General features: G+C 38.9%; 1 protein-coding gene across 1 annotated transcript; it reads right to left on the bottom strand.

Annotated features, from left to right (window-relative positions):
- Positions 1-72,455: 72,455 nt before the first annotated feature.
- Positions 72,456-143,851, bottom strand: DTWD2 (DTW domain containing 2). The gene is made up of 6 exons (XM_039567575.1): positions 143,676-143,851; positions 117,258-117,348; positions 110,641-110,735; positions 100,042-100,231; positions 77,116-77,244; positions 72,456-74,997 (listed from the first exon to the last, which is right to left on the bottom strand). The coding sequence occupies exons 1-6, from the start codon at positions 143,849-143,851 to the stop codon at positions 74,827-74,829; spliced, it is 852 nt and encodes a 283-aa protein (XP_039423509.1). The 3' UTR covers positions 72,456-74,826.
- Between the last annotated feature and the right edge of the window lie 328 nt (positions 143,852-144,179).

Below are 144,179 nucleotides of genomic sequence, written 5' to 3'. Positions count from 1 at the left end.
CAAAATACCTTTATAACCCCATCATCTATCTCTATACCTACCTTTTCCTAGAAGCTGTATTGGTTGCAGACACATACAGCTACCATTAAAGAGCATATTAATCTGGAAATTTCCAACACTGAATGTAAGATGATGTTAAAAGGCTGAAAGCGGGGTCATGGGTTTTTCTTTCTTACAGGTCTCCAAAGACAATTTCTTCGACTCTGGAGATGGTTGCACAGATTGTAATTAGAGCCAGAACAAGATTGTTAACTTTAGCAGGCCAAGAATTTTCTGTAATCTATTTACCTTTGAAAAAAAGAGTACCTTGATTGGGCATTGCAAAATTCAGATGACCTACAAAATGCATTGCTAAATTTTTCAGGGGGTTGTTCCATTCACTGTCCAGGTTACAATGCTGCAAGCAAAATTAAATTTTAGAGAAAAACCCCTAGTTACTGAAAAACCATTGAGTGCTATAACTCTTTTTAGTGATGGCTCGGGGAAAACACACAAATCAGTCATTGTGTGGTTAAATCAAAAAACTAAAACATGGGAGTCAGACATTCAAATAATAGAAGGATCTCCTCAGATTGCTGAATTGGCCGCTGTAGTCAGGGCTTTTCAACTTTTTCCTGAACCTTTCAATTTAAATACAGACTCTGCTTTTGTTGCAAATGTAGTTAAAAGAATAGAAGGATCAGTTTTAAAGGATGTTAATAATGATACCTTATATCATTGGCTTTTAAGTCTTCATACAATTTTGCAACACAGAACTAACCAATATTTTGTTGCTTATATTAGGGCTCATTCCTCACTTCCTGGATTCCTGGCAGAAGGGAATGCACAAGCAGATAACCTGACTATGGCTGTTTCAAACACTTTGCCAAACATCTTTGAACAAGCAAAACTGAGTCATGCCTTTTTCCACAAAACGCACAAGCACTTGTGAGAATGTTTCACATTTCTAAAAGTCAAGCCAAAACCATCATTAGTGCTTGCCCTGACTGTCAGCTTGTACAACCCCCTGGTTCCACAGGAGCTGTCAATCTACAGGGTTTGCAAAGCCTGCAGTTATGGCAAACAGACATTACCAAATACACATCCTTTGGGAAATTTAAGAACATCCATGTGTCAGTGGACATGTTCTCAGGAGCGGTATTTTCCTCTGTTCACACTGCAGAAACTGCCAATCATGCCTGTCAACACTTCTTGCAAGCATTTGCTTCACTAGGCATACCCCAAGAAGTCAAAACAGACAATGATCCCACATACATATCCCAAAAATTGGCCACATTTTTAAAGGATTGGGGTGTTCGCCACACCTTTGGTATTTCCCATTCCCCCACAGGTCAGGTGATTATTGAGAGGACACATCACACCCTGAAACGTATTTTAGATCAACAGAAGGGGGGAATGGAGGCAACACCACAGATGAAATTGAGTAAAGCTTTATATGTTTTTAATTTTCTGAACAGCTCTTTTGCAGAACTTGGTCCACCAATTTTGAGGCATTTTTCAAATAATGCACAAGCAAAACTGAGAGAAAATCCTCCTGATTTAATTAGAAGTCCTGAGACAGGACAAATTGAGGGCCCTTTTTGGCTAACAACTTAGGGCAAAGGGTATGCTTGTGTTTCCACAGGCGCAGGACCTAAGTGGGTCCCTGCAAGGAACGTCAAACCATATCGCACACGAGAGCGCTCTGACAACTCTACGAGTGAAAAAGTAGGCACGCAGATGTGAGCCGAACAGAGATACTGCGAGTCTTGCTCACCCTTGCTCACCCATGGAATTTGCAAACCTTGATTTCATGTCATGTTAAATGAGTGATCTGTTGGTTTCATAGGGCTCTTGGCAAAAGTATGGTATCTATTGTGTTCAGTAAAGGTGTGTCTGCAGAGGTAAAATTCCCACTCTTGAAGAGTTTCACCATTGCCATTTGGTTTCCCAACAGCTTTGGAAAGGAACAAAAACAGAATTTGTGAATTGCGATATATGGGAAAGTCTTTTGCCAGAAAAGTAGCTCTCAAAAATGGAGCAAAATCAAGTATTTTAGTGGAGCTTGCTAGCTTTGCTTGCCTTTTGCAATGCAGATCTCCCTGTGGCACAACCAAAAACAAGTGTTTGGGTCATCTTAGCCAAGGCAGCAGGCTCAGATACCATATGCCTGTCCAAGACAAACCCAGAAAAGCCTTTTGCAGCCTGTCTAGTTGGCGCGCCAGTAAAAAAATTGGCTGATACCCATATATCATGATCTCTTGACCAAAAAGCAACTTAACAGCAAGCCAGGTGAAGTTGCTAGTGGGAGCAATCCTGTCAAGGATTGGGAACTTTGAGCCATAAAACTCCCCAGAGCAACTGTTGAACCCCAGCAATTAGAAATTTTGGGCTCCTTGACAATGGATTTCTGCATTACCTTTCCAGATAACAATGAGCAAAAGAAAGATCCTCCCAGACACAATGTCACTTCTAATCACTCTGTCTATAAAAATGCAAGTTTTTGGTGTAATTGCTCAGGCAGTCGGGGTGGACATTCTGGAGCTGATCAATATCCATGGCAATTACCAAAAGGGTATTGGTTCATTTGTGGAGATAGGGCTTGGCAAGGCATTCCATCACCCCTTGAAGGTGGTCCATGCAGCATTGGACAACTTACTGTGCTAGCACCCAAAGCTACAACAGTCGTCAGGGAAAAACAGAAAAGATCTGCTTATTCCTATAGTGAGAATTTTAACAGCGAGTTCAGACCCTGGAAAAAAGCAGCAAGAGTTTCAGCAAGTTTGTTAGTACCCCAACTTGCCTCAGCAATGGCACTGAAGCAATTGGATCGGGTAGGATGCTGGCTGAGTAAACAAACCAATGCCACATCCATTGCGATCAGTGATATGCTGGCTGACATCAACAGCCCTTCAAAATAGAGCAGCAATTGATTTCCTTTTACTGGCACATGGACATGGTTGTGAAGAATTCGAAGGATTGTGCTGTATGAATTTGTCTGACCACTCTGAATCCATCCACAAAAGTATACAGAAACTAAAAGTCCCAACATCTCAAGTTCAAAAAGACAGTGGAACATGGCTAGACTGTTTGTTTGATGGATGGAGCTCTGCACCTTGGCTGAAGGAGCTTTGCAAGGCAGGTTTATATGTGCTGATGATTGTAGTGGTGATACTGAGAGTTATGCCTTGTATTCTTCAGTGTGTGTGACAAATAATAGACAAAACTGTTAAGGAAGTTTTTGCTGTACAAGAAAATGATGTAGGAAAAGGGATCACAGAAAGTTCTTAGAATCTTACACAGGCAGTTACAGATAAAGGCTTTGAATTAAGGCCTTGGAACAGACGAGGCTTATTCAAACGATACGAAACAACTAATGCTGGATTTGACCTACGTTCTTGAAATAGTCCCAACCTTTCACAGCATTAAAATCACTGTGGTGTAAAATAGCACTGCTTAGAGTAAGCAGAAGAATTGCCTTTACGTAGAGGAGCTATGAAATGCAAGGTAGTCGATAAGTGACAAAGTCAAAAAGGTTTCTTTATAGGTGTACCAAGAGGGGTAATTGTGGGGAATCACAAAAGGTGGAAAGGATTTTAGGTGTGAGAAATAGAAACAGGCCTCAGGAAATAAAGCAAGGGATTTAGAATTCAGCTTTGCCTGGGAAAATTAGAAGAAGATACAGTTATAAGCAGCAAGGACATTGAAAGACAATGGTTAGTTCTTAGGCTTGGCCTAGATAGATGTTGAAGTTGCAAAAAGTGTATTTAGTTAGAGAGATAAGTTTAAGCTTAATAATGGGACATTGTATGCTATTATACAAGGCATAACAAGTGACTTACGTACAAAATATGTACGTGTACTACTATAGATTGGTTAAGACAGATATCTGTAACTTTTAGAAGCACATTATTGGCCAACAAGCTTTTAAGAATGCTTTGCAACCAGGAAATCTGGGGATGTCTCTGTGACAGTGTGAGCTCTGTGCCAGCTTTGTCTCAACTCTATATGTGAGACTGATAAACTAATAAAAGCTCCTGGAATGCTTGTCTGGGCCCCCCGTCCCGTTTGTCGGAGATCGCTGGCAGGGTCATTCTTCAGCTTTGCTTGATTTTCGCCAGTTTTTAATCTTCTTGATTAAAAAAAAAATTTAAAAAAAGTCTCTGATAGTAGCAATATTTATATAAGTGTAATTACGAGAACAAATAACAGAAATTATTAATATGAAACAGAATGGACAATTAACATCCACTTAGTGCTAAAAGCAGAATCCCCAACGCTCTGAAATGGTCCAAGTTCCCTAAACCAAGTGTTTGTCAACTTCCTTAGGTCTTTCTTTGCTAAAGGATGGCTGTGAAAACTTAATTGCAAACACACCTTACACCCCTTTTGACCATCATCATTAAGTCTGTAACAAAGTTGCCTTTTACAGTGTTTGATGAATTCCATAATTTTCAGACTTCAACCATTTACATTCATTCAAACTGGCCAGCTGTGAATTTGACACAAATTATTTTTAGTATCACAAGGTATTTAAAAGAAAATATAAAATAAAGGTTCTGCTCAAAATAATTCTAAGAACATAATCCCATGGAGTGGGCGTGAACAACGCTAAGAAATTTCAATCCAAAATTATCTTCATATCTCAAGTTTTTGAAGCACTTCCACAAAGTTTGGGATTTTCCAATCTTTCGCAGGGTTTGTCCAATTTTTGTTTTACATAATGCCAATGCCCAGAGCAGGGTCAGAAAAGAATTCTGAAACATCCATCTCTTCATTGTCTCTCCTGCAATTACTCTCAATTGAATAACTATCTAAGAAAAAATTGGTCAGTAGTTCATCAGATTAACTGAATGTCTAATAAAAGGTCTTATTCATAAAATTTTAATTGTTGTCTAAATGAAACAAAAATACAAGACCAAGCATTGCTGCTCTGTTTCCCAACAGCTGGATCAAACACTTGCTCCGCAGATTCCTTCACACACTGTACTATCCATACACATATACAGCAGAACTCTGGGTTAGTGACTTTATGTCTCAGCAATATTGCAAGAATATGAGATAGATAGGATGAGTTCTACTCCAAAGGTTTTTTGAAGCCTGTGTTTGAACTAGAAAACAAAAATTGCGTGACATTTGAGGGATTTAACCAACATAAATCCCAAGGCAGCAGTCCAGGGCAATGAGTTAATTTGACTGGCAATTTTAAAAGCAGTTAAATGGCAATAGGAATTAAATGCCATTGAACTGGAAGGGCATAATGGGCCTAAAAGATTCAGTATTCTTTGGGGAAGGGGTTGTCCCCGCACTGTGTAATATAATAACAATCCTTCAATTTAAAGGCAGAGAGTGATAGTTCAATTACTTTGCACTTTTCTCTTGTGTTGTACTAGCTGAAAAGTGATTATTAGAGGATTTGTGGGATCTGAATTTTGGCATCTCCCACACTGTATGAATAATAGGCTCCATTTTCCTTTTACTAAAGTACTAAAGGCCTGAGTATTGCTGCTGGTATGAGTCAAGTGTGAGCCACACTGGTTTACACTTGCTGAATCCTCATGTTGAGTTTTGTAAGAGTTTGGTAACAGGTGGGGCTACCTGGGCAGTTTGTGTGAGAACGTCCAAGAAACTCCCCCTATTCCAAATGAGCTCATGCCAGCCAGCTCCAAGATGGGCCCAGCACTATCCAAGTCTGAGCCAACCAGGGATGTTGGCAGCATGTTTGGAATAACCAAGTTAGGGTGGGGGAAAGGTTGCAGCACTTTTACTTACTGCAGTTGCAGCCAGAGAGGAGAGTATGATTATGTGAGAAAAACAGCCCTGCAGGCACCAAGTCATGAAGATGGGGTGGAGATACTCCAGGCACAGAGATTCCCCTGCAGCCCCTGGTGCAGCCCATGGTGAGGCAGCTGTGCCCCTGAAGCCCGGGGAGGTACATGGGGATGCAGAGATCCACCTGCAGCACAGGGAGGACCCCACATTGAAGCAGGTGAATGCTCAAGAGACACTGTGGTTCTGTGGGAAGACCACGCTGGAGCAAGCTCCTGTCGGGACTTGTGGATCCACGGAGAGAAGAGCCTACATTGAAGTAGGTTTGCTGACAGGACTTATGACCCCATGGGGAACCCACATCGGAGCACTCTGTTCCTGAAGGACTGCAAATTCCACAAATATCTTTCCTGGTAAGCAAAAATTTTGTACTTGTTCTAAAAACCATTACTCATCTAGAAAGCACCAGCAAGAAAAATGCATTAACAAATTTGTGGGGTTATACCATGTTAGAAGCAGCCAGATTTGGAAAATCAGAGAGTTACATCGTAGTTTCTCTCCTGGGATACAGGTAAGTAACACAGTCCACACCAAGACATGGTTCCTTAGCAGAAGCACTCTGGTGTTATATTCCGGGGCAGAGACTCCTGAGAATAAGAGCAGTGATAGTATCCATAAATCTGCATTCCCAAAGCTGACTGCAGTACCCAGGAGCACCATCTTCCAGAGATGATGCTTCAGAGAATAAGTGAGAAACACCATAGAGAGATAAATCAAAGGGTATCTCAGCAACATACCTGCTGTTCAACAAAATTAGGTGTAGCCTTGGCTGGGAAATTATCTAAGGATATTTTTTGAGCTAAACCTGCTTTGAAAAAATTCATTCTAGGGAAAAATAAATTACTTTTCTTGTATCTGAAACTAAAAGAAGTTCTTTAAGTTGCTATAAATGCAGCCTAGCCCACAACGTAAATTAAAGAATAACATATTTCTCAATTATATTGGAGGAAGACAGACAGCTTTCAGGTCTTGCTAAAACTGTTCAATTTCCACATTGAAAATTTGTTTCTTTATTGGAAACAGTTAGAATTATTTCTTCCAGATAACTTGAAAGAAATATAATTTGCATACCTATTCGGGGTTTTGTAAACTAACTTTAAAACTTGTTTTAAAACTTGTTTGATTTTTCTCAGAATGCACTACAAACACTCTTAGCACCTGTGCAGTATTACTAACACAGGCCCATAGTGTTTAAATCTCCCCTTTTACATCCTACCTGAGCCTTCCTGAAAATGGCAAACATGTTACCCGAAAGATATATTCCTCATACATTTTTCCAAAACTGAGGAAATAAAATACTGCTACTTAAAGGGAGGAGAAGTGTTACAGCAGGGATTACTGTAACACGCATATATCAAACCAGGAGTCCCGTGGAAAAGAAATATATATGGACAAATTCTTGATAGCTGTTTCAGAGATCTTTATTTCTCCAGCCGCATGGCCGGGGCTCAGCTCAGGAACTCCGCAGTCACGGGACCCGAGGGTCCTTGGCCACCCCGGGGAACACAAACCAACCAATGGGAAACGAGGCTGAGCAGGGGCAGGGAAACCCCGTGCCTCCCCTCAGGGCCCCTCTCCCAGGGCTCCATGGCAGGGGGAGGAGACCCCAACAGAGAAGGGAGAAGATGAACAAATTTTTGAGTTGGTTTCCTCCTCCCTTAACAGCAATGGACTTCTTAGAACTGCACGAGAGCATGGGTGGGATGGACACAATTTCACATGAAGCTCAGCTTCATGGATTAAGTTTCTCATAATTCAGTTTCTTTAGAGGTCATGGAATCAACTGGTTCTTTTTCTATCTGAAAACAAAGCTCAGTGGAAACATGTAGAAAGAAATAAATGAACTAAAAATGACAGGTTTTTGATTGCTTCCCCATCAAATTTGCAGCCAAACACTCTCTTTCAACTGATATCATTCCATATTAAGTATGCTGCAAAAGTTTCTGGGCACAGCATAAATTTTAAACATCCATCCACCAGCCAGGCAAAGGGCATCCAAAGGTTCAACAGCACAAGTGTACCTAGAAGGAAGGAGTTATCTCTTGCTTCCAAGGAAAAAGAAAGGTGTGCATCTGTAGGGTATCATACTCCTTTATCTTCACTGGAAATAAAAGAGAGAGTCTAGTGCAGCAATGACTTTCCAGCAGCAAGTGAATACTTATCCAATTTATTAAATCACCTTCAGAATTAGACATTTTTAGATACAATTTTTCACATTTGTGCTCTATACTTCACGCTCATAGAATCATAGAACAGTCTGGTTTGGAAGGGAAAGATCATCCAGCTTCAACCCCTCCACTATAGGCAGTGAGATGCCACCTACTAGGCTCAGGTTCCTCAGGGTCCCATCCAACCTGGCCCTGAATACTTTCAGGGATGAGAAATCCACAGTTTCTCTGGGCAAAATCTTCCTCTGCCTCACCACCTCCACAGTAAAGAATTTCTTCCTTACATCTAATCCAAATCTTTCCGTTTAAAAAACCTTTCCCCCTTGTCCTATCACAACATGCCCTTGATAAAGTCCCTCTCCCTTTTCTTTGTAAGTCCCCTTTATGTATTGAAAGGTTGCAATAAGCACTCCCTGGACCCTTCTCTTCTCCAAGCTGAACAACCCTGACTCTCTCAGCCTGTCTTCACAGCAGTGGTGTGAACAGCCCTCAGATCATCTTGGTGTCCCTCCTCTGGACTTTGTCTGACGGGTCCATGTCCTTCCTCTGCTGGGGACCCCAGAGCTGGATGCAGCACTGCAGTGGGGTCTCGCCTGAGCAGAGCAGAGGGACAGAATCCCCTCCCTTGCCCTGCTGCCCACGCTGCTTCTGATGCAGCCCAGGATGAGTCTGCTTTCTGGGCTGTCTGGCCCTCTTGATCAGCATACCCTGTTGGTAAAAGGCTTTTACAGGTACACTGCTGTCAGTGAAAAAATATGATTCAGATTACCTTGGATTGCCAATTTCAGTGTCTATTTCCACTTTGAGGGACAAGATTCTTGACACTGAAACTGTAGATCAGTTACCAGACTCAGTGAGATGTCATCTTAGACAGCATCTTCACAGCAGAATCAATGCCAAAATGAAAAATCAAAACCCAACCAGCTGATTTATCCTGGAAGAAGAGATAGACCTATAAAGGAATGACTGATGAAAAGTACACTAACAGATAAACACCCAACACCAGAATGAATGGCTACTAGCTAGAAAATCTGTAAATTATCAGTTAAAAAATGTGAGAGTCAAAAAGAAACCTGAGAACTAAAAGAGACTATCCAGTCCCAATTTTCTAATGGTCGAAATGTTTTCCTTCCTCACCAAATGAGAAGCATCAGTAGGAATATTTTACAGCTCAAATTCACATGACCTTGGATGCAGGCTGGCTCACGGAGACTGGTGCATGCCCAGGCTATGAGGGATGATGCCAGTGCTGAGCAGTATGACTGAGCATGGCACTGCAGATTTTGACAATAGGGAAATAGAGATAAATTGAGCACAATTATGTCGGGCCTTCAAATTAAGTGACGGACTTTTGACAATACTGAAATGCAACTACTTTGATGTCAGTTTGGTTTTAGTAAATTTTCCCCCTGAAGCATTTAAATGCCACCTTTACTATGCTTTACATGCTGATGGAAATAAAATTGTCTAATCAATGAAACCAATTGCAGATTTAAAAGCTAAATGTACACCAGCCTAAGGAGGTAGCTATGCACATATTTTAATAAAGATTAAGTAGAGAATGACATTCCTTTGAATCAGAAAATATTTCATACTGATCCTTGTCTGGGTCTTAAGTTCCATATTTCAATGCATGATCTTGTGTCCTCTTCATGAGCATCCAGTGCTGGTCAGTGCTGCTGACAAGACTGTAGGTTAAAATGTGCCTTTGATTAAATTGAACCATCTATGACATTTTTCAATACCATAATTTAGACAAATTCCTTCAGGCTTGAACTGCTAAAAGCACTCTTTGATTCTATCAGCTGAGAAATTACTTTCAATCAGTAGAACTTAAAAAATTTCCTTAAAATTTGACAGTTTAAAGTGCATTTTTAAAGTTATCTTTCAAAAGTATGCTATGCAATATTCATGTTCTTTTGGGTCTTACTAAAATTCACTTTTGCTGAAAACAGGAATTAGCATCATTTTGCTGTTTCATAAATCAGACATCACAAATTGCCTTCATCCTGATGATTTCAAGGTTAAAAAAAAAAAAAAAAGAAAAAGCCCCACCATAGCTAATGTAGGTAATAGAGTAATAGCAAGTTTGCCTAAACACTTGCATATATGTGCCATATTTTTATACTAATACTAATACTAATAGTTACCAGGTGGTAGAATTTTTATGATGGCCAGTAAGACAAAGACTAGAACAAAGACTAGAGAAATAATGAGGTAGAAGAATTATGATATGAAGAGAGCTCCTAAACATGTTATTTTCCTGAATTCACTGTTACAGAATGACATGTCACTAATATTTTAAGATGTGGTAACATTTAACAATTTATCTGAGTGCTGCCTTTTCTTTCTTAGAAAGAAAGTCCTCACTCATCAATTTCTCTAAATACTTGGTGTTTGGGTTTTTTTTAAAAATCCTCATTGAAACATTTAGAGTATTTAATTTTCATATGGCTGCCTATTTAAAATCTGAACTTTAGGTAACCACATTCTTCTCGGATTAAAAGCACAAATGTAACTAGTTTTGATCCCTGACTCGATCAATGAAACTCTTATAACTTCATATTTCTGCTGTGGAGCTGGTTACTGATAATGTATTTAAGCTTCACAGTCTGCAGTAAACCTAAATTCCTAAAACCAGTTGATATATTTTTTGTTCACAAGCTCACACTAATACTTACAGAAAGCAAATACAACAGAAACACAAATGCTGATGTTCAGCAATGAATGTTCATTACAGGAAACTTTGAAGAACCTAGTTTTGATCAAATGCAACCAGGAAAACTAATTTTAAAATGTAAATGAATGTTTAATTCATTGTTTTTTTAGACCCCTCTCTGAATACTGAATTGATATGAAGTGATGCAGTCCTATTTAGACAAGCAGAATGTAGGCATTTCAAACACAAGAAGAATACTATTTTATAGACTATCTTGTGTCACCTATTTATCACAGCTTTACATCACTGGAGACTACAGAGGATTCCTGGCTGTCAGTCAACGCCAGTGTGCGTGAATATCCAAGACTAGGGCACACAGCTGGTCATAACCAATTCAAGCTACGTGATAACAAAATAAAAAGCATTCTAAAATAATGTGCTATATTCCCTGGCACAATACACAACTGAAAAAAAAGGGAAGCTTCTGCTGAAATACTAGCATAGTTTACGGAACAGCCTTCCTATCTCCTTGAAAAATGTATTTACTGTATCGTTCCTCAGAGAAGTCCTGGATGGCAACAGAACAACGGTGCCATAGTGAAGTACTGTCACTTTCCAAAGTGCCATGCCAATTGCAGCACTGTAACTAGAAACAGCTGTTTCGGGATGATTTTTCATCATCCTGAAATAATATTTAGATAAACACATGCAAATATATAAATACAAGCATGAATTTGAAAACCATTTCAAAGAAACTATAACGCTGGTAGAGAAATTTATCTAATAAGTTGTTTACATTTACATAGTTTAGAATATATTCACTCAAACACCCCAAACTCTATTTTTACTTACAGAGAAACGAAATAATTTGGATACTTTGATGTTACTGAGTATTTGAAATGTTATGGTGAAAGTAATACTTCTATGTAAGCAATTAATAAACATTAATTTTTGAGAGTTGTAGCACATAAGTTTAGAGGGAAATGTTATCAAAAAAGCAATACAAAATGTAAATACTCCAAACAAGCTTAATCAAATTGTCATTGTTATTTTATTTATGGATTCCTACTATCTTCTGTTGAAATTACACATAAGAATGTTAGCTGTCTGTTGATAGGCACATTAGTGTGTGATAAAAACCATAAAACACTCATTAAATCTGTGAAAATGGAGAAGAAATAAAATTAACTTGCCATATCCATTTAGAATTCCATTGTTTTTGTAACTCATCAAGAAGACACACAATTACATTTGTGTTCTGCCTCAGAAGATGTTACAGATGTCTGAAACTCTTCTAAAGAGAGGGGCTTAGTGAAAAACAAAGATTTCTCCTATTTTCTAGAAATTTGATTTTCCCTATAAAATCAATCGTTTTCCAATTTTCAGCCAAAATAATTATTTTTTTATGTTCACTAGTTAAAATTAATTGTTTTCATTTATTTTAGAGTAAGGCACACATATCCGAGCTTTCCTTGCAGCAGTTCTGGTATAAATGCTTTGTAATGTTTAGTTTTTTATGGATGAGACAAATTGCCAAAGGGACACATTATCTCTGTTCACCAGTGACAGATTTTTGATAACCTAAAAGAAGAAAAAATTCTCTACAAATGGTCCAGGACACAATTGCACCCATTTCCAAAAAAAGACACTCCTCAGTTATGCCTTCTCCCTGTCATTTCAAGATTAATAAACGTATCCTCCATAATTTTTAAAATTGGAAAAAACAGAAGAAAAGTTAGTATTTCATACAGTGAAAGGAACCTGCAAGTCTCAATGACTTACTATTTAGCATCATTTTTCCTGCTACTATTTTTATAAAGATCTGGAGAACAGGACAGGTGTGGTGAGCTTACATTCATTCTACCTCTGAGGAGACTGGCCCAAGGCTTTTATTAGTGAGCAACACTGACACAGTTCTTATGCTGTAATAGCAATAACTTACTGTTTTTAACAAAAGCAGCCTTTGTTCTGAAGGGATTTCTGTCCCTGTTGGCTCTGTGACTTATCAAACGCCCAAGACATCCAACAACACTTTAAAATGCACTGCTGGACATGCCTCATTGCCAGAAAATGGATTCTTCTTTCTAATATGTAAATCCGCCACTCACATCTTGTGCCTACTTACTTTCCACATATAATGTTTTACATCCTTCTCCACCGTACAAGACGGACAGAAAGTGTATCCAAGGAACGGTCTAAACAATCCACAAGCAATATGTTATACTAACAAATATACACCCAACTGTAAAGTTAACCCAGAAAACAAACAAATTAAAAAGGCTCCATAATGCGTTCCATAATTTATGGTGAAACATATATTTTTTATACTTTTTAAACACCTAGCTTATACATCAACACCTCTAAAATTGTAATGCCTTTAAAGCAATAAAGTACTTTGATATTATAGACATATCATAGGACTGTAACTAAACACATCAAGAACAAGCAGCATTTTCATTTCTCCCAGAGAAACTGCCTACAGACTAATAGCAAGTGTCATTTCAGTTTAATGTCTGTCTGTTTTCAAGGATGTGTGTCTTTTAAAACAGGGTCATGATCTAATATGCCTTTCCTACTGATTTTTTTTTCAAGGCAACTTAAGCTGTCTGTCGGTTTGGAGATGTTAGAGATTCTCATTTCATAAAAGTGGTAACACTTTTGGTAGTATCAAAACACCTTGCTTGTTTAATGCTATTAGAAAGTTCAAAGTATAAAAATACTGTGTTTTATAGATGTGTAGGAATGGCATATTCTCAAAAGTTCTAAGTAAATAACATTGAAAGGTTAAGAGTAATAAAAGATGGTAAAAGTTTCTCTCATTTAGTGGAAACTGCACAACTCGCTGGATTTCTTCCAGTCCTAACTCTTGCTTGACTGCAGGCATTAAAAAAGCAGCTGGGCCTTACAGCTATGCAGTCACTATTGCAGTTAGTTGTAATCCTCAATATATTTCAATAACAGGACCTTTCACTATCTGAGCACTGGGAATCATCCCTTAGCCATGTTTACTTGATAAACTCTAGTTAAAAGACATGTTTATAGTCAATGATACAATACGATTGTATTTTTATAAAGCTTTATTAATAATACAATATCTAGTGACTTTGTATTGGTTATATCTCAATTCAAAGCTGTCAGATGGTCTAACATTAATAATTATTAAAATAGCTGATGTGTATAGTATCCACCCCGTTGTATAGATTGGAAACTTGAGATACAGGCATGTTGAATGATTTTCCCATCTGTTCCCTGTGTGCTTTGGAGCATAACCTAAATATAGACATGCGGAAAAGTGTGAGTAAAATGCTAACTCCACAAAAAGCAAAATAATTTTTGCTCTTTGATTCAACAGAGACATAATTTTATTCTCAATTCACAAGAAATTTCCTGACATTAAAAAAAATCTGGTGACCTTCCCAATTACAACTCCACTGGGTACAAGACAGATGCAACCCAACATATGGTAGTGAACAGGTTGATATAATCTCAGCTTTTTCTATGGCAACATTAAATTTCTGGGGTGAGTGGACATGGAACAGCTTCAGGATGGACTCAAAATATCTCTTTTCAGGATGTGAAAAATTATGAAATGTAGCATGACACAGAAAATAGTTCAGGGTGGGACACATCTAGACTGGAATTAATAATTTATAGAATGATATTTTAGTTTGGTCTAGAATATAAATGAACATGTCCATGTCATACTTGCACTGATTTTTCTCGTTTTCAATAAAATGATGTTTAGTGTCTTTAAATTCAGAAGCCTCTCTTTCCTGTTTAACCTATTATCTAGGGTAATATAATCCTTGGTAAATCACATTTCAACCATCAATCATCCCGAAATAGTGCTCTCTCATTTTAAATCAAAAGACTAGAACAGATTTCCCCTTTTCTCCATCTCAAAGACAGCAGCAGTCAATAAAGCCGTCCACTTCAAATACAAGATTTATAGCTGTCAGAATTTTCATACCATCTACTCTGCATTTCTAAATACAATATTAATATTGGTAGAAAACATGCAGCAACTGCTTGTAGGAGCATCTAATGGGTTTTTAACAGAAGCCTGAATCTTATCCAGGTGCCTGCTAATTGACCTGCAGAGGACGCATTTCATTGTGTGCAGCCAGGCAGCCCTGTTTAGATAAATCAATAGAGAAAAGAGAATTTGGGAGTTTTTAAGCAGAGGTCAGGGTTAATCTGCAAATGTGTTTTATCCCTTGAAGGATTTATATTAATCCAGTTTTGTCTCTGATGTCTCTGATTCAAAGCTTACATTATAACTGAAAATCTTCTCTCTGCTGCTTTTTTTTTTCTTAAATACTCAACTACTTAAATGTGTGCTGCCCAACAGGACAGCAAGGAGAATCTCTTGATAAATCTTTAAGTAAAACCCACATACCTTTTAAAAAGCAAACTTACTGGAGAACGGAGGCCCTCTGACAAAAAAAAATCTGATTTTGTTTCTGCCCTCAGATGGATTTTTTTTTTTTTTGTCTATGTTTGTAGGGGCTTGTTTTTCCTTTTTTATTTTTATTTTCCTTACTGCAACTTTGTCTAATATTCTTCTATAGCGAAGAAAAACATTTAGTTGTTCTGACATAGGGATATGGTCCAATAGCACAGTCCTTGACCAAATTCAGGCACAGGTCAAAATCCATGACAGCAAGACATAAATCTGGTTGATGTCCAGGATACAGGATTTTGTGGGGTAGAGGAGAATGAGCTTCAAGATGAACCCCAGGAGAAAGACCATACATTATAAGAATACAAGATGGCGGCTGTTAGAGTTAGAAATCTCTACTTAAAACCAGGCAGGAGAAAATGAAGTATTCCACCTTTGCTAGCAAGATCCTCAAAAGGACCTTACTTCCTCCTGGAGAGTACCTCACTGCCCTACTCTCTGGGACTCTCTCCTCAGAGCACAGCACCCTAAGCTGCCAGTCCAGGTGCCTCAGAAATGCCCTGGAGCCCTCCTGACCTGGGGTAATAGCCTCACCACGAAGGCAGATGGCTCTCCAAGCACTGCTCTGGCTGGGACCATGCACAGACTGCAGCTACACTCCTGAACCTACAGCTTCCTGTGCAAAACACGGGAAGGTATTGGAGCACTCAGAGCAGAAAGACTTGAAACCTCTCAACAGCAATAACCTGCCATGTACAACAGACCAGCTTTTGTCATCAGCCACATATCCATGTTTTATTCAGTCTGTTCTAATGTAGTAAAATATGCTACTGTGCCCCATTTCATAAATTCATCCATTTTATATAACACAAAAAAGCCCCTTTTTTTTTTATTTTGGATATACCCCTTATTCAAGGCACCATAACATAACAAGACTTCTGTTGCAAGATAAATGAAGTACCACTGCTCCTTCACTGTATAGTCACCTCAGTTTCACATGATTTCAGTCAGTCATGTCTCCTGTCCATTAGCTGACATTAATGCCTTTCCTTATCATGACATTTATAGTTTCCATTATTTTCTGCAGCGCTCTATTGATTTTGAGATCTATAGCTCCTACATGAATTGTCCTTCAGAGCTCTGTTGTTACTCCTGCTAGTACAATAGGTACATGCCCAATGATTCAGGATCAAATGCAACCAGCCTAGGAGTGTGAGGGCTAAAGAAGTGAGGGTACCCATTTTCCCATAGCTGCAGTTCAGCTTCCTTAAAATTGTAAGAATATCGACATTTTAATGAATAATAAACATACTGACCATCACTATATTGATAATTTTTTTTCTCTCACTACTAAATAGCTCAGGCCTTACAATGGCGTCACAAATTAATTTATAAAAACGTTAAGCTTCAATTTATGTTCCTTTTGTGTAGTTTCCAGGTACATCTCTTTCTGCTTAGACTCATCACACTAGATGAATTATTTTGAAAACAACAGCCTTCAATAAGTCCTGAACTCCAGTGTGTTGTTTCTTTAAAAATGAGCCTGACATAATCACAAGCAAATAATTTTAGTGTGGTGATCTCACTTAACCCTCTCAGGATATGGTGGTTCAAAAACCTTTTCATAACACTTGTCATATAGCCTTAATCCCATAAACGTTTCGCCATCCCAATTGCTCTTGTTGCACTTTATCACTGTTTAAAAGCACCACCTACCAGCAAGCGTGGTTTATTTGCTCATGCAGACAGGTAGTATGTCCATTGCCAGGGACAGCTGAGCTGTACTCAACCTTCTTCCCCAGACTTTCTCTACTTTGTGCTTTCAGACAAGAGCCATGCATTTAAAATGCTGTCATAAGACAGAGAAAAAATGTGCCTTCTAAATTAACATAACTGATGATACCTGTGGCTAATAATTAAAGCAGCTCTACATATGTGAAGTCATTGCAGGACTTTTGAGCCTGTTTGTTCCAGTACATGCCATGAAGTTATATACTTCCACCCCTTCATTTCTGAAACAGTTCATCAAATTGCAATTGTCAGGCCTAAATCTGAGCTTTGTTTCTCTAATAAAGTATGGGTTTTCCTAAGAGAGCTCAGCATGAGGAACAGCTCTCCCCAAGCACATTTCCTGTGTCTGTCTGGCAGTGCTCACCGTGGTGCTCCACTGAGAGAAAGGGAATTCTGTCATCATGTTACTGTACTAATAGAGTGTTTTCTGGCAAGCACCAGTAGGCTCTCCAGAAATATGACACAGCAAGATAAAGCTTATACAAACTGAGAGACATAAACATGACCTACTTGTGTTAATCATGTAAAACCACAAGTATATAACAAGAGGAGGCAGCACTACAGAGCACTGCGGTCTGTGATTCTCCACTGCAGGTTTTCACTCTGAAGAGACAGGATATAAATGCAGATGTGTCTTCTGTTAGCAAGACTTTACTTCTGTGCTCAAGGTAAGGCTTCTTTGTATCTCAATTAGCACCCCTACTAACTAGGCTGGTTAAGACCCACTTTCAACATACACAGAAAATAACACCACATCCACTATGTTAGTGATCAAAGCTATACAAGTTTGTAGATTGTTTCAAAGATCAAAGACAGTCTGCCAGACTTCATTATCAAAAGAAAAAAGGGACTCTGACTTCAAAAGGCGTTGCTTTGTGCTTTGTTTCCTCCTCAAAAATAATTTTGAGGATGGTGAGCCACCTCAGAGCAATCTAAATTAACAAGCTTTTGACTTTACCTTCTGGCTCTGGCTGCAGTTTGATCTTCTCATTCTTTTTCCTTTTCCTTTATGTCTGTCTTAAGTAAATGCTGACTGTTTGTCCCACTGGCTTAATACTGGGACAATTAAGGAATAAAAATTGAAGCACTTCATCAATCTGCAAGTTACCTAAAATTGCTCCCACTGCCTCCCCCAACTGTTTTGTCTTGCTTGCTGCAATATTGTCTTCAAAAGGCTATTTGAAAGTATCTTTAATTAGTTTTTCTATTTCCCTCACTGAAGTGATACTTTTGTCAGATTCACAGAACTAATTATACTAATAGTGAATAAAAATAGCATCAAGATTAGAAAACTTTGATGCTGTTTGAGCTGTAATTCATATGCATACCTTTTTGGAGGGGAGTTTTGAAAGTATTCACATTTTCCTGACTGCTTTAAATATTTTTAAACTACTACATAAGGGAATTTTTAGACCTTTCATAATTACTCACAAGGCAAAAAACACCCAGCCACACAAAGATCCAAACCTGAATATATTTTTTCATATGTCAATGCTACCACTAATAAAACAGATAAAGCTTTTCCTATATCCAGGGCTATTTTACCCTCTCAGTGAGGTCTCCATTGACAGTTCCCATAGCCTCCATCACAAATAAGCTAACAGAATTAAGTCAACAGCACTGGGAAGTTTACTCAATCTAGTGGAGGACTAAGAGAAAGTGTGCATCTTCATCCAATTCACCTTCTCTACAACTAGCAGTCATCCAGATACCACTGATGAAGTGTGCCTTTTATTTGCCTCTGGGATCTAGTTTTCTGTTTCAGAAATTGCGAAACGGATGACGTGAACAGGTTTTTCCACTACCTTTAAAAACTTAGCTAAAATACGTAAGGAGCTGATCTACCACCTCCTGGGCTCCTGCCTCATAGGTGATGATCACTCATCCATCTGAAGTTACCCTCTAGATACCTGGTAACAGCCCCTTCTTAACATGTTATTCCCATTCCTGTTACTCTGCAGATTAGTATCACTGTAAATAAATGCCCAAAATTTACTTCAAGCTGACTCACAGACATAGTCAATATTAATGATGTCAAAACCATGGTGGAAAAAGATATTCTACATATTCGCACTGAGAAATGTAAATGCTTGCGGAAACACTAAGATAAAACTAACACCCTAGACAGAGTGTGCCGGACAGGCACTGCAGCTAAAACATAGATTTAGAAGAAACATAAAGATTTTAGGTATAGGCTAGCTGTGTTGAAATTAGTTAGAATAGGAAGGAATTTGGGCCCAGCTAGAGTTAAGAGAGCTGTATCTGAAATGGGTTTTAAGATGTTAGTAACTGATTACCAAATTACTGATGATCTGTCATTTGCATGTTTGCTTAGCTGTGCTTAGAACGAGGAATAGAAACATTGATAAGTCGGTGTAGGGAACAAGGCCAATTACCAATTTCCTCCCTTGGTGGGAACCCGTTCAAAAGTCATGCAAGAGGAAACTTAGAGGTCACTAAAGTAACTAGGATTGTTAAAGTTCAGAGAGGCAAAAAGGTCAAAATGAGGAAGATGAGTTACTTCATCTTTTTTGGGACCACTGACCCAATTCAAGACCACCAACTCAATTCAGGACACACACTACGCATGCTTAATGACATTTAAGCTCATTTCTATATGAAGTGGAGAATGGGAGGTGTTAATGTTATGAATATGCATTTGTATTTTGGATATTCATAATTTTTGTAAATAAAAAGCTTTGTGTTTGCTTGGATCGGGCCCTGTGTCTTAGGGAGCTATCCCACGCAGAGCCTGGCGCCAAATAAACATACACTTTCTAACTCTAAACTGTTAGAGAGTTTTTGTCCGTCTCAGTTGGATATCGACATTAGATCAATATCCATATTTTGGTAAATCCCAGCCATGGAGCCCTCAACCAGAAAAGCCAATGTCTGAAATGATGTAAATATGCTATAAAGTGGTACTTAATAACAAAGCCAAAGGTCCACAAATGCTCAGAGGAGAGAAGGAAAATTAGAAAAGCATTCAACCAAGCTGTTTCTTGCTCTTTCCTTTTCCTTGAATGTTTCCTTTTACTTAGCATTTAAAAACTCTGGTTTTGAATAGGCATAAAAACAGCATTGGTGTGAGGGGAGGAAGTCTCTCTAAAGTCATCAGAACACCCTTCTTAATAAGAATATTTTGTTGCATAATCTTTTAGACTACATAGATCAACTAAATACGGTTCCTGGCCACTCCACATTATATTTCTTAATGGTTTTTCCCTGAAGTATCATCTAAAATTTGAGAGGCATAAACTAATTAGCAAGGTTAATAACAAAGAGCCAAAATGCAAAACTGAAAACAATGTCTGAACAGAGATGGTTGGTCTTTGACTGCTTTTTGCCTACTTTAATGTCCCCAGCTTTGTTCTTTCTCAAATGTTCACATGGAGATAGACCAATAAGTACTTATACATATATATATATATAGCATATAGCATATACGCACACATCCACGCACATATGAATATATATAGAGAGATGCCACCACATTCACTGAAAATATATATATATACATATATAAAAATTAAGACTGTTCTCTTCAGGGTTTTCTTTAAGCTCTTCTTGCTTAAAATGTGTCTTCTCTGTGCAGGATGGCTGGATGCATTCCAAAATTCACTTTTAATCCTGATTACATGTGACATTTTTTTAAAGGACACTTCTGAAATAATAATTGTGAGCTGCAAGTGTGAGTAGTGTGGAGTCCCCAGCAGGTGTGGCGCAGTGAGGAGGCAGACGGCAGCACATAGCATTCTCCAGGCTTCCTTCATAGCGTGCCCATAGCAAACCATGTCAAGTGTGCAGGACTGTGTTGGTCTCTCAGGAAACACTGATTTCTGATGGCTGCAGATTCAGACCCTGAGACTGTCCAGTAGGCAAGAAGGTAACCTCTTTGGGAGCCAGGACAAAATGAACCTGGAAGTTTGTTGAGATTTCTTGGCATTAATATACTCATAAAGATAAGACATAATTTTAAAGTCTTCACAGCTGCCTTGAGAGCAAACAGTGAAACTTTATTCACTTTTAATCAGTTTTAGATTTTTTTCTCACAAAAATTCACAGACAGAATCAATAGGAGCAGAACAGCAACAAGGGTGGGATTCAATTTCTTCTCTGCATGTACACACACACACACAATCTTAAGTGGTCTGTGATTTGGCCTCAGGGAAAGGAAAGCAAATCCAGGATTTAATAATCAACTTCTTCATGTCCACACTGTGAATTTTATTGTTAAACCTTGAAAATGATGGTGAAAACTTCTCTTGTATGGGCAGCATCCAAAAATTGGGCAGCATCCAAAAATCACACAGTCTGCAAAATTTTTCCTGCCTCAGCTTGCATAAATAAAGGGCAGGTTCTCATACAGGGATGATATGAAGCTGCTCTGCAGAGGTTCATGGCTCAGAAAGTCACTTTGAATGCTGGAAGTGACCGTGACCCCAAAACTTTTGAGGTAAGAGTGTGATCTTCTGGTCTGTGAAATATAGGAATTAATGGATTTTTTTTATATATGTTTCATAAGCAAAGTGTGAAATTCTTTTTTCTTGTCCAATTTATTTCTGCCTCCCTTTGCATACAATACTGGTTTGCTCACTGAAAAGGATGAGTGCAATCAACCATATGATCTAGGTAACTGTAACGATTTTGCTGCATAGCCTGCGCCAATGACTGGCTGTGCAACTAGTGAAAAGAGTTCAGTAAGTGCTTAAGATCTGTTCAGTTGAGAGCACGACTTAGGTTTGTATTTCTCTGTAAGAATATGTTTTAGCTCTTTTGAAAAAGTTGCACGTAAACCTAGTCTTATGAAACATTCTAAAATAGCATGTTTTCTTGATTTAATATCTAGTTTTTGTCTTTCATGACTATAAAAGCAAGAGGGAGTTGAAGCTGAACAAAGACCAAGTTTGGACAGCAATACTCATAAAAACCACCTGCACAAAGAAAGCATTGTTTTTGCTCCAGCTTGCCCTATCCTTTTCTTCATTTTATCTTTTTCCACTCACTTCCCCAGCTAGCTGGCCTGACTGCTAAAAAAACCTGACTTCATACATTGTCATCTTTAGGTTTTACAACAGTTCCTTCTATAAACAATGTTCAGTTCCCAAATACTTGCAATGTTCTTGAGGAACACAGGCAGTTTGTATTCACCTGCGCAGAGCAATGAGCAGAATCCTAAGCTAATGGCCACCTTGCTCATTACACACAAGATGGCTGTATGTAACAGCCTCATGGGAGCAAATACTATTTGCTGCCTGTTAGATAGACAATGCATTAAAACATGATTCCAGTTAGTAAACGGCATTCAGATGCCACACAAGGGACACTGTACACCTGCATCTGTGAAATGGTCTACTATAAAGAAGTACCCACAGGTTTTTTTAAAAATGAAACTGCTTCAGGAAGAATATTATTAGTGGCGAAGGCAAAGAAGTAAGAGTTTATAAAGAAATTTCTTTCAAGGTCTACGATAGGGTTTCAGAGCCAGGGCAGAAGCGATTCTGTGATTCACCCAGGGGTCACAGTACCATATTTTGGCAAACTTAACTTTATACCATACAGGAAAAAGTTCTCTTCCTTTACTTTCCATTTGTGCAGAACAACCTGGATGACAGCTTTCACTGGAGAGAAACTCCTTGTTGGCTCTGGGCACAGGAGAAGAAAGCTACTTTTCTCCAAAAACACCTGATGTTTGAACAGGAAATGCCATAAACGACGACCTTGTCTACTTGGAGAGGCAACTGGGAGCAGCTCATTGCATATGTGTTCTGGATGGCAGACAGAGGTACCACTTGCCATAAAATGTCCTTTTTTTTCCTTTTTAGAAAAATATTTCTAATGAGTCCCTTACCGTGACTCTTACTAGAAGACCACTGTTTGGCTCTTTCATGACAGTAAATATGGTCCTGTCACATGACTCACATGACCTTTTTTGGCAATTAAAAATAATGAACCTTGGACTGAAAAATATGTTGAAAATAGTTTTAGAGACAAGCCAGTTGGCAGAACACAACCATCAGAAAATATCTCAAAAAATATTCCACCTACCCACACAATCTCCCTGTGAGACTGTTCTGGGAAAGATGTTGCACACTGCTCCACATCTATTTGTGCTTGGTGATAAAAGTAAAATAGCGGAGTTCAACAGACCCTGTGGAAAGATTAGTAGAGGGGGAAAATAGCAAAAGCCAAAGTGAGTTGGTTGCTTTTTTAACCCTTACGACTTATGGCTTATACAAAGCTAGGCAGGAACTATAGGGTGATCTCAGAATAATTCTTTGTGCATTAATTTTCATGAAATTCAGCATTAGATTTCACTAGTCTAATGCAGCTCATTAATGCAAAGACATGTCTGAACAGATAAATTTAATATAAAATAGGAGGTGGTAATTTTGCTGATCATTTATTTACCCAAATAAATGCATCTGGTTTAGATGCCTATTAATTTTTGTTTTCTTCTGCTTGTCTGGGGCACTGCCTTGAACCTGTAGAAATGAATGGCTCTGGAGCATCCCGACCAGCCTATCTGGGAAATCTGAGAGGCAAACAGATGTGGCATGCAGGGTGTAATGACAAGAAACAGCACCAAAAATAAAGGCCAAACTGCAAGAGTTCCCCCATAAACCTTGTTGCAGGCTCACAGTGGTCACTGTTACATAATCAACAGTCAGATTTTGCCCCTAGAGAGGTATTGCTGCAGGAGAAGTGCCTGGACTAGAGCAGCTGTTTGGGTTTATGTTATAAGTAGTAGCCTTCCTGCAGACAAATCTACTACTGAGTTCAGCACTCCAGGCACATCTTCTTTCAAGCATCAGGGCAGTACTGTAGTACTTCAGATAACATTGAGATAACAGTTTTCACATGTGATAATAGTTTTCAGATTTTCTTTTAAGCCATGAAATACCAATCCTTTGCTTTTCGATATTAACATTTTTTCCATATTATGATCAAGAATAAAATCAATAAATGAGATTCTAAAGAAAAAATACAGATGAGATATAAATAGTTCAGTAATTTTGTCAACATTATTAGTAAAATAGTTCAAGTGTTCTCATTCATTAACATAACCCATGACTTCTCTTCATAGGGTTCACCCTGTTGCTTAACACCTTGTCTCTATACGCATAGGATGAAGTTTCCTGTGTAATTTCTAAAATTTCATTTCAGCTCCAGAATAGCCAGTCATGTTCTGAGTCGAGAATAATAGTAAATGACTAATTGCTTTGTCCATGCTGAAACAAAATAAATTTTAAAAATAACAGTAGCTATTAGTGTGCTCAAGGACTGACATGAGTGTACTGCAAAAAGAGCTGAATTCAAGTTCCCCAGGCAACCACCAGTTTGGCATTTTCTAACCTAGTTTCCCACTTACTTTTCCCTTAATGACACTTTGAGACAGCAAAGTACAAAACACATACACAACATTTAGCAGAGGGTACCTCTCCTCACAGTTTTCTTGAAGCAGTGGTGTATTTATAAGGGATTGGAGGCTTGGGGGCTTGGTTAATTCACTGCTGGAGGCCTATATCTGGATTTGAAGTCTTAATAGACTGCTAGTGCACAGTAAATCCACATGCAAAGGCCAATTTGAAATTCACGGTTACACTTCAGCCTGGGGAGGCAGTACATACAGCGTTTTGATCAGGCTATATCAACAGCTTCAGCAGGCATGAGGGCAATTTTGGTGGGCTTTTTTCTGATGGGCATTTTGTCCCACAGCAGCCTGGGTAGGAAATGGAAGAAAATCCCACTGCCATTTCTTGTTCATTACTTCTAAGGATAAACAAAATAGCAGAATATCTCACACAATGGCAAGCCATGGAAATTAACCTAATGTTTATGCAGAGTATTGAGGCGCAGCAAGTTGGCAAGATGAAGAAGGAAATAATCTGTTGTTTGCAAATGGGTTTGACTTGATCTCAGAAAAATGAGAAAAATGCCGGTCTTCACACTTGAGGGATGCGAACCACTTCTCAGTCCTGCATCACTGGCAAGGTTGGATGGAAGGCAATCCAGAGCAGCAGACAGATAAGACTAGAGAAACCTTTATCCTACATCTCTAGGTAGGCCAGACTCTGGAGGCTGATCCACACAAAAGTGTGCTCTGTCCCACTACTTGAATGAAATGGCTTTTATTTACTGAGCAGAGACCCTACTTGTGTCAAGAAAATTGCTCACATGAAAGGAGAAATTAGGATCCTAATTTTTAATTCTGCCAAGCAATCACCCCCCAAGGAAAAGGGGTCAGGTCCTGGGAAGTGGCTTCATAAGTTGGAGGCAGCGTGAAAGGAGCTGGCTATGGAGCAGCACTACCATTTGGCAGCACAGGTGCTGTTTGTAGCAGGGAGGCACTGGCAGCTCCTTGGCATGCTCCTCATACTACAAGCCTGTGCATGTGCACTGGGCTGCCTTTACAACTGGAGCAAGATGCTAAATCTGTCATTGTCTGTCCCTGACTTGACTCCAAATGTGGTCTGCTGGCAAATGCTGACACACAATGCCTGAATAGGGGCTCTGTGGAGTGTGCACTTGCATGGTCCAGTCCACCCATCTCATGTTTCACGTCTGATGAGATTTGGAACAGTCTTTCAGGAGCTATAGGTGTTAGATGAGATGATAAGTCTCATCAAGCACAGCTGGGAAATCTCCATTTTAGGATCCATATAAGAATTATCAATCAACAACTGTTCAGATTATAGCAAAGGCAGTTTGTTCATGCTCCCTCACACAAAAATATACATATTTACCACTGCCTCCAGGGGTCTCCTAAAAATTATAAAAATAGGAGAAAACCTTTCACAATGGGCTCATTGTGACTGATGTGCTACTAAAGTGTAGCAGATTGAAACTGCAAGGCATGTTGTGCCATAATGTCTGTATCTGGATTATTCCCTCTTTCAGCAGCTATCAAATATGGTTTTATCTTCCTTTTTTTTTACATAGTTTTTGCTGAGTGAAAGTAATACAGTCCCTCTGAAGCTTCTGAGACTTATAAAAAAAGGTACTTTATTTTTTCATTTGTGTGCTCACACTTGGGGTTCCTACAGCTTGTGCTCAATCAGTAAAACTGAATGGAAATAAAAATGAAAAATGAAAGATGTAAAGCTCACAGATTTATTTTTATCTTGAGAACCTTCAGGAAGGAAGATTTTTCAGCCTCTAATCTTAATGATACAGCAGTTAGAAGGAGTGATTTTCTCTGTGAGCTTTACACATTAATTAAGCTGTATTGTATATTTTTAGTTGAACTAGTCCTCGTTACTACCACCTCTGTGAATCTCCGCTTCAAAATAAAATATTCTTGTTGCAAAACAATGCTTGATTTAAACAAGGTAATTAGAAGAGTCAGCAGTCTACACGAGAATAGTTGATTTTATAGTCTATTAAGAGCAAAATCTTTTATAGCAAAGTCCTGAACTGTCTGTTTATAAAAGAAGTGTTTTGAAAGAAGGGATTACTTTTAGATGATTTTGTGTGGGCATCTAAATGCTCAGCTGCAGCCACAGACTCACTACATAGTTACAAATATACAACAAAACACAGTTCAACATATGTGCATTTATTGTCCAGATTTTTTAGGCTGTCAAATAGTTTGCAAACAGTATTCAGTGCATCTCTCAAACATCCTCGTACTGTGAGGTGACTGGTACTACATTTCTCCTTTTACTGAAATAACAAGGTCAAAATGTTCCATTTTATGTGAATGCTCAATATAAAACGACTGCAACCTTATTTCAGAAAATACTTAGTGTTCTTTTGAGCCTCATGTTGAAAGCACAGTTCAAGGATCCTCCTGCAATTTAAAGGTCTCTGTCAAGCACAGAGAACAGGTGCCAATCATCTGTGAAAAATGTAATCTAGGTCTCCGTGGCAAAGGCTGAAATAGCCACATCTCTATTGCAGTGCTTCCTGAGAGAGGCTTCTTTCCTTCCCTTAGCCAACCTCATTGCACAGCCTGCCTGGACTCTGCAGCAAGGGACATATGGCTCCTGTATGAAACAAATTTTTTAGCTGCATACTCTATGTACATCTTAATTAAACCAGCCATTTGAAAACTTTCCTGTAGCTCATAACTTTTCAGCTTTTCAACTCCTGATGTGGCCTGAAAAAGGGTGCAGCCTAAACGTTCTGTGCGTCACATGCCATTGCTTACTGCTCTGCATTGTGACAGTCTGAAGACACACCCAAATGAAGCATCACTAGCAGACACACCTCAGTGACTGCAGCAGCAGCTAATGTTGTCTACAGCTCCTCTCATTCTACGAGCAGCTTCCCCCCTTAACCTGCCATTGCACCACTTGGTTCCATTAGATCACCTCTCTACCCTGGAGCCTATTTCATCTATTTTCCTCATCTTTTCATCTCTAATACCATGTAACCATGTAGCAGTAAGAAGACAACAATCTTAAACTAATTTTTTTTCAAAATTCTTTGAGTGTTTGGCTTGAACTAGAAGCAGTGATATGAGGAATCACTCCACACCTCCTTGGTGCAAATTTTCTTCAACCAAAAAGAGGAATTTAAAAATATTCATATAGACATTAAAAGAAAGATGAGAAAAAGAAATGAGGTGTTTTATTGTTCCCATATTCAACACACAGCTTTCCATTCTGAACACCCTAAACCAGAACTTACAGCCTGAATGCAGTATTGTGCTTTATGTTACTGCAAAAAAACAGGGCCTTTAAAAAAGAAGTATCCAAAATGTCAGGAAGCAGTGGGCCACTTTGGTGAGCCACAGCTCTGCAATACCCAAAGCTGTAACCATGATTGCAACCAGCTGTTGGCTTGATAGCATTTTAAAAAAACATTAAATATTCTTGCTGGATTTTCTTCTCCAAGGGGCATCTAATGCACATGGCTGCCATTTTACTTATGTTGTCCTCATTGGCGTGGTACGGTGGGACACTTCAGTCATGCTAGAATAGGAAAGGTCAGTTTTTACGGGTACTTGTAACATGGGCTTTTTATTTGGGCCAATTGTTTTATTTTTATCCTATAGTACTGATGGGAGTTCTCTTCCCTCATGTTCTTCAGGGATAGGTGCTTCATTTCATGTATGCCTGAAGCTGTGTTTACTACTGGGAAATGTGCTTTCTACGTGAGAAATCCTGTTGGGACTGGAACAAAGACAAATCAATCATTCCAGAGATTGGAAATGGATGTTGGAAGCAGAGCTGTGTAAAATCATGAATTCCAAGACTGAGCAGATAAATCCAGCCACCAATTTATTTAGCAAGTCTTTGCATCTCTGAGTCTGCACCATAATTTGTGTTGAAGCCTCCACAGGGTTACAGGAGCAATATCTCCACACATACCTAAAGAGCCTCAAAGTGGTTTCCTCTCATGAAGTTTTTTCCTCTGAGAACATACACTTTTTTTCCTGTCTGAATTTAAACGAGTTTCCAGCTGCATTCTGTTATTAGCTGTTTATTAGTGAAAGCATTGCCTTGTGAGTTTTGTGGCAAGTAATGTATTACACAGCAACACAGACAACAGACATAAGATCAGTAGTACCCATTCAACATCTGTGGAGTAACAGTCCCCAAGATAAAAATGGGGTCAATTCATGACAGTGATGCAAAAGAAATGCGTGGAAAACACCCTGAGTTAGAAAGCCTGTGGTACAAATCAGTTGCCAAAGACTAAGGAATCTGCTGTCTGAGCACGGTGGTGTTAAAAGGTCTTTGTTGCGTCTCCTTTTCTTGTTCTTGGTGAATCTGTGATTATACAATGAGGATTCCATTTAGAAAGAGAATTATGTATGCCTTCTTTCCCACTAGCACCTCAGTCACAATGAACTTCATCTACATAATTTCATTCTTCATCTACATAATTCCAAACCTTCCTCAAGATCTACAGTAATTCAATAAAAAGATAAAAGTAGAATTATCAAGACACTAACCACTGTGAAGCCCTGCTCACATTACCTAGGTAATTTGCTTTCCAGCTGCCCAAATCCCATTGACCTCTTTTGGTTTCCACCATTTCAACCAGACAAGCACATATTTTAGACAGCTTGAAGGGTACCTACCATACTAAATACTGACATACTGAACACCATGAATATAGTACCCCTTGACACCAATGCCACTGAATACATTTTCCAAATTGCTCTTAACTTGCCAAGCAAGCAAGCAAAAAAAATCAACTCCAAAAAGTCTGCACTTAAACTGGTAACATGCCCCCCTCGTACTTCCTGTGTATTTTTAACATACACCTCCTATAGCTCAAAAAAATAATCACTTTCATTCTTGAAGCAATTTGGAAAAGGTATTTGCAAAACAGTAGGATTGCAAGAAGAAAGATTATGTTTATTGTTAACAATGAAGAAATTTGCATTAACTGATTGGCTATGTTTATGGTTTCAAAACACATGGGATTCTATTATTGACCCTCTGAACCTTGAATTTCTGATGGCTTAAAATTTACAGAAGCATTTCATTTTCTTGCCTACCATTCGTAATATTGAATAAGTTGTAGCTAGCATAGGAATAAATGAGGTAATTCAGGAAAATTACAACTGCTTTTTCTTACTTTTCAAGATAGCAAATACAATAAATGCAAATTCTTGTTTACCATTTGACCATTTTAGTCAAAGTAGGAGACTAATTTTATTTACTCCTTTTTTAATAGGAAATGGGAAGGTAATTTTGAAATCTTTGCTTTTACTGAAACCAATGTGCGGTATCTTCACTACTTAGTCACTGCTGATTAAGTTAACTCTGGCTAAAGTATGAGTCATTCACCACTATAGGAAATTCTTGTTCTCATGTATTACATGAAGCAGAATAGGAAGAAGAAATTGTCCAAAATATCTTTAGCACTTATTATGTGCAAGACATTCAACTACCGTCAAGCAGAAGGAATTGACAGCAATGCTCAGAGATGAATTTTGTAGCTTGTCCCTCAGGCTGGCTTGTAGCCTGTGTGCTCCTTACTCCAGACAAAATTTCAAATAATACAAAGTAATGACGAAAGAGGACTACATTTTGTGAGAACGTCAAGGAACTATTACACCACATTCTTCTAATTTTTGTAGTATTGATACAGTGTCCTCTGTTATTTTTGTGGGAGCAGAGGAGTTAACAGCATGAGGTGTTCTTTCTGTTTCAGGTACCAGTGCAGATAGAGATTGTTTCGACTCCCAGCTCACTCCCTTTGAATGAAAGACCATTAAATTTTACCTCGCTGACCTCGTATGAAATCTAAAATCAGGGATGTTACAGTCAACATTGTGTCTGACTAAAGCATATTTTCTAAACAGTCTTTCAGTCTAAAGCCAAGAACAGCAGGATAGGGAGTATCAGAAAAAACCACCACTTCCTTTGACAGCTTCTCCAAGTGATTCATCCCCCTCCCTCAAAGAAGACACAAATTCCCCTTACTTCCTACTTGAATTTGTCTGGCTTTTGGTTCCAGACATTTGCTCTTCCTCCTAGTCTGTCTCATCAGGGTTAAGTACTCTGCCTTTCCTTCTCAGGAAGCTGCTGTTCTCTCTCATTAAGTTGCTTTCTCTGATGATCTAGATGTATTGAGGTAAAGGCCTCTCACATTAACGCATTTTACATTACACACTCCACTACATTCTGATGGATTTTTGTTCTGTTGTTCCTTATTCCTTAATTCCTTTTTCAGAACAGAACTACAGAACTGTGTGCAATACACAGTGTTCTATAACCAGACGTAAACTTCCCATTTTCTCCCACTCAAGATTACTCATTTCAGGAAAGCACATACAGATGTTTTAGGGATGGAATTACTCACTGATCCTTTCTTCAGAGTTCATACTGTCTGCAACACCCAGATTTTTTTCAAAACAAGTTCAGTTCAGTTTTTTATTTTTTTTTTTTTCTTTTGGAATCCAGAAGTTATCTGCATTTAAATCAAATATGCTGAAATAATACAAAGTAGGGTCATTAAACCAAATTTTTACTTTTCTTACAGTCCCTAAAATCTTATTTTTAAAAACCAATTTTTTTAACCATAACTATTTTTATTTTCAGTTAATAAATCCTATGTAACACTTTAATCAGTCTAGTGCATAATAAAACAAATCTACTAGAAATACCACTATTTAAGGTGATCTTGTGAGACATCCACTATCTGACTTTGAATTTATTTAACACACACTTGATTTACTGATATTATTTTAGTATCCTTTTAAAAATGGAATCTCATTGAATGAATGACATTCAGTTATTATGAGGTTACCTTAAGCAACCAAAGTTATAAGCTGCTTGAACAAGACCTGTTTTCCATAAAAAATGTGGAACTTACTGCATTACAGTTTTGTTTAATCAAATCCAATATCAGGCCTTTCTATTACAGTGCTTAAGGCTGAGCTCAGTTTAACAAGTTTCCTATGCTGCACTTGTCCACTTCAAACACCTCTCACAAGTGTTATAATCTTCCACATTTATTGGATATTAATGTTAGCAAGAAAGACATCTTAACCAGTGGTATAGACTGTGCAAATCATCCAGGCTTTCTGTCTGAAGTGTTTATCTTTAAACATTGTTAATTAATACCCTCCTTAGTGGATAATAAGGCAGTATGTCATCCTCATGTGAGAGTGGCACATCAGCTAATTTATTTTCAGATACAGAAGAGAAATGGTTATGAATACTTGTCTCTTCCCTGCATCATCTTTTTAGCACCACCATATATAAATGAACTTTGCCATCCTTTGTCTGTTATAAACAGGAAATTTTAAATATTTTTCTACTCTTGTCCTTTTTAAAATCATTCCACACTCCCTCAAGAGCGTTTTATACAACCATATTTTTTAAAGTTTTATACTCATTCATATTTCCCCTCTTAGATATTGCTTTTGATTGTTTTAATTGAAAATTTTATTTCTTCACTGAAACAGAAGGTCTCCATTAGAGCTGTGCTCTTCCTCAAAGACACATAATTGCAGTTCTTTCTCTTCCCCATAAAACGTAAGATCAAACTTTTTATTCACAGTTTTCCATCTGAGTTTTATTTATAGTTGTACTTATCTTTGATAAATAGGGCTTTTTATAACTTAAATATTTGACTGCTTGGTGTCATCCCTTTTCCTTATAATAAAAGCAAACAGATAATAATGATTGATTTACAAACTACCAGCCAAATTCCAATCCAGTCAAAACATTATCTTAATCCATCAATTTAGGGCTCTAAATGTGACAAACATATCCATGTTTTATCATTAGAGAAAGAAAACATCATCAGTAATTGTTATAGACTTCAATGACTTTATACAATGACTGTTTGAATCTCTCCTCCAAACTGAAATTTCACAGTAACAAAAAAGTCTCATTTTTAAGCATTCAAAGCAGTGCTCAAAGAGTAATTTTTCTTTTTTGTTCTGACTCAACAAATCAATCATTAAATACATCCAGAATTCCAAAATTTAGGCTATAATGTTCAACCATAATTATTACAGCTCTACCTTATATTTTTATTGGTATATTGATAACATGTAATCAAGCAATTGTATTTTATCGCAACACCATGTTCCCCTGAGTATATCTCTAAAGTACTCTGAATGTAGTTTTTAGCATTTAGCCAACAAATTTGACTGGCTTGTAATGTCTCAGCACTGACAAATAGTTCCAAACAGGAATTATGAAAAAATTTCTCACCAGTTGGATTTACTGGTTTGCCTCCAAGTCTGTGTTGGACTTGCTGCTATAGCACTCTTTCTTCTAAACTAGATCATTAAGGCTGTTTCAAGCAGTCTCCAAGTGACTTTAGATTACTCTAAAACGCAGACCATAATCCCAAATCTTTGAGAATACTTGTCAGAATGAATATCTGAACTCCTCAGTGTTTCCTACCTTCTCTTTTTCTCAGAAAAGAAAGTTGGCCACTTTTTCTTCTGCGGTCCTTTGCAATTTCGAAGCTCTCTACAAACAGCAGTGTTCAACTATCAAGTAATTTGCTCCTATTTAAATAATCAATTTGATGAAATTTGCTGAACACTCCATAATCTGGCCTAATTGTGTAGGTATAATTTAAGACTTTCACTGAAGAGAAGTTCATATTCTTACTGCATTCAATTCCTCTTCTGAATTCTCAGTATTTTTAGTAAGAAATCATCAGGCACCTCAATATTAATTAGTTTATTGTTTCATCAGGTGTTTGTTTTAGTCAGAGGTTAAATCATGGTGCATTTACCAGAATAAATATTCCTAGCCAAGAGGAGAAAATTCTGGTTGTCATTTTCATCCCCAGAAATCTCTAGCCTATTAATTTAGTCTTAAATATTTACAGTCACTTTAGTACAATTTTGTTATGTTTTCAAGCTACCCATGGCAATATCTCTTTAACCTTTGTTTCCTTGAATACTGCATAGCACTGGAATTTGCATTTCCAAAATAAACATTGTCTCCTGCAGCTTCTGGTACAACTTGCTCTTTGCAAGCCAGAGCTTTGGTCTGTCTGTGTTTCAGAACAAAGAACACCACAAAAACTTCAGGAGACCCACTAGGAGCACATTAAGAGACACCTGCAGGATCAGAACAGGGTAAGAGCGTTCAAAGGAAGCTTTCTTCCCTGGGACAAACATCAATCAGAAAGCATGTTTCCGACAGAAAAGGGTTCCGTTAAACAGGTTTTCTGCAAGTAAAGAATTAGTACGGAAATAATTTTGAGATAAATCATAATACCATGTTATACACTATATGGATGTTAAACATAAAGAAATAGTCCCAGCCAATGCCTGCTGTTTAGTATATCATTAAAACTACTGTAAACACTTGCAAGAAGGAAAAGCTATCAGTTGGGCCTGCCTTGTTTTCCAAGGCACAGTGGTGTCCAGGGCACAGCATCCTTCATCCGGGCAAACAGCAAAGTTGCAGGAATAGTGTCTCTGATATCAATGAAGTTTTGATAGATAAAACCATAATAGAACAGACAATTTTTCTTGAATATACCCTTATTGAGAGCAGTGAATGATCCTCCTGAACTCATTCTCAGTTTTCCAAATACATGAGACTAATATTTATCAAAGTACAATCTGAAATATAACTGTCCCTGAAACTTATAAAGGAGGGAACAAAGCATAGAAAAGGATACATGGTAGTCCTAATATTTTATGATTTTTCGATTGGTTTAAAACATCTGGGTACCATACATCTGTAGCTATCTCTCTACTAGATGCCTCAATGAAACCTTTTTCAGATAGAGAAGACAGGAAACATATTTCCACCTTTGAGGGGGAATTTTGGGCTTTCATTTTCATTGCTTTCAAATTACTCATTTCTTAATCAATGTGTTTCTTTTCCACCCCATAAGAAAGAGTCAAGCCTTCACATTCATTTCAGTCGCCTTTAAGAGATGCCACTGGAAATAAAATCCTGAGTACTGATCCTCCTCTGCCACAGCCTCGGATCTTTCACTCATTGCAAAGTGGATGTGAAGTACTGTCATATTCAACCAGAGAGAGTGGCCACACAAGCAAAAGCAGAGAGCACTTGCAGCATTTGAAAGAGTCTAACTACTGCTGAAATTCTGCAATGAATTTCAGCAATATTCCTCCCCTCTGGAAAATCTCTACTGCTGGGACTACGCTGATGTTACTTCTGATCAGACATCCACTCCAACAATTTCAGTCTACCAACAGTGTTTTGGTCCCCTGCCATAAAACACTGCACTTGTAAAATAAATTTCCCTGCAGCTCTAAACATGTATTTCACCCCCTCATAATTTTATCATTATTTCTTCTTTCTTCTTGTCTTTTCTCACTCCTTTTTCACCTCCCAACAATATCTGAGCAAATTAGAGGAGTTTTTTTCTGCATAGCAGACTTCTTCTTCTCCCTTAACAGTCGTGCTTTAACCCAAGAATTCTTTTAATCAGTCTTCTGAAGCAATAAGGTAAATGTAAGCACACTCTCAAGAGAGGAGCACATCTCTAAAAAATTTTGAAAGTAGACAATAGGTGAAATAAAATACATGGACTTTAAAAAAGACCATTCTTCTTAGGCTGGGATGCCATGTGTGTAGCACTCTAATACACATTCATGATGAAAAGACATTTGCCTCATCTAAGATTTGCAACAGGTAATTTGTCTGTTTCTGTACACAAAAACAGTCTGAAACACTTGATAGACCTCACTACGATGACAGTTGCGGTTTTTTTTTCTTTTTCAGAGGAACTGATGGGCTATTAGCCAGGGAACAGTGGAGCCTGTAAGTTCTTTTAGTTTACTTTGAAAGTGTGACCTACGAGTTTTAAGTTTTATGTGTGTACATCCATCTCTCACAAATCAACTTCAATTGTGAAATAGCTTTCCTCTGTGTATACGTAGATAATGAATTCTTCCTGTTGCAAAGTGACCTCTAGAGTCTGAGAACTCAGTTTCATTTCAATTTGTGTCAATGAAATACTTGACAAATTGCTCTATTTAGAGTCACGTATATCCTGGATTCCAGTGCTGAGCATTGCTACGCCTCTGACAAAGATAAATCAGCCTGTAAGATTTGCCCTGTATCTTCATGTCACGGCTGCAATTACAGGTGTGCGTCCAAAGTGTAGTCTCTGAACAAAGTAGGATGTATTACAGTGACACAATATTTACTTTCACAAAGATAGAAGGCATTAAGCAACTTGAAAATTTTAAGAAAAGCTTTAAACAGAAAATGAGAACTAATTAAGGAAAACCAAACCCTTTTAACTATGTAAGTGTATATAGATATTCTAGATAAGTGCATACAGATTTTTTTGTGCTCTTCTTTTTCTCTTTAAATGAATACTAGTTAGATTCACTGTCAGCTCAGTTTAGCTTTGAGACTATTGATTTAAGAATCTCCACAACATAAAGAGCATTTCTGGAGGAAAGCCATGTCTTGGCTTCTTTTCTGACTCTGCATGATTTTTCTGGAGGAGCCATAATCCAATCTTCTTTATTAACCAAAAAACCCCACAAGAAAAATTGTGTACTGTTGTTCTGAAGGCAAAGCCGTCATCAGACAGATGATGAAATCATGTGCTTATGATTTGCCCTTCCATATGCTGCACTGATACAAGCCAATGATTCTTGGAGCAGCTGACACTTGTTCCTTTTCTCCTTGCTCCTAAATTATTTCAGCTTCACCTGTTCCTTTCTCAAATTAGCCCCAAAACATTTTTCATTTCCAGGTTTATGCCAACAGTAATAATTATACCAACTGGTACCTAGGCCTGAGATCAATGGGCCACTCCTTTCTGAAATAGTGTGTTCTTAATTTCTTTGAGTGGAATCAAAGGTTTGCAAAATTATCCCAAAGATTCAAGAAGAATGCGCATTTTTCCTAAGCAATATACATGCAGTATAAAAACATATACTATTACGTATCTTAGGATCAAAAAAGTATATGATGTCAGCACCAAAAAACTGAGTGATCAAACAAAAACAGGAAAGTGTGATTAGATTAATTAGCAATGGTCTGACTCCAAAATTCACAGTAAGACTGTTACAAAGCTGTTAAAGCTTTCAAGTACTCATAAAAGCAAAAATTAGAATATTTCACTGAAGACCTTTTTAACATTTTTTTTATCATGTTAAGTTCTTACTGACTCTAAAGCCATCTACAGACTTTACTTTGACAATATCAATTTAGGTCTCACACACAAATTATTATTAAAATTACAGTTAAAGTTCATGTTTTACAACAATTAAATTCTTTTGTTCAGTAAGAGAAAGAAGGCAGATACATGCATGGTGTGCATGCTTCTAACTGAAAATGAGAAAATAAATCTTTTCTTTGCTCGTCTGGTGTTTGTGAAGACCAGAGCATGCAGAGTTTGCAATGTAACAGCATGTAGTCCACTTGTACTTTTATATTATCAGTTATATTTACTGGGAGAATAAATTTTTTTTCTCTTTTTTTTTTTAAGTCTACCCTTTCTTCTCAACATCTGTTTTGCCTACAGATAGCAGTTACTCCACACTTGCAAAACAGTGTTCTCCTGTTCTGATCTTCAGTATTATGAGACAGTGGATTCTAAACTTTAGTTTATGGCTTTTTCAGCTAATGGCTTTTAATTTAACTCTCGTAAGTCCTTCATTACTGTGTTCAGTAAGAGCTGAACACATCTTAAAACCTACAGTAAGTCTCATTAACTGAAGGTTACAAAAATAGTTCCGTTTCCTTCTGTCAGTTATGATCCTACATGACTAAATGACCATCAGCCACAATTCAGAATCTCTATGACTTTAAGACCTTCTTAATGTAAAAGCCCTAATCAGCTCCTAAAAATAATTATCAGTAGAGAAGATGAATAAGAATCCCCTGTTTATCCAAGCTTTATATTTGTAAAAGAACTGATGATTAGAATTTTCCGTATGCTTCATTTTAGGGGCTGGCATACAGCAATTAGTAAAAAAGTGTCCCTACAGGCTCTGAAGAACTGAGACAAACCAGTGGTGAAGTCCATGTCTTACTCACTTAAAAGAAATCTTAGGAAAAACACATAGCAAAACTTCAGTATATTCTACAAGGACATTTTGAAAAATATGAGTATCATTACAAGTAATACTGCTGATAATACTTTTCAGGGGGAAAAAAAACCCGACACAATCTCCACAGAATCGTGTTTTCTGTTCAGCCTCCTCATATAAAGTCACAGTAAATCAGAGCAGACTTTTATGCAGATTCTGTTAGAAAAGGAGGAGAACTGAATTTGATGCCATGCTTGCTTTTGTGTTTTTAACTGGGGTTTGGATTAAAATTTTTTTAAATTATATTGAAGTAAAATTAACAAAAGGCAAGATGTCATATGCAGGATCACTAATCAAACACAGCCCAGATAATATGTACCATGTCTTGCTCAATGGGAACTAATTACTATAACATTAGCTTTGCAGTGTTTAAACAACCATTTCATTATATTTTTTTCTACACTGATTAAATTTTCTCAGCATTTATAATGCAACATTACATCTGCTTTGTGCACAGATAATGCAGAGCATAGCTGCTCATTAAAACTTCACTGCTCTCCTTCATAATTTTAAGTAAATCTAATTTGAATCATTTGCATAAAGTTTTTAAAAGCATTGCTAGTTCTTTATTAACACCACATCTCAGGTGTGAAGCGACTAGACTTGCCACTTGCCAAAACCAGGACTTTTTCAGTTTCAAGGCCTCAGGGAAGTACACATGCCAGAGGTAAATAATAGTTAACTACAGCAGCCCACAGCCAAGCATGGTATACGCACATGAACTTACTGCCATTCTCCTTGTTGCTATGGCATCTTGTCTCAGCGGTGCAGTAATCGACAAAAATTAAAATGGCAGTCTTGTTGTTCATAATAGTCTTCATGGATATGAAGAATACTTCAGAGAACTATGGAAATGACTTGATGAAACTTTCAAGAAGAATTTTATGTTCTCTCCAGTAAAAAGCTACACTGTACCAAATGTTGTACAAGATGGCTACAGTGAAATTTTTTAGTCTGAGGGGGAAAAGCCACTTTTTTGTCCCTTTAAATGAAGAAATGAAAAAGCCTAGCTTATTTCTTTAAACCATTTTGAAGGAATAACTTACATTTTTAATTGTTGACTGTGCAAGACTTTACCAAGGAAAAACAGATATTTATTTCTTTTTATCATTTATGATATCCTTTTTTTCACCTTTCCTAGATATCTGTCTCGGTTTTGAAAGACAGGTGTCTGCTAAGGAAGGCAGAGGCCCCCCTTGAAGTGGCAGATATAACCCCTTTTCCCTCCAAGTTATTATATTTTGAAATCAAGAGCCTTTAGGCAAAGATGTGGGAAATAGGAATAACAGTTCTTTACTCTCTCTCTCTATATATATGTATATAACCAGTCAAACAAAACAACAACAACTATGGCAGTAACAGCAATCACAAACCCAGTGCCAGCCTTCTCAACTGTCAGGCCCTTTCCCCTCGGGTGCAGTTCCGCTCGCAGCCGGCAGGGGCGCTGGCGGCTCCCGGTGAGCAGGGCAGGTGCGATGGTTCCCCCGCGGCTGCAGGGGGCGCTCCGGAGCGAGCTCGGGGAGCACGCGGCACCGGTGGCCTGGGATCCCAGGAAGGGATGGAACAAAGGCTTCACAAACCCCTGGGCAGCTGATCCCGGGCTCTCAGGAACAGCAGGCTGGAGCGGCAGGGACGAACGCAAATCCCGGGTGGCAGGCGAGATGTATCCAGATGGGAGAAACCCCACGGAGGCCCAGGCAGGCAGGGCGAGCAGGGCTACAGCGTAGCAAAAGCTCGAAGCAGCAGCGGGGCAGGGCAGCCACAGCCCAGCCTCCAGCAGGGCAGGGAAAGCGGCTTTTGGGGTCCCGGCGTTGTTTCCAGCAGGAAGAAAGAACGGCCAAAAAGAAAGAAGCAGCAGCTCCTTTCTCTGCAGCTTCTCTCTCCAGACGCTCAGAGCGAACTGACCCCACACCCAGGTGTAGACAAAGGAGTAGCCAGGCCCGCCCCACTCCCCTTTTTGTCTTTCTTAAGTACAGCTATTTGTCCCCTAGCAACATGCATATGGGAGAAAATTCCTTTAACAGGAAAACCTAAGACTAAACTAAAACCCCAACAATATCTTACTTTATATGTATGAATGTTACATATTCATTTGGACATCATAATTCACTACCAGAGAAGACAGATCTGGGAGTCCTTAGGACCCTGGCTCCCAAATACACAATTTTGGATTACCAGAAATTTGAAGCTCCATTTCAACTCACAAAGCATTACGAATTTTGGGGGGAAGTTTGTAATCAGAGTAAAAGCACTCTTCTGGAGGAGGTCAGAATAAAATATCTGTCTTCTTTCATCTCTGCACCAGGAAGTTACACATCTTGACAAACAAGAAGACTCAATCAAAGTCAGGCTCAGTTTTCAGTGATATTGGCATAAATCCAAAGAATCTCCTCACTTTTAGTAGAGGTAGTAGTATGGGGATTTGCCTTCACATGTTAAATATTTCTATTATTTTAATTAGAATAAATCCTAAAATGGGGTACTGAAGAAGATGTTAAATCAATTTCCTTTTTAATAACTGCTCTTTGATTATTTTACTTCTGCAGTGAACCAAAATTGTCACACAAATAATGTTAAATTGATTATAAATGGCTCTGGTCAAAATGCTGTATTACCCCTGACAGAATCCAAATAATGAATGATATTGTCACTATAGCTGGGCAAACAGGTGGTCAGTACCAAGGAATTATCTTATGACAGAAAACACGAATTGGACAAAGATGGAAATATATTTGAGACTCATTTAAAAGATCACTGTGAAAATCAATTGTGGCTAATGACGAACATTTGTAACTGGGTAATATCTTATTATTTTCCAAAAGGGATGCTGTTGTTTTGTTGGTTTTTTCATCTTTCTTTTCAAAGTCCCCACAGACTACGTTCCTTCTGTGTGCAATGTGATCTGTGCTGGACAGGCTGGTTTCTCCTTGCTCCACAGGCACTTCACAATAGGAAAAGAAAACTATCTTCCACTCTTTCTGTAGAAAAAATTATTTTTTCTTAGAAAACATTAAAGATTTTATCTGTTGAGTAAAATATAACTCATCCTCTATCTTCTCCTCAAAGAGAATATGTCTGTCTGGAATATTTTTTCAATGCGAATTAAACAACACCAATATTATATTAGATATACACAGTCTATATTAACTAGATAGTAGAAGTTTTACACTAGATATGAAAGCCCAGCACCAGTTTCATCTTGATGGGCAAGCTGATAGTAATTACTCCTCAGCAATATTTGTCTCAGGGAAGATCGCTCCTTTGTCCTCAACCATCTTTTTCTGAAGCCAGAGGTTCTTGGAGTCCTTTTCCTGTATTTATACATAACTATTTCAAAAGAAAGTGCTGGCCTGTGAGCAAAGAAAAAAATAAATACTCCTTTCACCTTTCCTCCTCAGAGAGCCCACATTGTTTGAAGTTTTCCAAATAAGCCAAAAAAAAAAAAAAAAGGAAAAGGAACCAGAAGATTGTAAAGAACACCAGAGAATAACCTCTGTCTTAAGATTCAGAACCAATCTGCAGTGGTCCCATAATGACATAAGTTCTTAAATCCTTTCATCAGATACAATTACAAGTTTCTCTCTTGAAGAGAACAGTCTTCTTCAGAAAGCTTTACTCCCCAGTACCTTCAGATAGAAAATCAGAGGTAGGAAGCAAAAGTCTTAAGGGCCAAGCAAACCACGGAACATTCATCTTTCAGATCATGAGACCAGATACTTCAGAGGTGAACAGCACGACAACACCACCCTCTCTTTCTGTGTAAACAAAAGGAGTGACAATGCCCTGGGGCTCATTTAAACTCTTCGATGGAGCTAATTCTTCCAGTTTTCCCCTTCATTTCCCTTGAAACAATTATATTTCATTTTAGACTCAGAACAGCCCTCTCTCACATCAAAGGGATTAACAGGTGCTTTTCCACACAGACCATGTGAGTTGATCCTGTGGCAGGGCAGCAGAGGCAGGACGTGTCTGTCTCCAAAGGAGGACACGTTCACTCTAGCCCAGGTTCCTGCTTGAGACTCCTAGGACTTGCAGATGAGCATCTTTTTTTCCATTGGTAACAGTAATACCTACAGCTCTCACTAAAGCGAGGAAGTCCATGCCAGTGACAGTTTTGTTCCTCATGTTTGCTTTTTTTCCTTTAAATCTTCACAGAGCAAGTGGAAAAGAATAGACAAATGACGTGAACAAAAGCTGCCTAAATAAGAAGGAATCAAAGTACAATAAAAAGAGATCAGTCAGGAAATTCAGCAGCTCTTAAATTAACTCAATGAAAGAGATCAGGAACATGTAAGTGTAGCATATTGGATGCTATATAATTTTCTAACACAATTTTGGATCAAAATCATCCCTGCTCAACTACAACCAATCTTTTACTGAAAGAATGGCTAAAGGACAGTTCCTTTATTACTCTGATCAATATCCTGAGCCAGGCAAAACTTTGCAAGAGAGGTAGAGAGACAGAGAGATAGAGACATAGAGAGATAGAGAGATAGAGGGATAGAGAGAGAGATAGAGAGATGGAGAGATAATATATGTTATATATTAACATATGGTATATATTAATATATAATTCAGACTAAATACTTATGTTCTCCCTACCCCACTATCCTAAACTAAGTCAGTTACTTTTCCTGATCACACTTCGGCCCAACTAGCTATTAAAGATCCTTAACAGCTGGAATATTGTATTATTTTTTATTTACTTGAAGGTATCCTACAGTTGCTACATTGACCTGCAAAATTTCAGTGAAAGAAAGTAAGTGTAGGCAAATGCATGGACAAAACAATAAATTCAGTCTGTGAATTTGAGGCCAAATTGTAGGATATTATGAAGGATAACTGAAATTCATAGAGACTAATTTAATATGCGGAGTCAATAAATATTATAACCACCTTGGTTAAGAAGTAGAAGTAGTAGAAGTTCAGTTAAAGATAAGTTTTAGGGTATTTGGCTCTCCTTTGACTCACATAGCTGTTATCTCCACATCTTGGTCTGGTGATGAAGTACTGCTTTAATGCAATTGCATTCTCTGCTCAAAGAAACATCCCAAAGCCTCCTGGGTCCTTTTCCATTACCAACAAAAACAAAACTCCTATTCTGTTGTACCTGGCTTTACTACCTCTAGAGCAACTATTTATCATCTGCTAGACAGGGGGGGAAAAAAAAAAGAAAAAAAAAATTTGTTTTATTTTCTTTTCTCCATTTAGCATAGCAGTACTGGATTCCAGGTATTTGACTATAAGAGATTCCATTTCACACTGAGGTCTCCCCAGTAGGCAACTGCTAGCTAGATGACACAAATAGGGACAGATTAAAGAAATAAAAGAGACCATTTTTAGCACAAAGCTTTTCCAAAATCTTGCCTGAATCTGAATAGCAACTTTCCAGAGCAAGAGTACTTTTAGAATTCACAAACCAAGAAAGAAAATACTTGATAATGAACTAATGCATTCTTGATTAAAATGCAATTCTAATGAAATCATTACTTTGGTACTGGAAGAAAAATTTTTCTTAGTGCATATAATGTGGGGTTATCTGATGCCTTATGGAAAAAAAAATTAGATGCAATTTATCCTTTTCATTCCCTTGTGGATAAAAAGCAGAACAGCTGCCAGCTGAAATTTGTCTCTACTTATCTGTTTTTGCACAAAAATTCTTCTCCTTTTTCCTGCTTTTTTTCCTCATGGTTTTCATCTTGTATAATAATAACACTATCACGATTCCTTGAACTTAGCCAGGCCAAGAAGCTTAAAACACTTGTGCAAGGACATGAACTTTGCATAACTGAATGGTAGTTTAGTAGCATTTGGCCCATTAGCGCTCAGAACCCCATGGACTTTACTTATGAGAGCTAACAAACCACTGCAACAGGCTGCCCAGAGCCGTGTGGGGTCTCTCTCTCTGGGGAAATCCAAGAACCCTCTGGACACCATCCTGTGCCATGTGCTCTGGTTTGACCCTGAACAGAGATGTTGGACCAGACCCAGTTTGGTCCTTCCCAACCTGACCCATTCAGCGATTCTCTGATTCTGTGAACAGGGTGGGGGTAGATGTGCGTGTGATTCTCCACGACCAGTGTGTGGGAAGAGACCTTTTATCATTCCAAACATTTTCACTCCTGTGAAAACAAAAAACAGTTAACAGTAATTGCTATTTGGAATTTTGAGGATAGAGCCAGTAATCCTGCACAAGCCAAGTGCCAGCTCTGGTAGACTGACTGCAAGGCACCAACACAATGAGTACTGCTGTGTTTGAGCAGTGACATCTTCCACCACACCCATTTCCCTTTCCGATCTGGAGGCAGCAGGAGTGTGCCCAGGTGCGCTGCTCCCATCTCCTCTGTGGCCGTGGCTCAGTCAGGGGCAACCCCTTCGATGCTTTAGACAGTGGAATTCAACTGTGATTCAGTTTTTTAAAAACATTAATCTCTGAGTTAAGCTTAACCAAGAAAACTGAAGACTTAACAAAACAAAAACTGGGGCCAGGCAATAAGTCAAGTGTAATTGCAAACAGGCCACTTCTCACCTGGCAGGAATAATGTAGTACTGCCAAGAGATCTAGCAGATTCAGGACTGGTAAGGCTGCCTCACAGAGGATCAGCAGGTGCTGTTTGATAAAGACCTCATCTCTACTTGCAGCCTGCTCTTTGGAGTTAGCTAGAAAATATTTCAAATAACAAAAAAAGAACCAAAAAGAAAAAAAAAAGAGTAAAATGAATGTCTTATTATTGTTCTGTTCTGCTAAGGAGAACAGAAATAAAAATAGAATTTGGGGCAGAGATAGCAGCACATTATTGTAGCAAGCACACTCATTTCTTTCTGAAAGATAATACTATCTGTCAGGATCTAGCCCATGAAGGGTTTCATATGCTGCTGTTCCACTTCCTCACATTCATGCTGGTAAGATCAGAAATTGTTTTTTAGGGGCGCAAAGCCAGAATACATTCTTTCTATCTAGGTTACCTTAAGAATGAAAAAGATTAGCAAGCCCAACAAGACGGTAAAGAAAGAGTGGTATAAAGGGGAAACCTGACAAAAGATGTGGGTAAAGGCAGCATTCACAATGCATATTAGACACAACCTACCAAAGAGTTTCAGCAGGGGAAGGAAAACTTGTTTTAGTATACTGATCTTCGTTCATAGCAATTCCCACAGGGAGATGTTAGGAAATAAAACAAACAAAACTTTGCTCTCATGCACCATTTTAAATGTTACCACACCAAAAACCAGCCCCCATGAAAATTTTCAGACCGAATTCAGGTAGTGCTTCTAAAAAAGCAAAGTTACCCCTGGGAAAGGACTTGTATCAAGATCAGCAAAGCACTCTGTCAATTAGTTATTCTGTGCCCAGACTCTCTCAGGGCTCTGCATGAGAAAACAGCAACCACTGGCTTGTGCTAAGCTTTGCTATCTGTGCCTTGCTGTGACTTAGGTGTACAAGTCTGGAGCATTCTGCAGCACACACCAACTGCAGGTGTAACACTGAGCACCAGCCCTTCAGACCTCACCAGATGACATCTCCAGCACAAACACAGTGCAAGGACGAAGTAGCAGCAGGCAGACACAAAATTTAGAATTTTGTGACCCAGATTTGGTACCATAGACTTTGGTGAGGATCCTTCATATCTGCCTGATATCTTTTCCCCCGTGGGAAAAGGATGGCTGCTTTCTATCAGTGTACAAGTAATGCAGCATCTGTGATTGGGGAAATTAAAGTCTCAGTCGTTTTGTGTTTGTGAAGTGTTTGAACTGCTCAGGATTCCTGTATTTTAAGTAAAAATATAAAGCAGCCAGAGGTACCTAGCAGTACAACCATCAGTAGTCCTATTACATACAAGAAAATCCTCAGTTTGGATTGGATGTTGTCTTAGATCAAAGGGACTGATGCTGGCAAAACCCTTTTTCAAATAGAAAGTCACTCAACCGCTCAATTAAATTGAGCTCTATTGCCTCATTCCTGAAGCTGAACTGGAGCTTCACTGGAACAGACTGGAAAGTTAGGACTATGAGCTATTCAACCTCCTAACATCCCTCAAAATACCTGCACAAAATCACTGAAGTCTTTTATGCTGTGGCTTCTCCATGTATAAACAAAATAATGGTATATAGTCTTCTCTACCCATCAGAAGCCATAGCAACAAGCATCTCAAACTCAGTTACATTCTTTGTCTTTTCCATTCTTTGTGCTGTCTTTAAAAGTATAGATCACAAATTATACTTGATAACAACAAACAGGCTAAAACCAGAATAAGTCAAAAATATTTCCAAAAAATCCAGTGGTCATATTGACACTAAACACAGCAGGACATGATAGACTAATTTCATTATTTATCACATTTTCTGTTTCATCTACATATACAGAAGTCCCAGCTGTATATCTTTCTTTGAAGCTTTAGGGAATGGAAAAAGCATGAGGTTTTTTGACTGCTACTCTGTCCACAGTTAAGCCATTTGTTTTCAACTGAACACATTGTAATTTATATTCATTTTGTTTCCCCTTTCTCAGCCTCATGGGAAGGGGAAAAAGCTAGTTGAAAATTTGCATCTGACCATTCTGACAGCTGCTCTCAGGCAGGTTTTTCAATCTACCATGATTTACAATTTTTTTCTGGTTAATGAATAAGTATAATGTTACTTTTCAAATTCCTAAAAGGAGTGGCACTCTTTATTTTAAAAGAGTTGAAACTGCATGGAAGGGGCCCTGGTGTTCTGGTCAATGACAAGGTGAACATAAATCAGCAGTGCCCTGGCAGCCAGGAGAGCCACCCATGTCTTGGGGGCATCAGGCACAGCATCACCAGCCAGGCAAGGGAGGGGATTGTCCCATTGTGCTCTGCACTGGGGCGGCCTCACCTCGAGTGCTGGGCGCAGGTCTGGGTGCCACAACACAGAAAAGCCACTGAGCTGTTAGAGGGTGTCCAGAGGAGGGCACAAGGATGGAGAAGGGCCTTGAGGGGAAGCCGTGTGAGGAGTGGCTGAGGTCACTTGGTCTGTTCAGCCTGGAGAAGAGGAGACTGAGGGGAGACCTCACTGCAGTTACAACTTCCTTGTGAGGGGAAGAGGAGGGGCAGGCACTGATCTCTTTTCTCTTGTGACCACTGACAGGACTCAAAGGAATGGCCTGAAGTTGTGCCAGGGGTTGTTTAGGTTGGATATCAGGAAAAGGTTTTTCACCGAGAGGGTGGTTGGGCACTGAACAGGCTCCCCAGGGAAGTGGTTACAGCACCAGCCTGACAGAGTTCTAGAAGCATTTGGACAATGCTCTCAAGCACATGGTGTGACTCTTGGTACTGCCCTGTGTAGAACCAGGAGGCGGATTCAATGATACTTGTGGGTGCCCTCTAACTCAGGATACTCTCTGAATTCATTCTATGGTGTGTGATATACAAGAAATAACTGAAAACCTCATTAACGAATTGCTAACGATGTTATAAAATACATAAATTCAGTATAAATTCTGAAGTTTGTCCAAGTGTTTAATTTTCTTTCCTATATAACATGATCTAGAGAGTAGAACATTTTATCCCATTGAAACCTTTTCTTCTGGAATTTTTTTACAGTCCTGTATACACTCATGGATTTCTTTAAAGATAATTCACTGAGTAGTTAATGCTTAGCTGAGAGATAGATTTTCAGGATTAGAGTATCAAAATCCAAAACTTGAGGATATATTCACATAGTTCTGAACAAAACTGAACAAAAATGGAGAAAAAACACAAAGGAAAACTAAGGGGGAAAATAAATTAATTTAAAAAATAATAGCAGAGTTGTTTGCTCTTGGTTTTTTTTTAAATAGATCTGTTTGAATCTGGTCTTACCACCATGTTGGAAGTCCAAAGATCAATTTGCTTTATCTGTTTCTGTGTCCTTCTGTAGTCTTTCTCCTTAAATTCACCTCTATACTGCAGCAGAGTACCGTACAAACGCCTCTCACTCTTCTTCTAGTCCTTCCCCAGCATCCCCACCTCTCTTCACAACTCAGCAGTGTTTCAGTCACCAGTCCAGATCAGCATCTACCTGAACAGCAGAACTCACTCCAGCATAAGAAAAGGTGGAGAAAGGACGGCAGGACACCTCACCATAAGATTAACTATAGTGTAGGTTCCCAAAAAGTTTGTAATTTGGGGATTTCAACTGGATATAACCTCCTAGACTTCTAATGCGCGTCCATCACTGTCTATCCAGCAAAAGCGTTGATGGTCGCTGTAGAATTAATTGCTCTGTATGCATCACTTAAACAGGGAAGAGACAAAGACTACCAAGCATCCCAGTATTGCCACAATACAAATAACACCACAAGCTATGGCAAGTCCCTATGGAAATCATTTTCTTCTTAAGGAGATAGCTCCATCTATGGGCTGCAAAATGTTTGAATCAGATGTCTGCTTTCAAATCTGTTACTTCTGGCAAGACGTTTGAAAGTGACCTCAGGGAACAGTTCTGGACTAGTAGATGAATTTTCTATAAAAGTTTACCAGAAGTCATTCTTTAAACATATCTTATGCTGTACTTGATCATTTTATACATTTTCAGTAATGTACGACTCCCTCTCTATGGGCTTCACCTCACAAAGCCAGAAATTCATCAGGTATTCGTGGATTTTTTTTCACTTGGACTTCTCTTGCAAACTGGGACTGGGGAGTCTCAGGTATTTTGGACAACAGAACACAAACTCATGGCAGGTCTGCTCCTTTCCATGTCGCTGGCAGAGTGTATAAAGAAAACAAAAAAAAACAAAACAAAAGCAGGTTTGCTCATTTTTACGTCCATTTACAATGTAGAAGGAGCTAACAATAACTGGGAATTCCTTCCGCAAGCAGTGAGTCAGTCACAGGTGACATCAGTCAGCAGAGATCAACATGAGCAAAAGCTAGACCCAGGGTAGAACTGAGTCACTGGATTCCCCAACCTGTGCATGTCAAAGGAACCTCACTTAATTTCTTAGAGGTCTTATTTCCCAAAGAGCAAGTCCCAAAACTAAGCAGGGACAGGCCTCAGCTGAGGGACCATCTTGTAGGTCAGGAAGAGCCTTAACAGACCTCTGAGACAAGCTGAGTGATGTGCAGTCAGTGAGTAAAGAAGAGTGTTATTTATCTACGCAAATGGCAAAGTCAAAGCTTTAGGAACACACACAATGAGAATTTCTTCACTGTTCACATTCCAGATTTCACAGCCATGTGATGAAGCACCTGCTTTGAAATAAAATCCTGCCCTGGACAGGCTCCAGGCTCTAAAACAGGTGCTAATGACACTAACTGAGTCACAGTGGAAATCTGAAGTCCTGCAGGGTAGTCATAAAACAGAAAATGAGAAAAAAAATACACTAAGAAATGATATAATCTATCAGAAATGTATCACATCAAAAAAACTACATAAAACAGGTTCAAAAAGAAGCACTTGGGTCAGTGACACCATACACAAACCTTGTTCTATTAGAAATTAGATGTTAAAGTGAGGTGATTGATTAAGTATCTTATTCTTGCTTCCAATATCACAAACACTAGATCATTACATTGTCCTATCTCATCCTAATCTGCCCATAGTTTGCAATCCTTCCCTGCTTATTCAGATCTGCCAAGGAAATAGCTGAAAGTTTGGGGAGAGAGTGTAAAATCTGGGAGTATAAAATCTGCCAATCAGTGTAAAGAATGCAACACATGAACTCACATAGACATATTGTTAGTTTCTATGTAAATGAATTAATGCAAAAAGACAGAATTTTTTTTTTTCGTGATGCGTGATCCTTCAAGGGTAAAAAGCAGAAGGCTAGATCAGTACAGCAATTCACCCAGGTACCCAGGTCTTAACCTTGTACCATTGAAATTAACAGTTTTGTCACTTACTTTAATGATATGAAGGTATACTGTAATATCTGAAGCTTCATAGATGCATGCCAGAAATGTCACTGGGGAGTATCAGAAAACCACTGCAACAAGTCAGCATATCCCTCAAGTAAAAAACACTGCTCAAATACCAGATGTGTTCCAAAGCACCCATATCAAAACCTGATTTTGGAACAGTCCCCTCGAATTGGTCATTTCTCCCGCAGCAAACCCATTTATAACTCTGCATCATCCATAATCTGAGACTGATAAATATTCTGAAAAGGTCGTGTCATGCAGCAGTTGCTGAAGGGATACTACAAAAGGCCACAAGTAATAAGTCATGCAGGAAAAATTTACTCACTAATCTTAACACTCTTAAAGTCCTTCTTTGCAGAATGGAGAAATTGCTTGCAGGAACAGTGGATGCCCCTATCTACCTAACACTTTCAGTACCTTCCTTTTCAAAGTAGTCTTCTGTGACATACCATACATTTTCATTGTTGAACTGGGCGTTTTACAACTACAGAAGACAAGAGGACAAGAATTTTGCATAGGTACATTTTAGCATGGCAATTACCTGGCTTTTCCAAATGTAAGATATATCTAAGATATATATAAGGTATCAATGACACAATTTCCAGTGACTCTCACAATAGTCTCAGCACATGGGATATCACAAATCACATGATTTCTGTATTGTCAACAGTTTTAATTGACCTGTTTGCTGTTTCATTACTACTCTAACACAGCGCATTTGATGTCACAAACATAAGCAAAACTGTTTTTCTTCTCTGTTATTTCCCCTTACCTACTACAAAAATAAAATCAAAGAGAAATATATCTATGTGGTGTAGGGGTTAGCTCCAGAAATGAGTGCAATAAATGCTCAAAAAGCATTTTTTGTCTCTTGTAACAAGGCATGGATATTGCAAACTCATCTTGGACTTTTTGCCATAAAAAGCATATTTAGAAACAAAGTGTATGGAACATCAGCTTACCTCACAAGCTAAATTTATGTGAATATTTGCTTTGGCAGAAGTCACATGGAACAGGTTACTGTTTTGCAGGAAATTTTTAAAGATAAAATAAGGTTTGGCTTATCAAAAAAAGCCAACTTAACATCAACAGTAAGCAACCTAGGAAATTAAGTTTCTTTACTATTATTTTTGCTGTTGTTTTCCCACCCAGTGGCACAGATCATTTAAAATTATAACCAGTAGTCGAGCTAAAAGAAATCTTCTGATAAAGAGCAGCTTTACCAGAAATATATTCTGCTGCTATAAACTTTCAAATGCAAATGACATGAGACAAGAGTAGCTGGCTACAACAGTGCCCCCAGGTGACGTCCTTGTTTCAATCCTGTGATTTTTGCTGCGTACCAGTGCTGCAACAGCTCTGAAAGGGACAGTCTCGAGCTGCTTAGGACAATTGCTTTGGAGCTACAGTTCACCCCCTGGAAACTCTGTGGTGCATGTACAAATCCCACTTCAGCACCAGAACAGTGCAGACTGTAGGGGATGTAAGGATCTGTCCAGATTTGTCTCTTTCCCAGTCCAGCAGCTTTAATGGGAAAAGAAATCAGCTTCTGCACAAAGCACAGCTGACGGATGCTGCATTGAAGCTTCATCCTGCTGGGACATCAGGACATTCTCAACTAGGCTAAAGGACAAGGAGGGTGGTTTGGAGGAGACTTTTTTGGGTTTTTTCCCATTAGACTGGAGAGTGGAGGAAACAAGGGATGAGCTTAGTGGAGGGGAGAACACTTCATGAATTTGCTACAGTATTACACAGGAGCTGTTCTGTACATCTTTAACAGATGTTTCACATAAAAGCATTTCTTCTGCTACCAATATTCACCAAGTAGAAATAAACTTTAAAAAAGCACGCTGACTACGGAACATAGTGTGGAGTGAGTTACATTTGCTATGCATCCACCTTGTCATTTAACAGCTGAAACAAGCCTGTGGTCACCTCCAAGACTTTGCTATTGAAAGATGCCTGATTGAGTACTAGAGCTCTCCAAGTGTGCATTGCTGTTGTTGCATCCATTTCAGCGGACTTAAAATCCTATGCAACGAGGTAGCACAGGTGTGTCACCAGTATGCAAGAGATCTTACTTCAGAAAGAGATCTTACTCCAACATATAAAAGATTTATGCACATCTTCAGTCTGTGTACAGGGACGAGCCCTGAAGCTGCAAGTGTTTAGGACCTTACAGGACAGAAGTCCTTTACCCTATAAGCAGTGTGATATCCTTCAGACCAGTGGAGAAGCACAGATTCCATATCAGAGAGTAGGATTTGTGTTTGTTTGGGTTTTGGATGGTTATTCTTTGGTTAGGGTTTGGGAGGGTTTTTTTGGTGCTTTTAGTTTGGTTTTTTGGAGGGGGGTGTTGCTTCTTTATTTACGAGTTTTTCTTTCTTGGGTTGGTTGGTTGGTTTTGGTCAGTTTCAGTTTCAGAGGAAATAAAAGCGTATTTTTCACTTGTTGTAAAACCTGCCACTTTAAAAATTGTACAGTTGAAGGACTGGCTGCTCTAAACATTCAGTCAAAACTAGGAATCCTCAGCTAGCTGTTGCATCTTAGCAAGAAAGAAAAATATTTTAAACACCCATGATTCCAGCTGTCTGTGTAATTTCTTTCCATAAACAGAAGTCGGGCCAGCTGTAACTTGTTGTTTGCTAACCACTTAACCCAAGCATCCGAAAGAGCCATCTCCTCTATAAGATTACCTGGCTGGTTGGCAACACCCCCTAACATGAAGCTTCTGCTCAGTAAGGGATAAAATAGCCAGGGGCTACCTGGGGACCTGTGTTTTGACTGCTCCTTACTTACCTTGCAAACTTAACAGACATTTTGGGCCTATTTATTTATATATAGACTAGATTTTTAGTCATGTGGAAGCTGTGTTGACACCACTTAAACCCAACTGTCTACATTAAAATCACTGCCATTTGGAACATTATATTCTGACTACTCGTAGCACTCCAAGTGCAACAAATTTGGACATTAGCCTCTGGGAAAAAAACAAAGAAATCAAAACAGTCTCTCCATCCTTCAAAGCCCAGAGTTTATCTAGCAATTTTCAAGTCAGTCAGAAAAGACACAGCCATGAAATGGCAAAGAAGCACTTTTTTCCAAGCTTTGAATTAATTGTGAATGCCACTGCACAACATTACTCAGAATTAATGCAAAGGCTGGGAGGGTTGCTTGAGGTGACTGGATAAAAACACACATCCATTAGGACTTTTCTGTTTAGCACAGCGTTAATGAAGTACAGCATTTTCCCGTGCAGAGAGGCAGGATCTGTGTTATGTACAGGCTGGTTTTCGCTCTTACTGCTGGTTTTTGCTCCAAGTGCAAAGGAGTACTTCAGCTGCCACCTCCTGGCTAACCAACCCTACTGCAATGCACCAGGCTGGTTTCCCATCTGCCTTCCTCAATCCTGTAAACAGAGATCAAACAGGTTCTCCTTTAAGTGCACTCTTATCCTAATCCAAGCAGGTACTTTATTAACTGTATTTTTCACCAGTAGTACAGACTGAAAAACAACGCCGTATTTTCAGCCTCGATCTCTGCAGTTTGAATGCAGAGAAAAGACTAGGAACTTGGATGCAACACAGAAGGGAAGTGCCAAGTCCAGTGGAGGCTGGGACAGGTACTGCAGACCCAAAATAAGATGTCACTACTGAACTACAGGGATCTGTGTTCTGCCAAGATCTGCCATGTCCTGTCAAGTCTGGACTTCATGGGGAAGGTCAAACAGATAAAATGAGAAATCATTGCTGATTTTACCAACACGATGGGGTAAAACTGGTCATTAAATAACACAGGTTGAATACAGGTTTGTGGTGAGGAAGAGAAGGATATTTACAGACATATTTTTTAATTTAATTACCATCATGATCTCAGCTTCCAGGTAAGCCAACATACCATAGTCATTCTGAGTCTGGAGATAGATAGGTGGTAAGAATGAAGTGAATGTCTTTGGGCGACCAGCGCATTACAGCAGAGAAGCTTGAGCCTTTGAAATTCTGCATCTGTTTGCATGGGACTATGACCCTGAAGTAGATGGAAACAAAAAATATGTGGGGTCTCTTTGAACAGGAATTTGTAAGGTTGCTGCATCTACCTATCTATCTGCTAAAACATCCGAACTGAACTACAGAGAAAATGCCTATAATACAGGTATTTTACATTGCTAACTCAGACTTAAACTAAAAATTGTAGGATTCTACTCATAAAACTGGAATAAATAGGAAAAATCTGTCCTGGACCTCCAAGATATTATGTTTCAAGGTGCCTTCGTATTACAAAAAAGTCAATAGAATATGGTAACACATCTCCCTACTTAGCAGATCCACTTGATGCTGTTGGACAAGGCACAGGTCACAGTTGAACATTTGACCTAAAGAAAGAATCATACTTAGTTAAAAACAGGCCCATGGAGAGTGAAAGTCAGAGGTACAACTCCATGCATAACTACAGCCATCAGTAGTATCTAATATCTTCTCAACACAAGTCTTCAGCAGCTTGGGGCATTCTGGCTTTGTGAAAAATAATATATCACACTCTCAGAAAATGCAAATACCTCAGGCAAGGCCGTGGCTGCATGTTCTAATCAAAACCTCTATTGATGGATGAGAAGGCCAGAGAAGGAAAGCAGTAGACTTAATCCCTGGGTTTATAAACAAGCAGCACTATTTCATTGTACTGTACCAACACTGACTTGCAGCCAAGCCAGACAACACTTACATAAAAACAGCACATTACAAAAAAAATTGCTTGTACACTTGAAGTTTCCCTTTTACACTCATAAACTCCCTTCAAATTTTCGGTTGTTGTGGCTTTTTCTTTCCTGAGTTATGATGTTGACTTATCCAGTGCTCTGCCTCAGTGTTTGTCTCTGTGTAAAAGAGGCTGGGGATCCCTGGCTTAAAAACGTGAAGATTGTTAAAATACTAATATTCTCTCCTGAAATTTCTAGTATCTTAGACAATAAGAAAAGATGGGAAAATCAGCCCCAACAATCAACATCAGATGGGGAAATCAACATGTGAGAATCGGGAAAGTGGGTTTAGGAGGTTTACTTGAGAAGAGCATGTCACTTACAATAACATCACATGCTCTCAGGTTTCTAACATTAAACTTCATTCCCACCCAGTATTTATCCCCCACTAATCCGAACTCACAGATTCCTTCCTCCCAGTCCTGATATCAGTCTCTCAAGAAACTCCTGACTCTCCAGTTCCAGCTGAGCTCTTCCCCTAGCTACTGACACCTTTGCCCCATGATCTAATAAAGGCAATTTTGTTTATCAGCAATTTCAAAGTAATTTTTAAAGATGGTGTTACACTCTTTTGGCCTATGTCATGCACTGCATAGGTTTGAATACAAGCCACAGTTATCTGAAAACACTTTGAAATTATTCCTAATTATATGAACTGTATAAATAACGTATTCTTTCTGTACAAACTGTACTAATACCATACCCGGATCTGTCACAATAAGTCCTAAGTTTAGGGCATTGTGACAAGGTTCTTATGAACTGTAATTACTATTTTTTAGAGATTAAACAAAACAAAACAACAAACCAATTCCCCTCAAATCATTTAGCCAGTTTTTGATCAAAACTTGGAAATACAGGCCAAATTGAACTAACCCCATTATCCATCTCTTTCTCTGCTTGACTCTGTGTTTCAGTCACTTGTCACTACGATGAAGCATAGTTTAAAGGAAAAAAGCTTTCCCTTCTGTCTGGGAAAAAAGGGCTTGTTGTAACAGAATGCTTTTTCATTTGGGGGCTGACCTTGCTTTCATTTCCTTTCACTCTTAATCTGCACATCACTAAAGCAATGTTACTAAGGCAGGAAGATAAATATCTGGCTGTTGTTGGATAATAACATCCAAGAAATTACAAGCAATTTATACACAACTGTCAGGACACAAACCTTTTGAGGATTTTCCTTCTCTCCACTTGCTGTACGAGGAATTTACAACATCCTTCACTGGTGATCTTGCCACTGCCTCCTGAGCTCACAGACAACAGTAGAATGTTTGCTCTTTTTAAGCACTCTTACAATGTACAAATTTGGCACAGGAGAACAGTATTTTACTGCAGTTTCCCAAGGTCACCAATTAGTTTCCTTTCCTTCATCTACACTTGTTTGGTAGGCAGGAAGGACACTTGGTCACACTAAAGAAGGCCCACCACAGTTAGGGCTCACAAACACACAAACAGCACAGTTCTGAAGAAAGCAATGCAAGGAATAAACATGAGCATGTGCTCAAGGAAATGCAATGTAACACAGCTGTAGGATTAAATATGTACACAGATAATTTTTCTGCTTCCATCATCCAGATCTGCAAGTAATACAGCCCAGAACTGATGTTTCATCACCTTGAGGAATTCACAGCTACGCAACATCAGTCAGACCCAGATCAAAGATCTACTGCTAGAGGCAACTTTTTGGTCTCAGCTTGACATGATTCAGAAATGCAGTTTCTCTGCAAAAGCCGGACAACTGAACTAGAAAATTCATCAAGCTGTTCCTTTCAATTAGTCATCATGACATGCAGGATGGGTTTTAATGCTTCTCAGCATTCTGTACATATTAGAAATGTTTTCTGAATATCATTTTGAAGAGGCGATGCTGGAGGGAGGCTCAAGTAGGTCACTGTCATTAAAAATACTTTCATTGGCTTTTGCTAAAGTGAAACTGCTGATTGTTCATTAATGCACTCATCTTCTTTCCATACATTCAAGACTGCTTCACAACCAGACCTTGAAGCATCTATTCCCTTTGTTTTTGTACTTCTTGGCCAAATCACAGTTTAAAAAACCACACTTAGTAAGTATTCTCATTAATAATCTTTAGCAGGAAGAAAATGTGTCAATTTATTCCTGACTGATACAATGCCAGTGGGGGTTATGAATGCATACACGTACTGTTTCAAAAACAAGGAAGCTTTGGGATAAAAACAAATTACATTGCAAATCAACCTGAAAAAAAAGTCAAACTAGAACCTCTGCATACAAAATAATTCAGAATACTGATACTTAAATGCAGATTGTGATGGGACAACTCACAAGAATATAGAGAAGGGAAGTAAAAGATTATGTATGGGTCCTCCATTTCATTACAGAGCAGAGAAGGAATAGTCATCTGCTAGCAAAGTGATAGCACCAAGACTTCTGGTATTTAGCTAGACAACTGAAAAAAATACCTATAGGCTAAGCACTATCAGCATAAGAGGTTAGAGGATAAATTTGAGAACAAATTTGGGAAAAATTCTTCAAGACTATAATGTATGCCAGCTTAGCCAAGGTGAAGTAAGGGGAAAAGAAAGTAAGTGGATGCAAACATCTGAAGGGAAGAAACATCAAAGGAAGAAGAATCATTTGCTGAAAGAGAAATCTTGCTATGTTGAACAAAGAGATGAAATCAGAATAAGGACATTTAATATGGTTACTACCAAAAATAGCCTGTGCTAAAATACATGAGGATATGGAATATATCACAACAGAACTGAAACTTCATAACTATTTAGAGGTAATAAAAAGGCAAGAGGCAGAAAAATACAATAATTCTGCAGTAGAAATGTGATGTTATAGAAAGTATGAAATAACAGTGGTCCTACAGCACTTCTGTCCCCATGTATCTAACAGAACTGACAGCGTATTTAAAAATTGCAAACATGTAAATGCTGCACTGGTAATAAGACTAAATAAACATTTTTCTAAAAAAGTTGGAAACTTGCCAGGCCATTGAAACTGTTTTCCACTTTGTATAGACACTTTGGAAAACATTGGTAAATACAACATGAGAGAATTTATGCAACCTTTTGGAATAAAAGTTTTGGGCAGTTTTTTCACAGTTTCAGCCCCTCCACTGATACCCAAAGGGAGAGAGTTCCACAGCCAGCACAACAACAGGAACTTTGTGATACAGCACCACAACACCCAGGACACACTAGGGTGTGCTATGCGTTTGAAATGAGCCAGTTCCCAGGGGATGCCACCCTCCTGCACTGCTGTGGTAGCACAGGCACTGTACCAAAAGACACTCTCGAGGGTTTTAAATTATCTGTACTGCTTACATTATTCATTTCATTACTATTAAAACAGTGACAGTCTGACAAAAGCTGCAGATTTTCAGACAGATATGCAGAACCACGTGGCATAAAGCCTGCAGCCTGGCTGTACCTACAATTAAAATGAACTGGCTACAGAGACAGATGCAGTCCCCCCTGACCTTAACAATGTTGATGTTTACATATGAACCTCCCCACTCGACTGCAGATAAGGAATGACAGACAATACTACAAATTAGTGAAGGTCAACAGAGCAGGAGGCAACAGTTAGTCAATTACAAAAGCAAACCCTCTGCTAAAGCACCAAGTCCTGTGTTTTCTCAGGATAATCAACTGCCTGAGTCATGGGGTCTAATAAAATTGACCTGTTTTTCCTTTGTCTAATTGACTGATGCCTAGAATTGCATGAACTTTAGGTGTGATGGAGTTTAAGTCTTAATATCGTGTAGCAAAAGGTAAGCATCTAATTAGTCTGTCTTCAGGACTAATGGTTGATCCTGCAATATGCAGTTCTATCCAACCATGACAAAATGTTCAGTTTGAAGGTGTTTACAAAGACAAAAAAAGTTGTTTACAAGCAATGTATGAACTCTACTGGGTGCTAGTAAAGTTGCTATAGCAAAACAGCTCTTGTGTGAAGAACAAGGATTGAATTATAAACAGAGGCAAGAAAAATTAATGCTTTCCTCAGACAAGATGTATTCTTTCTGTTAGAGATGAAAAAAATCATTGTTAGCTTTCTTGAAATAGTAGGTGTGAAAATTTTCTAGATTCATTCCCCAGAATACGTAATTCAAAATCCTAAATAGCCTTACAGATATGTTTTTCCCCCTTAGCTCGATGGATTATCTACATAACTATTCAGACTCTTTAAAAACCTGTATATAGCTTCAGGATTTTAAAGGTTTGGGGTTTTTTCCCACACATTTCCTCTATATTTTGAGCTTAACCTAAATTGGCCTTCAGAGGAAAGGTCTCAGACCTTGCTCCCCACTGATAAGTAGCTGCAACAGCTGTTGCTGCTTTGTGGCCGCTCCTTTAGCCAAGACATTTGTGTGTGCATTTTAGCTTAGACCCCGCTGCTGAGCTTTAACTGAAATAAAGCTGGACACTAGTTGCAGGTACCATTTGAAACTTGGATTTTCAGAGGAGTCTCATACACCCAAATCTCCCTGCAGGAGTTGGTATCTAACAAAATTTGAACCCAAACCAGAAGATAGCTCACAGGTTTCTGGCCATGGCTCAGTGAAAAAAGTAGTTGAACATGAAAGGACCAGTAGGTTTGCTTTTACTCAAGGTTCTATGACCCTCTTCCCCTGCAACTACCCTCACTGAAGTCAGAAAATGGAAAGTAGCTATCAAACTCTGCTATCATTTTCAGCATGAGAAGACAGACACAATTAGAAATTATTATTTTAAAAAAAAGAGGAGAATAAAATTTGATACAAACTTGAAAATTGTACTTTCTGTGTACAATTCCCTATGCATTCACAGAAATATCAAGGAATTTCTGCTTTGGGCAAAGCAATTCCCTAGGATTTCCACTAATGCATACTGTTTGAAGATATATTAAAAATAAAGTTCGTCCAACAGAGCATACAGAGCACAGACCCTGTAAAGGGACTTTTCTGGCACTAAAACCTACAGAAGAGACTAAAAAAAACCTTCTCAAAAACTCAAAGCCAAATTTTAGCCTTCATTTACGCACAGTTTGGTGACAAAGTATACACATTCTCCCTCTCTTTCTCTATACACACAGTATTTTACACAAACACAAAAATGTTTACGCAGTTTTACATATGCAAATACAGTACGCAGTTTAGAAAATCAACTTCCAAATTCATTCAGGTTCCCATTGTTATATTAGTAATTTCTCTCTCTAAACGACTAATAACATTTTTTCAATGTTCTCTCTTTTTCCTGGGAAATACACTAGCTATTTTCCTTCCCTCCCAGCTGCACATTTACCAATGCCTCACTAACACATTTCACTTGAACTGATTTCGCTTCTCAACCATCTCTATGTCCCCCAGTGTCATACTGCTATTTCTGGACTAAAGAATGCATTCTATCACCACACAAGAGTCATTCCCTAGGAGGCAAATAAATTTATTTTCTATTTCTCTCTCCTTTTACCAGGCTACTCATTGGAAAAATCAAAATTTTTTTTCAACATTCATAAGAGCAGTACACTTAAAATACATACCATGAACTGGAGTTTTTTAAACAATACTTCAAGTGTTCACACACATCCAGAATCCAGAAGCAAGTAGCCACAGCTTCCAGAGTATTAAAACAATACTTTATGTTGCCACTTAAGGCCATCTAGAGCTACAGAAAAAAGCCAAGGAAAATGGAATTCCTTTAGTCACTGACAAGAGCCTGTTACATTCATGAACTGCCATAAAGAGAAACATTTTTGAAGCAAATAGAGAAAAAGGGAAAATAAGTAGATTTTACATCTCCTGTTGATCAGATTTAGTACTGTTTACAGGTCCATTTAGTTTTAGACAGGTCCATTGACAGGTCTTAGAGACTTTTCACAAATTTTAAAGCTTCTCTTGAGCTAATTCCTACATAGTTTAAGGGAATTCACAACAGGCACTGGTCTGATACCATTAGCACTGTCAAGCATAGTCAACTTTTACACAAATATTTCCATTCATCTGAAAAATTGCTTACACGGTAACATCAACAAAAACTAAGCAAACATCAGAAGGCTGCACATATATTACCCACAGCTACAAATTAAATCAAATTACTAGTTTATGTTACTTTTAGAAGGATTAGTGCTCAAAAACATGAGCTTCCCTTGGGATCTTTGAGAAATCAGAGCCCAAGTTTCCTTTTAATGAAAGATGGTATGTTTGTACTAGACAGAATGTTAACCAACACTAAGACAAATTAGAAAAAAAATACTTCATTCATTACTAAGCATTAACCGTGTTTAAACTCCTTACCAAGGAAGGAATAACATTGGTTTGGTGACACTACAGTCACTTCTGATGCAGTAAAATTTCATTTAAAATAAAATTATGTTCCAGAGGGTGCCTTAACAGATCTTTCCTCTGGCCATCACAGTCTTTCTTTCACTGTCAAAGAGGCTTTACAAAAACACAGGAGGAAAATTAGGGGGACAGTAGAAGTTAGTGTCCTCACACGTCATTTGTGCCCAGCAGTACCTCGGTCCTGTTGCGCACGTCAGCAGGATCAAGTATTTCCTACCCCAGTGGGTGTGACCTGCACAGAGCTCACTGAGCTCAGGGAGGCCACACCAGGAGGACTTAGGCTCCCTTTGACCACACTGAACAGACACAACAACCTCCACAAGACTTTGGTGAATATTTACACCTCTATGCCTAAATGCACCGAGCACTGTGCAGACCGGCTGCATCTCCACCGCAGCAGGCTTGGGCCCCTGCAGAATGCACCAGGTGTGTCCCACCAGAAAAGAGAAGGTTTGTTTCCAGCTTGTGTAGAGCTTGTGTCCAAGGCTAGAGCTTTCCTCACCAAGGGAAGCAGACACAACTCAAAGCCAGGGCCTGCTGTGTACCAGTACAGAGGTGACCAAGGGACAGAGTTTACATGAGAAGACCAAAAAGCACTAACGTGACCTTACATGTTAGTCACGCCCACAGACATCACCTATAATACACTTCACAAATTTTGAGCTGGCTCTTGTACTTTATAGTCTGGTAAGTGCTTTACAGAAAATTATCATCTGATAAATTGTCAGTTAACATACACGAAGGCCAAAGAGGTCCCAAATGGCAAAATTAGTGAGAACTTCCTGAAGAGCAAATTTAAAACACATCAGTTTAAACAAAACTGATGCCATGGCAGCACCAATTGTGTGTTGTAACTTTAGTTTAAGATACAGTCTTATGAACCAGAAAATATTGTAATCTTACATTGAGATATGAGGTCTTTGGAGCAAAGAAAATGGATCTTTGAAAGCAATGTTAATAGAAAGTGGTTAGCACATTCAGGCAAATTAAAGAACTAATTTACATGCAATTAAACTCCAGAAACTCAGAGAAGTAATTCTCAAGTCTGACCATCAAAAACTAGGAATATAAAAATAAGAATCTGTTAATTTATTAGTTGGGGAAAACTGGCACTCTCTTTTTTGGCAACTTGTCAGACAAAAGCCAGAGGAAATATATTTAAATGCAGCCTTTCAGAGAGGTGGTTTGGCATATGCTCTAATTTGGGAAGGGGGCAAGTCAAGAGAGACACAAAGGAGGTTAGAATGTAATTCCTAGCATAAAGGAGATGTTGAAGATCACGGAAAAGACAACAAAGGAATATGAAAGAGTTGCAAAATCCAAGTGCTCCTGAAGGGCTATCTGCAGTATTTCACATTTTTGTAAAGCACAAACTATGTTTGCAATTTATGAGAATTACAATTTTGCCAAGGATAAATTGTGGCTTGATTGAGAAACCTCTAGGAAGACCGCAGACTTGATTTCTGTTTCACAGAGAGACAAAAATCTATTAAGAGAACAGGAAAAGACACCTGCAAAAACGCCATTTTTTAATGCTGAAATTAGCTTGTTGTACTTTTGCAGGAACAAGCTTAAAGGCTGCTCCACTGAGCACTTGAGGCTAACTGGACAGCTCACTGAGTTTAAAAGCACAACCACAGGATACTGACACTCTTACCATGTTTAACATTAACTAGTCTACATTGCAGCTTGTGCACACATGACCAGTTACGGTGTCTCACTCATCAAGAAATACTACTACTGTACAATATTTCCTGAAATATTTTTACCCATATAATTAACTAAAAATCATATAGTCATAGAATTATAGAATATGCTGAGTTGGAAGGGACCCATCAGGATCCTTAAGTCCAACTTCTGGCCCTGCATGAGATACCCTAACTCAACCACTGAGCACAATTTGAGATTTAAGGACTAAAATATATTGACTTATTTTGGTTCAACCCGTATTTCTGAGGTTTTATTTGCTGCAGTTGAATCTGACCTGCTATCTGGAATTAATATTTTTAAAGTTAATTAACTGAAAGGAAATTGAAAGCCATAGGGAGCCTGAAGTACACATAATCTTTCTAAAGCTGTCATTACATTTCAGAGTGATCACATCTACTTCCTGAAATTATGTCATCCTTAATAATCAATGACCCATGTATCACGGCATCATAAACACTGTGTCATTTTTTATTAAAAGAGAGTTTTGATTAGAGGAACACTGAAATATAAACATGTCACGACTGTTTTGTATGTCAATATGCTTTAAGTGCCATTAATGCAAAATCTCTGGCATTACAGAGCATCATTAAAATGTGTTTTGTCAAACTGAGTAGGTTTAATTAAACCTATTATATCCTAGAAGGCACACTGCAAAAGACAAGGAGAGTATGCAAGAGCTATACACAATTAATTCTATTCCTAACAAAAGCTGCCAAGTAGAAATTGTCAAGTCATTTAAAACCAGAAAGTTGTTACATTGCCAAGTAATGGGGAAATACTGTATAGTGGTATTTCAACCAGTTATCTTAGATGTGTAGTAGAATAATGTAACTATATCTCAAGTTGGAACAGACCCTTTGTCAGAGACTGAAATATTATAGTCTATGACTTAAACATTTTCTTGAAGGACTTTTAAAACTGTATTCCAAAAGCTGCAGAGAAGACTACTGTACCCTGAATGGGCCCCTGACTGAGGCCTTACACCGCTCGCTGATGAAGATAAGATAAAGTAACAACTCAGGGCTGGGGACATTCACAAAGCACAGGCTTAACACCTCCAAGGTGGAGACCACAGCCCCAGGGCTATCAGCTGCCAGGCTCGCACAGACCTTCGAACCAAAGGCTGGAGGGAGGAGAGGCTCTGGGTATCAGGGAAAAGCCCCTGGTCAGAGGTGCAGTGACTGCCCATCCTCCACTGTGCAGAGGAGCCCAGCTGAGGGGTCCTCACTGGGGCGGGGGGGAGCTTATCCACAGCAGAAGGGGTGACATGACCCATCACAGGGCCCCCCCAAAGGGGTCCCCAGACCCTGCACCAGAGATGATGCAGCAGACCCTCAGTGTTGCAAGGGACAGTGTCAAGCCAGCCCCTGCAAAGGGAGGCACGTGGGCGTTCCCACCTGGCCCTCAGCGTACGTTAATCCACGGGATTCTGTACTCCTTGGCGTGTGGTGTGGCATTGTGTGGCAGCGTGTGGCAGCGTGTGGCAGCGTGTGGCAGCATGTGGTGGCGTGTGGCAGTGTGTGGCATTGTGTGGCATTGTGTGGCAGTGTGTGGCAGTGTGTGGCAGTGTGTGGCAGTGTGTGGTGGCGTGTGGCAGCGTGTGGCAGTGTGTGGCAGTGTGTGGTGGCGTGTGGTAGCGTGTGGCATTGTGTGGCAGTGTGTGGCATTGTGTGGCATTGTGTGGCAGTGTGTGGCAGTGTGTGGCAGTGTGTGGCATTGTGTGGCAGTGTGTGGCAGTGTGTGGTAGCGTGTGGTAGCGTGTGGCATTGTGTGGCAGTGTGTGGTAGCGTGTGGTGGCGTGGCCACGGCAGCGACGGGGGACCCTCACCACCAGCAGACCAGATGGAGGGGAGCAACGAGACGTTGGGACCCTTGGATGGGTGATGTGCTTCCACCTATCTCCCTGTCCCCCTACCCCTCCCACACACTTCCTTTTTCTATTTTTCTTCCTTTCTTTTCTCTTCCTTCTCTTTGCCTCTCTAATATTATATAAAATACTTCCATTTTCTGGCATCAACATCTAACCTCATTTGGTTTTAATCTTGTTTCTTGGGAATATTTTGAACCTTCTAAGGTCCTTCCGGTTTAGCTTTCTTTGCTTTTCTGGGTTTAAACTGGATCATAACACCCTTAAGGATCATTGGGTCCAAATATCTGGGCCTTCCAGGACTATGTAAAAAATAAATCATGTAACTAAGTATCATCCAGACACACCCTTTGAACTCTGTCAGGCTTGGTGATATGATGACCACTTCCCTGAGCAAGGTGTTCAAGTGACCGACCACTCTCTCAAGTGAAGGACTTTTTCCTAGAGTCCAGCCTGCAGCTTCATTCCATTTCCTTGGGTCTTATCACTGGCCACCAGACAGGGGAGATCAGCACCTCCCCTCCTTGTGGAAGTTGTAAACCACAATGAGATCTCCCTGTAGCCTTCTCCAGGCTGAGCATGTCAAGTGACCTCAGCTCCTCCTTGTAAGTCTTGCCCTTGAGACCTTCCACAATCTTGGTTGCCCTCCACTGGACACTCTCTAATAGCTTCATGTCTTTCTTATATTGTGGCAGCAAAAACTGCCCCCAGTTCTCAAGGCGAGGCTGCCCCAGTGCAGAACAGAGTGGGACAATCCCCTCCCTTGCCCAGCTGGTGAGGCTGTGCCTGGTGCTGTGCCTGATGCTCTCAGGCTTTTTCAAGTTACTGCCTGCTGTTGTAGGCCCACTTTAGGTAATTGAAGGTTTTTCTTCCTCAGGCTGAACAAACCCAACTCTCAGCCTGTTCTAATATCAGAGGTGTTCCAGCTCTCCAATAATTTTCATGGCACTCCTCCGGACTCACTCCAACAGTTCCACATACTTCTTATGTTGGTCTTGAATGCAGTGACTTGTGCCATGGTCTGTTGCTTGACGTGTTGCACAAAGTGTAGCAGCCCTCTGTGTGCCCAAGGCACTGCCTGTCCTCTCCTGCAGAAACCACGGCCATTGTTTGGGAAGGTGACTCTGCAGAGGTGAGAGGCTGAACAGGCTGTTTCCCACGCTCCTGAGCTTTATGAGCAGCATGAGCAGAGCAGAGGTCTGCAAGGACTGAGAGTCACAGCAAGTCCTAGGGTGATGTCCTCTGCTCACATGAGCCCAGGGGAGGGAGTGTGGCTTACAGGATTGTCCAAGTCCTGTGCTGAAGGCTCTCCCAAGGTCCTAATGGGGAAAGGCTCTGCTGGACTCCTCCAGGCTGAGAGCACATTGTGCTCAGCTCATGAGCTACCTGGCTGCTTGTGGCACAGCAGGAGAAGCCCCTCGTGAGGGCTTGCTCACAGGCTCAGGGAATGGACACCTCTGGTGTTAGGAAGGAGTTTTGCCCCAATGAGGATTGGCACCAGTCCCCGGGAGTTCTTCACCTTCCTCTGGAGCAATGAGCATGGCTCCTGGGCCATTGTGCATAACTTCCTGCCTGCTGCTCTTGCAGCATCACACCACCACTGGTGCCCTGTGTCTGCAGTCCAGAAGGTTCTTCCCTTGGGTCAGACTGACACAGCCCCAGGATTCTGGGGTATTTTTTGTCTTCCCCTGCAGTCCTAAACATGAAATCCTTGCCAGAGCAGCTGTGGGCTATTTTTAGTAAGGGTCTGCCCACCATTCTTGCAGCACAAAGACACCACAGGTGCCCTGAATCCCAATAGAGCTGCCACCTTCCAGCTGTCCCTGCACTCCATAAAGGTGAAGTTTTGTCCTTGATCTGCTCTTTGTTTCATGTGTGTCTTGCTCTGGGCCTGGGAACCTTGTCCTGCAGCTGTGCTGTCAGGAGTGCAAGCACACAATACTACAGTTCTGGGGCAAGTTTTGGGGGGGAGAAAGGGAGGGGCTGCAGGGGTGGCTTCTGTAGGAACCTTCCCCCATGTCAGTTCCAGCTGGCTCCAAGATGGAGCTGCTGGCCAAGACTGAGCCTGTCAGTGATGCCAGCAGGACCTCTGGTAACATAGCTAAAAAGGGGAAAAGAACATCTGCAATAGCTATCCACATACTGCAATGAGCTTTTGAATGCCACTACACATTATAACACATTTTCATCTCTGGGATGTTTAAAAAAACTTTACATGCTGCAGTGAAGTCCTTATGCCAGTGTGCAAAGGCACAGTGAAGATAACGCAGAAGCAAAAGGCGCAGTCTGCAGCCGTACATTCCTCAAGGTGGCCTCCAAAACACACAGTTGCTGCAGCATGAACTCCAGCCTGACCAAACAGCACTAAAGAAACAAATAAATAGGAATGGCACAACCAATCCATTAACTTTTTAAAAACTCCTTTAAGCATAAAGAAGCAAGTTAGCAGGTTTTGGCACAAAAGTGAAAATGCAGAAATTAAGAAATCTCTTTAAACTCTTCAAAGATCCTCAGACAAAAGTAATTATCCTCTGTATAACTCAAGCATCCACTGGTTGCATTCACAATAAGACATATTTGCACAACAAACATATTTATTTAATGAATATGAAAATTAACACACAACAGTTGGTATTTAATACGCATTTCTTACATGAGCTACCATAGATCATTTTTAAAAGATGTTTCTATTAAAGCTTGTTTGTGTTGCTGCTCAGATCGTTTACTCAAAGAAATTTAACTCTTTCGGAAGCAGAGCAATATAAAGTGGATTACCTGCTTCTTCACTATAGCTTCCATAGCCATCTGTAAAATTTTGTCACCAGGCTCTCTTTTGAAAACCAGTTCTGCTTGCCTGAGAACTGGGGCCTGCTGCTATGTTAAACAACAGTGACCCTCCACTTGGTCCCATTTTAAAACAGAGCAGTTGTGACAGCTTCAGAAGTGATATACACAAATCCTGTTTGGGGTTCAACCCTACTGCACCCTGGTTATCCTACAGGACAAAATTTATTAATACTTAAACATAAGCATTAAGAGTATCATGCATTTTACATAGGATGCTTTGGTTCCAACACGATTTCTTCATTGAGTCATTGGCCAGCAAAGCACTTGCTTCCATCTTACCTGAATTATTCATGAGGCATGCCCCTGTAGAAATCATCAACTTAACTGGAAGAATCACTCAACAGAACACCCCTGTCATATTTTATTTTTTCCCCTTTATTAAGCTCCATTGTTAATCAAAAGCATTGCATTTTTCCCCCAAGAAAGAAGTAGTGTATAAAGCACTTACTCAGGATCCTGTATTACCTGCCACACATCAGATATAGCACCTTGGACTGAAAGATTGGAAATCTGTTGTACAGATGACAAAATTTCTAAGAATCACTGAGGAAATACAAATAGGTAGATATTAGTAACATTTTGATATAAATAAAATTTGGTATAAGTAGCTACTTGCCAAACATCTACTTTTAGGAACTAGTAATTGTCTCAAAATAAAGGCACAAATATGATTGTAACTTTAGATGACTGTACAAAGGAAATGAAAATCACCTCTTGATACTGAATACACACAATTTATACAATTATTTCAGGAGGATAATATTTCATCATGAAAGCTGAAAACATATATAGTGTGCAACTAGGTTTCCATCTTCTGTGGTTGCTTCAGTAATTTTGGAGACAGAATATACTCAGTATTTTACAGGAAAAATATCCTGTAAACTGTAAAAATCTGCTAACTGTAAAATTTGCAGTGAATTTAATCCAAATCAGTAAAAAATAATCAAAAACTTTGCAAAGGAAAAGTTCATATCTCTGGAAAGGGAAACACAGGACCTTTTTAAAAAAAAATCATTTATTTCAATGAAATATAAAGATGAAGACTGAGTTAGTTCTCTCAAAGGTTATCAAATTCACATTACAATTTTTTCTGACATCAAGGTGCTAGGAAAAGCAGATGCAAATTAAGGGTCAAAAATTCTCTCATTCTGTAACTCATACAGCTCTCCACATCTAATTCAATTCCTCAATTTGTTCTGTGCTTCTGAATTTTAGAACTACCTTTAAAAACAGCACCAGAAATACTGAATTCCCTGTCCCCAAACTTCATTATCACTTTGAATTAGTACTGTCTTCTCATATACACATTGTGAAAACAACAACAATAATTTAGAGCAATTTATGTCTGAGGTCAACAACGTGACAGGTAAGTGAATATTTCTTGTTTGATTTTTAAGTACACTTACATTGCTCTTGATGTCCTTAAAAACTTTAAAGAGGATATATCCTAAAAAAGCGGCTGCATCCATCGACAGATTCACTTTTAAAGCAGTAATATTCAGCATTACAGTTTTGAGCTAAAAAGTAGACATGCCCCTTTCCCCCATCTTTGAAGTGATACATGCCTCTAGAGACAGAAAGACAGAACTGTTCTTCTATTCCCTGGAACAGAAGGGCTGTGATTTTCCTTGCATCTTGTGAAGGGCACATAAGCAAGGACCTCCTGTTAGGAACTCCTAGGTAAAGTGTAAAATCTGGCCCTTAAAAGTTTCCTTTCATATTTTGTCCTTTATTGTCAGACAATACTGACATTTTGTTTTTCCCATTTCAGATAAATCCCTAGTAAACACTAACTGCAGCAGAAACTGGTGTTCACAGTGTTCTCCTTTCTCATATCAAAAGAATGTAATGCCCCAACAGTGCCAGAATAGCTCTGCAAATTTATCATCTGTGATTCCACAGTGACAACAGGGTCAAAAGGAAACATGACTGCTGTCTGAACAGAGAGGCAGGGAGTTTTGCAGGCACAGGTGTAGGTTCACCCTGCTTGGCTAAAGAAACTCTTGCTGATCACAGGGAGACAAGTGCCTCAAATCCCAGAGAGGAAAACTGTTGTCTGTCTGGCAGGACACAGGTGAACAAAGCCAAGAGAACGAGAATCTCACAACTTCTTCAGGATAACTGAAGTACATATTTTATCTACTACAAATGCCTGCTCAAAGAACCAAAAGAAAAAATGTTTTCGTATACGGCAAGGGCCACAGACCATAACTGTTCAATTTTTTTGGTAAATACCTGAATATGAGCACCTTTCATTAACAAATCCATTATTGATACATTTCAAAATGAAACAGAATGACCAGTAAGATTCCAGTTATGTACAGCTCCATTAAACTCCCATGAAAAAAAAAAATCACAAAACCAAACCAGACACTACTCTACAGATTTCCATTTGCCACGAAAAAGAAAATCCACATAATCTTTCTAGGGAAAATTATATGAACGAATTTGTCATCTAAACCTAGGATTCTCAATACTGACTCCACACTTGGCATAGACCAGCACATCTAGCACTGACTGAAGACATCCTATCTAATCCCTGAAAAACATAGGGAACTTGATTTTGGATGAACTTAAAATCCCTTAGAGGACTATTTCAAGTATAATAAACCACCATAAGCTGAAACATTAATGTAGAACAGTATCATCTTTTCCTCATTACCTTCTGCTGGTAATTCTGGAAAAAAAATCAAATGTAATGTATGTGACCTCAATTCTGCAAATGATTAATCATGACAAGTATATGACCCATTTCTCAATATATTCACCTTAAAATATCTTTAAAAAGAACATACAAAAATCCCATTAGAAATTTATTATTACTTTTATCTACACATTATATGTATATATATGTATATAGGCATACACACATATATATATATAAAATCAGCAATAAAGGAAAACAGGTAACTAGAAGCAAGACTTTTGTCTCATAGGAATTTAATTTTCCTTTTAAAACATATTTTTTAATGGTGATAAACTTCTAATAATAACATACATTTTGTAAACATGTGATCTATATTTCCATGCATGCATATAAGCAGCAAATGGTTCATATATTATTAATTTGCCAAATATTTTCTGTTGTTCTCTTCCACTAACACATCAAGTAGCTATGTCTTCATGTGCTTTAAATATTTTGTATATACGCTGTGATATCTCTCTTTATTGAGAGAAAATCCTAGTATTCAAGTCCAAAAAAATCTGAGGCTTTTAGTTACTGCTCCCATGGGCAAAGGGAACAGCTCAAAGCCACTTTTGAATCCCAGAGGGGAGCATCTGCTGCCTCACTTCCAGGACAGAAAAGTGCAGTATGCATGGTCCAACTAGACCAAGTGGTATATAAACATCAACTCACAGTAATAAGTACCAAGCTTTATAGCAGATATACACGGCAACAGAAACAACTTTTACCTAAATCTCTGTACTTGTTTTGCCCGTGGTAGAGTTAATTTTCTTCACAGTGACTAATATGGGCCTGTGTCTTGGATTTGTCCTAGACACAGGGCTGATAACACAGAGATGTTTTTGTTATTGCTGAGCAGGGCTTACACAGAGCCAAGGCCTTTTCTGCTGTTCATGTTGCCACACTGGAGAGGGATTCATGGGAGGCTGGGAGGAGACACAGCCAGGACAGGTGACCCCAACTGGCCAGAGGGATATTCCAGACTGCATTGCATCATGGTCAGTACATAAAGGTAGTGGAAGAAGGAAGAGAGGGATGTTCAGAGTGATGGTGTTTGTCTTCCCAAGTCACTGTTATGTGTGATGGGGCCCATCTATCCTGTAGATGGCTGAACACCTGGCTGCCCATGGGAAGCAGTGAATTAATTCCTTGGTTTGCTTTGCTTGTGTGCACAAGCTTTGCTTTCCCTATTTAACTGTCTTTATCTCAATTCATGAATTTTCTGACTTTTACCCTTCCAGTTCTCTTCCTGATCCTGGTGGGGGAGCAAACAAGTGGCTGCCTGGTACTTGGCTGCTGGCTCAGGTTAAACCACAGTAGTCTCTTACCCTAATTCTTAAAACACAGATTCTACTCTTGTCTTTATTCCCCTCTGTTATCTGTCCCTATGAGAAAAAAGCAGCAGCTCTCAGGGCTGGGACTCTGGAAGGATTGTGAATTGGACTACAAGGAACAAACCTCATAACCAAGGCAATATAGAAGTCCCTAAAGTGCAAGTTTTGTAGAAGGGAGATAAGAAATGGCTGCATAAGAACAGAAACAGTTCTGTTGTATTGGGTTTGGTTTTGTTTTTTGAGTATAGCAATTTGGGGAAGAAAAAACTGTGGGTGAGAAACAGAATGTATCTCATTGCACCTACTAGGGCATGGAGCTGGAGATGCAGTATTTGGGTAATGTTTCAGTGTGGGAAGATGTGCATGTTTGTGTGATACCAGTCAGGAGTTGGCCACCACTGCAGAAAGAGAGAAGAGAGCTCTGAAATGCTTAAGAAACTGCCACAGCAACTTAGTCTTCATGCAGGTTTCAACGGGTAACAAAGGAAATCTTTTCCTTCAAATAGCATAAGCAAAGCTGCATCTCTCCATTAACTGATTGAATGGTGTTAAAAAGACATTAAAAAAAGGACTAAGCTTTGTAATACCAGCACATGTGAACAAATTCAGCTCTGTAAAGATGCAGTGGAACATATTACAGTAAATTAGATATTTTATTGCTTTGAGGCAGAAACAAATATATAATTTATGTGCATTCATGTATATAGACATAAAACACACAAACATGAAGAGAAAAGCATGAACCACTAATTCTTTTAAAAAGTTCAGTTTTTAATTAAATTTCAAAACAAGCGGGTATGTTGTAGAAAATAATGCAGCATAAGCAATTTTTTTTCTAATGTAGTAGTTGAGAAGAAAACCCTTGGTCTTTGAAGTCAGTTGAAAAGTTTTCTTTTTATCTCAAGGAAAACTAATAAAAGGATAATTTATTGGTAGTATGGGGTTATGAGGCAATAAAAGTAGAATCTTGAAGAAAAATACATTTATGTTTGTCCTGAGTATCTCTTTAATATGAAAGCTTTCTAAACAAAAAGGCAGGTGTGGTTTGTGTTCTTATTTTAGAACATTTCCAGCTTTGTCTTTTTTCATAGACTTTTTCTTACAGATTATGAAAAAACGGTGAATTAACAGCGCTCACCTTTGAGTATACAAATACAAAAATTATTTGTATCTGTTCAAAAGCCTGCTACCCATGCTACCAGTTTCCCAACACGTGACATTGGGGCACATAGAGGGAAGATTTCATTTTGGTAGCAATATTTGGAAGTAAAAAGTGGACAAGGACAAAGGACCAAACATTAGAAGCAAACACATTCCTTCCTTTTTAATCAATATCTTGTTAGACTGGTGGGTTTTGCTCATTAATCTTTTGGTAAGTGAAAAATGAAACAGATTTACCATTACAGCAATGGAAAATTGCAAATTAAATTCATTCTAATGAAATTGCTTACACAGAGTGCTACTTCATCAAACACAGCTTCTGTCAAAAGAGTTTGGACTTCAGAGTACTCATTTCTTTGAGGTAATGTATTTATAGGCAAATTCTGAATCCAAAAGACCTGAAAACAAACTTTATAAATTCTTCCTCTTACACTGTCCATATTTTTAAAATCATGCAAGTTCCACAAAAAAAAGTTTTAAAAAGTATTGTGTTTTATGTTTAATAGCTTCATAGCTTCAAACAAATCCGAAACTGAACTTTGTGTGACTGCTGTGCTGCATCTAAATGTTCACTATATTATAGCTGAGTTAGGACATACAAAAAACTCAAAAAATAAAATGCCTGGAGGTTTGCAATGCATTGTTTTTAATTTCTTTGGTAACTGCTGCATATTGATTGATCTAGTAATGTACAACACAGGAAATTAGCAATTAAAGGCTTCCATGCATCCAGCATGAGATCCTACAAATCCTGTTATCCACAGGAGCAAAATTAGAAGAACAAGAGGAATCAACAAAGATAAAAAGTGCTTATTGTAAGCTGTGCAGAATTAGTCCTTTGCTGAAAAACATGAAAACTCTGTACAGATTGCACGCACAAGAGTATTTAATGTAGGATTATAACTCAATTAAGGCAACTATTTCTCTGATCCTGTAATTCTAAGGCATTTTGCAGATGGCTATGAATCCCAGGCTGTAATACAAATTTCCTTCTGTTCTCCATAATATAAACCCACATATTATGTAAAGACACACTTAATCTTCTGCCTAGGAAAATAAACTTCACAATGCAGGTCAAAAGATACACTACTGCTCTAGATGAATTTAAAATAAGGTAAATTAAATTAACATATACAACATTAAATGTGAGCATCATCCATATATGTAAATATGACATTAACAATAAAGCTTAATTGATACTCATGTTTCCTCAAGGAATTATTGACCATGGGCCAGGGCACAGGGAAGGAAGATTACCAGCCCAGCAGGAGCCATTCCGACCCTGGAACTGAACACAACATCACACACAAGGCTGTGCACACAAATTGCATGAGATTGCAACTTCAGATTCCAAGTTAGCCTGGAGATTGGTGTGCTACAGGAATAAACATGCCCTTTCTCTGTTCTAAAGTGAACAAAAGTGCATCTACACTATGATTAATCATAAGAGACTGGCTTGCTTCAGATTCATCAAAACTAATTCAGCTTTGCTGAATTTAGCGACAGATACCGGATTTATCTAGACTGGGAGAAGAGAAAAAGGTTATACAAGCTTTGCCAGCATAGCCAGACAAATTATATTGTTTATCCATGCCTAAACAAAAGGTCACTATTAGCTCAGGGTTAACTAAAACTTCTTAGCTAATCTCTGACCTAATTTTGACCTCTCTTGTTAATTGCAGAAAAGCTTTCAGTTAAAATATCGGTTAGTTGTGTTTACACATCCCCCCTCTCCACCCCTTCTGTAGTTTCTTGTCTTACCGGTCATAAATTAAAGACAAAATATCTTTTTCTAAGACTAATTAGTACCCAATTAGCTTCATGTTGTTACCTAGAGTGGAACTGACAGTAAAGACAAACATTAAGCATTTTAATCACTTAAATGCAGGAGGCATTTATGTAGCAGAAAGGATTATCAGAACCTTTATTTCACTTTATTTTTCCCTTGAGATCATAAAATATTATTTCAGAAAGTCTGTAAAAACACCCAATTCTTCTGCTTCTAGCAATTCCCAATAGAAAGAAGTACAGTTATATCACTGTTACAAGTGAAAAACTAAACACATGAAGTCTAGAGGATCTGTAATTATGTTAGTTGGCTGTAACCAGACATAATCATTTGTCTTTGCATCATACTTCTTACAGAGCAGTTTACACTGGGCTTGTTTAATTCCTTTAGTTATCATAATCATTGTATGTCAAAGTATGGGTATGATGTATTTATATCCATGAGATCTCCCCATCTGCGGAAGACTAGTTTTTGCTCAAGTAAAAGCGAAGCACCTGAGTTATAATTCCAAAAATCACTTTTCTACTTTTCTTTTTGTAAGTCAGAATTGTTCCGTTTCTCGTAAAAACATATGCACGTAATTTAAAAATTAAGTCTGAGAGAAACTAAACCCGACTGCATTGTAAAATATATGTAAATTTACAAAAAGGAGTTCTAATAATATAAGAAATAAAAATCTCAAAGTTAGAAAGAACTATCCAAGTAACATGCCTTATGTTCATCTGAACTAAGGAATACAAGGGATTACAGTCTGAAAGCCTACTGTAATTAGATACTGAAGCTAAAAAGCTCAGTAGAAATTCAACATAATTCCAACTGCTGAAGCCTTACCATTCCGTCACATTCATATTCATAATTCTTGTCTTTTTGTACTGATAAAAGCCTCCCCAAAACAAATCCTTCCAGACATACTGAGGATCATACTGACACCCAAGCGATAAGTCTAAATGATGTTCAGTTTTCTTCCTCTTCTGTACAGGAAATGAGAATGCTCTTCCATCTTCTGAAGAAAGGCACCTGGCCTACTGCATAAATGAAAAAGCTTGTCCATTACGGTTTGTCACATTCGTAGATAAACTCTTGCCTAAGAAGGGCCTAAAAGTTGTTTTATTGCAGTATAGTCAAATGTTTGGATCAAATCCAGATTCATATTCATTTGCTACCTGCAAATAAATCCCACTGTACAGCCAGTAGAGTTTTCTTATATTTTAATATTATTCACTAAAAGCTCCATTCTTCTGAGTTTGCGTTTATTCTTTGGCATGGGCTTGTCGTATAAGCCATTTTTGAGAAGATGCTCCTTGCTGTGATGGATCTGGGCACCATGCTGAAGTTGGAAAGAGCATAAAGCTTGAAGTGGATGGAGTATAGTCTGCAGAAAGATGAAGGGGTGGAGGACAAAAAAACCCCCAAGCTTTTAGTAAGTTATTTTAGAGACATCAATTATTACAGGTTTTTTTATTCAATGACTGGTTAGAAATGCTAATAAAAATACAATTTGGATGATAAATGTTGTTAAAATACAACCTTTGGAGACACAGAGGGTGCAGCTGAATAGAAGATGAAATGAACCACCGAGGAGTCATACACCCACCTACCTGCAGCCATCCCTCACTCCTTCCTTGGAACCACTCACTCCTGACTTCAGACCCAGTCACATTACTGTAAGTTATGGCTTTGACTTGACCTTAGCAATGGACTACAATCAATTACTGTGGCTCGGTCAACAAGCTGCAATAAAATAAGTCACAGTAACTAAGTAAGCTGTGCTTGCACAAAAATCCCTTGAGGCAGGGTTTTAGAAAGAGAGGAGGGACTCATGATCAAGGCAGCTGGACTGCTATCCTGGAGACTCAGCTGTGTCCATGCTTCTGCCCAGAGGTATTGTGTAGGATTAATGAAGCCACACAAACCAAATTTATCTCAAGTGGTTCCTAATTGTAGACTCTTCATTTTCTGGTTGCCTGAGTCACGGGGGCCTTGTGCAGATGTGTAAAGCAATCACATATGTAACTGCAGTCAGCAGGAGCTGAGTTCTACTAAGAAAAATATGACTCTTTAAGAGCACACAGGAAAATCAAGTGAGATACTGGGCATCAAACCAAGTGCCCATTTTTAACCTCCATGGCTCTCAACTCCAGTTCACCATCTTATATGCTGGGAATAGCACTCAGTTCAGAGAGGGTATAAAAAAATGCATGAACGTAGCTCTTGGCTATTGCAATGCTTAGAGAAAACAGTAAATTTGTCTTTGAAAAGTAGGTTGGGCCAATTCTCTGTAGTAGGGGTGAATCAGAATACAGGACTGGTAACCACAGACATTAAATAAACATTCACTGTAAGACAGATGCCCTAATGAAGGAAAAATGTGTTGTCCTAGCACAACAAAGAAAAAGGTAAATATAAAACCCCACATATACATACAAGTTTCTTGAAAACCTCTTTACATAGAATTCCAATTCCTGAGCCATATTTTCTTGTGTGCCCACATACTTTGTTCAGGTCTGGGTTTAAATCCAATTGATTTAATATTAAGGTGAGTCTAGTATCACAGAGGCAGACATATAGGTGGCATACTATGTATTATGCCAGCTGCAGGAGCAATTTTTGACTTGAGAACCTTCTTTCGTAGGCAGAGGTTGAGTACCAAAACATTAACTAGCTGATGGGAGCACCCCAGGGTGAACACTAGTATGTTGTGGGCACACGGATGAGCTTTAAATCTCTGTTCACAGACCATTCACTACTGCATTCTGGGCACACAATGGAATTGCAGACCTGGCTCTGCGGTGCAAAACTACTTGTAGGTGTTTTTCAGAGGGCTTATTAAACTCACATTACTAATGTCAGCAACAAAAGATTAAGAAGGACATTTTCTTAATGACCTCTTCCATCACGGACTAGGGGGATAGCAACTTAACAGAAAGGCTAATGTCCAATTAGTATTCTTTGACCTCGGATAAACTTAACCTCAAGAACTATTAAGTCCCAAATTCCTCCAGTGACATGTAAGAGTTGTGAGCTGGCTGGTAGGCAGACATAACCCAGTGGGTTACATTCCATGGCTGAGGAGTGCAGGATATCAGGGAACCTGGCTTTAAAAAGCATTTAATCTTCAAGATAGCTGTGAGGGAGTATTCAGATCATCTCTGCTGTCTAGTTTTTGCAGAAAACAATTTATTCCTTTCCACTCACTAACATACTCAATCGTCTGTCACAAAATGAATCAGGTTTTTGACAGTCAAAGATCACTTTGTTGTGTTCATTTTCGGAGCACAACATGAAAGAGTCACAGTAATCTGAACATGCTAGAGTTAATAAATGAAAAATGGTTTCCATTGGTGCATTCTTGTTTCAGTTTGCTATGCAACAAAAATGTTACAAATGTCATTAAGATTTTAACTGTCAAATTTTACATTAATAGCTAATTACTTTCACTGCTCCTCTACCATTCATAGAAGAAAAAACTCAGGTATTTAAATTTACATACCTCTTGTATACTCTTATTTTTTTCCATGATAGAAAGAGCAACAGCCGCACATTCAAGAGTAGACAGACAGGTGTTTGTTGGTTGTGTACGAATTACATATTGACTTGAAATACTGGGTTTTAACTGCACCTGAAAAACAGCAAACTCAAGTAAAATAAACAGGTCAGGATAGTAAACAAGATACTGATTCTCTACACCAACCAAAACACATCCCCTTTCCCTCTGTGTTCACTTGTCTTCTTTCCTTTTTCCTCTTTTGTCTACCAGTAACCCATGATATGCTACTATTAAGTGTAATACACGAGTCATCACCACAAACAAAAACTCCACATTTGTTACTGTACAAAAACGCAGAGGAAATACAATTTTTTGTTGGAGAAAGACTGAGTGAAATTTTAGCAACTGATTTCAGTTGTAATAAATATGCCATAACAAAAATAAAATTATTCACTTATGCTTGTTTTATTGCACACTCTAACCACGCACACAATCCCATACAAGGTACAATGGCCATATAGTCATTAGCACTATACACCTTGGCAAAATATTATTTGTCGAAGTTCTGAATGTAAGACTTCTAGAAACTGTATTTATTCATACAATGTACTAGGGCATTGATTAGAACTATTTGCTTAACAAAATAACGTCTGAAAATGATTTAGTGCCTCTGCCTCAAGTGATAAACAATTCATACTATCTTCCAAATTAAAGGTTTTTAAGAAAAAGAAATTTAATTCAACCACCAGCTCCAAAAGCCTTTACCAAGTTTATAAACAGTGGTTGAAACAACACAGAATTTACACGACTAGACTGTGTGTGAAAATTCAGATATTGTTTCTTTATTCCTAAGATTTCCATCTCCACATGTATCTAAAACATAATTTGCAAAACAAGTAATGTTTTAGCAACACTGCCAGTATTCTTAACCAAAAATTCTCAGTTCCTTTTCCAAAAACATTGTAGTGCAGTACAAAAAACCCAGATGAATTCTTATAAAGGAGCAAGTTACTTTTCTCTTTTTTTTAAACTCATCCCATCAATTGTCTTTTATTTTTCTTCTTGAAAAAATTAGTGATTCCCATGGCCAAAATATTGCTACCCTTTTGCTTGCCAGAAGTCTTTCACCATTAGTCACTTTATTCAATACTTTCCTCCTTCACTTTTCTCATTTTTCCTTTTATTTGTAATATTTCATTTTCTTTCATTTCTCTTACATGCAATCACCCATTCTTTAAAGTTCAAGGTATCTCATTCATAAAAGGAAAACTCCAGACTGCTGAAGAGACATAACTGAATAAGATGAAATTCCACTGCCTTACCTATCCCAATTTAATGGAAATTAAAAATAATAAAATAAAAATAAGGCAGCAAGAAAAGAGGAAAGGCATTCTGAGAAGGATAAGCAAGTAAGCTATAAAAGCTTAATTTACTCAAATATAGGAAAAGACAGAAAAATTAAGCCTTTCTCAACTACCTTCTTCAATTCGGTATTGAAAAACCAGAAGAGAATAAAATTATTTAGGAGACAAAATGTAGGATTTGGACATCAGTGTATGTAATGAAAAGAAAAAGAAAATTAGTATTTTCATTTGTTACTCCTCAACGTTTTCTTTGGTTTTATGCTTTTTCCCCTGTGACCATGTACAGATCTTCATCACAACAGAGTAGGAAGCCTAGTTAGTTGAAGTATGCAGAAATCTATGCTGGAAGAAGCTTATAGTCCCTACTTAGAAACTCCTAGATAGGTATCAAAAACCAGGGTAAACTCTGTTCATCACTTCTCCAGCACGTGTCCTGAACAGCAAAGCAGACATATATCCACACTTTTTCTCAACAGCTGACAGCTACATTCTTCATGAAGTATCTCTCCAGAGGCTGAAGCCACCTGATGGAGTACTTGCAGGCCCACTGGCTTCCCCCTCCTTGGACAGTGCCTTAAGGCTGTTTTTTGAAGGAGCTGGGAATAGTTCTGTCTGCTGGTTTCTATACTTCATTCCTTGGGCCCCATGCTGAAAAACATTTAAGATAATCAACATTCCAGAGGAAAAAAACTTATTAATGGTTGCAAGACAACTTATATAAGGAAAAGGGGCCTGCACTCTGCCACACAACCGTGGAGCAAAACATCTGTAACTGCAGCTCTCGAAACAACTGACAATGCACAAAAGGGCAACTTTCTAGCACTAATAGCAACAGCAGCTGCAACAGAGTTTCTTCTTTCCTGAGAAGAAAAAGGATGGAAACAAGTGGCCCCCATCCATTTTTCTGAGAAATTACATATTCCCTGGGATAAGATTAAAATACCATAGAGAGTGGTGGAGATCAGAGGAAGAATACCTGATCAGGACAACTGCCTGCTACAGTTTGTCTCTTAGGCTTCTTTCAGTCTGCATTTTACCCTACTCTTTAAAGTAGTAGAGAATCTAAATAAATGATCCCTAGTCACCTGAAATACAGTCAGGGTAGTCTTTGTCTACTGCAGATTGGACAGACTCACCAAAGTTCCCATCTGAAACTAGGTACATTTACTGAACCAATGAAACACACAATACCAACTCAGAGCATAAACTGAATGCTGAAACAAAGCTGAAACAATACAGAAACCAAAACAAATTAGTATAGTTAATAAATATTTCAGACATGGGAAGAATATCTTCTGGGAAAAAATGCCTAGATATGTGAAATATTTACTTGTCCTCAGACTTGATTGGGTAGGAAGATGACTTCTGTCATTTTTCACCATGAGGTCTAGACTTGCATTGCCTTTTTTGCTGTTAATAATTTCAGACAGTGCATTGCAACAGTCTCATCCAAGTTTCTCCATCACCTATGTGGATTGATTCTTTATCTGTTATCTGCGTGTCTCAAATCCAGCTGAACAAGTTTAATTCAGACTTACAGAAATGTTCCTTCACAGCTAACTTAAACAAAACCATATTGTCTACCTCTTACACTAGACTTCAAAATCTTGGAATGAGTATACACAAATACCCTGTTTAAGTACATTTCAAAACAATTATGATATTTTAGAAGCACTTCTCCAAAAAATGATAGATACCACAATACAACAATTTACTTGTTTGTTTTTGCTTCAAAGTAATTTTCAAATCATATGCACACTTCGGAATAATATCAGTTTCTGACAAAATACAGAAACGACAAGTCGAAAAAACAGCAGCCAGTTTAATACCACTCACCAAAACAAGAAAGAAGATGGAAACTATCTCAACCAACTCAAACTAGAGAGGAATTTAGATAAACTGAATGCAATTACTTACCGGAATTTACTTAGGACACTGAAATTAGAGTATCTATTCTCTGTAAGTGAGAAGGAGTTTGGGGACTTAGTTTCCAAGCCATCAGAAGGATGAAGCAAAACATAAAGTTTCATTTCTATCTGTAACTCAAGACTGCTGTTTCAAAAGCCTGAATTTCAGCAATTCTCACAAACTGTTACACTAACTGGATAAACACTGGCTTATCTGCCAAGGCACCATTCCCTTAGCAAATGGTACAGCCTTTGAGCATTTACAAAGGATTTGAACCACAGTAAAAACTGTGACCCTTCATTGTTTCTTGGGGCACAGTTTTTCTTCCTGAGCCTTCCTTGGACATGCTCCAGGCAAGTGAAGACCCAGCAGATCTTGTTCAGCTGTTCAAAATTGATGAGAGGAAAAGTGTTGCCTTGATGGGGTCAAAGACCTACTGTTTGAAACTTTAAAAATTTAAGTCAGCAAAGACAGGAAACTGATTTCTGCTATTATTTTAAATAATAGAACTGGACCTCTAGCAGAAAGCTCTAAGTGCTTTCCTCAGTCCTCTCCTTAGTATCAATAGCCTTCTACTTTTTTTTGCCAATTTCTTCATTATTACTCTTACTAGCTTTACTCTCCAAACAGAACCTAGGATTATGCAAAATTATACTTGGAAAACAACGCATCAACAAGAACTCAAAGAAGTTAGTACACCTGTCTCACAGGGCACACTAAACAATTCTTCCCTGTTCTCTTTTCTGCAATAAGACTACAGGAACCTCAATACAGGCACAGGCACAATATATTTTTCTGCAGCTTCTATGAAAAATCTAGTACTTAAGATCTATTCCTCTTTATGTTGATAGTATCTTTTGAAAATTTGAATGTCAGTTTGGGAACTTTTCAAGAATGAAGAAAGAAAGTACCATCTGTCCTCCTGCTTAATATAAGTACTAGTTACTGTTCATATGTTCCATTTCATTAATAAATACATTTCAGAAAAAAAATTAGCCATTTTCTTAAACTAACTCAAAAGGCACAGAAAAATCTCAGAAAGAGTACAACCACATCCTGCTATCTTGCCCATCCTTATAGAAACTAAGAAAAAATTGCTGTTAAGGTGCTGGGGAGTAAGAACATTCTCTGGAAGCTACTGCAGAGACAACCTCAGACAGACGATGGGTACAGGCATGGGAAGATCTTTCACTCAATATCCAGTTTGCACAAGCACCTTTTACCTGTAAGCCAAAACAGCTTTCTGTATCTTATAGAAATTTCATGCAGTTAAGTAAAATTATCTTTGTGCCAAAGAAGACAGGCTGAGTAAATTTAGACTCAGCATGCTACTGAAATTTAAATCAAGAATATAAATAAGTTATTTTGTTCAAAACCTGGCTTTAATTTAAAGTGACATCTTAAGAGTACTCTCTTTCTAAAATACTGGAGGGAATAACTGCCATGCAACTGTCACAAATGGACAGCCTGGAAAAGTAGATAGCTGTCACAAAACCCTCTGTCCACAAGGGCATGAGTTCAAAGACTTTGATGACTGGAAGAAGGGAAACATAAACTCAATTTTTAAAAAAGTGGAAAGCAGAAGATCTCGCCATCTACACAGCAGTCTCATCTCTGTGCCAGGAAAGATTATGAAGCAGATTCTCCTGGAAACCATACTGAGTTACATGGAACACAAAGAGGTGATTGGAAAGAGCCAGCATGGCTTTACAGAGGGGAAGTCATGCCTGGTGACCTTCTGTGACGAGCTACAGCACTGGTGTATAAGAGCAGAGCAATTAACATTGTCTACCTGTACTTATGCAAAGCTTTGGACACTGTTTCACATGATATCCTTGCCTCTAAATTGCAGAGACACAGATTTGATGGATGGACCACTTGGAGAATAAACAACTGGCTGGATGGCTGTGTGGAAAGAGTTGTGGTCAACAGCTCCTGGTCCACATGGTGACCAGTGGTGTCCCTCGGGGTCGGTACTGGGGCCGATACAGTTCAACACCTTTGTCGGTGACAGGGACAGTGGCATCGAGAGCACCCTCAGCAAGCTCCCTGATGATGCCAGCCTGTGTGGGGCAGGTGACATGCTGGAGGGAAGGGATGTCAGCCAGATGGACCGTGGACAGGCTTGAAAAGTGGGACTGTGTGAACATCAAGAAGTTCAACAAAGTACAAGTGCAAGGTCCTACACCTGGGTGATGGCAATCCCAGACAGCTTGGGTGGAGAAGTGATTGAGAGCAGCCCTGTGGGGAAAGGCTTGGGGGTGATGGTTGGTGGAAGACTCAACATGGGCCAGCAGTGTGTGCTCACAGCCCAGAAAGCCAAACATGTCCTGAGCTGCACCCAAAGCAGCGTGGGCAGCAGGGCGAGGGAGGGGATTCTGCCCCTCTGCTCTGCTCTGCTCTGGTGAGACCCCATCTGCTGTGTCCAGTTCTGGTGTTCCCAGCATAAGGAGGACATGGAACTGTTGGAGAAAGTCCAGAGGAGGGACATGAAGTCAAGAAAGGGACTGAAGCACATCCCCTACGAAGCCAGGCTGAGAGAGTTGGGGCTGTTCAGCCTGGAGAAGGGAAGGCTGCATGGAGACCTCATGGCAACCTTGCAGTATCTGCAGGGGCCTGCAGGGAAGCTGGAGGGACTCTTGATCAGGAACTGGAGCGACAGGGTAAGGCGTAATGGGTACAAACTGAAAGAGGGGAAACCTAGTTTAGGTATTAGGAAGAAATTTTTACTGTGATAGTGGGGAGATACTGGAACAGAGAGATATTGAACAGGGTGAGATACTGGTCAGGGAGGTTATGGATGCCCCAAGCCTGGAGCCTCAAGGCCAGTCTGGATAAGGCCTTCAGATACCTCGCCTAGTGGGAGGTAACCCCGCCCTTGACAGGGCAGGTTTAAGGTCCCTTCAAACCCTTAGCATTCTATGATTCTACGTCTTTTGATTGAATCTTTAGGCATATGCATGTAAAATGGTGAAATAAGTCCAAGGTTATATTGTGACTTTCAGGTAAACTTGAAGTAATCTGTTCAATTTCTAGGAAATTACAACGTATTTAGCACACTGTCTTCAACAATTTCCCATTACCTTTTCTCATTAAGTATCTCATAAAGCCTTTTTCTCATGCCATTCACAGTGTCAGGTTAGACTCCAGAGTCTTATCACTACAATCAGCCTCAGGACATCTCACTGCTGCTGTGGTGGAAACTGTGGTAAATATATAATATTCTGTCTGTGAAAGAAAAATGTAATCGCTTCTGCTGCACAGTTGCTGTGTGCAGATTCTCCCGACACAGACTCCTTCCAACCTTTGCAGCAGAATGTGAATTCAGAGTTACCATTCAGATTAGCTCTTTTGCAGGTCAAAACCAGAAGCCCTCTTACACTCTTACAAAAACACATCTTCGTAAGAATGGTGCCCAGATTTTCTTTCATCAGGTATGTTGTTCATGTATGAAAATACATTAAACCACTATGTGCTTTCAAGAATGCCCCTTGGTTCTGGAACCAAAACAATTTAAGAACCGTATTTCGTTGCTGTGGGCTACTATGTGATAAACGGTTCAGAAGGAATCCAGGAGAGCTACTCACTGAACGAGTAAATGCTCATAATCTGAATATAATCCTACACAATGTCTCTTTGTTCCATGGCTATGTCAACCCACAACTATTTTTAAAAACATCACTTCTGGTATCCCATTATGTTTCTTTTCCACATAAACAAGCTCAAAATAAAATAAGTATCCTGTAATTTGGCATATAGAAAAATATTTGAGAATGCCGTGAGTACATTCTGGGAAAATATAGATTTTACTGTTGCCAGATATTCTGACCTTTCTTTTAAAACATCTTTTCAATGTGGATAATCTAGATTGTACAGAGTACTTCTCTACTGTGTTCATTGCTTTCACTCTTAGACGTAAGTGGTTGACAAGAAAATAAATTGCAAAAGGAATGTGTTCTTCACAGACAGAAACTCTTACATCACATTCCTACAGAATTAAAAAACAAAAACAAGAACAAAAGCAAAAAAACCAAAACAAAGCAAAAGAAAAGAAGAAATTTGAGAAACAAAAACCCCTCAAACACACATATATGCACTTTATCCACGCCACCCCTGCCAGACTGAGTTTTTAGAGTGCTCCTGAAGTGCTTCAGCCAAATTTGTTGGGCTGGCCATGGAAGCACTGAACATAAAAAGGAAATATTGCCTTTAAAAAACAAATCAGAGTAAATGCAAAGCTTTTATTATCACACATGGTTACATCACATTTTCTACATGTAAAAAATTGTGGTAAGTGAACCAGGATAGAAAAAAACCCCACTGTAAACAAAAAACATTACTAATAGTATAATTTATCTGGAGAAGACAAGTTTCTTACATAGCAAGCTTCCCACTTTGTAATTTATCTTGTGATAGACTGCAGAATTTGATACATAAACATGAAACTTCCATTTATTAAATAGTTGAAAGAATTTCAAGCTGAATACATATTAAAGTTAAAAAATAGCAAAAAAATAGATACCTCACTTTTCAAAATATATCTGTAATCTAATCTATATGTCTAGATTTATATGTCTAGGTTGATCATATTTACATATGATTATGTACAAAGTTAAGGGAAAATTCAGGTTCAAAAGCACAATTTTTCTTGCAGGAAAACCTCGTAATTCAAACTACTACCATGTATGCAGATTGTTTTGAGAAAGTCCAGCAACTACCTAATCATTCCTTAGGCTACATACTTCTCTCTTTAATGCACTATCAAATTAAACGTCTAAAGAAAAACACAGAAGAGTTGTCAGTCACCTCCTTAGCACATAATTTCTTCTATAGAACTATTTACAACAGGGCCTTTTTTTTCTGCTTATGCAACAACTTCTGAAGTGCGTTTACCAGGGATGCCAAATTACAGTTTTTGTAAGAATTCAAATTTTTGGCATCTCCTCAAGGATGCTAAGAGAATTCAACAGTTTAGTACTTGCCGCTTCTTGCAAAATCAAATTAAATTGTCTTCTCTTTTGATTGTTAAATAGGATAGCAGAAACACCTGCAAAATTCAGCGTTTTAGAAATAACACCAAAGTAAACAATGTTTTTGAAAGTTACTTCAGATGATTACGTCCATCTGCATACTTTGAATCCTTTAATACAGAATCATGGAATGTTAAGGGTTGGAAGGGACCTTAAAGTAAGCTCATGTAGTCCCAGATGCCGCTGCAATGGGAAATGACACCTCCCACTACACCAGGTTGCTCAAGGATTTATACAATCTGGCCTTGAACACTCCAGGGCTGAGGCATCCATAACCTTCCTGGGCAACCTGTTCCAGGGTATCACCACTGTCACAGTAAAAATTTCTTCCTAATATCTAACCTAAATTTCTCCTCTTTCAGTTTGTACCCATTACGCCTTACCCTGTCGCTCCAGTTCCTGATCAAGAGTCCCTCCAGCTTCCCTGCAGGCCCCTGCAGATACTGCAAGGTTGCCATGAGGTCTCCATGCAACCTTCCCTTCTCCAGGCTGAACAGCCCCAACTCTCTCAGCCTGGCTTTGTAGGGGATGTGCTTCAGTCCCTTTCTTGACTTCATGTCCCTCCTCTGGACTTTCTCCAACAGTTCCATGTCCTCCTTATGTTGGGGACACCAGAACTGGACACAGCAGATGGGGTCTCACCAGAGCAGAGCAGAGCAGAGGGGCAGAATCCCCTCCCTCGCCCTGCTGCCCACGCTGCTTTGGGTGCAGCTCAGGACATGTTTGGCTTTCTGGGCTGTGAGCACACACTGCTGGCCCATGTTGAGTCTTCCACCAACCATCACCCCCAAGCCTTTCCCCACAGGGCTGCTCTCAATCACTTCTCCGCCCAAGCTGTCTGGGATTGCCATCACCCAGGTGTAGGACCTTGCACTTGTACTTTGTTGAACTTCTTGATGTTCACACAGTCCCACTTTTCAAGCCTGTCCACGGTCCATCTGGCTGACATCCCTTCCCTCCAGCATGTCACCTGCCCCACACAGGCTGGCATCATCAGGGAGCTTGCTGAGGGTGCTCTCGATGCCACTGTCCCTGTCACCGACAAAGGTGTTGAACTGTATCGGCCCCAGTACCGACCCCGAGGGACATGTATAATCCCCTTTGTTTCTTGTATGAATATTTACAAGCACAAGAAGCAAAAAACAAACAAACAAACAATCAGGAGACCTTACAAGAAAGCAAAAATCCTTAAAGAAATCAAAATAGATTGGTCTTCAGTTAAAACAGAGAACTGAAATAAAGTCCAAGAGCAGACAAGTTGTAGTTCTAACCTAAAAGTAACAGTTCTAACTCTTGTTAAAGAACACAGCATGAGGCAGATCCAAATGTCCAAAATCCTAAGAGCCAACAGACAGTACGACTGTAAGAAAAGGAAAATCCTCAAAGATAAGATATTACAGAAGATAGGACTGTCCTAGGAATATCTGGACTATGTATTCTGCACAAATAATTGAAATACCATCTGGTTACGGTCTCAGTTTCTGAAATTGCATGATTTTACCAATGACTAAGGAAAGAAATAATTTTATACTGCCATTAAGTTATGCAAAAATAATTATATTTAAGTGCAAGTCCTATAGGCTAACCTGGCACTTCATAAAATGACTATGCATTTCCAGTTAATTTCCATGCACTGTATTTTTTTTGTATTTAGAGAAGAAAAAATATAGAAGTTCTTTCTGGCAATATCTCTCTTGCTCTGCTTACATTTAAAAAATTAATGTCAGCCAACAGTTCAATATTTTATGCAGCACTATTAATAATTAATAAAACAGGCAAGTGCTGCAAGTAAATTCAGTGAGTGAGCAGAGTATGAATGTAGAGAATGGGGTCATGAAACGAAGGAAGAAAAATTAATTACGCGTATTGTCACAGCCATTTAACTATAATTACCTGCAAATATGAGAAAATTGAAAAGGAAAATTAAATACCTCAGTGCCAAAATGTAGCATCAATGCAATGACAGTGTTCATTGGAACCTACTAATTATTTTTGCTTTGTGTGATTTCTTGTTTTCTTACTGTATGTGAATAGCAGTAGGCACTTCCTCGGACAGGGGAAAAGCAGTGGAAGAAGCTCCTGAGAATAATTTTGGCAAGGGCACAAGGAAACATGAAAACAAAGACTAAAAGGATAAGAAAGTCTTCAATTAATCTACCTATTCGAAAGCAAATTCCATCAAAATGAAACATATTTCTAGTTTACTTTTTATAAAATGTTCATATCCCACGAGAACATCAGCATGGGTACAATGGTACAATATTTGCAACTGCTCCTGGATTGTTCTAGCAGCTGGATATTCAGATGTTTGTCAAAGGGTTTGACAACAATTATGAGAGAAACGGAAAAAAAGTAAAAGCAAAGCTCCTGCCCAAAAGTAAAGAAGTACACACTTCTGACATCTGGCAAATCATCTCACCCCTTTCAGTCACAAAGAAAATGTCACAGTATTGAGAGGTAATAAATACATACTTATGACCAGAAAAATGTCAGTGACCAAATGACCAATGTCATTCAAATTAACCCAAACATCAGAAGGAAAGAATGCTGTTGATTGTTCAGCATCCTATCTCAACTGTGCCTGCAATCTTGACCCAAAATAATTCACAGTTCTCTCCCTCTGATTGCAGTCTTCTCAAACAGCAGTTTCTGCCAGTCCTAGCATAAAATATTTTGTTGTCTAGAGTTTGAAATTTTTTTTTAATGTTTTGGTTATAATAAGAAAGCACCTAAAAACTGAACACATCAAACATTTCACAACATGTTAACACCTGTCATAATTATGTTTATCTTACAAGTCATCATACACAAAATAGGTTATGAGCTACTTACTTAATAAAAACAAGTTTTCTTGCTACACCAAGAACTGCACAACTGGAAAAAAACCCCAAATATAATGCACAGACAAATGCTTACTGTCAAGGCTTACAGAGACTCCTTCACTCTAAGGATAACTGGGCTGTCCTGTGGGATTATTAGTAAAATCATCAGTGTCATACACAGATAGGTAAGAAATGTGTTTAGAACGAGTCAGTGAAAATGCAGCACTTTTCTTCCATGAGTATGGATGGATGGTTGAATGCATGCCTTCTAGAACCAGCCTTACTACCATTTTCCCTGCTGCAACCATTATGGCTGGCCTTTGTTGCCTTGGGTTCTGATTTGTCCCCTGCCTACCTGCCCTCTTTATTCATGACCAGACTTCTTTTCCTTGCAGAATTAAACTGGGCATTGTTCATTTATTTAGGTTCTATGGCAAAATTTAGTATTGAATCTCTCTCATGCAAATTGTAAACTGTAATAAAAGCAGTGAGGGGAAAGCATAAAGATAAAAGGGAACTGTAAAAAAATTCATTTACTACTTGGCACTATTTATTACTTTGCCCTTATAAAACCACTTGCCAAAGTCTCATATTCGTGGAGATGAAAAAGAGTATTTTTCTCTGCATCTCCTGAGCTCATTAAATAGGAGATGTTATAAAAATTAATTCAGAGAGCAATCAGAATAAGAGTCAACTAAGATACAGCCAGATGACAACAGTGACTCTTGTTATTTTGCCTTTTCTTCTGTTCTGGGTGTTTTCTGTGTGAAGATGAACGAATGGTTTTTATATTTCTACTTTTACATTAATTGTAATCCGCTCTCAAGGTATTCAGACAGTTGGCTATACAACATGAACTGTATTACACTTGTGTCTGTGAGCACTAACTACATTAGGAGGAAGCTTTATCTGAACGGCAGATTACACTTTAGAGTAACTGCTTGCCCCAGCAATTAATTTCATCTGATTTTTAAACATGCTTTCAGAACAAAGTCCTACTCCTTCTTTAATCCTCTAGGCTTGAAAATGGCAAAATCCCAAATAAAGTCTTATTATCTGAACATACCAAAGGACTAGATCACAAACCTCACTTTTTGTTAAAAAGCACAATATAACTGTTCATTCCTCAAACCATTACAGTTTCTCCAACAATTCATTCATTACTTTATCTATCATTAACAGAAAAATAAAAAAACTGAATTCAGCATTTGCGTAGCTATGCACGGTGCCAATTTTGTATTGATAGCTCTGGTATTGCTGCAAGTTGAATTGCCCACAGAAGACCCTATAGCCAACTACAGTTCAGTGTTCTACACATTTTGACACTTTTGCATTGTATCACACCTGCCATACAGTTTGCTTTAAATGAGGTGGCATTTTATGACTTTCTGTCTAGCACTTAGTCCTTCAGGGGAAGCCCATAGGACTCTCCTACCTAGCAACTCCTGTAGCACTACTTGAATTGAAAAGCAAGTGGACCCCTAGAGGAACGGGGTTTTTTAATTTTTTCTTTTCTTTTAAACAAAAAGTGTGGCAAGAGTGGTTTGTACGTTGCTTTCCATACTCCATGAGCAGGTTCTTTCTCTCTTAGTGCTCAATGAGGTCCTGAGAATACTTTGCATGTCCCTTCACTGATTCCCACAGAAGAGGGTTAAGAATGCTCTCCCAAAGAATCTCTATGATGACAGTGTTTCAAGCAAGCTGCTTGATAAGACTTACTCTCAAGTATCCCATACCATCTGTGAACCTATGCTCACCCAGCAGAGGCCACACAGAAACCACAAACACAATCCAGTAAGTGCTACTCACTTTGCACAGCATGAAGTTTTGACATGAGCAACAAGGTAAATTGGCAAAGAATTCTTAAAGCAGATGTTGATGTGACTGACTTTGGCGAGAGATCAAAACTCTGGAATCTCAGAGAGCAGTTTGTGTTGACAACTGCTCAGGCATATTACAAGATGGTCAGTGAACAATTGAAAAGAAACAGGAATGCCTAAGTGTTTCATAAATATTTAATCACACTATCTTCCAAACTGTAACAGATTTGGGCGACATTTCTTAGAAGCTGAAAATAAGAACAGCTCCCCCTGCCTGACAAAGTGCTGAAGTCCTCTTCCATTGACTGGAGTTCTAGACAGCATATAACCTTGACATTTCAAATTTATAGGGCCTTCTCAGAAGACAGCACATCAACTATGAAGTGGCAGCCGTGCTTTTAATTAACCAGTTTACGAGGTCAAAGACCACAGTTTCTTGTCATCTGTAACACCTTTTGTACACTTTTATTTTGTATTGAAGACAATGAAGTATTTTGAGGGGCTTTTTTGGAGTACTATGGTATTTTAATTTAACAGTAAGTGTTCTTAAAAACCTGATTATATTGTTTGCAAATAGAAGTACGTTTAGCAGACTGTACCCATCCTATGCACAGAGTGAGAATGTCACAAAAAGGTCAGACAGAAGGGAGTAAATAAACTCAGCAGGAATGACCCTTTGACAAATGCAGTGCTGAGTAAGAACATTTGTGTGGTACCTTGAAACTTTGCCGTTTATTGCCACAAACAAGTTCATAAATCACCCTGAAGGTCTTCCCTCAAAACCATTATGTTTACCTTTAATAGGCTGCAAATGTACAATCTATTTTAACAGCTTCATGATGATACATTTTACCACAGGATTCCTAAGATCTCATATAAATATGAGAAAACAGCTTTAAAAAATGTTAAAGAAAGAAAGAATATAATAGCATTTACCTCACTGACTAGCAGATCACATTTTCTAGTTCATTCCAAGCCCATCAAACTGTGTAACAAAGAACACCTAAATTCAATTGGAAAAACAATGGAAACTGAATTTAAAAAAAATTAAGCTACTCTGAGAAAAATCTGGCTAGGATACCTGAGCTGAAAGCCCATCACACACAGGAAGACATAAAAACCTCAGGGTTTTTTATTTATTTATTTTCATAGAATTATAGAATATTTTAATCCGAAGGGACGTTTTAAGGATCATTTATTCCACCCTCCCTCCATTTGGCCTTGTTGAATCTCACGAGGTGTCCATATGTCCACTTCTTGAGCTTGTCCAGGTCCCCCTAAATGACATCCCATCCTTCAGGAATGTCATCCCACCACTCAGCTTGGTGTCATCTGCATATTTGCTGTGGGTGCACTTGACCCCTTTGTCTGTGTCATTACTGAAGACATTAAATAACACTGCTCCCAGTATAGACCACTGAGGACACCACTTGCCACTGATCCCCATTGGAACACTGACCACTACGCTCTGGATATGACAGTCCACACACGTCCTCATCCATCAAACAGTCTACCTATCAAATCCATCTCTCTCCAAGTTAGAGAAGAGGATGTTGTGGGCGACCCTGTCAAAAGCTCCACAGGAATCCAGATAGATGACACCTGCAGCCCTTTCCTTGTCCACTGGCATAGTCCCTCCATTGTAAAAGGGATTGGAACTAGGCAATTTTTAAGGTCCCTTCCAACCCGAACCATCCTATGCTTCCTCAATTTTCAAGACAGATTTTTGTATACACTACAGAAGACCATGAACTAATCACCACAGCAGTAAAAAGCAGGTAAGGTGAACTGCAATGAACTCTGGTACAAATAAATGCTGGAGAAGGGATCCAGGAGACTGGCCTGATTGTTCGCTGGAACATTTTGGGCACATGTGTGGGGAAAAGGGGAGGTCAGGCCTTGCCTTTGGTGAGGCAATGCCCTGCCCTGCCCACCCACCCCAGGCCTGTATCCCAGCTCTGCACTGGCTGTCAATTCCTGGCACTCCAGAGGCAATACTCCACACCTGCCCCTGGAGCCCCAATCTTGCCCCGGAGTGGCTAGAGGAGTGGAAGTCCCACCTGTGGAAAGGGCCAGGAAAGCCAAAGCGTAGTTTAGCCAGGGCATGAGGCAAGCACAGGTCTTGACACTATTTCCGGTTGGACGTTCTATCAGCTGAACACCGCTGGAACCAGGAGTGGTAGTTATGTTTGTTCTTTTCTAAAGCTTTTCTTTCTCTCTTTCTTCTTCTAATTTCCTTTTCTTGGAGTTTCAAGAGACTTAAAATGGGATGGGCTTGGAGCCTGCTAAGTTGAATGGGGTACCAAGTTAATGTTTTGTGAAGTGTTTTATATTGATTGTGTACTGCTTTAAACTTTTGCCAGAGTTCTCTGGTTTTCTGAAGTTGCCATTAAAGCTTTTTTTGTTGTTTGACCTCTTGAGGATGTCTTGTCAGTATTTCTCCCTTGTGTCTAACTCCAAGTACACGAAAAAGTGTGAGCCCTTCTAAGAGGTTTGTGAAACCTTTTTTGGGGGGCTTTACAGGTATTATTTTACATGTCATGGAAGTAAGTCTACAAAGACTGCATGTTAAGAGTCTTGTATAAAGTTAATCTATCATCGTATTTGATTACTACTACTAAACAGGTCAACAAATTGGAATCTCTGTTCCAATTAACAGTTAAAAAGAATTTCTGTACTGGACGAACAAATAGTTTTTCAATTTGTATTACTACAAGAATTGTTCAAGGTGTATTTGGTGCAAAGATTTCAAAGCAGAAAAAATCTCATCATCAATGGTATTGCCTAGGTGCATGACAATTTAACAACTCCAGATCTGGTTCAGGATCTGAAATATTGTCTTCCGTGTAAGTCCAAAACACACACAGATAACGTAGGTAGATGCCTGAGCTCCCTTCTAGTTGTTTGTGAATTTTTGTGCAGTTTTTTTAATAGGAGGCCTCTGCACCTGAAAGGGACAGCAGGTATACATACAAGCAAGCAGATGTGCATCTAGCTCTTGGGCACTGAATTGAGGTTTTCATCAAATTTGTTATAATAATCCCAAAATCTCATTGCTGACAAGTGCCCAGTTAAGAGCTTTAAAAAAAAAAAAAGGGGGGGGGCTTACATGTTTTCATTAACAGTGAATATCCTGTGCTGTGTTAATGTCCTGTTACTGAACTTCACACTTCCTATACAACTCTCCACAGATTTGTCACTACCGCTTTAAATAACTTAATGTCATAACAACATTTTGTCACTTAATTAGTGTACCTTCAGTATTGCTTCAGACTATGCTGAACAACATGCATCCACCGCAGGCTCCACTAACAACTTCTCTACAAACCGTAAAAGACAGAATTTCTTCTTATGACACATAGTTTTATTGAGGGTATTTGGTGAGGGACCTGCAAAAAGTGACCTCTGCACACTGCTTCAGTCAGATGGCTTCTGAAGAAGCCATGAAGCAGGTGGGTAAACAGCTCCAGTAAACTTGAGAGATATGTCATCTGTTTTCAACAGCTGCACTGAGCTAGACCAATACTGCATATATATCCCTGATCTCCTCATCCTATTCTTAATCCGATTTTCCACTAAGTTATATTTGGTACAGGTATTACTGCAGTCTACCTAGGCTTGTGAAAGGATAAGCAGAAACACAGCCAATAATATGCAGTACTCAAGCAATAACCAGAGACTGTGGTAATCTTAGACTGTGATGTTCAGACTTCCTGAGTCTTCACTGTTGACTGGGTGAGAAGGCAATGACATGACTGTCCTCAGAAAACTGACAATTCTTGAGCTGAACGTAAATTTTGTGGCCAAAAGATCATTCTGGATACTTCATCATTATTTCAAGAACTTCCTTTGCATCAAGTGTCCTGGAAGTTTAGAGCATTCGAGGAATGACTTTTCCTCCTTAGAAAATGATGCAAGACCTTCTATACACGTCATGCAGTCTAACACACAGGAGATTAGCACCTTTTCTGAGATAGGTGAACAGATCAAAAAAATTAGAATTACAATTTTAAATTACATGGCCATCACTAAAAATGCTCATATAGAAAGCTTTGCTTTGCATCAGTTGAAATAATTTCTGACTATTAAAGGTTGTTTTTCTACAAGGGTTACTGCATATAGACACTCTCAATACTGAAAAAAAACTCTAGCCTCCAAACCTCTAAATGTTCACTAAAATGACAGTAGAGACAGTGTTTGTCAAAACCTCTGAATAACAATCAAAGTCTGTACACATACATTCTTGCAGTTTCTGGGTGGTTCTGCCATACATTCTCAATATGGTATTTGGAACTCTGAATTCTCTTGCAGGAGCAGAAATATACAAATTATTTTCAACTGTTAGAACAGCAGTTACAGTGAGTCAGATTTACTGATGATTCCCTGATCTCAGAACTACCTCTTATTTTTCAAAAGCTCATGCAAGACTGCAGACAGATCTCTTAAAATGTTTAAAAGTGACTCCAAGACAGCCCAAAGGTTACAAAATAAATTCCACCTCAGGGATGGAAGGGTGAGAAGGGATAGAGGAAGAGCAAGAGACATCACAAGCATAATCTTAAATTGGATATCAAAATATCAACCTGCTTGAGAACCAGTGCTTGACAATACAAGCATTCATTCACAAATGCTCACTACTAGTCTAGCAGGTTTAAGCATACAGTGCAAAGCTGTACAAAAAACAGTAATGCTCAAAGGTTAAAAATTTGTTTTAAGAAACCAGATTTCAGCTGATGATACCAATTTTCATGTAACAAAGAAAGTATAAGGAAAAAAGAATAGATGTGTCAGAAATTGTGAAGGCATTATGGGAAAAGAAAATGAGGTATTGAATATATGAATAACAGCAATGCTGTGATGAATGGATAAACAGGATGATTTGCTGGTACAATGCTGCTGACATTATTACGCCCATTAAGCAGCAGAAGAGTGCATCAACAAATTAAGAGTCACAGTGAATATAAAGCTTTCCCCAACCTCAGACTGACCCCACTCATGCACCATTCAGACTAACAGTAAGTTAAGGCAGAAACAAGAAGTTAAACAATCTGTGCAAATGACAACAGTAAAACTGGAACACTAACTTCATGAAAATATTATATAGTCTTCTGAGATATTTACAAAGTATTTTGTCACTACAACATGTCAAGGCATTACATTATTAGGTATAAATGTTATGCATGACAGCACAGGAAGAAAAAGTAAAAGAATTATTAACAGTGAACTACACTTTATGCCCCATTCCTGACTACCTAAAAGCGAATTTTTCTTGACTGTTAGCTAGACTGATGGTCATGCCTAAGCTTAAAATTAGAGGGAAATACAGTTCTCACACACCATTCTACATTCACTTACAACTATTTATTAGTACCTGAATATCAGAATATGAATTCTTCTCCCTACCCACCAAAATTCTCAAAATAAAATGTGATGACACAAAAGTGGTGAGAGCTGCTCCAGAACCCAGGCAGGGACAGTCCCCTTGGCATCAGCATGGCATGGTGCAGCTCCCAGTGCCACTGCTGCTCAGTCTCGCCTCACACACTGGTATGTATTGTTCTTGACCCAAAGCTCCTATCCTCTGAGAAAGGAGCACATGGGGCACCAGAAAAAATGGGATCCAAGAGGTGCAAAAGTTCTGCTGAGCCCCAAATCAGAGCCAGTGTGCCCTGAAGGGTGCTGAGCCACCCCCAGGGCTGAGTCACTGCCAGCAGGGCAGACAAGGCAATGGGAGGACTCTACAGTCTCCCTCCCCAAAGGGTGAGCCAGACGAGATGACAGGTGAGCAAGGACAAATGTGTGCTTGCAGGACTCACTGACATGGCCTCACACAGAAAGCAGCACAGTACCCCTGGGACAAACACAGGATCTTGGGGGTCCAGGGTGGGGGGCAAACACATACAGCAAACAAGGGGTTTAAAGCGTTCATCTAAAAGATGACCAATCTCCCCTCCAGTGGGCACAGGGCTCAGTGCAAAGCCCATCAAAGCCTCAGAACAATCACATGCTTCCTCATGTCCCACCACATTCAGCCCTGGAAACCAGCTTTGCCACAATGGCATAGCAAGAGAACCCCAAACCACCCCAAGAGTGGGGCAGGACGAGGCTGCCCCACGAGGCAGGGACCCTGCTGTCCTCATCTGGCTGTACCTTGGGCAGCCACAAGACCAGGAAGACGGCAAAAATAATAAGAAAGAAATAAACCACACTATCCAGAAAGTGCCTGTAAACTTTCTCTCTATTTCCCATTTCCCATCCCCTCCAAAAAAGGACCAAGAATGCTAACAATCAACTGTGTAGCACTCTCCAATATTTTTAAGGGATGAATATTTATTTTCCACAGTTACCCAGCATAAGCATGATGACCTAAAGATTTTCACTGGGTCATTAAAAAAGGAAAACAATATCAGGTGATAGAAATAATTCATTCAGGTTTGGGATAGCAGATTCCTGGATTTACAACAGTGGCCCAGCAATACTTATCCATGAATAAAAATTACTTCTGTATTACCTACTTCTGATAAAACAGTAAGCACTTGGGATAGATTGTCTACTTTTTATATATGTGTTTGTCATTAGGTTAACTTTTTTAATTCTTATTTGGTGCTGAAGGAGTAGAAGGCCAAAAGTGGGGAGTTTAGCCATCTCTTCCCACTACGCTGGGCTGATCTCCTCATAAACAGAAGCAGCTTCACCCACAGTGGTCTGTGATTGCTTCATACAATACACCACCACATGAACTGGGCCAACCAGCTAGTTCTTCTCTCAAACTAATTGCATCAATTACCTCCTCCAAGGTAACTGATTACCTTCTTTGTATCCCCTGTGCAACAGCAGCTGTTGAAAGATAGCCTGCAGTGTGCAACCTCTTTCTCAGTCGTGGCTATGCAAAACATCCTGGGATAATGTGCTTCTCCAGACAGTGCCAGTTCATAGAGTACCATATGTAATCAATGTAATCATATTAAAGACTATTAAAGTCCTAGGAGGAGTAGCTGAGGGAGCTGGAGGTGTTTAGCCTACAGAAGAGGCAGCTCAGGGGAGACCTTATCACTCTCTACAACTCCCTGAAAGGATATTGTAGCCAGCTGGGCTCTGTCACTTCACCCAAGCAATTAAAAATATGACAAGAGGACACAGTCTTAAGCTGTCCTTGGGGAGGTTTAGGCTGAACATTAGGAGGAATTTCTTCACAGAAAGGGTGATTGGGCATTGAAATGGGCTGCTCAGGAGGTACTGGAGTCACCATCCCTGAAGGTGTTTAAGAAAAAACTGAATGTGGTGCTTGGTGTCAGTACCACCAAGTTGACAAGGGGGTGTTCTGTCATAGGTTGGACTCAATGACCTCAAAAGTCTTTTCCAATCTAGTTGATTCTGTGATTCTGTAAAGTCATCTTAAGTGCCTCATAAGTTTTTGCTATAAAGTTCATCCAAGCTCATGCTTTGTAATTTATGAAAAAATTCCACACAATAAGAATGATTATGGATCAAAGACATAAATTTACATCTTTCTGATAAAGTTAAATATGTTAGATTCATAAATATATTTCCTCTGTGGCTTTCTGGAAGAGCACAATTTAAATTTCTTTTAACATTTTTTTCAAAGAAAAATGCTCTGCTGACTGAGCTGTTAATTAAAAGAGCTTTTATTGAAGATCTCAGGATTTTAATACTAATTTATAACAACACCAAAGTTTATTAAAATATCCCACAAAATCTTGAAAATCATTCAACATAGCAGTTTGTATTACCCTAAATCAGCAAAGCTCTAAAGTAATACAATTAAACATTTATTCCAATGCCTCCAATCTATGGTGTCTTTGTAGTACATCTTGCAATTTTGAATCGCTAACCTCTTCATTACTAAAAAACTCTTTTCTACCTCCAGAATATTGATTAAAAGCTCGAATCACCATTTATTGAATAATTTTAGTTTCTTTTTATATTACAGATAATGCCCATAGGAATCACATCTTCTTCTCCTTTAACATTCCATCTATTTAGCTGTTGTCATATTCTACCTCATTCTCTCTCTGGGGCCTTCTTGAATTTCAAATATAGTGATATTCTACTCACTTTCTTCTCACAAAATTGCAGTATCAACCCAAAGTTTCAAGACATGACCAGCAAATACTCTTTTCAAATAGAGAACCATTTAGAGAGTATTTAAATATGAACTATGATGCAAAAAACAAGAAGTAATACAGAAATAGTAAAAAGCCAGAAACACTAAGAATGTAAACCCTTTAAAATAAGAGTAGCAACGCAATTCCAATAAAGAAAAAAGGGTAGGGATGGCAGAATATACCTTTCCTTAAAATAAAGGACCAGATAAAAAGTAGAGTGTTGATTAATAACTGCAACTGTTAAAGACTGCAATTGATGCAAGACAGAATTCAAGTATGCACAAAGAAGCAAATCTCCTAAGAATGTTTTTTATATTCCTGTTGTCTGCTGTTTTTCCCTAGAGCTTGACGTATGATTCCTTTGCATCACTGTTTCATAAATCAATGCATCTGAACTTTCTCAGAAAGGAAGTCTTTGACTCACCCCAGTGACAAACCATATCCAGCCGTTCACTTCTGCAAAGTCTTACACCCTGTACAGAGGTGCTCGCTGCAGGGAGTGGAGGTACACAGTACCCTGTTAACAACGTCCATCCGGAAAAGCAGCTCTCCAGGCTGTCACATCGTTATGTGTTTTATCCATGTTCATGTACAGAGGGTTATAGATCCTACACCTACATCTGCTCCTGCAGCTATGAAATTTTGTACAAAACATCTTAAAATACAGGAAACAGTTATGGGCAAATTAGGTGTCTATAAAATCACATGTAGATGTGATCTACACCTAGTCTTTCTGGTGTAATAACCTCCTATGGTAGGAACACATTTGTTTGTAAACATGAAATGTTTTTTCATTTCCTGTACCACACAGATACGTTTTAGTATCTTAATGAAATCTAATGCAATAGTAAAGTAAATCTACAGTAAAGTAACAAACTGGGTTTTATTGGATTTTTTAAAATATACATTAATTATTTATATATTTAATAATTGTGTTAAATAAGGTTTCATGCATCATAGGTAATACTACAGCTCAATTTTCCACGACTTTTTTGTTGTAGTATCTTAGTATATTTTCAATACATTATTTCCATTTGTTCTATCACTTCAAAGTCTTTATTAGTTCCAATTTGCCTTAGGCAGCATTTGATAATTTTAAAAGCACTATTTGTATGTAAAATGATCCAGAAGTTTGCTGTCCATTATTTAATAAAATAAACATTTTAACAGCCTCAGGGATACTAATTATGATCCAATGATGAAGAGAATTATTTTTTCCATTAATAAAACTGTTGGTATTAATACTTTTTCTAATATACACTTTCAGTAATGTCCCTGCATGAAAATGGCAGCTTTGTCAAAAAATTACACCTAGACAAATAATCCTAGTCTTATGGAAATACTTAAGAAAGAGACACAAAAATTATTGTTCATGCAACCAGTTGAGCAGTATTTGCCACACATTTGCTGAGACAGAGTTTTTGGTATGGTGGAGACCACATATATGAGAAAAGTGTGATGCTTTCGTAACAGGCTAAAAATTCAACTTTCTGCTTTCCTATTTCTGCAATGTAAAACACTTATGCAGGGGAAAAGAAATGCTTATTTCAATCTATGTGTTCTAACACCTTAAACAAGACACTAAAATTTTCTACACAAATTAGTTTTCAATTTTGCAAAACAATGATTCACTATGAAGTTACATACACTAACTCAAAACCATACAAAAACAAATTTCAAGTGAAAAAGTGGAAACACTCAGTATTTACAGTCATCTTTCTTACAATCTCACAGATTGCTCTATATAATTGCTCAAGCTGTCTTTCTCTTGTTAGCTGGTTACAACTCCCTTCTGATTGATCAGAAGCAAGCATTTATTAGACAAACTCAAAATTTTTATTCTACGTATTATAACTCACCTGCTTGGGAAGGCGGAAGAGAGAATTTTTGTAAAATATATCTTTAGCCTGACTCCATGTTCCATCAATGATGATCATAACAGATGGACTAGAAGACACCACTGCAATTTCTTCCAAATTGGTTGCTTCAGCTCCAGGATACAAAATTAGAGTATTGGGATTTCTGCACACAGTTGCTAATTCAGGATACCTTCAATGCACAGAAAACACAAAATTAAATTAATTGTTGAAAGTTTTCATGACATACAAATACCTTAAGATACTAGCTCCCACTCATCTCCACCAAATTTTACTTAAAATGTCCCTTCTCTGCTATCATTTTCTCCTTACAACACCTCAGAAGTTGTTTGTTCTTCCCTAGCTTCTAAGTGGGGGCAGTCAAAAAACACCCACAAAAGTAATCAGTGAAAGCTGAATAAAGCAATATATCATATATTTTCCAATGTTTAATCACTAGTCTAATGTCTATTGGAACCAAACAAGTTTTGAATTGTTTACCAAAATTTAATATATTTATTCTAGCAAAATTTGTTCAAACACTTGGCATAAAATTACTGCAATCATCCCATTTTTAACCTTGTATATATAGAGAATATTAGCAATTCACGGTCCACACCTACAGGACACTTTTGAAAATGTTATCATCTCAATTCATCCTTCTTTTAAATTACTACTTCTACCAACTTCTACAGTTATAGCTGCCATACTTTTACACTCTCTTCTTCCTTCCTGTTGGCTTCTACATTTGTCAATGGCACCACAGGAATAACTACTGTGTATTAAGTGTACAGTTAATGTACATGGAAACTCCTGAAGTTTTTGCAGGACAACACTGATGTTAGTCTATAAAAATCTTAAAAGACATTGTCATTTAAATAGTACTCCATGTCTCAAAAACCAAGCCCAAACCAGTCTGGCCTTGAACACTCCAGGCATGGAGCAGCCACAGTTTCTGTAGGCAACCTGTTTCAGTGCCTCACCCCCATCAAGGTAAAGAATTTATTCCTAATATCTAATCTAAACCTCTTTTCCAGTTTAAGACCATTCCCCTTGTCCTATCACTACAAGCCCTTGCAAAAGTCCCTCTCCAGCTTTCTTGAAACCCCCTTAAGTACTGAAAGGCTTCCATAAGGTCTCCCTTGGAGCCTTCTCTTCTCCAGACTCTCAGCCTTTTCCGTAAGAGATGTGGCCAGCCCTCTCATCATGGCCTTCCTCTGGACTCATTCCAGCATGTCCACGGTCCATCTCTTTTCTGTGTTAAGGGCTTCAGAGCTGGACATAGTACTCCAGATGGGGTCTCACCAGAGTGGAGTAGTCAAGTAGACTGGTAGGGGAGAACCCAAGAAAAGGCTAGCCTTGTAACAAAGACCGTGTTACTTATCTCAGCAGTATCATATCTTCAGAATCGCCTCAATCAGAAAGCATGAAGAAATATAAAGCAAGGGTTGATTGTCTGAAGCATGTGACATAGAATAAGAAAATAATTCTGCATAGCAGCCCAGAGGTTATAAGGAGTAACTGATTTGGTAGGACAAGAAGAGAAATACGCAGTTGAAACATCACGTGAAGTGGAAAGAGAAGCCAGTACATCTTAGGTGTATCAGAATGGGATTAACAACAGCCAGCACATAAAGTCGGATACCTATCAAGATATGATAGGTATGATACCTATCAAGATACCTATCAAGATCCACTAGGTATAAGATCATGGACATGGACACATGAACACTGTAAATATGTAAGTTCACACTGAGGAATTCCTATTGTCACTGTCACCTGGAGCTTTTAAGTTCCAGGAACTGGGCACCTGCACCACTTCTGCAAAAATCAAGCAAGAATGTGTATTTGTAGGGGGAAGCAGTGGTAGGAGTGGGGAGGACTAAGGAAGAAAGAAATGGTTCATAATGGATTTTGAGTCGATATATACTAGGTGTACTTAAACCTGCACTCCATTAGCACTCTCTGAGGAAATATGTGAAAACACAATTTTAAGAATGTTACGTTCAGACAGGATTGCAGTGCAAAAGACATTGAGACCCTGAGATTAAGATTCAAATGAGATATACAGGATATATGTGAAATGGAAGTGGAATGGAATTCAGTGTGCCAATAAGCCCAGAGACAGTATTCCACCATGTGACCACCCGCACTGCCAGCCCCCTCCCTCAAGCAAAGAGTCCAGACTGATTCAACACTATGTGTTTCATTACTGCCAACATCATTTACTACAAAGAACAAACACACAAACAAACAAAACCAAAACATAACAATCTTTCTTTCCAAAATGAACAGGAAAACAATTGTAAATAGAAACAGGAAATCTGTAAGATAAGCCTGTGGCAAACAGAAGTAGATGGAAACTTCTCTGCCCACTGTTTTTTTAAACCTTACTTACACTACAGTAATTTGGTATCAGTTTAGTTTAACCAAGAATCTTGCTACATAAAATCAAATACAAAGGGCCATCTCATTACTCAAGGCTTAAACCTAGAAAACTGGTCCTTATTTTCACAGTTCCCTTGAGAGCCCAAGTCTTCAAAGAGCAACTATCCCAATTCTGAGGCAGAAGAAATTTTAAATCATTAACACTCTTAATGGATTTAAAAAAAAAAAAGAATTCTTCAAACTAATCCAAATCCGTATTGATTATGAAGCACTTTAAGTTCGTATTATGAACACCACAACTGATGTTTTAGTCTTCAAAATACAATGCAGTTGAAAACAATGGTTTTCAATGAGTACTGATCCAAGGATCATAGAATCATCACAGAATCATAGAATGGTTTGGGTTGGAAGGGACCTTAAACATCATCCAGTTCCAACCTCCCTGCTATGAGCTGGGATACCTGCCACTAGACCAGGTTGCTCAGAGCCCCCTCCAGCCTGGCCTTGAACACACCCAGAGACTGGGCATCCACAGCTTCTCTGGGCAATCTGTCCCAGTGTCTCACCACCCTCACAGTAAAGAATTTCTTCCTAATATCTAATCTAAACCTACTTTCTTTCAGTTTGAATCCATTCCCCCTTGTTCTGTCACTAAATGCCATTGCAAATAGTCTCTCTCCATCTGTCTTGTAGGCTCCCTTCCTGTACTGGAAGGCTGCAATTAGCTCATCTCTTTTCCAGGATGAACAATCTCAACTCTCCTAGTCTTTCCTCTTCTATCCCTTCAGTTCCCACCAAGTGTTACTTCCATGACTTCCCCAACTCTGGACACCTAAGATTTGACTGAACAGGGTTAGCGCCTTGTCTAGACTGTGTTTTTGCCAAAAAAATTTGGACCAGGTGATCCTTGAAGTCCCCTTCCACACTGGTATGCTGTAATTCTATAGTACGTATGTAACGAATATCAACAGCCAATGATGGCCTTTAGTTGCTCTCATTCTTAAAACAGAATGATTTCAAGTAATTGAAGGAATATCCTCTATAAAGACTATGCTGAAGGAAAATCCTTTATACAGACATCATGACATTTCCAGTACTTTCATTAGAACTTTCCAGACTTTAGAAAATGCTGGAATTCCCAAGAGAAATCAATTTGTATCATTTACCGTTTTAGTAGTCCACTTCAATCCACGTAAGATTTTATTGCAATAATGAAAAGTAAGATAATCAATTTCTATAAATATATCAATACAAATTTTTTTATCTGCTAGACATGGCCAGCAGCTAACATAAAGCTCAAACAGATGACACAATTTAAAATTTAGGTTGTAAAATACAACTACCGTCTTGAACTCTATAAGAGAAATACTTGCAATACTTGCTTCTCTTACAAATCAGCTTTAGTTTTGGCATGCAGCAGGTATTGCAGGCCTTTATAATCCATTTAGTGTGACAACAATCTCTGCTAAGCAGAGCTATTCAGATGTTTCATTCATGCCTGAATATCCAACCACTTTGTCACAGAAGATTTATACATTCTCATGACTGTACTTAAGACAAGTAGCATTTTATTATTTCTGGGATGCATGCTCTTGAGTATGTAATTTAAACATAATCCCATTTTCGTACCATAAACATTTTCATTACACATCTATACTCGGTTGCTCTCAAACTCTCTAAGTGGTTTTAATTCAACATGGATCTGTTAAACTTTGACGGTGTGAAAGGCAAGCATTCAAGTTTTAGAAATATAACACTGCCATTTAGTAGCAAACAATACTAATAATAAAGAACAGATGTTAACATATTATCTGTAGAAAACCATCAGGTTAATGGGGACTTCTCAGTTTTTCTTACCATTTTTACTATTTCACCTTAGTTACAGGCAGGTGCCTTTGCCTCTCTCAGTACTCCTGAGCTTGGAAGACTGCAGACTGCCATAATTCCAATAAGGTACTAATTCCCATCAGGTAATAAAATGGACAAAAATAAAGGCAAAAACCCTCTGTCATTTCCACATTCAGAAAGAGGCCCTTAGGATCAGGACTGAAGCTTAAGAGATACCCAGCAAGAGTGCCTCTTTTTTATCTACTTTTTTATCATTTATCTACTTTTTGTATGTAAGGTGTAATATTTAAGAACAGAAACATTAGCACAAGGATCATCACAGACTTGTTTACATTGGAAAGGACCTCAAAGACAATCAAGTCCAACTGGACACTTAACACTGCCAAGTCCACCACTAAACAACATCCCCAGACTCCCTATCTACAGGTCTTATAAATACCTCCTGGGATGGTGACTCAACCACTTTCCTAGGCAGCCTGTTCCACTGCCTGACAGTCCTTTTGGTGAAGACATTTTCCAATCTAAATCTCTCATTGAAGCACATCTTGAGGGCCATTTCCTCTTGTCCTGTCTGTTGCTTGTTATTTCGGAGAAGAAACCAAGACCCACCTCATTATAATCTCTTTTCAGGTAGTTGTAGAGAGAGAGAAGGTCTCCCCATATGTGACATACGCTCTGCCAGGTTCATGTCAAGGTTTTGGTAGAGAGTAAACTGCAAGAGCTGTTGTGTGTTCCCTGTGAATATGCCCAGAAGGGAGCTCCAGCCTGTGGAGAGCACACACACTGAGGGAGAGGAAAAGTGTGAGGAGGAAGGAGTGGCAGAAAGGAACTGCTATGGATTGACTGCAAAGCTGAAGGCTATAATATTCAATGGAAAAATAGAGAGCATGTTACCCAAATTATATTGAGAAATCTGAAATCTGATATGGTAAAGTACAGTTTCAGATGCAAATTAGCACATGTTCAATTAGCCAGCACTAATTACTTTCACACACAGAATGAACAAAAGCTGCGACAGGCTGATGATCTCTGCCTGTATCTAGTCATTCTTGATTGAGGTAAGGAGCAAAAATGTGTGAATTTAGTTTGATAGCATAATGACACCAAAGCACACAAAAACCCCTCACTAAAAAGTTACCTGAATAAAGAATCATCACTTGTAAACAGTTTTATATTATTTGCTAAGTGGCAAAACTCAATTAGTTGGTATTTGATATAGTAAGAGGTCTTCTTTGTGAAAAAGCACTAGAAAGTGCCATACCTACTGTATAAAATTACATTAAACAGCTTTATAAAATCAACAGAAATAAATTGCATTTTATTACTTCAAAAGTGAAGCTACAAATTTTCCCAAGTGGTCCATTAATTTCTGATCTAAACCACTGAACTGCAGGAGTGCTGGCAACTATCCTGAGATTTCATAGAATCATAGAACCATAGAATCATAGAATATGCTAAGTTGCAAGGGACCCACAAGGATCACTGACTCAATTCCTGGCCGTGTTCAGGACACCCCAAGAGTCACACCATGTATTTGAGAGTATTGTCCAAATGCTTATTGAACTCAAACAGGCTTGGTACTGTGACCACTTCCCTGGGGAGCCTGTTCCAGTGCCCAACCACCCTCTCGGCGAAAAACCTTTTCCTGATATCCAACCTAAACAACCCCTGGCACAACTTCAGGCCATTCCCTCGGGTCCTGTTACTGGTCACAAGAGAGACTGCCCCTCCTCTTCCCCTCACAAGGAAGTTGTAACTGCAGTGAGGTCTCCCCTCAGTCTCCTCCAGGCTGAACAGACCAAGTGACCTCAGCCACTCCTCACACGGCTTCCCCTCAAGGCCCTTCACCATCCTCGTGCCCTCCTTTGGACACTCTCTAACAGCTCAGTGGCTTTTCTGTGTTGTGGCACCCAGACCTGCGCCCAGCACTCGAGGTGAGGCCGCCCCAGAGCAGAGCACAATGGGACAATCCCCTCCCTTGCCCGGCTGGCGATGCTGTCCCTCATGCCCCCAGCACACGGGTGGCCCTCCTGGCCCTCCTGGCTGCCAGGGCACTGCTGGCTTATGTTTAACTCACCATGACCAGGACCACCAGGTCCCTTTCCATGGCGCTGCTCTCCAGCATCTCATTCCCCAGTCTATACATACAGCCAGACTTGCCCCATCGTAGGTGCAGAATCCAGCACTTTGTGTAGTTTGATTTCAGAGAGCAATGCAGATAAATTTGTAATTGTCCTCACATCCATCCCTACAGGGTGGTGGATGCAGAGATATCTGCATCTGTTTTCTTGTAAGTTTTCATTCATTAGAATCTATAATTTTATCATAGCATCCAGAATCACCAAGGTGTGAATATTTGCAAAGAGGGAAGGCTTGAGAATTAGATTACTTTTTCAGAAAAATAAAATAAATGCAAAACCACCCCATGCAAATAGTCACAAAATATAAAATGAAACTTAAATGCAATAGTGACAAGGTTTTTTATAAAACTATGGTATAAAATTAAAATAATTCCAATTTTTGACATGTTAGACTTTAGATACAGTTGTTATCTCTGTTCAATATATGCCCAAAATTACTGCTGAGTGGAACAGTATTACTATTCAAAAACAATTGCCTACAAAATTTTATTAGTAGCCTAAAAAGAACATGAATCCAATAAATTGTATTTTATCATGCATATGAGACTATAGTTGTTTCTACCCTAACATTTCCATAGTGATAGCAAATATACTGCTCATATATACTGTAATCATTAGATACAATTCTGTGAACAATGCAGGGAAGACATTAGCACATTTTTTTGCCCACCCTGCTACATTCCACTTTTTTTAAGTTTTGTGTCTTTATAGAGAGCATTTTAATAGACATCCTTCAAATATAAATGCTGTCATAATTGCAGTTTCAGAAAACCATACTATACAGTATATGTCCAGCTATATAAATTATACCTTAACTTTGTATTCAGGAACGAGTAATTACTTTAACAAACTGAGACAACAGATGCCCTAGCTACCCCTCTGTCCTCCCCCACACTTGTATATTTCAACTGCCCTCGCTTACCATATCACATGTACCAACAATAACATTCCATTTTCAGTGAAGGAAAAGAAAACAGCTAATATTAACAACTCACAAAAGTGTTATTTTTACAGTACCACCATGCTCTAAATACTCCTGCCAAACTGTTCACTTTTAGCTCAATCATTTTAGTACATCAAAGATTAATCCTAGTATCTGACATTCATGTAATCAATACCACAAAAAAGGTCAGAGTTAAAGCCTTTGAGTATTTGGGGCAAAAATATCCAGATAACCAATGGAACTGGTCTTTTAACTGAGAAATCTGATAAGCCAAATCACCATGCAAATACCTCATATTTTCAGCAGAATTAAAATGCCAGTTTATGGGAAGACTAGAGAAGACTAGGAAGAATCACATACTAGCTCTTAAAAAAACTAGATTAATTCCTTCTCATCTTTACCATTATGGTGTCAATTATATGCTGAAGACATCAAGTTCTGGAAAGACTTCCCAAAGTTGGTTCTTTAGCTCTTCTGCAGTATAGTCCAATCAAAAATAAGGTAAATGTAATCTACATAATTCATGTATCAGTTTTCAACCACATGAAAAAAGTGTACCCAAGAAGGAACTGAGTAAATTTTACCAAAAAAAAAAAAGTGGGTTATGTTTACTCTTTCACCCAAACACCAAAAAAAAGTTAAAATTCTGATTTTCAGTCTTATTGTCATAACATCAAATATCTAAATGTTCCACTTTCATTCAGGTCATGCCAGTTATTCTGTAGGATGCAGTTCTGGAGCTCCTTGTAAGATCCCTTTGTTCTCCTCATACATTTTGGATGCTGATTGCAAAGCATAGGAAAAATAACCAAGATACAGCAAACAGCAAACTTGCCTTCCCCTTCAAGAGATGGGCACTGAGAGCTACCCAGGTGAGATGGTGTGTACATTTCCCCTGAAAACAGACCTCTGCCAGCTATGGATTCACAGCTGTCAGTTTGCTGGTTGGCATGCCACTGCTAGAGTTGCTGTGATGGAGACTTCCAAAGAAAATCAGCTGCTGCATAGGCTTAGTTTTCACTCAAATCCATAATGACAATTACTTATGCTCACAAAGGTTGCCTTGAACTATTCTAAGTTTTCAGAGCTGTTGCCAAGAGCTAGATCCTGTAATAATACAAATATGTCCACTACCATTCTATTATGATTATTTACAAGGGTATGGGCAACCGTCCAGGTCATCACTTTGCCAGGTCTGCTGCATGGTAGGGCTTCTACATGTATGCAGAGAAAGAATGTGTGCACCACATTACGCCTCCATCTGCAGGCACTGTCCACATGCAAGGTCAGCAACAGCAGAGATTTTGAGTTATACTGGTTTATACCCTTCCAAACCACGCACTTCTGGTGGCAGCAGCAAAGGACACAAATACTATCAGACAAAATCAACAAAAAGCAAAGGAATGGCCTTTATGTGCTTCAAAACAATGATACTTCTAAAATGTATCAGCAAGCATTCTGTAATAATTTATTTCTTCAAAGCAACAAAGACAGAAGTCTTGCCCTGACAGGGGGCATGGTTGATTAAATTGCTTGTACAGTAGGTACCAAATTGCTTACAGACAGCATGGCTTTTAAGAAATCCAGAAAACAAACAAGTCCTGCTTAGTTTAATGTGTCATAAAACGTAAGATGAAGCAGTGCAATTTATGAGGCTTTAGGAGTCCCATTAGCAGAGACTTTCACCCTAAGATCAGGGGCCAGTATAGCCCTTCCCATTTACAGTAAACACTGAGATGCTTCTACAAGTCTGCAAAATGCCTGTTCCTTTGTTGTTACAAGGAAGGAATATTGCTTAAAACATTGACAGAATGCATTTATAGATAAGAAGAAAAAACATGTAGAAATAACACACTGCAAAGATGGAAAATAACTTTTCTCCATTACTCTTCCTTCCTCTTCCCAAGAAGCTGGGCAAAAACTCAATGACTTAGCACTCCCAATTTCTGCAGTCTCACATCCACAGTACCAAGCAGACACACTGCAGATGCTGAAAGTGGTAAGTTTAGTGCCAAACCTGAGTAAGACAGATCACCAAAATTCCTATTAACCTAATGAAAATGTTCATTTCTATCACCACCTCCAGTGGGTTTAATGGCAAAAAAATCTAATAGAAACTAAGTAATCATGAATCTATTCAAATTATTCTGAGGCTGAGATGTTCCACAAGTGGTTTTGACCTAAATAGGATCCTCTAGTTTAGAGAAACACCTCTGCATTCAAACTTGAAGCAGCTTTAATACTGTAATCATCAATTTTAAAATAATTCAAAGGAGATTTACTAGGCACAGACTGTATTGACACTGTTCTACCCGATGCATATCAGTTTGAAAAGTTGCTTCATTTTCAAGTTTAACAGGAAGGGAGTAAAATTTTCCTGTAGCCTAGAACTTTTTAGATAATTATTAGAGTTATTATCATAGAAGACGAAACGAAAAGCAATGTATTTTTAATGTTTTCTAGTTAATATACAGGCAGCACAAAGATGTGAAAGCTTCCTTCTGTATTACCTTCCAATGTTTTTGTACACTGAACTCTACAGTGTCCTCTAAGGATTTGACTCAATTTGAGAATTAATATCCTTCATAAGTATTCATGACTTCTATTTGCTTTACTAAGAATGTATGTAGTAAAATTCACTGGCATTAGTACCAAAACCTGGTTTCTAAGATTAAGCTTCATCTAATGAAGATTAAAGATGCTATATGGGAAAGCAGTATCTTCCAAGGTCTCAGAATATTAGAAAAAAAATAATTTAAAAAATTCTGAAAGCTATGCTTTCGTATAATTCATAAGAAAGGAGGAAGGAGGAAGAAATTCATAAGAAAGATTCATAAGAAAGGAGGAAGAAGAAAGTGAATATAGATTTTTCAAATTTTAAGAGTTTCTCACTACGAGGCTGCTTTCTCAAGCAGCCACACTTTGAGTAAAAATTATTGGTTTTACTTCAGTGACACCAAATGGTTAGTCAGATAAAGCAAATCAAAAAAGAACAAAACAGAATAGCAAGACAGATCTAGTACTACTAAAGAACAGAAGTGGAACAGCTAAGTTTGAGAGTAACTATCTGAACATTCCAAGAGCACAAAACTGAGACTACAACCTAAAGGAAGAATATCAAGTGTTTCTGACTATCTTTGGAAATCAGAAGCTTATATCAAAAAGTGAGCATGCATACTTGAAATAAAAATTAAGAACACTGTTGGCTATTAATAAAGACACTGAAAGATATGTTCCTATAATTTACAGAGAACCAGAAAATGCACAGGCAAGCCTGCTCACCTGTCTTCATTAAAACGTCGACCAACCAAAATTTTACATTTGTCTGGAGGGAGACAGGCTGCTAGTAAAGGTACCGTTCTTAACACTCGACTTTCCTGTAAAAAAAAAACAAAGTTACTTTTGAATAAAATCAAGAAAGGCTTCTATGAATTGTTAATGTTTTCATTATCAAATTCTGTTGACTACAGATATAGAAAAAATTTTACCAGGTAACAGGACAAAAAATCTTCCAAAAAAAATACCCAATCTTGACGCTTCAAATTGTACTCTTTTGATTGAAATATTGAACGTAGTCTCAATTAATCTATGATCATCAGCATAAATTTGAACTAGGTTATCAGTATCAAAACCAGTAACAAAACTTCAGAGAAAATCACAGAATAATAAACAGCAGATAAAAAAAAAAGCATTAGCATTAATGTAATAGTATCAGAATCAGTAGAAAACTAGGGTAGGGCTCAATTTCCACAAACAGATGCTAAAAATAACAGCATGGGTTGTATGAGAACAGAGAGCGTGAAATGCAAACATCTCCACTCTGCTGTCACTTCATTTCAGAGTAACCTGGACAATGACACCTACACTGCCACGAAGGCTCTGCCTCATGCCATTCAGGCTGTGGTGACCAGGCACCTGTATACATATTTGTGCCACCATGAGGAAGGTGACCACCATGAGGAAGGTGACCACCATGCCTGGGTGGGGAGCAGGGGCTCTTCAATTCTCAAAGAGCATTAAAGAGAGTTGTGTTGAAGCAGAACTTCAGAAAGTGGAGGAAGAAGGAAGTAATGACAGCTGAAGCAAACCATCCACTTCTCAAACAGAGCAATATATTTCTGTGCTTCTTTTAGCTCAGCTGGCAATGAACTTTGTGTCTAGACAAGAATTAGTACAAATTGAGCTTCAGTTTGTGGGATGTCAAGTTTTGTTTTCCCATCAAGGAAGTGGAAGCATAGTTTTATCTTGCACTTGGTGAAGACAGCAAGCCAACCAAAAAGTGAAGGGAAGTTTCAGTTTCTCTATTTATCATAAGATGAACAAAGGAAGGTTATTAGCGGAATCTAGCAGGAGGCAAGACACTAGACATTAGGTAAGGATCATGAAAGCCCTAAATCCAGTAAAGGAAATGAATTCTTAACAATATTCTCAACCTGAATGTCTCATGATTCAGACAATGAACATCCAAACATCAGTCCCTAAACCATGGGATTAATTAATGAAACCCGGGGTAGGGAGGGAGGGTTTGGTCTGCCTTTTGAGTTAAGAGCCATATCTCAACAGCAAAGTATTTGTGAACACATGAGGCTCTGATTAACTCATTCTGGGCAGATGTTGCTTCCACAAATATCAGTGTGCAGCTGCCTGCACTCTCATATCATATATTTGATCTTGCTACCAAAGTGCTATTAAAATAGTTTTGTGAAGACTTAGTACTGTTGCCTAAAACTTTTATTAATTTCACTTTTTCTGAACCTTTCTGAACCTGAACGGATCCCCTATAAATAAAACATCGTTGAGTTGAAGGAGTAGTTGTCTTGCTACATCCACCACCATTTTTCATGGTAGCAGCAGCATGATGTCTCCTAGGGACAGAAGAAGATCAAAGTACCTTGGGAGCCAAGTGCCAGCAATGGGAGGGAGAAATATCCTCCAAACTGTCATCAATTTCTTGTACTTCAGCAAAGCAGAATAAGCCATCAACAGTGGTACAGTATTATTTGTCTTTATTTTATCACAATTAAATAACATTCCAATTCAGCAGTCAGAAGCCTCTCTTCTTCATAAGAATGTAAGAAGTGGTAATAAAGGAACTGGAAAAAAATCAACTATTTGTCTCTGATAAGCAAAACCAAAAGAGCTGTCATAAGTCAGGAGAACATTATTCAATGGTTCTTTCCAATGTCGTCTCCTTACTTGAGAATTACCTTTCATATCAAATAAATACATTCTCTTAGCACCAGAGGAAATGGAATTTTCCAGCCTAAAAACAATAGAACCTAAATAAATAGGAAGCTACAACACAAAATGCAAAGCTGAAAGACATTCAGAACAGAAGCTTAAGAAAAGCTAAGTCAAACTAACACTAAAAAAGGTTTCATTTGTTTATCATCTTCCTCATTAAAAATTTTGTGTTTATCTAGTCTATATATAACATTATCATACCAGAAGTTTTCTATTTACTGGTTTGAAAGTGAGCAGTTACTCTCCTTTGTTCTTCTCAGCATCCTAACAGTCATTTGAAGCTCTTTGTTTATTCATTATTTGACCATTGAAGTACATAGATAGAAACAAGACAGAAGGACTTATGTGGTGGGATGACCTTGGTTGGCCTCCAGGTGCCCACCAACCACTCTCCCTTCTCAGCAGAACAGGGTGGGGAAATATGATGTAAATGAACTTGCAGGTTGAAAAGGCCATGGGCAGAAGCAAAGGAAAATAAATATATTTTATTCATTTTCTATCAGCAGGCAAATTGCAGCCACTTCCCGGGAAGCAGGGCCTCAGCACATGTAGCAGTTCATACACAAGCCTCAATGAGGGATGCCATTCCTCACCCACCTCCCCCAGCTCTTACTGTGTTGTCATATGGTATGGAATATCCCTCTGGTCAGCCAGACTTAGCTGCTCCAGCTATTGATGCCATGAAGATTTTTGCTTTTTCTTTTATACCCAGTATACTTTTTTACAACTTCTTTATTCTTAGTGTTTTTTGCCTACATTCTTGGACTTGCTTGTTCAGCTAGGAGACTAAACATTTTAGAAGCTCCATAGGTAGGGGTTAGTGTGCCCCAGACCCCAAGGTCCTCTCCAGAACATATTCTGTAAATCAAGATAGAACCATCCAGGAGAAGGCTCCTTGGGGAGGGGGGGGGGGGCCTCATTCAAGCCTCTCGTTGGGGAATTTTTGATAGATATGCTAATTAGTAAAGACCTATAATGTTATACCTGATCTTTTGGGGGTGCATTGCGGTGTGCATTTTGGTGCATTCGACCTGGACGCAGTGCACCTAAGGAGCCTTAAAATAAATACCAAGGTAAAATCCTTTTTCCCCTTCTAACCGTGTTTGACTCTTAATTTTAAGACCAGGAAAAAGCTTCACTATGTGCCCTCCAATGTCTTGGCCACCCCCAGGGTACTGGCCTTTGAAGGCAGTTTTGGAGGCACAGGCCTGATGCTGTGTGAGCACTGCTCAGCAGTAGTCCAAACACTGGGGGCACAGCTCTCTGAGAGCTGCAGTGTGAAAAGCTAACACCATTCCTGCCAGGCTGAATCCAATTTTTTGCATCGTTTTTTTGTTTTCTGGGAATTTGTGTTAATTTTGGTTATGAGAGCTTTATCTATCTACAATGAAACGACAGTTCAAACTAATACAAATATTTGTTAAAGCCAGTGGGTATATATTTCCTTCATGTTTGCTTATGAATTTTTAGGACAAGCAGAAAGAATTTCCCCCACACACGTGATTCTTACTGTTAAGAAATACTTATACAGAAGAGGCATTATAATGAGCCACTTAAAGCTAATTACTGGCATTAAATCAATATACAAAATCATTAAATACACACAGTCTAAATTTTCTTCCCAGATGGTTAATATGGAAAATTCTTACAGAAAGGAAGAAGGCAGGGAACAAGAACAACTTAAACCAATACCTTCTGCTATGCCTTGGGGTTTTGTCCTGAGTTACACCCATCGGTCAGGTTTTGAAAAGTACATAATGGCCTACATCCTACTAGCAGTCATTTCAAGAATGATCAAAGACAAAGGTAAGACAAAAAAGGCTTTTTACACCTAGCTATGCCACTGACCTATGGATCATAACAGCAGGCATGAAAAAGGAAAAATGACAAATTATTTTATTTACTTTTATATATATATATTTATCTACATGCAAAGAAGAAAAATAAATCAGACTGAGCAAATTATTCCATCACCTCTGCACTAGTCCTGCTGCTGGGTTTCTATATATTTAGTTTTTAAATTATTCTCATGATGAGCATTGGTACAATAACACTGATCTGAAAACAAGTATTTACACCTTGTCATGGAATGCTGAATTATCTTTGGAGTCCTTCACAAATAAAAATCAAAATAATTCACGTGCCTATTATGCAAAAAAGACGTTTGATAGTAGGATTTCTCACTTGTGATCCAGTGTTATTTACAATAAGTGATTCCTCTCTCTTTCACAATACCTGATACCTGTATAGGTCTATCTGGCAGCTTGGCCTCTGGGTAGTGTGAACGTAAAGACATTAGTCACATTAATCAGAGCACAGGAAATGTTTTTCCTGACTTTCTACATTACTATCTTACCTCAATACCAGTCTCAATAGTATCATTTGACCATAGTTGAAGGCTTACTCCAATGCACTGCATACTTCCAAAGCCAATAATAAAGCACATGGGGGATGACAGTTAGGACTGATGTGCAGCAGGGGAAAGACATTCACTACCTGCTTAGTTTAATGGAATGTTTTTGAAACAGATTGTTAGTGTGTCTGTAATGCAATGGCAGACTGAAGGATCAGATACAGTCCAGAAGGCTTATCTGTCTTCAAGACTGATTGTGTTTTGAGTATGAGCAGCTACAAGCAAAGGGAACTTACCTTTTGTCATGTACGCCTCTGCAGTTAAGCAATCAAAAGCACCAGCTGTGACCATGTAAGATAACACTTCCAAAGATCACTGTAAGATGTTCTTAGCTTCCCACCATTTAATAGGACTGATCTCTGCTAAGCCAAGGCCCCTCATATAGTTGGATAGTTACCATAAAGTGGTCTTCCAATGATAGTTTATTGTATGAATTATCACTATGTAATATAGACTAATGGAAAACTTGCATCCCATTGTAACAGCTGTTGTGATTGCTGGTTAACTAAAAAACTGTAGATAGCCTTCCAGCCAGACACTGGAATGGTGTATTAAATTTAGAAAATCTGCAAACTTTTTCTAATACCCTCTACCATAAATAGGAAATTCCACACAATTAAAATGCCAGTTCAATATCTCTGGCATATTTTTAAACTTCTTTTTCCCAGCAAGTGACTTAAGCGTATATTTAGTTACTTTTGAAATAACAAGTAACATGGAAGAGTATTCCTATTATAAGCGGTCCATTAAAAGTCAGTTTTCCCATTTAGGGCCCAAATATCTCATGGCTTCTGTTTTATTTCTCTGTGAGAGAAGACTTTTTCTTAAATTTGATTTTTTTGTATTTTGCTTAAGTTCCTTCAGGAAATGACTCTTTGCATGTTGATTAAGCAACTGTATAATGTCAAGCAAACAGCTGGACCATGAGAGTACAGTTTTCTGAATTCCACAGTCTAATTTGTAGACCCAGCATCTACCCAAATCTGTGTAACTATGCTGCAATTTCTAAATGACTTATGATCCACCTCCATAGGCCACTGTCAACCAAAGAGAAAAACATCAATATATGTTCTCCTGTTGGTAAACCAAAACATACTGTTCTGAAGCTGAACCGTAGTTTTTCATTGGGTAAATAGCTAAAGTCAACGCTAAGATGAATAGCTTAATTCATAGTTTTAACAGAACACTAACATCATTAAAAGATGACTGCTATAATCAAAATACATTTCTCCATGGATCAACTCTAAACATTTCCGTGAAACATTGTGTTGATAGAATCACAGAATCACAGAATACACTGATTTGGAAGGAACCCTTGAGGATCATCGAGTCCAGCTCCTGGCCTTGCACAGGATACCCCATGAATCACACCATGTGCCTTTATGTTATTTAATAATAATGTTATTTAATTATTTCAATTTGTACAAAGGCAAGTAGATTTTAATTCTAGCAGGACTATACAGTTGAGATGTCTTGCATGCATGGAATTGCAGAAATAAGGTGTGATTTCAGAAGATACAGTAATTCAGAAAAACTGAACAAACAATATAGCAACGCAGATGAACTGGAATTCAGTCATGAAGTTTAAAAGGAAAAATCATTTTATGATTGCCCTGGGTTTGGCTCAGATAGAATTAATTTTTTCCCAGTAGCTGATACAATGCTGTGTTTTGGATCCAGGATGAGAATAATGTTGATAGCAACAACAAAAACATCAGTGTGTCACGTAGTGTTTACCCTAAACCAAGGACTTCTCAAGTGTTTCACGCTCTGCCAGTGAGGAGCTACACAGGAAATCCTGAGGGAGCATGTCCAGGTCAGATGAGTCAAACTGGCTAAACATGGATATTTCATACCATAAATATTGTGCCCAGTATTTAAACCAGGGATGGTCAGGAGCTGCCAACTGCTGCTAAGGGATGGGCTGGCATCAGTCAGCATGTGGCGAGCACTGTATTGTGCATCACTTGCTAATATTAGTATTATTGTTAGTAGTACTATATTTCACTTTGTTTAATTTATTAAATTTCTCACTCACAGAAAGTTTTATCTTTTCTCCCTCTGATTCTCATCCCCATCCCATCCACTAGAGGGGAAAGTACTGTGGTACTGCGTGGTACTCAGCTGATGGCTGGGGTCGAAGCATGACAATGATGTTGACAGCACAGCTGTTTCCTCCTGCCTACCATTTGCTGCACTAGGATTCTAGCTAAAGTCCCACAGTTACCACAGCTTTACTCACCTCTGCTGGATGCTGAACTATATACAAGCAGGTGGAGACCTTTAGCGGATGTACGGGCAGGAATGGACACAAACACACCTTCTGAGGACGGCTATATGGCAAAAGGGAGTGAGAGAAAATAAAAGTAATCAGCAGTTTGTGAAAGAGGATATAAATACATTGCACAAACACATATCGTATTCCCTAAGCACTTCCCCTAACCACACTGTATTTTATGCCTGAAACTCCTTGCACTTCTAGAAGTAAAGAAGCAAGGCTTTCATTAAAACAGCATTCTGAGAACAGTGCTCAGATCCTTCCTGTGGTTTGGTTAGGGTTAAAGCACTCTAAAAATTCTTTTGTCATCTTCAAGATGAGCAGCTTACTAGTATCCATACCTTATTAGACAATAAGCTTTATTGTCTAATAGAGCTTATTGTCTAAAAAAATAAAAGCTAATAAAATTTTCTATTAAAATAAAAAGATAAAATTTAGCTTTCCTAACAAGTTAGTTTCAACAATTTTATGAACTATAATAGAACATACAATATTTACAATTTATATAATATTTATAATGATTGATTAGAATATAATATTTTAGAAGTATAAACACATGAAACCCCAGACATGCTGTATTTTTATTTCTTATAATTCTAACTATGCTGAAATATGTAGCACACATGTAGAATGAAAACAGAAAAATCCTTATCAGGAACATCTAATCTCAGTCAGAAAAAAAGAAAATAAAAATTATTTTAAATTCTTTGGTGCCTGAAGCTCATGCTGAAATGACTAGCTGAAGAACAGTATCTAAAGAAATTAACTTATGCTTAGTATGAAACTGATGTGCTGAATGATCAAGAATAAACAGAAGCAAAGAAGTAAGTTTGAAGTTATTCACAGAGAAATTGAATTGTAACTTCAGAAAAACACACATTCACGTGCACATGCACGTACAGATGTCACTGTGGTTCCTTGCACACGTTATTCAACTACTCAGAAAAATGAATTTTCTGAACAGTAAACTACTACCTGTATTCACCAATTAAAATCACACCATCTCTGCAAACAAATCTCTCTAAGCTTAAAAAATACAAAGTCAGTATTTTCAACAGTTATAGGGACTTGGAGCACAATTTTACCTGCACCCTCCTTGTAATCTTTACTGTTAACAGTTCATACGTTGACACAGGAGAGACAGTAAGCAATGAATCACTGCAGCAGATGTGATTCAAAGAAGTGAATTCTGAAGACAGGTTCAGATTAAATTCATTATAAACCTGACTGAGAATGAATTTGCTTGTTCACAAGAGCACACATCCAGACAGGTGGACTAAGTAATGTTACAGTGATCCAAGCCAGTACAACTGTTCCCTATTAAAACATTAGTATTTAACAGTAAATGGCAGCACTGGAAAAAGGCAGTAACAAGTGATAAGCTCCTCTTTATCAGTTGATAGGCTGTGCTAATATAAAACCTGTACTTCTAGCCCCAGCTACTGAGGCACAGAGGCTATTCTCTTCTCCACAGGGTAGACAGTTAAAGGTTACCCAACACCAGTCCAAATACAAAGTGAGGATGTGGGGGGAATGTTGATGCAAGACAAGGAATTGGTACTTATCAAAATCAGCAGCAGAAAAACTAATTTAAAATATTGAGACTAAAAGGCCCACAGACAATAAATCAGCCTAATGACAAACTGGAAATTATTTTGATAACTCTTCTGGTATACTGTTCCAGTAGCCTGCTGTTTTTCCTTCTAGCGCTGGCATTTTCCTGTTGCTAATGCTGCATAAATTTGGCACATTCTGCTGTATTAATAGCCAGGCTTTGGGCCTAAAATTATGCACTCAGTAATCTGACCATTTAGTAGGCTACCCAAGGGACCTGCATCATGAATGAACCAAAACCAACCTCCCTTCCAAGTCCAGTGGGTTGTTCTCCAGTGTAATCTCATTGCCTTTTCTCAAATTTTCTCACATGTGAGCAATTTAAACAGAAATCTCTGTTTTGATAACAACCTAGAAGCAGCGAATACTGTGGAGGCTGTTTGTTGCCTGTGCTCTGATTGTTAAGTCAAAGTTCACCCTCTTTGTGATCATCAGGTTTAACAGAAACTCAGGTGTGTGTACGAAGTGTGATTCCTTGGTTTCTCCCCAATAGCTGGTTCACTCCAACAGCTGGTTTCATTAACAAGATAAGTTGTTAAAGTTCTTCCCATTGTGGAATTTTCTGCTGAAGAGAAATTAAGGCATGAAAATCTACTACAGCAAGCTGTTCCAAAACAGTTAGCTGGTGACTTCAATCCAATGAGCTACACTGTTCATTACCTCTTATAAGCACACAAAAAGAGCTTCCAGTGATTTCTGACCGCACGGTGTTTAATCATAACAAATTTCAGTAGATATAACTTACTTTCAAGTCTCCCTTTGGCATATGCTTTTTGTATTTTCCACACTGGTTTTGATTTTTCACAGGTAGTTTTAAGCTTTGTTAATTTCACAGGAAAAAAAAAAAACCAACAAACCCAAACAAATGGAAGGAAATTACTTGGAAAGTAAGTATTTTCAACTAGTTGCAAAATAAATTCTGTCTATAATTTGATCTGTAGGGAGCAGAGCACAGTCTATGACAAATAAAGAATTTCCCAATATAATTTAATTACTTACATATGCATATACATCACTTAACTTTAAGCACCCAATTAGGTACCTAATTATGCTGAATACTTACTTTTACAACCCCATCCTGAGGGCACAAGACTTACTCCTGTAATTTTGCTTTGGAACCTAACAGTTATTTGTGACACAAAAAACCCTCAACATTATTCCTACATGAAACCAACATTATCAGTCTACATCTGTGGGACAGGAAGCACTGCAGAACAAACCAAGTTCTGTTCCACCACCGCAAAAGCTGTCTGGGCTCTGAGAAAGGCCCCCTAGGCAGAAAAGGCATTTTGTCTTTTTTTTTTCTTTTTTCTTTTTTTTTTTGTTTTGCTTTGTTTTGTTTAGGGATGCTGTTTTAGTCTTGCCCTACATACACAGCTGCTGTTACAGAAGAGAAGGAGCAGCACCAGGAACTTCTTTTACACTGAACATCAGCTTTCTCTCATTTCTGGAAATCAAAGTAGCAATCAGCTCTAGGCAGGAGCAGTAGTGTCCAGAATATTAAGGAAAAGTTTGTGGGTGGGGATTAGGACTTGAAAGAGGATAATTTTTGTTGTATTATTCACCTGTATGCAATTTTGGTACAGCTCAAAGCTACCCAGTGGATTCTTACCTGTTTTTCAACACAGCATTTCTAAGTCTAAAAAAACTTATGACAAAGTAACCTATCACAATGGCATGACTAAAAGAATAAAATAATCATTGCTTATCTTCCAAGAGTGCTCCATATGAAAAAGACAGCTTTGTATTGACTTCATAGCTTTCTTTCCATTATTTATCTAAATGAATGATGTTCAGAATAACATTACATCTATCTTCCCAGCAGAACTGAATCTGGACAGTGGACTGTGATGTCAGGTTTAACGTGATTACTAGTTTCTGGGCAGAGATACTCTAAAAGTAAATACGCAGTAGTCTGGAAAATAGTGAGCTAATCTGAAACTCTTTCCAAGTCTCTGTATTACTTTACTGTAAATATGTCTTCGCTTGCTTCAGAACTAAATTTTACCTCACTACAAGTCCAAAGGCTTCTTCTGAGAACAAGCATCATACTGTGAATGCAAATGAGTGTACTTACACACCCATACTCAGAAAACTAAGGCTAGGCAATTCAAGGATTTAAACCCAAAGTAAGCAAAAACTAGAAAAGTTACAATTTTATGCTCAGCACTCGTAGACATTTGTATGGAAACATACAGAAGTTGAGCACACCAAGCACATGTTGTAGAAACAATGCTTCCCATATTAAAATAAGGAAGAAGCTGATGTTTTTTAACTACTAACACTTGTAGCAACATATTCATGCTCCAACACATACTGCCAAGGTCAGGCCCCAGACTGTACTTTCAAAAAACATGCCTGCCAAAGCAGAAATGGCTGCTTCAAGTAAATTCATTTTCTCTACTGTTTTTGTCAAAACACCAAGGGTTTCAAGGTCAAAACCCACCTGAGAAATCTGAAGAAAAGCCACAAAGTTACCATATGTATGTTTTATGATAATGCTTTAATATATGTTTTATACTGACACAAGTCCATTACACCTATGCATTAAAACAACATTCAGGAATTTTACAAAGCTCTGTGTGTGGGAAGTTTAAAAGCAGAAGCCCATTTATTTTAAAAAATTTGAGAACTAACGGTATTTTTGCTACTTTAATATAAAAAGACAAACACCAACTAAAAATTGATTTAAGATGACATTTTGTGTTCTCCACCTTAACCAGCTATAGAAGGAACATAAAAGAAAGAGTGGTTTAAGTTAAACATAGACAAATATAAAGTTATGCATTTAGGAAGAAACAATCCTAACCCAACATTCAGAAAAAAAAAACCAGCATGTAAAGTTATTATGACATAACATACAGTAGTACAAATTTTCAAGAAATAATCTGTGAAAACAGCAGCTTAATGCCTGACAGTTCTCAAAAATTAAGATCAGTTGTAATGTGTTACCAAGAAAGGATGAAATAATTAAACATGGCACATTATTATGCACTACACAAACTTCTGGTGTGCACTCTTAGTGCTGGAGAAGCCAGACCAAAAATACCTGGATTCATTTCTCTGTCTAGGTTTCTTCTAGGCTTATTTTGAACATTCTTTACTCAAGCAAAATTTCAAGCCTTAGTTTTAAAGAGGTTTCCCTGAGAAAATTCAGGCACTGGAAATTACTCTGACTTTCCATGTTCCAGCTCCCATTTCTTCCTCCCTGCTCTTACAAAAGACTTAGAAACTTGGTGATCATGAGGCATAAAAATGTAAAATTAAATCCTTACAAACTTCATTAGGAGTCAATAGCCACAAAAAACACAGTATCAGAAACACAGATGGAGGGAGTAACAAGAACAATAATAGAGCAATTCCTTTTCCACTAGGCAATCTGTATAACACCAACTTCCTGACAAAGAAAAAAGGAAGAAGGAAAAAAAAGGCATATTGCTGAAGTTTTGCTTCCTACAAGAAGCTATAAATGAATAAAAAAGGTGTATGGGTTTTGTTTAATTTTGTTGTTTTAGTTTTTTGATGCTGCAGCCAGTGAATTTAATGGAACATATCTTAGTTTCCTGAGTTAAAACATACACTTAAATGTGTATGCACAGGAAAAGTATCCAATACAAATCAAAGTGAAAATTTTCTGTTCAAAGAAAAGATCAGACACAATAGAAAAAAACTTGTTTCCATGTTACCCAACAATATGAATAGGCTACTTGGTAAACAAATTGCCTTTAGGTGTAAAAACCTAACTATTTAAAGAAAATTTAGTTATCCTGCACAAAATCTTCTGTAACCTTTTCATCACAATTAAGGACAGCAACTTAAGCAACAGAACGCAGAAATAAAGTAACTCAACTGAAATAGAGAATACTTGTTCTAATTCATATGAAAAGTTCTATCACAGCTCTCATGGTATCATGAGAGAGCTACCGAGTAATTTGGTGTCTCTCCATTTTGCAGATCATTTTCCAATGCACATCAAATGTGAACTGTTCTAAAGAGCTACAGGCCCTGAGTTTGAATGTTCGGACTTCATATAATTCCATATCAGTACCAGCTTCCTCCTTTTAGTGCCCCGGCGTCTCAGCCAAAATAAAAAGCATTCTCCTAGAAACACTCATTTAGATCAACAGTATCAATGGATCAACAGCAGAATGGCCTGAGTTGGAAGAGATTTCAAGATCATCTCATTCCAACTCCCCTGACATAGTTAGGGACATTTTCCAGTAGATCAGGTTGCTCAAAGCCCTGTTCTGGCCTTGAACACTTCCGGAGAGGGGTCACCTGCAGCTCTTCCAGGACAACTGTCCCAGTACCTCACTACCCTTACAGTAAAGAATTTATTCCTAAGATCTAATTTAAACCAATTTTATCTCTTTCAACCTATATATATTGCTCCTTTTACAATTTAAACCTGCAAAGTGTTCTGTTACAGGTTCCAAAACTTTTCTATCTAGTTCCAGGAAAAGCCACCACAGTACTAAATATTAAATTCATTAAACTATACCAGATTAAGTTTAGCATTTTGTACCAGAGGACATTTAAGGCAGTATCACAAATGTCCAAACCAAAAAGACCATAAAATTGACCAATTAAATAGAGATTACCATTGTATTCAACAAGTTCATTTCCAGGGCACTTTCCTGGTAGTGGTACATTTGATAAAACATAGCTTCTGTTCTTCTTGCCACGAGGTACTATCAACACAGCAAACTTGGTCACAGTATAAGGAGGCACGATATACAACAGAGGCATTCAAAAAGCAATGCAGTATTTTTAGAAAAAAAACTGCCTTTGAACCGACATAGTATCCCACTGGAACTAACAGGGTCAAGTGGTGCAGCAATGGGAGAAGGCAATGGGATGGGGTCAGAGATACTTCAGAGAAGAGGTACAGAAAGAGGTTCAGAAGGCAGACAGGGAGACTGAGTCATCTCCCTGCCTCTCAGCAAGGCATGCGCTACTAGTGAGCAGCTAGCAGATCACAGAACTATTTCCTGGCACTCAGATTCCTTGGCACCAACTCTCCACAGTTCTCCTACTCCTACATGGTATGGTGAGAAGATACATCCCTTGCCCTTCTTTCTGTTTTCCACTCTACTCTCAGAACTATGGCCTCCTGTGCAAAACCCCAATTTTCCATCAGAGTCAATCAATTTGAAAACTCTGCTTTCTTGTAAGTTTGAAACAATCCTGGGCCGCTGCCCAGAGCACTGGACTTCAGAAAACCTGAACAAAGAAGAAAGTAGCTGATTCACAGAGGCATCAAGGAATACCAGCAGAGACAAAGTTCAAAAAGAAACACCTGTTTACATCTGTTTCATGAACAGTTATGTTGTATCACATAATGGCCAGGGGACGAATTCACAGCAATAAAAAAGCTGTCCAATATCAAAAGTTACTACAGCATGAAGATACACTTTTTAGTTCAGAAAATCACAAAATCCACATATACCACTCTACAGGTGTCCTGTATTTATGCTGATCCCCAGGCACCTGATATTCATTGTTTAGCTCTCCACCACAGAACCTCATGTTTGACCCATTTGTTCTGAGTGTGGTTTACTCGCACAAATCACTATTTAAAAAAAGAAGCAAGAGACAATTATCCAGCTCCTACACTCAGCAGGAGAAAATAAAGCTCAGCAAGGTAAGTGTTGAAAACAAGAGTACAGACTATATGTGGTTCCATTTTAACATTTACTTTCAGAACAACCCGATATATTTCAGGGATTATGTCCTGATCTCTTACCAGGGGAAAAAAAAGTAAAAAGCAACAAATCTATCTCAAAAAGCAAAAGCAAAATCATAGAAAGTGTCCACAATATAAGTCTTTAAAGAAGCTGCTGTGCTACTGCTGATTTTCAGCTCAGACTTTTCAGCTGTTGACAGCCAGCTACTAGAAATGGGATTTACATCACCAACTCATTTCTTCTTCAGCACCAAACAACGATCAGCTTGTAATGATTTTCAGTCAAAGTTCAACTGGTCTGGATTTGAACAACTGTAGCAATACATTTGAAAAGCCCTGCTTACAAAGATTACAAGATCCTATTCTTCCTAGACTGAAGACTAAAACTGGACTCAAAAGCCAACTCTGCAGAAGGGACAGAAGCAAGTCACTTAGTTCATGACAAGCTCTGAATTCTCATTAAGGAAAATCTTCCTATCTTTTGGATAATTACATCAGTTAGTGCAGTCCTTCAAAAATTAGGCAAATAACTAAATAAATAAATACATTTCTCCTTAGAAAATGTGTATTTGTAAAAATATATAAAATTAATAAAGAAAAGCATCTTTCCTTCCAAGTGCCTGGTAGCTTATATATCATTCCAAACCTCTCTTCTATTTGGCATTACTGTATTTTTCACAGTGGTTTTCAACACTAAGTAAATAGTACAAGAGATTTTATCCTCATCTATAATTGTAGCAGCATATATTGAAGACATATTATCTAGAGAATTACCAATTATGGGTAAAGTGGCTTTTATGCAGAAGTTTATAACACTATAGTGACAACCAATTATATTAGAAGAATTTTAAATTAATTTGGACACTTCCTTTAGACTTTGACACTACAGTAGGAAGCAACACGTTACCCAGTAAAATTCTTTACATTCTTTAGTACATTCTTTAGTACAGCATGCATATGAATGCAAAAGAGTATGCTATCCTTAATGAGTGATCTCTTGCATATTTTTATCCTGAAGGTATACAGACAAAAAACAATATATTTCAAAAATGTGGATTAAGGCAGCCTAAACCTTATTAAAGGCTTTTAAGTTGCGCAGTGTTCTCATGTGTCCATTTCCCAAGGCAAATAACCTTTCTGCCTGACCAATTAAATCATAAGTAAAGGACAAACAAGTTAGTTTGGGGATTTTTTTTTTAACCTGGAATGTTCACGGCAGCTTTACAAGCCTAATCAAAACATATCCAAAACAACAAATATCTTCTAGTGCTTAAAAAGAGAAAAGGTACAAAGAAGAAAAGAACAAAATATCCACATTGTACCATTTTCTGAACTTATTACATGTAAGCAGACTTTGGCAGGCAGCTTTCCTTGTAAATAACTTAAATTAACAAATCAATAGGAGAACATTCTTTCAACAGCTTAACTGTTTACATTAAAGTTGGCTGTGGTTTCCACTGGAACTAATAGGAGTAAATAAATAAAATAGCATTTAGCTTATGCAGCACTGCAGTCATTACAGAAAGGCCAAGAAAGCCAAAAACTAATGAGCCTGAGATGGTTGACATTTTCATGCATCCTGGCTCTACAGTCTGGCAAAATAGCTGGCACCGTAACAAGCTTGATGCCAGACAGCTAACAGAACTTTAATTTTGTTGAGGAAGGTGAAACGGTAATGGCACTAAAAGTGAGCCACTGAGACATTAAGAAGTTAAACTCAAGTCTTACACTGCCAGTTTATAATTCCCAATCTGTTTCACAAGTTTAGATGCTACCATAACAAAAGACAAAGCAAAAAATTGTGTAACCAAAACATCTCATGAAAAAGTCCAGAATTGCTCAGGGAAGAGAGGAACCCACCAATGCAAACAAGACAGGCACCTGACAAAACAAGACAGAGGACAAAAAAAAAAAAATTCCAACAATACAGCACCAGCATCTTGGGTCTGGTAGGCTTGGTAGTCCCTTGCAAGCCTGCACAAAGAGCCTCTGCATGGATGACTCTCAGAAACTGTGGCTAACCAGTCCTTCTCCCCCTCTTCTTCTCAGTCTGGTAGCTTGGTGTGAGGCAACACAGGCTCTTTAGCACCCCATGTATAATAAAGGTTCATAATTAACACTGCAGTGAGACAGGGAAATTGAGATTAAGACACTGCTAACAGGACCTACTGACAGTACATTTCAGGTGCAGTGAGGGGTTCAAAAAACAACTGAACCTCTGTAAATGCAGTCTACAAATCTAAAGTTAAATTTACCTAAAAGCTTCCTGCACTGTTGTTTTGTTATTACTTGTTTCGTGATTAAAAAAAGGGTGATTACAACTTCTCATTAAAGGTAACGTTGCAAAAAATCTAAGCAGGCAAGAATAAAAACTTCAAATACTGAATTTCTATGTCCTGGTTTATGGGGTTTTTTCAGTGTTAAGTTTGAAATGAGTGACAGCCTCTTCTTCAAAAAATGCTGAGCAAGTTTCAAGGAAAGGAGCCTTTCTATCTCCACAAAAGCAATAGGTCTTTTCACATTTGAAATTTAGGTCTCCTATGCAACTTCCTCTTATCTAATATAGTGTTTTAAACACAGAACCTATCGAAATGTATACTTTATTTTTTAATAACAAAACCAAGTCTGAATCCTAGTTTGAAATAAGCAGATGAAAAAAGATCATTATATGAAAAGCTAACTTCTGCATCAAATGACGTCAAGGGAATTCTGCCATTGATTTTTAATGAAAGCAGGTTCAGTACCCACACATATTTCAGAAGTTAAAAGCACTAAGTTCTTGTGTCTTTGAATCCACACAACAGTGCTATTTCCTGTCACTTCCAGCTATGAATTTAACCTTTATTCCTTTCAAAAATTAAAAAAAAAAATCTATGAAATGAAGGTATTGTTAAAATTTATAAAGGTAAAACACAACACACAATAGAATTCCCTTTATAAAATATATTAAGTATTAACATAAAAGTAGATAACATCTATCAGACAAAACTCTTTTAAAGAATACATATTCCTGTTAAAAATAAGATTCTGTAGTTTATCTTCAACTGAATGCAAACAAAAATACAGTTAATGAAGCTTCATATGATGAATAACCGGTATGAGGAAAATGGTTAAATATGAAATAGAATCTTCAGTTAAAGTATTCTTGTATAATATTCATTTCTGCCATAGATGGTAGAAGAATGGAGTTGTGTTTATACACTCAGAAAACTTCAGTATAACTCAACATTATAAAACCATACAAAAAAGGCAGTGTGCAAACAATGTTCAGACTTCCTGATGCTGCTTAGCTGTAAGAGCACTTTAAATGCTACACTGCACTCTAGTGTCCTTTTTCTGAATAGCAGCACTTCTGTCAAACACACAGATTCTGATCTACCATCAATCATATTAAAAAGCAGTCAGTTTCCTGATATAACGCAACAAAATAATGTCTTTTAAAACATTATACCTGTAATTTAACAGTAAAAAGTTATTTCCCTAATATATGTTGATTTTTACTGAATAAAGAATACTTCTTTTATTTAACCAGGCATCAAATTCATTACGCCATTCTAAAGCTTTTTCCGGATACTGGAAGATGCTGCTGTTAAGGTAAACAATCAATTCAGCACAAGTGCTTTTTAAATGCTTAATATAGTAGTCACCACATCAAATCTCAGAACCATATTGATTTTTACCACTCAAGGTGCTTTGCAGACTTCATGTCTTAGAAAAAAAATGCCCCATAATAACGTTTTCTCTCAAACAAGAAAGTTAGGCATCTGTTACATAGATGAAACTTTCTTGTTTAACTTGGAAACACTTGTTTTATAACTAATGTAGTATTTATTTAGCAAGCATGCTTATAAGAGTTAACAAAAAACAAGGTTAGACTGCACTTGAGTACCTCATTAAGAGATTGAGAGGAAAAAGAAGGATCACAACAGTTAATAGTTGATTTTGCACTCATAAAAGTATTATTTCCTGGTCTGAGAGGCCACTGGTATTAACTTAAACAGAGCACAGCAGTATAAAGCTATAACAGACTCATAAAATAATTCAGAATTGGACAGCTTTGGACTCAAAGCAGGCATTATTTCAAAGGCCTTGAGCCAACTGATCTTAGCCTATCAGAGTCTCACTAGGCAACCAGCTCTAGCAACCAGCTCACAAAGCGTAATTCGTTTTTCTGAAGTGAAATACTGCTACACTCTGATTGAAACAGACAGGACAGGGCCTATTCTCCCACCAGGGGATGCTGCTGGCCTGCGCTTACCCTGCTGCCCACCCCTGCTGCAGAGTGGTTCCCTTGCAGCCAGTACACAGGCTGACAGTGATACCTGGGCTTGTCTAGCCCTGGGCACTGAGCTTCGAATGTGCTGAATTTCGTGAGGTTCCTCATGACTCGACAGCTGTCAGTGTCTCTCTGAATGGCAGCTTTGACCTCCTGCAGTGCAGCAATTGCTTCCTCCACCTGGCTGTCACCTGCAAGCTGGCTGTGCATGCCTTCCACCCCATCACCTGGGAACTAGGAGCATGTTCAACAGCTCTGCACGCAGCATAAACCCCCACAAAAACCTCTCCTACTTTGAAATGTCAGTTGGTTGAGCTCAACAGCCCAGGAAGACCCATTAACTAGTCTTCATCTTTCCAGCTCAACTCTTGTAGAAAGCTCTCAAACGCTCCCTTAATATTCTTATGCTCCGACAAACATGACCACCCCTACTCCAGAACCTGTCATCATGGTTAGATACTGTTAAATCCAATTAACCAGTCTGTCAAAGAACATGCTCTTCTTCCATTTGTCCCCTACCCACATTTGTTTCAGTGGTACATGACTTCATTAGTCCTCTGATAGTGCCTTTACTAAATTTCTCCCCAACCACTCTCCCAACAGCTACAAAATCTGCATTTGCCAAGACAAACAGAACACAAAATGAAAGCAGTAGCTCATAACAGAACTTGAGTTTGACAGATTATATCCACTGCACTGTTATAAATGTCAAAGACATTACTGAACCAGTTTTAAAGACTTAAAGCCCAAGGTATTTGGGTGCCTAGATACCTTTAATACTACTTGAGTTATTCATCAGCATCCCTGTTCATTTTGTAAAACATGAAGCAGCTATAGGTGTAAGTAGGCTTGTTGTACACTATGGGTTATTTTTTAATCTACTTGGAGACAACATATTCTAAAAGGCACTTAAAATCAACTTAATGCACTGTATTAGCTGCCTGCTTTTCACATATTAGGGTTTTTTAAAGAACTTAGATGCTCAAGGAGAATTTGACTTAGGTCTCCAGAAGAATAAGCACAATTGGATTTCATTGATCTTTCTTTGGTATTTTAATGAAGAAATTTCCTATTAGAAGGTACAATTAACAACCCCTTCTATTAAAGACAACAAAATAAATTTAAACTCTAATGATTTTACAGCCTCACAAATTCATTTGTTGAAAATTCTAACAAAGAGAATTTCTAAAGTTTCTAACCAACAATTCTAATAAACCAAGGCAGGGAACAAAAGGGGGGCTTATTCCTAAATTGCTTAAGTGTAATATCGAATTCAAAAGTACCAGGAAAAACAAGTGCCATACATTAAAAACTGAATTAGAGAGCTACTGTTGTTTCATATACATAGCAAACCATACGAACCCCTAAATCAACTTTTTTTGGATCATCCTTTTTTATAAAATACCACTGTCTTGATTTACCATTTTGCAGCTGTTAAGACTATAATCCATTGTTAACAAAACTAGTCTTATTTCTAATTAACTTTTCTGGCAGTAGATTTCCTCAGATTGTTTGGCTTCCTTAATAAACCCATAAACTCCAGGTGCTTTTTAGATAAGAAGCATTTTCTTTACACTATCTGACATAAGCATCAAAATACTGAATTCCTGAACATTTCGTATTCATTCCAATTTGACCCATTTATTCTCTGCCTAGTGCACAATTCATCTATCTTCAATTTCATTGAACTGGACTTTTGGAATAAATAGAAATGTTGAAGTGCTAAACAGAAATACAGGCAAGAATGCCAATTCCATGATACCATACGAAAATAAAAGTATTTTATAATAAATATTGTAAGGTTGTATAAGCTGATGCTGTCTATTCACACAAAAAGCATGTATTCAAAGGTGCTCCTTCCAAATGTAGTATGCATGCACACTCAATTTTATTTAATATTCCTAGCCTTTTGCACAACAGTTGATTGACTGCTTAAAAAAAGAAAAAAAAAGGAAAAAGCTCTCAGAAAATTGTATTATCAATTATTAATATATAAAAACCAAGGAAAGCATGTAGAAAGAAAAAGGTAAACCAGAGTAAGTATTTGACTACTCAGTAGGTAAAAAAAATTCATGTTAACTTTACAACATAGATCATCTACTATCTACTACTTTGTGCCAGAAAAGCCATAGGATGAGGCCTCCAGGACTCATTTGGTCCATTTTCTTTACACAGTTCACAGGAAAACAAAAATTAAGTACAGCAAGGACACATTACCCTTCACGTAACTAATACAGCTGGACATTTATATGAAACTATATTTGAGATTAAATAAAAATCATCTGTTAGAGACAGTTTGCGGTCTTCCAAATTGATATGCTAAACAGATTCAGGAACTGAGTACAAGAATTTAAAAAGAAATTCGTACCATAAATGATAGGCATAACTGGTGTAACTCAGAAATTGTATGTAGAAAGATGGAGGGGGAAAAAAAAAAAAGCTGTTGACTAAGTCTTACAAGCCAAAGGAGAGGTATGCTTCTAGTAACACGGACAACTTCCAGGCTGACATATCCAGGAGTCTGAACTTGGATTAATTATTCCAAGCAAAAAGCATTACAGACTTTGATGAAAAACATCTCAGCAGAGCTTGTGAAGCAAAAGTTCAACTCTGGTAAAGCAATAGAAGTGACAAGTGAAAACGGAATCCAGTGCCCAGAACACTATCTGACTTAAAAAAAAAAAGAGAAAGTGACATACAGGTGCATTGCAAGGGATAAAATGTGGATGGGAGATCAGGTGGTAGAATGACATACAGTCACTAAAAGGAAGAGAGAAGACCCCAACAAACACTACAGCTGAAAGGAAAAACAAACAAACAAAAATTCATAAATTAAAGACATCCAAAAAAAACAGGTGGAAGAAGTCAGATCACCCTGATAATTCATTCTCAGACTAGTCAGAGGGAAAAAATAGAAATTCTAAGCAAACAGTTTCAACAAGGGAGGAAGGTTTGAGTGATGCACCTGAAGTGGCGGAAAGCCCCTTTTTTAAAAAAAATTAAACAGAGGGGAAAACTAAAAAAAGAAAAAATAAAAAACAAAAACCACCAGGTAACTGAAAAGCATCTGACAAGGCCAATTAGTCACAGGATGCTCAGACAAACTCTAGATCATTACATCATCAAAAACTCAGGGATATGTCCAGGCTGGCTTTCCTCAAAAGGAGATAGCACTGCAGCTGAAATTCGCCTATGCTAATATCAGACGTAAGCCCTAGAATTCATCTTTTTTCACGTTTTTGCTTTGTGCTATGTTTACAAAAATCAAAAGCAAATCTCGAAAAATAACCATTGGTATTTTAGTATTCCTTACAATTAAACTGAGAAGGCTTGATCAACGTTGAAACATTTTTGACCACTTTTACAACACACTACCATCCCCAAGGAAAAGTTGTACTTGGTGTAATTACAAAATAGAAGCCAATCAAAGGTACTACAGTTGTTTTAATTAGCAAGACTATTCTCTGCTGCAGTTCTTGTCTTTAGTTGTGCTCCTATTAACCTATAGTTATCCACAGCCCACAGGTGGCCAGCCTGACATATTCTTTCTATTTTTTTTAATGCCAGCAGATCAAAAAATATGCTAACCAAGTCAGCTGAGGCACAAAACAAGCAGCCTAGAAAGGTCTCTACTCATTAATCTGATCACAGTATAATACGAAATGAGTAAATGCCTTTGAATTTTAGTCCAGCAGAAATAAGTAACAGGAAATTCACAGAATTTTTAATTCACCAACAGCTCTGGCACCACTCATTATTGCTAATATGGACCAAAGAAACAACATGAGAAACTTCTGCATATACAGTAACTGCTAAACACAGAACAAAACTAAACAATGTTTAGCTTGATATTTATAATTCTAGCCAATAAAGATATAGAATTTAGTGAGCGAACTACAGTCATTTAAAGCAACATTACCAGAAGCATGTTAAGATTACAAAAGGCACTGAACTTCAAAAGTAACGCTTGATAATTTTTCCATTTACCTTCAGCTATTCTTAAAATGTGGTACAGATTACATATTATAGTTCATCAATTTCAAACAAGTTAAATCTTAATCTGTAGTTGTTAAATTCTGCATCTTTTTTACTAGCAAGAACACAATTTCAAGACCCTCTCTTAACATTCCTCAAACTCCTTGAGAATCTTCTATTGAAAATAAATTAAAAACTTAAAAGACATTTGTGTCTATCAAGCAAAAAGGATTATTCTTGAGTGGAAGAGACTTTCAGTTTGTACACTCTTGCTTTTCACGCCCCCAGACCTATAAAAATTTCTTAGCCTCTTCAGAAGAGATGACATATTACTGCATAAATATCTCTGTTCTCCAGTGGCAGGGAAATCAACATAACCAATTAATGCTGAAATGAATTTTCACAGTTTGTCAAACAACTTTTTGCTGTTGCAAAAATAGGCACTTATTGTTAAAATATTCTGCATTCTGCTGTAAAACCATTCAGGAATGTTCTTTTCTTAATGCATTCAAAACCTCAAAACAATAATTTGTTCTGTGGTCTCTGCTAGCCAGTGAAGTACAACCAACTCCAAGACTGGGGGGAGGAGGCCACTAGCACCTTCTTGCTTAAGAACATAACCCACTTTCTGGCTTTCTAAATGCAGTGCTTCTAACCTCTCAGTGTGAACACACGTTTCCCCAAGCTGGCTAAGAAAGCACAAATCAAATAACAAAAAAATGCAGTCATGGCAACGCAGTCCTTTTTGCCATTCACTTTCGCTACAGTGCTGACAAAGCCCCAGAGAAGGGTCAGACACCTGATTTACACCAAGGTCTCTCTGACCTTCTCAGCTGCCTATATACCTACACTTATGGAAACAGAAATATATTTATACATCTACCCTTATATATTACCTATTTATATTAAAATCACTCTATGTTGGGAATAAACACTTACATTACATCCACAGTAAGGAGATAAGAAATCTTTGCCAAATACTTCTAGCTATTTCCTGAAGAAATACAACCTATAGGTGAAAAGGCCTCAAACATTTTATCAGGTTTTCTGTGTTAAAATTAGCTTACAAAAGCCTCATTCCAGTTAAGGCAATTATGTCCCAGGTCTGGACGACACTTTGGAAAACCTATGCAAGCAATTACTGGGTCAACACGAGGGTACAACAGAATTGCAAAGGCACGGTATTTTTTGAAGAGTAATAAATGAAAAAGTTACAAGAAAGAAAATTCTGTTCCACAGGCCAAAAACCTATTAAGAGATAAATAATCTGATTCCTTCAGCTATACTGCAACACACAGAACAATTTACCCACTCTTCTATTAAAAGCAGCAGCTGAAGACAAGCCCTTTAAAAAACCTAGTTCTTCTCTCCAGTGCTTCCCTTCTAGGCACTCCCCTCTTCCCTAGCCTCAGATAGGAGATGTGCCACTTACAAAATCCTTCTACAAAAATCTAAAAGCAAATCTAAGACTTAATGTTATTGACACAATCACTTTTCACACATGCTCTGTTAGACATATCTGCAAAATACTGAATACTACCTACCAGAGCATCTTTCTCAGCAAATGCTAATGCTGCAGACACTCTAGAGATAGATATGTAAACTATAGTACGTAGCATCTTTATAATGTAACCTTTGACTGTGATTAAGAACTGGAAGGCCAGATTCATGCTTACAAATACTACTATTTCTAGCTGTTTCTGCCTTATCTCAGAACTGTAAGAAATGAGACAACTCTTAAAAAGATTAATTTATTGAAAACAGAAAAATTGAAAAATTACAGAAATTAGAAAAATACAAAAATTTGGGATCATATGGCTCGGTAGATGGTATGCCCCAGGAATGCAGGGATTTGAGATCTTTTGGCTGAGACAGCACTGGACCTCAGGTAGAGAAAAAGAACTTGCAGTGCTGGGCTGACTTTAAAAAAATTACTAAAGGCCCCTTAAAAGGAGTGAGGCTTTGAATGCCCAGCACCGACGCCTACCACAGCTGGCCTGCAGAGAGAGAGAGGAAGAGGCCCCACCTCTCTGCCTCATTCTTTTTAGAGTGTCTTTGCTTCGCCCCCAGTCTGCCCACAGCCCTCCCCTGCAGTTTAAAGTGATTGGTGCTTTCCCTTTGATAGATCATCTCCATCCACCAATGGCTCATCGTTGTCAGAGGGGTGGCATTAGTTGAGATAAGGGAGCTACAATGCCTTCATTAAAATTCACGTATTGAGGTTGCCATGGAGCTTGCCTGCAGGGTAATGGCTCTGTGGCTAAAAATAGCTGCTGGCTGTTAGAACTGGGGTTTTTGGCCTTGGAACCAGAATGCAAGTGAAAACACCTAAAAAAGGTATTAAAATACATCCAACACATCTTAAAACACTTGTAAAAGTATACAGTAAACGCAGGAAAGGTAACTCTTATGGTGTACAGGTGGTTTGAAGTTTGAAAAGAGAGCATTAAGTTGGGGATTTTTAACTGGGGAATTTTTAACTGGGAAGGGTGCAACTTTCTTAATAAACCACTTTGAACAATTGAAAACACTGATAATGGAACTTGATTTTTGTACCTGGGCTGATGGGTTAATTTTAAGATTCAATTTTAAAATATTTAACTCAAAATTAATTAATTAATTAAAGCACTTAATATGCAAAGACCAAGCACAAATAGGGATTTCATGTATGACAAGAACTAAATGTTATTACCAGCTACTTGTGCTCTTCAGACAGATCTCACATTCGCCATTGTCTCCTTACTATCTGTGGTGGGTTGACCCTGGATAGGTGCCATATGCCCACCGAAGCCTCTAGCACTTCCCTCCTCAGCTGAATAGAGAGAGAACATATAATGAAAGGTTCATGGGGTGAGAGATAAGGACAGGGAGAGACTACTAACCAACCACCATTGCAGGCAAAGACCCAACTTAGGGAAATTTATTAGGTTTAATTTATTACTAATCAGAGTAGGATAAAAAGAATGAAACACAAATCCTAAAAACGCCTTCCCCCCACCCCTCCTTTCTTCCCAGGCTCAACTTCACTCCCAGTTTCTCTACCTGGGCAGACCCAGCAGTGTGGTCAGTTTGAAGAGCGGACAGAACTCCACTACTAAAGAAGTAGTAAAGTAGGTATGTTTATTTCCAGCTGGGACGCACGGGGGATCGCTCCTCCAAAGCCATGCGTGCCGACAGCTGCATTCAGCTCGGTATTTATCGGGTTACAAGTTCCATATTCATTAAGTTTCGCAGCACGCCTATACATATTCATCACCTAGCCCCGCCCAGCCTCGCTTCGTATTATAATGAACCCAAAAGTCATTTACATCCGCGTTGCGCTTGCGCAGTCTGGTTTGGTGTTTTCTTGGTAGGGGTCTTCGGGGGTCTTTTGGAGGAAGGCTGACGCTCTTCCTCGTCCTGAACTTTTAACCTTTCTTCTCCGCGCATGCTCTTTTGTATCCCTGGCCTTTGAGACTGGTTTGAGCTAGTTTACAGGATGTCTGTCTGAGACCCCCCTGGTTTTATCAGAGTTCTCTTATCTTTTCTTCCTGCCCTGGTATGCTGACCAAGCTGGATGCATTGTTCCTGACAAACTAATTCTCCTGCTTCCCAACCCCCTGATTCAAGTTCATCACACTCTGTCTCTGCTGCTCCTTTCTCTGCAAGGGGACAACTCCTCAGAGTCTTCCCCCGATCAGGTATCCCTTACCACAGGAGACAGTCCTCCGTGAACTTCTCCAACATGACCCCTTCCCCTGCCTGCAGTTTTTCATGAACTGCACCAGTGTGGGTCTGTTCGATAGGGTGACAAGTCCTGCAAACAAACCTGCTCCCACGCAGGTTCCTTGCCCTACGGGTCCACAGGTGCTACCAGGAGTCTGCTCCAGCCATGCTTCCCACAGGACCACAGCCTCTTTTGGGCATCCACCTGCTCTGGTGGGTTCTGCAAGAGCTGCAGATGGAGCTCTGCTCCATCACAGATCTCCATGGGCTATGGGGGGACAGCCTGCCTCACCATGGTCTTCACCCTGAGCTGCAGGGGAATCACAGCGATGCTGCCACCATTGCTGACGGGCTCAGCCTTGGACCATGGCACATCTTCCTTGGAGCATTCGTGCATGTTAAGGGAGCTGGTTGATGCTATTTGGAGGACAGTTTTGATGATCTCCAGACAACGAGAGGTTGCTGAAGTCTGAAAGAAAGCAAATGTCACTCCTGTCTGCAAGACACTCCAGGAAAGTACAGGTCAGCCAACCTTACGTCAATCCCTGGGAAAGCAATAGAGAAATCCTCATGGAAACCATTTCTAAACAAAAGAAAAAAGGGTATTGAGAGTAGTCAGATGGATCTACAAAGGGAAAATCATGCTTAATCAGCTTGATGGCCCTCTATAGTGAGGTGACTCCCTTGGTGGATGAGGGGAAAGCAGTAAATGTTGTTCACCTCATCTTTCGTAATTCTTCTGACAGTGTCTCACCTTCCTAGATAAGCTGATAAAGTACCACCTGAATAAACTGACAGTGAAAAGAACTGCCTCAACAGCCAGGCAGTGAGGACATAACCAGTGGGATAAAGTCCAGTTGGAGGCAATCTGCTAGTGGAATACTCCAGACATTGATACTGGGGTCAATGCCATTTAACCTTTTCACTGTGTCATCCCACCTGGATGCTGGGACAGAGTGCGCCCTTAGCAAGTTCACAGCCCATAGGTGTGGTGAGTACATGGCAGTGTGGCCATCCAAAGGTGTGACCAATGATAAACGAACTCTTTCAAGAAAAGGTTCAGAAAAAAATGTAGGAAGTCACCATGGCTATCATAAAGGAACTTGGACTTATTTCAACGCCAAGGGAAGGTGGCCTTCACTTTAGGTAACTGCTCCATGGATCAACTGTTTGCGTAAATGGTCTCCACTAAGAAAACCAGTAGAGACTATTATCTTCCTGACCCAGCCAGCCCAGCATGGAAGTATTTATGTGTCTCAGCATAGTACAAAAGCTGAACAAACACATAATGAACTTCAAAAAGAGCAATGTGTTTGAGCTGGGTTCAACCCACATGTTCCCTTCTGGCAACTTAGGACGAACAGTGCCCTTCTAGAAGAACCTTATCTGGGAATATTGGCCTCTGGCAGGACGGACCTTTAAAGGCTGGAGAAATAGGCTAGAAGGAACCTCATGAAGTTTCAGCACAGGTAAATGCAAAGTCCTGTATAAGAGGAAGAACAACCCCAGGGACCAATATACCCTTTGGAACCAAATAGCTAGCTGGAAAACAGCTCTGTAGGGAAGGAACTGGCAGAGAGGCTAATCATGAGCCAGCAAACTGTCCTGCAAAATGGGCTGCATTTAACAACACTGCCTGGAGGTCAAGAGAGGCGATCCTTCCCCTCTACTCAGCACTACTAAGGACACATCTGGAGTGTTGGGTCCAGATCTGGGCTTCCCAGAACATAACAAACTTACTGGAGTATGTCTAGCACACAGATAAAGATGACTAAGGGACTGAAGCACTCTTTGTAAGAGAAGAGGCTGAGAACTTGGACTCTTTGGCCTGGAAAAGAGGAGGCTAAGGAGGATGTTATCCCTGTGTATAAATGACTGATGGGAGAGAATGAAGATGAAGCCAGGTTCTTCTCAACAGCACTCACTATCAGGGCAAGGTGCGAAACACACAAGTATGAAACTCCATCAGAACACAGGAAAATACTTTTTTACTGGTCAAACACTGGAAGAAGTTCCCAGAGTGGCTGTGGAGTTTCCATCCTTGGAAATATTCATAACCCAGCTGAACACAGTGCTAGGCAACCTGCTCTAGCTGACCCTGCTTCAGCAGGGGTCTGGACCCAAGATGATCTCAAGAGGTCCCTACCAACCTCACCCATTCTGTATGCAAGATTCTGTGATGTAAGCAACAGTGACATGACAGAGTGACCAGGCTACAGCCCCAGCTGAGTATGTCAGATGGTGAGGGTGGTCATTTACAATTATGTCCTCATAGGACGTGGGTATTCATCTCCACACAGCAAAAACAAAAACATGCTAACTGGAAAAAAATGATCCCAAAGTATGAGTAATAAAAGGTCATGAAGCTATTTTCTTGCAACAGCCATTGCTAAAAGAATTAATGGGTGTTTATTTCACTTTCTGTGTTTGCTACTTGAACTTCAAAAATTCATATTTGCACCTAAATACCGTAACAGTGCTATAAAGTAACTGCATATATTTATTGTGCTGAAGAAAGCTCAGATTGCTTCTTCAGACTCAGCCTTTATATAACAGAATTATTAACAAATATGTTACACTTATGTAAGAACATTATGTTTGTCCTCAAAATATGAAGCAGCACCATGTTATCACAAGTCATTATCAATTTATCAATGCTATCAAGAGCCCTCACAGCACTGAGATTCAGTAGAGTATCTGTAATATGTTAGATATAGGCAAAGGGAGTATTTATACTAAAGGATTAATGTTACTCCTTCTCTTCCCCCCATCCTTGAAATACATATACAGCATAGCAGCATATATATGGCTGGACAGTGTCTGGGCAGAAAGGGACCTGGGGGTACTGGTCCACAGCCGACTGAATATAAGCCAGCAGTGTGCCTTGGTGGCCAAGAAGGCCAATGGCATCCTGGCCTGTATTAGGAATCATGTGGCCAGCAGGAGCAGGGAGGTCATTCTTCCCCCATACTTGGCACTGGTGAGGCCACATCTTGAGTACCGTGTCCAGTTCTGGGCCCCTCAGTTTAGAAAGGACGTTGAGGAGGTCCAGAGGAGGGCAACAAGGCTGGTGAGGGGCTTGGAACACAAGCCCTATGAGGAACGACTGAGGGAGCTGGGATTGTTTAGCCTGAAAGGAGGTTGTAGACAGGAGGGGGTTGGTCTCTTTCACCAGGCAGCAACTGACAGAACGAGAGGACACAGTCTCAAGCTGCATCAAGGAAGGTATAGGTTGGATATTAGGAAAAAGTTTTTCACTGAAAGCATAATCAAGTACTGGAATGGTCTACCCAGGGAGGTGGTAGAGCCACCATCTCTGGATGTGTTTAAAAAGAGACTGCACATGGCACTTGGTGCCATAGCCTAGTTGAGGTGTTAGGACATGGGTTGAACTCAAAGATCTTGGAGGTCTCTTCCAACCTCATTGTTCTGTGATTCTGTGGTATCATAGCAGAACTGAGAAAACACCAATTGTTGTTAACCTAACTTTACAACATAAACCTGTCCTGCAAATACAGAGGACTGTTACCAGTGGCTTTTTGTGGTGGCCTGCAAGAGACCTAGCAACATCCAGAGATGATAAATTATTCACTTTAAAATCTTAATTTCTCCTGAGAATATTCCCCAGAAGTTCTCCTACAAATATGAAATTCTCCATATGTACAGTCAAGATCTGTGGCAAGAAGTCAATTGTGTATTCATAGCTCTTGTACTACAAAAAGGCTTTTCCCTAACAGAACACCATGTATCTAGAAAACAATGAAATTTGACCCACAGAAGGACACAATTTCAAAATGTTAAATTGCTATCAGTGTCATACCACAAAATCAAATTGTTGTCCTACATCAGTTGTGGGGCCTGCTTATTTTGTTTTTTCAAGCTAACAGCAACATGGAAACTATATTAAAGTTATTCTCCTATTTAAATGTTTGGGTGTGGGGCTTTAACTTCTGAAAGCAAGTAGAACACTCAAGCTAGCTATGAAAGCTTTAAGAAGTTATCAATTCAAAGTTTATCACCACTAACCTTTTGGTTTTGGCAGACAGACTGTGTCTTAAATTCTCTCCTCAAGAATAGAACAGTCAACTGCACATACTTCATTTGCATCAGCTGCTTGCCATCTCAAGCACCAACCATAAGCAGGGTCATTTTATACTTTTTTTTTTTAACTGGCACTTACACACACAAAAACCTTCAAAATGTAAAATTGCCTTACATTACTTCATTCAAATTCTCTACCACAATCTATTGCAAATGCTAGTATTTTCCCCACCACCACCACAGGCAATAGAAAGTCTCAAACACATTAACACTTAAATGCATTCCGTTCCTTCAGGACACTCAAGCGACATTCACATTTATCCAAAATGAAAACTTATCTACCCTACTCCCACATTTCTATTTCACATCATGACTGACTGAGCACTTGTTTGCAAGTTGTCAATCAGCTGTCTTGCCATATCTAAAAAAAGTGAGAACCTGAAGTCAGTTCCCCTGAGAAATCACCAGATGATGCTAAAGCGAACCCATTCTTCCCTGCGTTTGTACTGAATTCAGACCTAAATCACTTTCATTAAGGTAACTTACGATAAAAATCTAGAGTTCAGAAAACTGAACAAGTCAATCAAACATATCTGGCCCCAACCAACATGGTTCAGAGTAATATTTCTTCCCATGAGGTACCCTAAATTACAGCCTTGCCCATTTTGACTCCAAGTCATGCCACAGAATGTCATGATCAATGAAAAGGATAATTTAGCTATAATCCTAGCTAATGAAGAATAGGATGGAGGGGATACACTGCAAAAATACACTGAACGTACAATTTAGTCTTGCCATTGCCATCACCATAAACAAGAAAATGCCACTTTCCTTTTTTCTTAAAAAGTAGCTCTGTGATCTTTTCATCCTCCTTGGTTTCTACACTTCTTTCAGTGTCTGTGCTCACTGTTCCCATGCTCCTCACAAACAGATGTATTTCATCCACAGCTCTTTAGGATGCTGATGTTTTAATACTACATGGTAATGAGGAGCTGAATAAACACTTTGATAAAAATCATGTTTACTATGAAAGAAAACAAAGAGATACCTATTCTAGAAACCATTTTTTGTATGTGACTCCACAGAGAATCTGTTCAAAATTGAAGGAACTCAAGTAGACATTGTGAAACACACTGACAAAATAAACAACAATAACAAGCAGTACTCTACAGGCATTTTAAAAGAACTCAAGGTTAAAAAGCTCAGTAAGAAATGACATTGGGTTAACTCTCACTCAGCAATTCCTTGGTATCTCAGGTCTAGAAATGTCAAGCAGCAAACAACTGTAGAAAAAATCTTCAAAAAATAAGACTGTTAATGTGAACAGAAACTACAAATAAAAATATGGTTAGTAGACGCTTACAAAAATACATGATTTATGTGAAAAGAAGTGGCATGGCTTTAGCAAAAGGAAACCCTACTTTTCAGAACTATTTAAGAGCTCTGAAAGAGTCAATAAATACAGGGGTGTGGGTGCTGTAGCTGACAAAAATCAACTTTGGCTTTCCAAAAGACTTCCTGAATGGTTACTAGGAAACTAAAGAGCCATAGAAAGAGGAAGGGTCCTTATTAATATAAATAGAAACACATCACCCAAGGTATAACTCTCCAGCTGGCTTGCTCACGGCTGGAATACTATGTGCAAGGGAGGAAGGTGGAAGCCACAGCCAAAATAAAACGAAAAGGTAATTCCTCCCCCACTGTGGCTTGTAGGCCTGTGATATCTTTTTGTAGCCAGATGTTGCTGATACATGAAATTTACATGCATTCAAGGGGGACTGGAGAAATTCACATCCAAAAAAAGCCCCTATATTTACTGGGGGATATTAGATACAAAATCACATCCAGCTCAAGAAGTTCTTTGAGCCGTACGTCACTGGGGAAAAGGAGGGCAGCAAAAGGCAAGTGTCAGTCACCTGCTTGGTTTTCACCTTTGAGCATCAACTACTGCTTATGACTACTTTTTCTAACAGTGAACACTTACAAATATGATGACTTGCCCAGTACATATTTTTTATTACACCTTACATACAGGAAACTCACTGGCAATAAGCTTCCAAACTCTGACACTTGAAAGAGACTACAGCTACACTCTTAGCAAAATTACATGCCTTTCCACTTGTTTTACCAATGAACAGGAACAGATGAATCAGTATAGGTGCTGGGAGCCTTTTTTCCTTGGCAGTTATTTACAATCATTTCAGTTCAGGAAATGTGACAACCTGCACTCGCTTTACTAAAAGGACATAGATACATAAATATAAAATCAGGTTATGAGGTATTTCTGTAAGACCATAAGTCATTACCTACTTTAAAAAGATACCTCAGTTCACAAGTTCTATTAACCAGTGCTTGAATGGATTTCAAAATTTGCTGTAAAGCTGTTATCATTTTCTTTTGACGAAGCACCAAAGACTGCTGCCCAGCCATACTGAAGACTCATGTACTCACTGCATGGCACTGAGGGGACACATCTTCCCCTTCACACCTCAGCTTTACTTTTCAAACATAAGGATACAGAGAAAAGGTGTAGCACCCTCTCTGTGTTGAGTCTCTAGGAACTCCCCACCACATTTACCCATTCCTTGGACAACAGAGTTAATTCACGTTATGTTATTGCTACACAACAGGTGTGTACATGCCTTTAGGACATGATGCCTTCAGGACAAGAGGCAACAGGCAGAAGCTGACGCACACCAAGTTCCACCTGAACATGAGAGAGAACACCTCTACTGTGCCTGGAACAGCTTGTCCAGAGAGGTTGTGGAGTCTCCATCACTGGGGATCTCCAATAACCATCTGGAGGCAATTCTGTGCCATGTGCTTTGGGATGCCAGATGACCCCGTGCGGTCCCTCCCAGCCTGAGCCGTTCCGTGACTGTGCCGTCCCATACGCGCTAGGGGGCGCACACGGCGAGGGAGACCCCGCTCACACCGATCCGCTCTGTGCGGGCGTCCCTGAGGGCGACTCAGTCCCTGCCGAGCCACCGACCCGCGCCCGCCCAGGGCCTCAGCGCCGCCTCACGGCGAGCGGGGCGGGGCCCACCGGCCCCGCTGCACCTCCGCGGCCCCACGCCCGCGTCACCTGCAGCGCCCGCACACGGGCCGCCTCTCGCAGCGCTCCACCGGCAGCTCCCACAGCCCCTCGCAGCCCTCGCCCTCCCCGCCCGCGGCCAGGGCCAGGGCCGGGGCCGGGGCCGGGGCCGGGGCCGGGCCCGGGTCCGGGTCCGCCCCGCCGCCGCCGCCGCCGCTCCCCTCCATGCCGGCGCGGCGAGACCGCGAGGCCGCCGACCGCCAGCGGGCGCCACTGGCCACCAGAGCGCGCCGCCCGCGCTCACGTGAGGAGGCGGCACCGCCCCTTCCCAGGGCTCGCCCAACGGGAGCGCGCGGAGCGCCGGCGGAGCCCCGGCCGGGGGGAGGCGCCAAGGAGAGCCTCGCGCCCGGGGCGCGACCCACAGGGGGCGCTGTCGGCACGCGGCTGTCGCGCGGAGCCTCTGGGCCTTCCCGGGCACTGCCGGGACCGGGACCGGGACCGGGCTGAGAGCCATCCCGCCGGGAACGGGGAACCGGGAGAACCGCTGCCCGTCCC

The sequence above is a fragment of the Corvus cornix genome, chromosome Z (genome assembly GCF_000738735.6).
Source record: "Corvus cornix cornix isolate S_Up_H32 chromosome Z, ASM73873v5, whole genome shotgun sequence".
In the NCBI taxonomy this organism is placed as follows: Eukaryota; Metazoa; Chordata; class Aves; order Passeriformes; family Corvidae; genus Corvus; species Corvus cornix.
The sequence above is the reverse complement of the archived record's forward strand: the minus strand, read 5'-3'. Positions and strand labels throughout refer to the sequence as shown.

Bases quoted from the DNA above. Each gene is read 5' to 3' on its own strand.
- DTWD2 (XM_039567575.1), bottom strand. From the start codon at position 143,851: ATGGAGGGGAGCGGCGGCGGCGGCGGCGGGGCGGACCCGGACCCGGGC. The intron at 110,736-117,257 runs GTGAGTAAAGCT...TTTTTTTTACAG, and splicing joins TAGTTCAGCATCCAGCAGAG to GAAAGTCGAGTGTTAAGAAC. The intron at 74,998-77,115 runs GTATGTAAATTT...ATCTTTCTGCAG, and splicing joins AAAATAAGAGTATACAAGAG to ACTATACTCCATCCACTTCA.